The 144,179-nt window shown below is 45.4% G+C and overlaps 1 protein-coding gene and 1 pseudogene across 6 annotated transcripts; one reads left to right on the forward strand and one right to left on the reverse strand.

The window, feature by feature from the left end:
• Window positions 1–1,455: 1,455 nt before the first annotated feature.
• Window positions 1,456–80,542, reverse strand: LOC115463446 (catechol O-methyltransferase A-like). Of its 6 annotated transcripts, none has more exons than XM_030193947.1 (6): window positions 80,019–80,542; window positions 47,231–47,362; window positions 44,513–44,794; window positions 40,686–40,879; window positions 15,509–15,640; window positions 1,456–2,052 (listed from the first exon to the last, which is right to left on the reverse strand). In XM_030193947.1, exons 3-6 carry the CDS (start codon window positions 44,784–44,786, stop codon window positions 1,873–1,875), a joined length of 780 nt encoding a protein of 259 aa, XP_030049807.1. In that variant the 5' UTR covers window positions 44,787–44,794; window positions 47,231–47,362; window positions 80,019–80,542; the 3' UTR covers window positions 1,456–1,872. The 6 variants fall into 6 exon arrangements, with proteins under 6 accessions (XP_030049807.1, XP_030049802.1, XP_030049806.1 ...); XM_030193942.1 differs by having other exon boundaries at window positions 47,231–47,368; XM_030193946.1 differs by lacking the exon at window positions 80,019–80,542 and adding an exon at window positions 79,851–80,004.
• Window positions 80,543–93,510: 12,968 nt separating this feature from the next.
• Window positions 93,511–110,429, forward strand: LOC115461998 (annotated as a pseudogene).
• The last annotated feature ends 33,750 nt before the right edge of the window (window positions 110,430–144,179 follow it).

Here is a 144,179-nt window from a genome sequence, read left to right on the forward strand (position 1 = left end):
CTCAGGGATCACTCCCATTTGCTTCAAACAAAAAAAAATCAAAGTCCAATCTGAAGTTTGTTCTGAACTATTAAAGTTTACTGAAAGTCTTAATGGTCAAGACAAAAATGAATCAATAAAGACAGAGGGTCCGGATATTCAGCCCACAGGAGGAAGCCCGCATAAGTGCTGTGATTGGCGCTGACCCCGGATATTCAATGCTGGGCTGTTTCCGGTGACTATCCGTTGAATATCCATTTTTTTTTTGGGGGGGGGGGGGGGTCAGTCACTAAAATGTTAACTGGCTATGCTGATATTCAGTGCTAACCAGTTAACCTTTTAGCAGTCAAAGATAAGCCTACTATTTTGACCACTCAACATAGCTGGTTAGGCCCTGAATATTCGTGCCTAACTGGCTAGCCACTAATCGGGATATTCAGCAGGAGATAATCAGTTATCTCCCACTGAATATCCACAGTTAGGTGCTTAAATCCTATTTAACCAGCCAGGAGCCATTCCTGGGCGGTTAAATAGTTTTGAATATTAGGGGGTAGAATAGTTAATAGTAAAAGTTACTGATAACCTTTGCTTCTTATCTTTGATCCTGGGATAGGAATCTCCTCTTCTTCATTTTCCCCTCTTTACACTTTTTGGAGGCAGTGGGCAATTTTTGCTCACTGTCTCAGCTCCCGAGGTTGTTCTCTGTATCTTCCTATTCCCTTGCAGAATCAGTGGAAACCTTGTATTCTCCTTGTTTCAGAGCCCAGTCAAAGCACTGTGGCACACTGCCTACTCCATTTTCTCTCCAGTTCAAGGTTTCCTCTTATTACCTTCCTGGTAATAAGAACCCTCCAATTCGGAAAGTACGGGGTAGCATAAAAAGGTCATCTACTATACTTAGTAGGACGAACAGTATCTCTTCACTTGAAGCTGAGAGAGCCCCAGAGGTCCCTACATGGATACTTATCTGGATATTACTGAATAACTGAATAGCAGTGATATCTGCATAACTTTTGGTCCCATCCCCCGAGAACACCTCTTGGCTGCCTGCTATTAAGGCAGACTTGGGGATAGTCAGTGCTCATCCCTGGCGTTAGTTGTAGGGAATCTTACTACTTTTGGGGATCCTGTCAAGTACTTGTGACCTAAATTGGTCACTGTTGGAAACAGGACACTGGGCTTGATGGACCTTCATTCTGACGCAGTATGGCAAGTCTTATGTGCTTCTAGCACAGAAATAGAAATTAACAAATAGCTAATTTTTGTTAAGGTGTATTTCATAAGTACTGCCATACTGGGACAGACCAAAGGTCCATCAAGCCCAGCATCCTGTTTCCAACACTGGCCAATCCAGGTCACAAGTACCTGGCAAGATCCCAAAAAAGTACAATACATTTTATGCTGCTTATCCTAGAAATAAGCAGTGGATTTTCCCCAAGTACATTTTAATACTGGTTTATCGACTTTTCCTTTTGGAATCATCCAAACCTTTTTTAAATCCCGCTAACCTAACTGGTTTTACTACATTCTCTGGCAACGAATGCCAGAGCTATTACACATGCATTACCACTTTATTCACAAAATGCTGGAACTGCAGAAACATAGATGCACTATGGGCAAAACCAAAAATAATTCCATATTTGACCTGGAGCATTCTGGTCACCCTATCTGATCTTCAGGATGCCACCTTGTTCAAAGAGTCACAGGCCACCTCACACCGATGTGGTCTGCATGGATAAACTCGATCCAGTGAGTGTGTGAGGTACATGAGGACACTTGTCAACATGGAAGAAATGCTAACAGCAACTTTAAACAGTTTCAGATAGAGAGTGGTGCCTCAATGGCTGAAGTTCGTCAACTTCCCCATCACTTGGAAGATGCTGGCTCCCAGCATCAACCTAGGAAGACTGATTTCTCCAGCCCATCCTCCACCTGCAGGTACTCAAGTCGTGAAGAGAAGTACTCGGAGCGGTACCGGGAGCTGTTTCTTATGTACTTCACATATTCAGGTGCCCCAGGACACACCACATTGTCTGCCAGAAGCACCGTTCCCTTGTGCAACAAACCACTTTCCTGCAAGGAGAAAATCAAGAGTCTTAGAAATGCTGCTAATTATTGTGTCTACAACTCTCTTGTAAGAGGGGTTAAAAATAAAAAGCATGATACTATCTCCCTCTTCATATTGTCTGGAAATCAGCTACTCCAAACACTTGCTTTATTTGGGCTGGTTAGCACAATCTCATAGTGAGGAAACAAAGCTGGCACAGCCATCAATTAATCCCACTTTTACCACCAGTCCTCATCTCACAGTGGGGAACCTCCAAAACCAACGCTAATTTGGTGGGAAGGAGAATAAATCAAAGGCCTGGAAAGATCCTCCTTCATCACCACCACGATCATCATCCTCCCACTCATGCCTCCATTCACTTCAAAATACTTTGGGCAAGGCACTTAAATTTCAAAACTGACACCGTAGCCTAGCATCCCCAGTTCTACCCTACTGCAAAACCTCGAAATTCACCATAAAGGAAGTCCTGCTCCGCTCCTGCAGAATCACAACAGCTAATTAAACTGAGGCGATGAAAGATGAATAGTCCCAACTTGCCAAGATTTTGTGTATTTTGGGAGACAAAACCAAACTCCAGTGTTTGTGGAATAAATCTGAAAAGAAGGCAGATCTAGGCAGGTGGAAGATTCACCTTGGTGAAAGTTAAAACTGCTCTGTCATCGGTGAAATAGGCAGGGAGAACACAGCTTCTGCCCTATTATTCACGTACACTCCAGAGGAAGTGAAGAGACTCCTTGTAACTATGAAGCAGGTTCCAGCCTAAAGAATCTGGACTGCATAAAAGCTCTTATTTATGCAGGGAGAAGGCCTTAAAAGCTCTTATTTATGCAGGGAGAAGGCCAAACAACAGCCAACATGGTTTAAAAGTGAAGTGAAAGAGGCTATTTTAACTAAAAGAACATACTTCACAAAATGAAAAGAGGATCCAAATGAAGATAAAAGGAAACAGCATAAGGAATGACAAGCTAGATGCAACACACTGATAAGGAAGGCAAAGATAATTTGAAAAAAAAACTTGCTTCAGAGACAAAAACACATAATAAAAATATTAATTTTAAAAAAGAAGCCAGTAAGAGAATCAGTTGGGCCATTAGATGATCAAGGGGTAAAAGAGGCACTCAGGGTGGACAAGGCCATAGCTGACAGACTACATGAATTCTTTGCTTTGGTCTTCACTGAGAAAGATGTAGGTAGAGGCACCAGAAATGGTATTTAATGAGGAGTTGGAGGAACTGAAACAAATCTCTGTGAACTTGGAAGATGTAATAGAGCAATCCAACAAACTAAAGAGTAGCAAATCATCTGGACTGGATGGTATATACCCCAGAATAGTGACAGGTTACAAATTACTAATAATAGAACTAAAAAGTAAAATTGCAGATCTATCTTTTAAATCAAGTATAGTATGTGAAGATTGGAGGGTGGCCAATGTTAAAATGGGTTCCAGAGGTGACCCAGGAATCTACAGTCTGGTGAGCCTGAGATCAGTACTGGGCAAAATGAACAAAAAACACGGGTTAATGGGACAAAGCCAAAATATATTTAGCCAAGGAAAGTCTTACCTCAATCTGCTACTTTTGAAGGTGTGAATAAACATGTGGATAAAGGTAATCTGGTTTATATAATGTATCTCGATTTTTGGAAAGCATTTGAAAAAGTACCCCATGATTAACCACTCCTGAGGAAATGTTAAAAAGTAATGAGATAAGAGGCAGCGCCCACAGGAACCAACTCTGTGGATGCTTGAGCACCTCTAAATATTGAACAACTCCATGACTGTGTCCAAGGAGGGGTAATTTTCATTGGGTTTAGCACCTCCAATCATTTTCAAAAACTGGGTCTTATGTGTCCTATTTTAAGATTGAGAAATAGTTAAAATACAGAAAACAGAATAGGGTTAAATGGTAAATATATTCTTAATGGAGTGCCCAGTATTCCAGGAGGACTTAGAGATTATCTCTGCTCTTTTGTTTACACAAACCCTGCCATGAGAATAAACAGGAACAGGCTGTAAAAATGTCCCCCTCTTCCTTTGTTGTGGGGTTAGCACAAATGAATTAGAACTTGTGATGTTTTGAAGATGGACAGTAAGCTGCAGTTTAAGCAGAATGTGTGTTTAGAAACATTCATTTTACTGTCAGTCTAAAGATAGTGATAGAAACTTCACTCCTGTTTGAGAATAATAAACCTTTCCAACCCTAAGAGGAGCTTGGGCTGTAGGCACGGTTATACTGAATGAAAAGTGTAGCTTTTTGAGCAACCCCATTGCTCGAAAAGCTACACTGACTTCCAATCAAGGCAAGATTATTCTTCAAGACTAGCACCCTCATTTTCAAAATAATGTTCAGCATATCTCCTGATTATATGCTAGATCTGATTGAACTATCCCCAAGAAATACAAGACCAGAAACCAGAGGTTACTTCTTCTTTTACCAAACTGCAGAAATATAATTTACAAAGCCATCTACATGGCTGGATTTAGTTATCTGGTTTCCAAGTGGTGGAACTCAAAATGGTGGAACTCAATACCCAAGGCCACCAGATGCATTACTAATTATCTTCAATTCAGAAAAGGCTATAAAATTGATTAGTGGTAGTAGTATGCTCACACCACTTTGTAGCTGTAACAAACCATTGTAACTTTGCATAACTGTAAATTGGAATCCACACTGAACCAAAACTTGTTTTTGGATAATAGGGGGATACAAGAATGAATAAATAAACAGTGGGGTTCTCCAGGGATCTGTAGTGGAAGTGAATTTTAAAAGATTGTTTTTCAACCCTGCTTGAACGACCAGTGCACTCGGGGTCTGTATTGTTAATTAGAAGTAATTCTGTTTCATTTATTGTTTACTACTACTACTTAGCATTTCTATAGCGCTGCCAGGGTTACGCAGCGCTGTACAAGTTTAGACAAGGGGAAGGACAGTCCCTGCTCAAGAGAGCTTACAATCTAAAGGTAATAAGCTATGTAGTCAGTGTAGGTATCAGGAATGGGGAAGGTGGTTAGGCGCCAAAAGCAAGGGAGAAGAGATGGGCCTTGAGTAAGGACTTGAAAATGGGCAGGGAGGGTGCACGGCGTATGGGCTCAGGAAGTCTGTTCCAGGCATAAGGTGAAGCGAGGCAGAAGGGGCGGAGTCTGGAGTTAGCGGTGGTGGAGAATGATACAGATAGGAGTGATACAGATAGTGTCCTGAGAGCGGAGGTTACGGGTGGGAACATACGGGGAGAGGAGGGTAGAGAGGTAATGGGGGGGGGGGGGGGCTGCAGATTGAGTGCACTTGAAGGTCAATAGGAGAAGCTTGAATTGTATACGGTAGCGGATCGGGAGCAAGTGAAGCGACTTGAGGAGAGGGGTGATATGAAAGTATCGGTTCACGCGGTAGAGAAGACGTGCGGCGGAGTTTTGGACAGATTGAAGGGGGGATAGGTGGCTAAGCGGGAGGCCAGCGAGGAGAAGGTTGCAATAGTCAAGACGAGAGGTAACGAGCGAGTGGACGAGGGTTTGGGTGGTCTGTTCAGAAAGGAATGGGCAAATTTTGCTAATATTATAGAGGAAGAAGCGACAGGTCTTAGCTGTCTGCTGGATATGGGCAGAGAAGGAGAGGGAGGGAGGAGTCGAAAATGACTCCGAGATTGCGGGCTGAAGAGACGGGGAGGATGAGGGCGTTGTCAACAGAGACGGAAAGTGGGGGAAGAGGAGAAGAGGGTTTGGGTGGAAAGACGAGGAGCTCAGTCTTAGCCATGTTCAGTTTCAGATGCCGGTTGGACATCCAGGCAGCGATGTCAGAAAGGCAGGTCGAAACTTTGGCCTGGGTTTCGACTGTGATGTCGGGAGTGGAGAGGTAAAGCTGGGTGTCATCAGCATAGAGATGGTACTGGAATCCATGTGATGAGATCAACGAGCCCAGGGAAGAGGTGTAAATCGAGAAAAGAAGCGGTCCAAGGACAGATCCTTGAGGGACCCCGACAGAGAGCGGGACGGGGGTGGAAGAAGAGCCATTAGAAAATACTCTGAAGGTGCGTTGGGAAAGATACGAGGAGAACCAGGAAAGGACGGAGCCCTGGAATCCAAATGAGGACAGTGTGTCGAGAAGTAACTTATGATTGACGGTGTCAAAGGCGGCAGATAGGTCGAGGAGGATGAGGATGGAATAGTGGCCTTTGGATTTGGCAAGGAACAGGTCATTGCAGACTTTAGAGAGTGCTGTTTCTGTTCAGTGTAGTGGGCGAAAGCCGGATTGAAGCGGGTCGAGGACGGCCTGAGAGGAGAGGAAGTCAAGGCAGCGGCTGTGGACAGCACGTTCAAGTAATTTGGAGAGAAAGGGTAGAAGAGAGATGGGGCGGTAGTTGGAGGGACAGGTGGGGTCAAGTGATGGTTTTTTGAGAAGTGGTGTGACTACAGCGTGCTTGAAGGTGTCAGGGACAGTAGCAGTGGAGAGAGAGAGGTTGAGGATGTGACAGATTGAGGGGTTAACTGTAGGAGAGATGTTGGTAAGCAGGTTGGTGGGAATGGGATCAAAGGAACAGGTGGTGCACTTAGAGGAAGAAAGAAGGCGAGCAGTTTCCTCTTCGGTGATCTGAGGGAAGGAGGAGAAGGAGGCCAGGTGAGGTTGGTTGAGGGAGTGGGTTAAGAAGCCACAGGGAGGAGAAGGCTTGGAAGTGAAATCAAGGTTTATCTTCTGTACTTTATCGTGGAAGTAGTCAGCTAGTGTTTGAGGAGAGAGTGAGGGGGGGTGGGAGCGGAGGGTACTTTAAGTAGGGAGTTGAGGGTGGCGAAGAGGCGACGAGGGTTGGAGCCAAGAGAATTGGTTAATTGAGAATAATATTCCTGTTTGGCAAGGAATAGGGAGGACTGGAAGGAGGATAGCATGAATTTGTAATGGGTGAAATCTGACAGGGTGCGAGATTTTCTCGAGTCGTTTGGCAGATCGGGTGCAGGAGTGGAGGTAACGGATGCAAGGGGTTAACCAGGGCTGAGGATTAATGCACTTAGTGGGGCGAGAGACAGATGGTGCTAGGGTATCCAGAGCAGTGGAGAGAATTTCATTGTAGGTAGAGACAGCCGTGTCGACAGATTCAGAAGACGAGATGGAAGGGAAGAGAGTGGAGGTGTGAGAGGATAGGGTAGGGGGGTCGACAGCTTGGAGATTCCTGAAGGCAGTGGTTATAGTTGGGCGAGGTTGAGGGGGAGGGTGATGAAGTGTGAGGGTGATTAGGTGATGATCTGAGATAGGAAGGACTGAGGTGCAGAAATTGGAAGGTGAGCAGGAAGAGAAGAGAACGAGGTCGAGACAATGGCCATCACGGTGAGTAGGGGTGGTAGAGCATAGTCGGAGGTTAAAGGAGGATATCAGAGTAAGGAATTTAGAAGTGTAGGAGTTGGAAGGGTTGTCAACGTGAATGTTAAAATCGCCAAGAATGAGGGATGGAGATGCGGGATCAAGAAAGACGGTGAGCCAAGCGTCGAAGTCAGTAAGGAATGAAGAGAGGGGCTTATCAGGGGGGCGGTAGATGACTGCAGCTCTGAGTGGTAATGGGTAGAATAGCCGGATGGAGTGAGCTTCAAAGGACGAGAAGCAGTGAGATTGCGGTAGGAGGAGGGGTTGGAAACTACAGGAGGGCGAGAGAAGTAACCCGACGCCTCCACCGCAGCCATCTGGGTGGGGAGTGTGGGAGAAGAGATAACCTCCATGACAAAGGGCCACGACTGAGGCAGAGTCGTCAGGGGAGAGCCAGGTTTCGGTTAGGGCGAGCAGTTGGAGGGAACGAGAGATGAAGAGATCGTGGGTGAAGGGCAGTTTGTTGCAGATCGAGTGGGCATTCCACAAGGCGCATGAAAGGGGAGGGAAGAGGGGGGAGGAGGGGAATAGAGACGAGGTTGGAGACATCACGGAATCGTTTGCATGGATAGGAGGAGGAGGACAGGTGAGGGGGGCCAGGATTAGGATTAATGTCTCCCGTGGAGAGCAGGAGGAGGAGTAAGAGAGTGCAGAAGGAGGGTGGGGGAGGTCAGGCGACGAAGGCGATGAAGACGGGGTGCACTTAGGAGGAATGGTGAAGGGATGATGGCAGGAAGGAGGTGTTGAAGATTAAGGGCTAGGAAGGAGGAGGGGGACAAGAGAGATGGAGAGGTGGTGAGGGATGGGGGTGAATAGGGTATTGCCGTAGCAGGCAGGACGGGAGGGAACACAGGTGGGCAATGAGTTCCAGCGGTAGACAGGGGTAAGGGGAGGGGAAAAAGATTAGGAAGGGACAGGGCAAGGAAGAGGATGTGGACAGGGGCCATAAGTAGTGATTGCGATGTGACAGGTGTAAGTGTAGTGACTGAGGTGAGAAGCAGGTAGATAGATTGAAGAGCCGGAAGCTTGGAATTGGAGGGATTGATGGACTGGAGAGTGGGTAAGTCAGTGGCTGGCAGGTTAGCAGGCAGGCAAGTCAGGCAGTGGCTGCCAAGCTTGCAGGCAGGGTGGAGCAGGCAGGTGCGGATGGACAGGAGCGAGCAAGGGAGAGGCAGGGGGGCAGATAAGTTAATGGCTGTCAAGTTGGCAGGTTGGCAGGTAAATAAATGGGTGACAAACTAGCAGGCGGTTTGGGGCATGATGGAGCTGATGGACAGGAACGAGCAGGGAGATGCTGGAGAGGAGGTAAGTATTGGGCTGACAAGTTGGCAGGCAGGCAAGTAAGTCAATGGCTGACAAGCTAGCAGGTGGGCTGGAACAAGCTGGTGCAGATGAACAGGAACGAGCAGGGAGAAGCTGGAGCAAGCAGGCTGGAGCAGATGGACTGAAACAAGCAGGGAGAAGCAGGTTCAGGTGGATTGGAACACGCTGGAGCAGATGTACTGGAGCAGGCACTGAAGTAAGCAGGGAGAAGCTGGTTCAGGCAGACTGGAGCAGGTGTACTGGAACAAGCAGGGAGGAGCTGGATCAGGCGGACTGGAACATGCTGGAGCAGAAGTACTGGAATAGGTAGGCTGGAGCAGATGGGCTGGAACAAGCAGGGAGAAGCTGGTTCAGGCGGGCTGTTTAAAGGATTGCTTTACACTCTGAAATCTTGCCTTTGACCGAAAGTAACTTTTCTTGTAAATATAAGATAAGACATAGCTCTAATTAATTTGGTATGCAAAGGGGAGGATGGCACTGGTTTCCATGCCCAGCTTGGCCACCTGGACTTGGGAAAGCATGTGGCCACGTTCCCATAGATCTAAGAATCCTGTAAGTTTCCTTAGCTGTAATTTTCCATATAAGCTGTCTGTAACTTTCCTTAGCTCTGAACATGAGCTCAGGCTAATAAAAAGGGACGGCTGTCACAGTGGAGTTGAGGTCCATCTGTGGGCAGACGTGTCGTGCAGAAGGGGTGTACCTGGTTGAGACTCAGCTTTCGCCGCAACGGATCTCCCGGCTGATGATTTAAGGGCCTGAGCTTCCTGACCAGTGTTGTATGTGTGTGTGTGTGTGTATATATATATATATATTTAGATGGTTTGATTAGTGTGCATATCTCTTAATATAGCTAGCCAGTGTGTATATATCTTAATCATTGTGTAAATTGATTGAAGCAATAATGATTTATACACTCTCCATTTGAATAAAGAGTTTCATTTACCCAATACAAATCCAAAAATAATCTGTAGTGTTTTATTTGGTGAGCAGTCTGTGGTGATTAAGTGAGTAGACTGCAATTGCTAAAGCAGTACAGGATCCCTGCTGGAACTGCTGCTTTTTAACATATTTACAAATTATCTGGAATCAGAAATATTAATGAGTGAAGTGATCAAATGTGCTGATTTCAAAGTTGGTAAATCAACAGAGGATTGAAAAATTGCAATAAGACCTTATTTGATGGGGAGACTGGGCATCCAAATGGCAGCAAGCATAGGCGCCCGGTATAAGAGGCTTGGACAGGCTAAGCCTCCCCTGCTGTGCTCTGAGAGGTTTAAATTGTTGATTTACCTCCATCCTCACAGCAGCAGCTGCAGTGAAAGCCCTCTAGCCTTGTGTAAGCAATTGTAGAAATTGGTTTATGGTTTGTTTACCTTACTGCTGGGAGAGGAAGGGGGGAGGTTGGCTGGGTTGCCAGGGAGATATTTAATGAGGATGACTTCCTGACCTGCACTGAGAACAGATAGCAGCAGAATGGGACAACCAGACAACAAAGGTAGAAAAGATCATTTTATTTTCATTATAGTGTTTGGAATATGTCCACTTTGAGAATCAGGTGCTCAACATTAAAAGTTTATATTTATTTACTTATGGCATTTTATCCCACATTAAACATGAATTAGGGTGTTTTGTGGCTCTACATGAGAACTGTGATGATATGATCCCTTGTTTCATATCGTTGACGGTCTGCATTTTCCGTATGGGTGGTATATTGGTGTATTAGGTTCTGCCCAGTGTAATATTTATGGTACAGTAAGATTCTGAGTGTGTTTTTGCACAAAGTTGTGCATAGTGTTTTGCAGTTGAGCGATTGTGCTTAGAATATGCTTTGAGCAACCACTTTATTCTTTGACATATGATACATATCTAATATCTAAATTTAATAAAAGATATTAATTGTGACTTATTTTTATTTATTTATTTTTTTCTGTGTGTTATCAGACAATTATGGATTTAAGCTCCACCCCTGACCCCACCCCTAACCCCGCCCCCTTTAGCCTCCCCAAACAGTTGGGCCACCGACCGCCTATGGCAGCAAGTACAAAGTGATGGACTTAGGGAAGAGAAACCCAACTATAGCTATAATGATGCAGGTTTCCACATTAGGAGTCACTGCCCAGGTAAAGGATCTAGGTGTCATCACTGATGATATGTTGAAATCCTCTACTCACTGTGCAGCGGTGGCTAAGAAAGCAAATAGGAATGGAGAATGGAACAGAAAACATTATGATGCCTCTATATTGTTCCATGGTGCAACCATACCTTGAGTATTTTGTGCATTTCTGCACATCTGGTTACCAAATTTAAAAAAATTTCAAAAAGACATAGCAGAATTAGAAAAGCTACAATGAAAGACAACCAAAATATTTAAGAACATAAGAATAACAATACTGGGCCAGACTAATGATCCATCTAGCCCAGTATCCTGTTTCCAACAGTGGTCAAGCCAAGTCACAGTACCTGGCAGAAACCCAAATCGTAGCAACATTCCATGCTAACAATCCCAGGGCAAGCAGTGGCTTCCCCATGTCTATCTCAATAGCAGACTTTGGACTTTTCCTCCAGGAACTTGTCCAAACCTTTTTTTTTTAACCCAGATACGATAGCTGCTGTTACTACATCCTCCAACAAAGAGTTCCAGAGCTTAACTATTCATTCAGTGAAAAAAATATTTCCTCCTATTTGTTTTAAAAGTATTTCCAGGTAACTTTTAGTCTTTGTAGTTTTTGAAAGAGTAAAAAAATAGATTCACTTCTACACCGCTCAGGATTTTGTAGACCTCAATCATAGCTCCCCTCAGCCGTCTCTTTTCCAAGCTGAAGATCCCAAACCTTTTTAGCCTTTCCTCATATGAGAGGAGCGCCATCTCCTTTATCATTTTGGTCACTCTTCTATGAACCTTTTCTAATTCCGCTATATCTTTTTTTGAGATAAGGGGATGGAATGACTCCCCAATAAGGAAATGCTAAAGATTTTTGGGTCTTCAGCTTAGAGAACAAATAGATGAGGGGAGAAATGATAGAGGTCTATAAAATAGTGAGTACAGTGGAATGGGTAAACGTGAATCACTTGTTTACTCTTTCTAAAATGTACAATGAATAATTACCATACAATAGCTATAAATTTAGGGGTCCTTTTACTAAGGCATACTAAAAAGATGGCCTGTGCTGCAGCCATCTTTAGTGAGCCAGTAAAATGGCCACATTTGAGGTGTTTTTTTCCCCTTTTTTTTAGTTAATGGTCATGGCTAATTTCTCCATTAGCAAATGGCCATTACTCACGGGAGCCCTTACCGCTACTGTTTAGGAGATGGTAAGGGCTCCCGCGCTACTCCTGTGCTAATCGGATACTGCACGGTAATGTGCCCACGCTACCCGATTAGCACAGGCATGGCTAATTCTCTGCCCATTGCCACACCTCCCATGCTGAAAAGTAAAATATATTTTTCAGCACGGGATTAGTGCATGCTAAGTGGCACACTACCACAGGACACCTCAGTGCATTCCGCAGTAGTGTGTTTTAGTGCGTGGTAGGCCCTGCGTTAGGCCTATCGTGACTTAGCAAAAGGGCCCCTTAGTGTGGCAACCACTAGTGGTGTTCCCAGCATTTGCCATTATAGGTGCTACACTGAATTTGCAAAATGCCTTTCACACCCATTCTCCAATCATGACACATCCACTAACAGAAGAAGCACTTAACGAACAGTTTACCACTGTTATCTGCAACAATACTGCAAAGCCCCTTAACACAGTTGTGTGCTAGCAGTTACCACGCAGAAAATGGTGAAATTAGGCCTTACCTGTAAATTTTCTTTCCTCTACACCTTCCAGACCGGTCAAGACGCTTAGGTTATGCACTCCTACCAGCAGAGGGAGACTGAGAACACTGAAGTTTGCACACTGTATATGTATCCTGTGCAGAACCCTAGCCATCCAGTATAAAGATAACAAAGCAGACTAGAGACAAAACTGTCCAAACCCTGTAACTGGAAAACCCCAACTCAAAACTAAAGGTGCTTAAAAGAACGGGCACAACCAGCGACCCAAACTGCACCAATCTGACACCAGAAGAAAACCAACCCTAGCATCGAGACTAACAGTAGCAGAAACCACTACTACAAAACAGCCACGGCAGAACACGAGTCCAAAACCAGAACCAGTAGAAAAACAGGCAGCATGGAAGAGAACAGGGAGGGATTCTCGACCAGTCTGGAGGGTCTAGAGGAAAGAAAATTAGCAGGTAAGGCCTAATTTCACCTTCCTCAGTGACCCTCCAGACCAGTCAAGACGCTTGGGAAGTACCAAAGCAGTAAAATACTAATGGCTGGGCTCCCGAGAAGCAGAAGACAACACAGCAGCACCAAATCTGGCCTCCCCTCTTGCTTGAACGTCGATTCTGTAATGCTTCACAAACGAATGCATGGAAGACCAGACAGCTGCCCTGCAAATGTCCTGTGGAGGAATGAGACTGCACTCCGCCCAAGAAGAAGCTACCCCCCCCCCCCCAAGTGGAATGTGATTTAAGCACAGGTGGCACAACATGGCCCTTCAATAAATAGGCTGAGGCAATAGCCTCCTTCAACCACCTAGCAATTGAAGACTTAGAAGCGGCCGCACCTTTCTTAGGCCCCCCATGCCAACAGTCTATCGGAAGACCGACACTCCTTCATCTTTCGCAAGTAAACACGCAAAACCCGACGGACATCCAATTTTGCCAAGCGACGCTGGAAGGAATCCCCCAATCTATTTCCCAAGACCAGCAAAGAAATCACCCGATTCACATGAAAAGCAGAAACCACTTTAGGCAAAAAAGAGGGCACTGTTTTCAGTGAAACCTTTTCCTTGGAAAAAGACAAGAAAGGCTCTCTACAGGACAGAGCCTGGAGCTCCGAAATCTGCCGAGCTGAAGTAATGGCTACCAAAAACACTGTCTTCAGAGCAAGATCCTTCAAGGTACACGACTCCAAGGGTTCAAAAGGAGCACCCACCAATACTTCCAGCCTGTAGAGCCAGAGCCGAGAGATCAAAACTACGTTTAAGAAAGAATTCTAATTTCCTGTCTTGAGGATCACGAAGGGCAGCTCCACCATCTACCGGACTGGCCATGGCCTTAGTGACCGCAGTCACTACAGCATCTACCATGAGCGGTTTTAGGGATTCCCTGTCCTCCTGAGGTAGAGGGTAAAGCTTAGCCATGGCCTGAGAAACTTTACAAGGAGAATCTAGAGATGACCATTTCTGAACCACCATCTCCCTCAGATCTTTGTTCATTGAGATCTACCTGTTTCACCTCCCCCACAGGAGCTTCAAGGGAATCAAACTTTGAGGTAGAGGATACCTGATCAATTAATTCAGCCAACTCATCTCTATGAAAAATTCTTACCACCAAGGGGTCCTCTCCCAGCAAGGCACTCTCCTGCTCCTGGCTAGACAATAAAAGATCCTCGTCTCCGATATCACTAATGTTCTCTTCAGACCCCTGAGGAGAAAAAAAACCTCAGCATCCTCTGTCCACTCTAGGCGAGGCCTCTTTGGGAGAATCGGATCAGGCAAGGTGACCGGCGAATCCAGCTGCTGAGGTCCCGATTTCTAGGCTTGATACATAGACCAGATGAAATCTGGGGGAAACCCCATGGAACTGGAGCCTTAATTTGCCATAGAAGGGCCTGGGAAACAATTCTCCTGCACTGAGCTGGCTCCGCAGGATGGGAAGAATCCAAAATGGTGGCGGTTCCCGCCGAAAATGGAACCACCGCTGACACCACTACCAACGCGGTCACCTCACCCGATTCGGCTCCGACCACGGGAACCTCCGCAGACAACTGTGGAGGTGCGGAAGATGGTGGTTTAGGCTCCCCACACAAGCGACACTGAGAGTCCGGCGATTCCAACCCGCACCGCGACGAGAAATGGCAGCGCAACAACTTTCCTAACGACATCCAGCACAGCAACTTACCACCACAGACCCCCTCAGAAACAGCCCCAGCTCTCCTGGCCAGCACAGCCACAGGAAGCACCCCAAACTGGAGCTTTCCTTGCTGACTTGTTCACTTTTGGCTTCTTTTTTTTTTTTTTTCAACTAATCTTTATTTGGACCCCACTGCAGCAGACTGAAAGGCACTCAAGGCTCCCGTCCAGAGACAGAAGCCGAGGCACAAGGCTGCCCAGAAAGGAGAGCAGGGCAGGGCAGGGGGAGGGACTCGGCCACCCGGGTGTGACACCCCACGGGGTAAAATGGAGCCCCAGCAGACCCATACCCCATAAGCACCAAGAAGAGAGGGATTACCAGTACAGGGTTTAATTAATTTTTTTTTTTTAAGAAAGGAACCACAAGAGAAAAAAAAAACCCTAAGGGTCTACCAGACCAGACAGACTGCACATCTACTCTCTGCTGGAGACTGAGAAATACTTCAGTGTTCTCAGTCTCCATCTGCTCGTAGGAGGCATAACCCAAGCATCTTGACCGGTCTGGAGAGTCACTGAGGAGCGCTAGTTAGATATCTATTACAGTTTAGTGAAAGAAATCCGTGGTGCGTGTGAATTTGATTTAATGCACATTATCCTACTGATTAAAATGCACCCAACCAATTTCTGGCACTGTACAGTTCTAATGCTGGAAAAAAAAATTTATTCATGAATGTGTGAAATTAACCAAAAATTTAATGAAAATTGGGAGACAAATTTCTGGAAGATTTTTTTGCCTACATGCATTCTTACAAAACAGCATTCTAGCAAAAGAGATCAGAAACTGGATTAAAAACTGTCCATTTCATGACCAGCTCCAACCTGCAACTTACCTCTAGACATCTGGTATCTGGGAGGTAGCATTCCTTCCAGTGGTCAATGAAAACTAAGTCAAGAGTCTTTATGTCCAGTTTCTTCTTCAATTGTGGGATAAGTTCTGAGGATGACCCAACCAATATCTCTACCTAAAACAGAAAGGTGTGAATCAGTATCTTAAAAAAAAAAAAAAAAAATTATAAAAAAACCAAAAAACATGAAAATCGGTCTGTGATTTCATAATGTGTTCACTCTCTTCCAAATGTCCTGAATTAAACTGATTTACCTTATGCCACTTTTAGGCCTAAAGTCTGCACGGACTTCATATTTTACTAAGAAAAAAAAAAACAGTAGGGCAAGCCCATGAATACAGCCAGGATAAAACCAGGCTTGGATTAGAGATTGTCCTGAATAAAAGGAATGGAACCATCTGATATTGGTAACAGAAAGGCTCCTCTCGACCCTGTGACCCAATGATCTCACTAGCAAATCGCTCTCTTTGCATTATTTTGTTACATTTGCCAAAACTTGCATCAAGAATAAACTGAAAGAAGTAACCTAACACGATCAAAAGGAAGGGAGGGGGGATAAAAGACAAAAATAAATCAGAGTCAACATTTGCAAAAAAAAAAAAAAAAAAAGATCCACGACAAAGAAAGAAACAAAAAAAAAAGAAAAATCTGAGGAATTGGAGGAGTAGCCTAGTGGTTAGGAACTGGGTTCGATTCCCACTGCAGCTCCTTGTGACTCTGGACAAGTCACTGTGGGGGTCTTTTACTAAAGCTTAGCTCGAGTCATCTGCAGCAGGACCCAAAAGAATACAATGGGCCCTTCTGCAAATATCTCAAGCTAAGCTTTAGTAAAAGACCCCCTTAACCCTCCATTGCCTCAGGTACAAAATAAGTACCTGTATAATGTGTAAACCACTTTGACCACAGAAAGGCAGTATATCAGGTCCCATCCCTTTCCCTTTTATTAGAGGTTCAGTGACGTTTGTTCAGATAGGGCAGTATAAAATAAAACAATTTAGGAAAAAAGGAAAGTAGGATGAGCCTTTAACCCACTACTAATCTTTAAGGTTCAACATTTTTATTGAAATATTCAATAACAACATACAACTTTGTGCTCGTATGCAACTGGGTATATTCAATCTCCCCCTTACCCCATCCCTCCCCAATTTTACAATTATAAAAAACCTTCAAGAGAAAATTCCAATACGTACTTGTCCCACAAAGTAATAATAAGCAAAAGACCCTCCCCCCACCAAACAAAGATATAATTCATTATAGTCAATGGCTGTGACTCTTCAGCCCCAGACCAGAGACAGCTAACTCAAAGGAACCAAATCCCACAGCTCCCCCTGCCCCCCCCCCCCACAGGCCCCCCCAAGACCCTATAGTGTATTGGAAAGGGATTCTGAGAATCTGTTAAGGATTTTGCGCCCTTGGGGATATCCTTTGTATTTAAGCCCCGCCACACAGAAGTGATTTCTCTCAGTCATTCTAGGGACAAGTGAGACCCAAAGGATTCCCTTAACATTAAAGAATGGAGTTTGTTACGCCAATACCAGATGGTAGGTGGGAAATCAGATAGCCAATGATTTCCCAGAATACAAGATTTACTGACAAATAATTTGTCTCCACTGCTTCTCAAACCTATAAGACCAGAAGATCCCAAAAGGACCCCATCGGAGACCTGGGGGCAGCAGTCCAAAACTACTGACATGTATTGAAACAAATTATCCCAAAATGCCTGAATCTTTGCATTGACATACAGCATGAAAAAACACGTCAGACACTGAGGATTTTCTACACATCCCACCAAAAAAACACAATGCTGTGAAAAATAGGCCCTATGGAGCGTATGAAAATGGCACTCCTGTAGATCAGTGCGGTGAACCAGTCCAGGTATTGACCAAATTGCATCTGTAAAACATGAAGTGTGTATGGCCTGTCCCAAGTCCTTCTCCCAGAGCTCTCCCAGCTTCCGAAAATCCTAATATAATGCTCAGTTCTCAACTCCTTATGAAATCAAAATACTGAGACTTGCCCAAGACCATCACCCTACAAGAAGCTTCTCAATTGCGTCTCAAATCTCATGGAAAGACTGCTGTTGGGAAGTGAAGAGATATAGTGTGAAATTTGTAAATAGGCAAAACGGTCTGCCAGAGCAGCCCCACACCTTTGCTGCAAACACTACTAATCTTTAATACACATATCACTGATTATTAGGACTAGTCAGACCATCCAGTTTTTTTTTTATTTAAAAAAGAAACAAAGTTGAGTGGATACAAAAAACACTCATGCAAAATTAGTCACCTAAAAGAGGCAGTTGCAAGGGTAATGAACAAAATCGGGCATCCAAAGAGCAAGATTCTTGATGCATTTCCAAAACGAGTCTTCACAATAAAATCTAAAAAAAAATTCCTGACTTTACTTTTCCATCCCTCCCCCAAAATGTGGGGAAAGGGTTAGGAGAAATGGAAAAGAGAGTGATGGTCCTGGGGGTAGAGTACAGGGAGGGCTATTATGTATTTATACGTGTTGTTACTGTTTGAATATGTTTGTTCAATAGTTAAATAGGTCACTTTTTTCCCTTGGTTTTACACTGTGTAAAAGTATAATTTGGCAATATACAAGTTATGGGGGGGGGGGGGGGAACAGAATTGGTTAGGAGGAAATTGACCAAGGTGGCAGTTATCCACAGGGCAACTGGTGGGTGGGAACTGTCTGGTGGGAACTCACCTAGAATTGTGTCCCCATCCCCCTCACATGTCATCATCCCTTTGTGTCCCTATCTACCCCCACTTGTCTGTCATCATCCCTATCTTTCTATCCCTCCCCATGTCCATCATCTCTCCCTTTCTCCCCCCTTGCTCATGCCTTCCTCCCCAGGAATTCAGCAGTGACATCTCTCTTCTCCCACTATTTACTACTACTATTTATCATTTCTATAGCGCTACAAGGCGTACGCAGCGCTGCACAAACATAGAAGAAAGACAGTCCCTGCTCAAAGAGCTTACAATCTAATAGACAAAAAATAAAGTAAGCAAATCAAATCAATTAATGTGTACAGGAAGGAGGAGAGGAGGGTAGGTGGAGGCGAGTAGAATCTTTCTTCTTCCCTTCCCTCCATCCTTCCCCCTCACAGTGTGTATCTCTCCCCTTCCCTCACCTCCCCCGCAGTCTGGCATCTCTCTTCTCCCCTTCCCTCCCTCCCCCCCCTCAGTATGGCATCTCCCCTTCCCTCCCCCCACAGTGGCATCTCTCTTCTGCCCTTCCCTTCCTCCCTGCAGTCTGGCATTTCTCTTCTTCCCTTCTTTCCTCCCCAGCCCACAGTCTAGCATCACTTTTCTCCCCTCCCCCCTCAGTGTAGCATCTCTCTTCTCCCTTTCCCTAGTCCTCCCCCCCCCCCCCGCAGTATGGCATCTCTCTTCTCCCCTTCCCACCCCCCCCCCCCCCCCCGCAGTCTTGCATCTCTCTTCTCCCCTTCCTTCTTCCTCCTGCCACCAGCACCATCAGTGTCACCGAGGTATCCACACTGCCTTCGGTGGCCCTTGAAGTTTATCCTCTAGTACAGCTTCCTGTGTCTGCATGGCTGGACACTGCAGAGGGAAAGCTTCTGGGGCCACCAAAGGCAGCGTGCTTACCTCATTGACACTGATGCTGCCGGTGGCCTGGAAGATTGAAGGAGCGCAGTGCTGCAGGGAGCGGGAAGGAAGAGAGTGGTACTGAATCCCGTGAATAAGTGAGCTGGAGTCTGGGGCCGAACATACCAAGTCACATGTCAAATGCGTGTAACTTGATATGTTTGTATTAGCAGGAAATAATAACTCTGTTGCCAGCACTGGAGGTTCATGGTGTAATCCGTTGGGTTGGTCGTGAGCCCTTGGGCCCTGGCCGAGGCCAGCAGGGCGCCGACCCAGGCCAAGGGGAGACCGACCCACCACCGCACACCCCAGCTACACAATACCCCCTAAGCTACCCCTCCCCCCAGTCCCTCAGGAAGAAGGGAAATAGGCATACAGGCGGGCCTCGCGGCCGAACCGGAACCCACGCAGACAGAGCCACTCGTGCGAGCCTCACGGCTGAACTGGAACCCAATCACACACAGGGAGGGGTGAAAGAACCCAGAGGGCCCCAAGATGCCAGACACGCACTGAACACCAGCAATAGGGCAGAGGGGGAAACAAAGGACCAGAGCGGGCCACGCCCACGCAGGGGACTAGCGCAGGACAGGGGAACTAACACAGCAACCCCCTCCCCACCAGGGTAGGAGCCCCAGGCAGAAGCCAGAGGAACCAAACACAAAGGAAGGCAGAAAGCCTTTGCCTCAAACCCACTGTAGACAGAGGCACACAGAACATAAAGGGTTAAGCTTGTAGAGCTGTTGCAGGAATGGATGCATGAATTTGTGATACTTCAGGAGTCAGACAGCACACACCAGAATGAGAAAGTAATCTTCTTTATTTGCCAGCAAACAAAGCAGGACATCAGTTCTAGCTCTCTTCTCTCTCTCTCAGCTCTCTGGGTCTTTCTCTCAGCTCTCTGTGTCTTTGTCTCAGCTGCTTCTCTTCTTATGCTGTCTTCTCCTTCTTCTGTCTGTTCCTTCTGTCCTTCTCTTTCTTCTGAGCTCCTTCTGACGTAAACTGCTTCTGCTCCTACTTAAATACTGTTCTAAGCCCCCTCCTAGCCTGGCCCCCCCCTTACTCTCCAATTGGTTAAGGAATAGATTGGTCACTTTGCCTCAACCAATCATTACTTTTGAAATATCAGTTACATAGGTTTGGTATTCCTCAAACTGACCTCTAACCTGGGGCCCCTTAAGCCAGACATTTGGTCTCCAGAACTCTTATATTTTCCTTATGATTAATGTCTCATCTATAGCTTAAACTGGGTTCCCTTAGAGACCAAGAGGCCCTAGTGAGATTGGTTATTCTCATATTCCTAGTCTGGTTCATACTAACTGCTAACTAAACTCTGGCATTCATTAAAGGGGTCAAAAGCCAGTCTTACTTAATAGCATACATATCAGGTTATCACTTTCAAGACCATTTCTACATTTTACCTATAATTAATCAAGGAGAAGAGAGCTGACTAGTCCTGACCTTTTTCACCTATCAGCTTATACATTGAACCAGCCAGAACTATGGCTAAGTCAAACCACATGTTGGCCTCTTCACTACAGTCTTTGCTTAGAAACATCAGACAAAGAATTGATACAGAATTTAAAAAGGTTTCCTACCTATTAACTACACAGAATACACAGAATCAGTATTTCTTATAAGACATATTCTAAATATCAGGAATATCTACATATTAAGCACTTCTAAATAGTATTTCAGCCTATTCTTAAACTACAATATGTCTAACAGTATACAAATGTTGAGCTAGCATTCATTATTCACAAGGGTGAAAGAAATTCCTTTCTCTGACCTTTTTAACCTTTGGCTCAGCCAAGCCAGACATTGAGATAATATGAACCATCTGGCATACCTTCACTTTAGTTGCAAAGTAAAAAGTTAGAATTCTAACTTCAAGCTTTTAATATCATTTCTCAGAGTTAACACTTTCTTTGCCCACTGCCTCATTCCCCCCTTTGAGACTAAAATCAGCTTATGCAGAGATAAGTCTCACAACTCAAACTCTGGAGATTATAGTGATCCTAACTAGGAATAGACTTATGAACCACCATTACCCTACTTGTTAAGGTTCGACGGCATACTGCCGAAGCACATGAGGCCAGGAAACAAAACAACAACCCTGCTAAAACTAAGACTATTAGGGAAATGAACAAGGGACGTATCCAGGAGGTCAATGACCACCACCAGGAGGTAAGGTCTAATCCTCCTCGGTAATCCTCCACATTAAGGCTGGCCAACTGTAGGACTTTATCCATGGCATGCCTAACTACATGCGTCCTATTTATGACAATAGTACAGCACTCTGAAGAATTTAGCACTGTGCAGAGACCACCCTGGGCTGCAAAGAGATAGTCAAGGCCCATACGATTATACCGAGAAACTATACTTAATTCATTAATTTGATCCTGCAATGCATTGACTACCACGTTCAGCTCATGAACTAAAACATGGAGTAGGGATTGAAGTCTCCGGGTAGCCATACCTAGTTCAGTAATACCCGCTACCGGGCCTCCAATTGGAATCCAGGCCGTGGCAGAAAGGGCTACAAGTCTCTTTTTAGTCAGAGGATAAGTAGAATTAATATACTGGAGGGCTAATTCAATCGCCTCATCCTCTGTGGCAACGGAGGAGGGTAAGGACAAAGCCTCTCGCTTAGAGCGGTGCGGGGATAGTGGCTTGAGAGGAATAACTTTAGGAAAATAATTCAAGGTTACCAATACACAAAAATCATATGTGGAGGGAAGAATCATGTGGAGGACATTATCACAGAGCCAGTAATGACCAAGAAGAGGGTGAGGAAAGTTCCCAATAAATGTTGGCTCAGGCTGGACAGGGTACTTAGGGTGCCCATAATGCGAGCCCCTATCCCAGGGGGAACGAAGACGAAATGGAGACTTTGCACACCATAGGCGCCAATCCCCAATTGTGACAGGCTGCTCATTTGTTAGTAACTCTTCATACCCCGGGGACTTATGAAAGTAGAAAATAAGCTTGGACACTATAGTCTTCTCAGTGGTACGCTTAGGAGCCAGATAATCACCTGGGTCATAATCTACAGGTATGGTAGCAGGGCACATAGGAGTACCTGGAGAAACTACCCACACAGATTCTCCTTTTTCTGGGAGAACATTAGTATAGTTACAGGGAATGGGAAGAACAGTTGAGATGCTTCTTGTTAAACAAAACACTCCAGAGGCTGGATAGGGAGACGTAAAAACTGGCCTTAGAGAAGATTCAGAGGGGGAAGTAGCATTATAAAAGGACCACCAAGTATAATCCTGGCTCCAAGGGCCTGAACTCGAAAAGTAGGGAGGTATAAGAGCTGGGAGTTGCACAGGAACAGGAACAGCTGGGACATCTGTAGTATAAGGAGAAAATCGGGAACACACAATACAAGGGGAAGTAATCTTTGCCTGGCTAATTAGTTCCTGGACAGAGTGTAACCAAAGGTTGGAGCGAGTTGGGGTATTAGGAACAAGGAGGCAAGGAGTAGAAAACAACAAAAGCATCCAAACTACTAACATTTTCTTTCTTCCTAATCTAAAACAAATACAGCAAACTAATTAGCAATAATATTTCAACAGTCTGTGCTAATCACAGATTACACTCATATAGTGTTCTCAGTCTTTGAGTTCTTATACCAGTTGGGATAGACCCTCAACTGACAAGGATCAAGCTCTCAAATTCCAAGAAAGCCAGAATCAGGGCAAGAAAGAGTCTCAGTGTGAAGCCGAAGTTCAGCCGCTCCTGCAGTATGCAGTTGACCCTTCTTTTCAGCTAGTAGTTTCTTTGGTTCGGGTCAGGCGCAACTTCAATGGCTCCGCTGGATCACTTTCTGCTCTCCACTGTTTAGGCTCCGTCTGATCCGTGCTGGGCTCAGTCTGGTCAGCAGACTTAATTCGAGACCAATGGACCCATGGAGTAATCCCTGCGACCTTCACAGCTGCAGGGGTAGAAAGCAAAACAGTAAAAGGTCCTTTCCATCGGGGCCCCAAAGGCTGAAGCTTCCAATCTTTCACCCAAACTCTATCCCCTGGCAGGAAGGAATGTACCTGAGCCTGGAAGGGGACAGGGTTTATTTCTCTCACATAAGACTGAAGCTCAGAAATTATCTTACCCAGGAGGGCTACCTGCTCCTGCACCTGGGCAGACCCTAAAATCCCTATGTCTCCCTTAATTCCCTGTAAAATGGCTGGGGGCTTCCCATACACAATTTCAAAGGGAGAGAAGGCTGTTCCTTTAGTTGGGGTGCATCGAAGGCGAAAGAGGGCTAGTGGCAATGCCTGTGGCCATTTCAATTGGGTTTCCTGACAAATCTTTGCTAGGCTATTTTTCAAGGTTCTGTTTGCTCGCTCAACCTGCCCTGAACTCTGGGGACGGTAGGCACAATGCAATTTCCAGGTAATGCGCAATGCGCGGGACAGGGCCTGAAGTGTAGCTTCAACAAAGGCGGGACCATTATCTGAACCTATGGCAAGGGGCAGTCCATACCTGGGGATGACATCCCTAAGGAGGGCTCGAGCTACTTCTGTGGCTTTCTCAGTGACTGTAGGATATGCTTCCACCCACCCAAAAAGGTACAGACCATGACCAAGAGGTATCGGAGCCTACCGCTCCTGGGCATTTCTGTGAAGTCTATAACTAAAGACTCAAAGGGTGTTAGTCCTCTAGACTGAACTCCTGGTGGAATACGGGGTCCCTGACGAGCATTATTCTGGGCACAGAGAGTACATCGGCAGAGGCAGTGGCAACCAGACTATCCAATCCTTCCAGCACCACTACTCGATTGAGTAGACGGGCTAGTGCTGTTTTCCCTAAGTGTGATAGGTCATGAGCTTGAGACACTACAGGCCAAGCTAGGTGGCGTGGCACCAGAACTCTGGTATCAGGGAGATGTAACCAGCCATCAGGTCTCCTTACTGCACCTTCCTCTTGAGCCCATTTCTCTTCCATTTGGGTATACATAGGCGTCCATTCTTGCAATCGAATTTGGAACAGGGGAGTCACAGTACTTGCTGGGGGTCCTCGAGCAGCTTCCTTGGCCACCCGATCAGCATGGCGGTTCCCTCGGGCCACTGGAGTATCTACCCTTTGGTGTCCCCTGCAATGAATGACAGCTACCTTCTTAGGGGCCCACACAGCCTCTAGCAGCTGAAGTATTTCAGGTCCATACTTAACAGGTTGGCCTGCAGCATTTATGAGTCCCTTTTCCTTATACAAAGCTCCATGAGCATGTAGGGTTGTGAAGGCATACTTAGAATCAGTATAAATGTTGGTTACCAGTCCTGCTGCTAACTCCAGAGCTCGTATGAGGGCCACAAGTTCTGCTTTCTGGGCTGAAGTTCCTTGGGGCAGGGCTCTTGCTTCTATCACCTTGTCCTCTGTCACCACAGCATAGCCTGCCAGTCGCTTGGAGTTCTCCACATAACTGCTTCCATCTGTGAAATAAATTACATCTGGGTCCCTCCAAGGAACATCTTTAAGATCTGGTCGACTGGAGTACACTTCATCCATGGTTTGGATACAGTCATGATCCGGTGGTCCCTCAGATGCTGGCAAAAGAGTAGCAGGATTGAATGTAGCCACTGTTTCCAGGTGTATCCGTGGATTCTCACACAAGCTGGCTTGGTACTTAACCATGCGGTTATTTGTAAACCAGTGGTTGCCCTTATACTCCATGAGGGTGAGAACTGCATGGGGGACTTTAACAACCAGTTCTTGCCCCAAGGTCAACTTATCAGCTTCCTGGACCAGTAAGGCTGTTGCTGCAATGGCCCTCATGCAGGCTGGCCATCCTTTAGCCACTCCATCCAGCTGTTTAGACAGGTATGCAACAGGCCTCTGCCAGGATCCCATCATCTGGGTCAGCACACCCAGAGCAACCCCCTGTCGCTCGTGGACATACAATGAGAAAGGTTTCTCCACATCAGGAAGGCCTAACGCAGGGGCTTGGAGTAGGGCTTTCTTTATGGCAATGAAGGATTGTTGAGCAGTAGGTCCCCATTCAAATGGTTCCTTTTCACCCCCCTTTGTGGCTTGATAAAGGGGTTTCGCCATCAATGCAAATTTGGAATCCAAATTCTGCAAAATCCGGCTGCTCCCAGAAATTCCCTAACTTCTCTTCTGGACTTGGTTGGGGAATTGCAGCTACCGCTTGCTTCCTACTAGCATCCAGTCTCCGACTTCCCTGGGAAATACAAAAGCCCAGATACTTCACTTCTGACTGACAAAGTTGGGCCTTTGAGCGTGAGACCTTATAGCCTGCATCCAAGAGTAGCTCCAGCAATTCTCTGGTAGCCTCAAAACACTCTTCCTGGGTCACTGCTGCAATCAGGAGGTCATCTACATACTGGAGTAAACTCGCCTGGAAGGCTCAGATTTAAAAGTCTTAAGGTCTTGTCCTAGGGCAGTCCCAAAAATGGTGGGGGAATTCTTGAACCCCTGTGGCAGGCGAGTCCATGTATACTGAAGCTTCCTTCCTGTTACTGGGTTTTCCCATTGAAAGGCAAAAAGCAATTGACTAGCGGGGGCCACCCGAATACAAAAGAAGGCATCTTTTAGGTCTAGTGTTGTGAAATGGGTAGCTCCAGAAGGTATCAATCCTAACAGGACATATGGATTAGGCACTACAGGGTGTAATGAAATAGTGGATTTGTTGACCACTCGTAAGTCTTGGACTGGCCGGTAGTCCTCAGTCCCTGGCTTCTGAACTGGCAATAGTGGCGTATTCCATGGAGACTGGCAAGGTCGAATAATTCCATGGGATAACAGACGATTCAAATGTGCTTGAATCCCTTCCAGAGCCTTTCTGGGAATTGGGTATTGGCGAAGATGGATTGGCCGGGCACTTGGAAGTAAATCTACATGGACAGGAGGAATATTTCGGGCCAACCCTGGGGGATTATCTTCTGCCCATACCCCTCTGACCTGAAGCTATCTGCCAGGGGTAGGTCAACTTGGCCATGCGACTGATGCAGCCGCCATTCTTCTTCAAGAGGGCAGCAGAAACTCAATATACCCTTAGGGCTGGATATCGGGGGCCGAAAGGAGACTGAAGTCTGGCCATCAGAGTCAAAGGAAATTTGGGCCCTAAGCTTGGACAGCAGGTCTCGACCTAACAAAGGGATTGGACAGTCTGGCATATACAGGAATTCATGAGTGACTATGTGTGAGCCTAATTGGCATCTACGGGTTGTCAGGAAGGGCCTCCGGTTCTGCACCCCCGTGGCACCCACCACTCGACAGTTTTTCCAGACACAGGCGCTAATCGCTCCGTCACACAGAATGTTCAGCTCCTGTATCAATCATGAATGGAATTGAGCGGCTCCCTATAGTTAGCTTGACCATAGGTTCCTGGGAGCCCAGTTTGTAGGAACCCGGTCTGTCCTATTCGTCCCATTCTGCCATCTCGGCTACCCGATGATGTCAGATTCAGGAGGCTCATATCTTCCCTCTCGAACTCGGCCTCGGCTTCCTCGATCTCCTGGTCCCCTTCTCAGTCCCTGGCGCCTCTGGGGGCATTCATCTTTCCAGTGCCCTCTTTCCTTACAGTAGGCACACTGGTCCCTCTCCAATCTTGGTCTGGGATTCTCCCCCCTTGGCCGGGATTGATTGAAGGAATCTCGGGCCTGGCTGGTGGTCCGGGGTCCACTTTGGCTTCCCATTAGCTAGAGGTCGACCTCGGTTAAGGGTGGAATTAGTAATGGCTGCCGCTAAAAGGTCGGCCTTCTTCTGCATCTTCCGGTCAGCCTCTCGGCGCACCTCCTGATCTCTATTAATGAAAACCTTGGTTGCGATCTCAATTAGCTGGGTGGTATTCATCCCTGCGAATCCCTCCTGACGCTGCAACTCTTCCGGATATCTGGCATACTCTGGGCCACCAATGCGCTATTCACCATTCTCTGATTTCTTGGGCTTCAGGGTCAAATGGGGTGTATGTTCTGTAGGCTTCAATTAGTCGCTCTAGAAAGGCCCCAGGGGATTCAGTTGCCCCTTGGAGAATTTCAGAAACCTTTGCCAGATTAATGGGCCTCTTTATGCCTTTCCTCATACCTTCCAGCAAGTCCCGGCAATAGCCAGACAACAGTTCATAGTGCTGCCCATCATTTGGATCCCAATCTGGAGCTGCGCGAGGAAACCGAGCTCTAACCCACCCCTCTAGGTCCGGTGTCCTCTCGGGAGCACGTGCTCGCGTGATGGCCTCAGCATTTTGCAAAATCTTCCGCCTCTCCTCAGTTGTGAAGAGGGTCAGGAGAAGTTGTTGACAATCAGTCCAGGTTGGGTTATGGGTGGCCATAATGCTAGCCACTAGGTCCACCACTGCCTGAGGCTTTTCAGTATAAGAGGGGTAATGCGTCTTCCAATTCAGGAGATCGGTGGTTGTGAAGGGTACATACTGGTAGGCCTGTGCCTGTATAACCTGACCCTGATTATTAGGATCCGGTCGAGTGGTAGTTACCTGGCGGAGGGGCAGAACTCTCGAGGAGGTGGGAATAGAACCTGAGGTAGAGCTAGAGCTACCCTCCTATCATGCTCAAAGGTGATTGCAGCGGGTCTAACCCATTCAGTGGAGGTGTGTTGAACCCCTGAGGGATGGGGAGGGGTACTCATAAACTGAGAGGTGGTCACAGGTGAGTCAGTCCATTGAAAGGGATGCCGGGCCCCTGATGAGTGGGTAGGGGTATTAGAGGGAGAGGCTGGGGCTGTCAGGAGTTGAGGAGTCAGGGAGTGGAACCCAAAGCGGGTCTTCAGAAGTCCTCCCTCCCCCCCCTCAGTATGGCATCTCCCCTTCCCCCCCCCACAGTGGCATCTCTCTTCTGCCCTTCCCTTCCTCCTGCAGTCTGGCATTTCTCTTCTTCCCTTCTTTCCTCCCCCAGCCCACAGTCTAGCATCACTTTTCTCCCCTCCCCCCTCAGTGTAGCATCTCTCTTCTCCCTTTCCCTAGTCCTCCCCCCCCCCCCCGCAGTATGGCATCTCTCTTCTCCCCTTCCCCCCCCCCCCCCCCCCCCCCGCAGTCTTGCATCTCTCTTCTCCCCTTCCTTCTTCCTCCTGCCACCAGCACCATCAGTGTCACCGAGGTATCCACACTGCCTTCGGTGGCCCTTGAAGTTTATCCTCTAGTACAGCTTCCTGTGTCTGCATGGCTGGACACTGCAGAGGGAAAGCTTCTGGGGCCACCAAAGGCAGCGTGCTTACCTCATTGACACTGATGCTGCCGGTGGCCTGGAAGATTGAAGGAGCGCAGTGCTGCAGGGAGCGGGAAGGAAGAGAGTGGTACTGAATCCCGTGAATAAGTGAGCTGGAGTCTGGGGCCGAACATACCAAGTCACATGTCAAATGCGTGTAACTTGATATGTTTGTATTAGCAGGAAATAATAACTCTGTTGCCAGCACTGGAGGTTCATGGTTACCGTGCTTCAGTGCTTTTTTTGTAGAAAAAAAGGTGCCGGTACTCATTGTGGGCGGGGTCACCACACATGGCACCGCCCCTATTATAGCCACACCCACATTAGCCACGGCGCATATAAACAGACATCATTGAAAATATTATACTAGTATAGGAGAAAAAATAATGTGATTTTTTTTCATTATAAATAATTTCTGTAAGCTGTTACAGCTCCAGTATACCCAGTGCAAAATAAGACAAATTCCAAACACTAAAATGAAAATAAAATGATTTTTTTCTACCTTTGTTGTCTGGTGACTTTGTTTTTCTATCCATATTGGTCCCAGTCTCTGATTCTGCTGCTCTCTATCTGTTCTCTTAACTCCGTTTCCAGGGCTTCCTTTCCATTTATTTCTTTACTTTCCTCCTTTCTTCTTCTTTTGTTGCCCTGCATCCATAAGTAAAAGCTGGGTCCTCCTCCATGGAATTGACTGGAGGAGGTATAACATGGATCCAGCTTTTGCCTATTTTCTCCATCCATGTGCAGTTTCTCTCCTCTTCCCTTTCCCTCATCTCCATCCATATGCATCTTCTTTTTTCTTTCCTTCCCTCCATTCATGTCCAGCACTTCTCCTCTCTCCTCCCCTCCATCCATGTCCAGCATTTCTCATCTCTCTTCCCTCCTCTGTATCCATATAAAGCAATAATTCTCTTTCCCCTCTCCTCCATCCAAGTCAGCATTTCTCCTCTCTCCTAGCCAACTCCTCCATCCATCCATGTCCAGCAATTCTCCTCTATCTCCTGCTCTCCTCTCCATCCATTTCTAGCATTTCTCCTCTCTCCCCTCTCATCCATGTCCAGCAATTCTCTCTTCCCTGTCCTCCCCTCCCCGTCCAGCGATTCTCCTCTCTCCCCTCCATGTCCAGCAATTCTCTCTTCCCTGCCCTCCCCTCCATGTCCAGCAATTCTCTCTTCCCTGTCCTCCCCCCCCTGTCCAGCGATTCTCCTCTCTCCCCTCCATGTCCAGCAATTCTCTCTCCCCTGCCCTTCCCTCCCATCCCATGTCCAGCAATTCTCTCTTCCTTGCCCTTCCCTCCCATCCCATGTCCAGCAATTCTCGCTCCCCTGCCCTTCCCTCCCATCCCATGTCCAGCAATTCTCTCTCTCTTGCCCTTCCCTCCCATCCCATGTCCAGCAATTCTCTCTCCCCTGCCCTTCCCATGTCCAGCAATTCTCTCTCCTTTGCCCTTCCCTCCCATCCCATGTCCAGCAATTCTCTCTCCCCTGCCCTTCCCATGTCCAGCAATTCTCTCTCCCCTGCCCTTCCCTCCCATCCCATCCCCAGCAATTCGCTCTCCCCTGCCCTTCCCATGTCCAGCAATTCGCTCTCCCCTGCCCTTCCCATGTCCAGCAATTCTCTCTCCCCTGCCCTTCCCTCCCATCCCATGTCCAGCAATTCTCTCTGCCCTGCCCTTTCCATGTCCAGCAATTCTCTCTCCCCTGCGCTTCCCTCCCATCCCATGTCCAGCAATTCTCTCTCCCCTGCCCTTCCCTCCATCCCATGTCCAGCAATTCTCTCTCCCCTGCCCTTCCCTCCCATTATTTCCAGCGATTCTCCGCCTCTCCCCTGCCCTCCCATCGACGTGCAGTGATTCTCTGTCCCTCCCCTGCCCTCACCTCTCCCATATCCAGCGATTCTTCGTCCCCCAGCTGTCCTCCTTCACTGCCTGCCAGCAAGTCGGACTCGGAGGCGAACGGTGCAGGCAGCGATTGGCTGGCAGCGTCGTAGCTTCCCTCTGCAAGTCCCGCCTACAACTTCCTGTTTATGCATAGGCGGGACTTGCAGAGGGAAACTACGACGCTGCCACAGCCAATTGCTGCCTGCACCTTTCACTTCTGAGTCCGACTTGCTGGCAGGCAGTGAAGGAGGACGCTGGGGGACGAAGAATCGCTGGATATGGGAGAGGTGAGGGCAGGGAAGGAAAATCGCTGCACGTCGATGGGAGGGCAGGGGAGAGGCGGAGAATCGCTAGAAATAATGGGAGGGGAGGACAGGAGGAGAAAAAGGTGCCGGTACGCCGTACCGTTGCATACCGGCACAAAAAAAGCACTGCCGTGCTTAGTAAAAGGAGTCCAAAGTGTGGTTCTCCCTTCAGAAACATCTTTACAGTTTGATAGTAAATCTAGAGTATTGGGGATAATATTGGACTCTAAGTTGTCCTATGAACATCAAATTGATAATCTGATTTTTTTTTTTAATTTTTTTACTTTGCGTAAATTGAGGGTAATTAGAGCATCATTCAATCCGGAAAGTTTTAGGCAAAAGAACTGCCTGAACAATAGTTCTTTCTTGGATTATTGTAATTCATTATACTGTGTTATAAATAAGCAACAACAGAAGAGATTACAACTTCTACAAAATACTACTGCCAGATTGATTTTCAGAATGAGTAAATATAGCGAGGTTATTCCTCTTCTAAAATAACTATAATGGTTGAAAACAGAATCTTGTATTTATTCTAATATTGCCTTTTTGACTTATAAATTTTTTTATGGATTAAATCCAGGTTTGATTGGAGGTCTACTACTATTTTTAAAAAATAGATCTGGCTTGAGAAGTTCAAAGACACTATTGCTTGTTCTTTCCTCAGTCAGAGGGATGAATTAGAAATCATTGTGGAAGCATTCTTTTTCATTTCGGGGTGCAAGAAACGTGGAATACTTTACCTATAGAGATTTGTCTAATTATGCCTTGCCTTATTTTTTTGTTTAGAAAAGCTTATTTATTTTTGTTTTATAAGAAGGTTTATATGTTTTAATGAATTTGAATTGTTTCTGTTTCTCTATTCTAAGTCCTTCCAGCTAGGAATATGTTATCTTTTGTGATCCGCTTTGAACTGCCGAGGTAAAAGCAGAATATAAATTACAGAACAGAATAGAACCCCATTGATATCCCGCCCCTCCACTGTGTACATCCCCCCCCCCCCCTCTTAAAACGTTATGCATGTTGGTAAAAAACAGTGCTTAGGCAGCATACTGGCATATACGCCAAACATTTACACACGTACCCGATTCTATATATAGCATTCAAAATTGGGTACCAATCAAAGGTGTCCTGCCCCCCCCAACTCCTTTGTCTGCCAGCTCCTTTGTACATCAGGAGAGCAGTTTCCAGCGCAAAGGCAGAAGAGGGAGAAAGCGGCTTTTCAAACCAGACACTGGTGGGTGACATCATTAACTGTATTATTTAAATGTGTGCTGTCTCCTGAGTTCTCCACCTTGCTCTAAGTCCTCTGTCTGCCAGCTCCTTTGTACATTGGGAGAGCAATTTCCAGGGTACAGGCAGAAGAGGCAGAAAGCAGCCTTTCTTACCAGACACTGGTGGGTGACATCGTCAGTGACTTAATTAACTAATTCAGAGACTGTATGTGGTTCTTTATTTCACAAATCCAGACTAACAGAGGAGGCTTTGAACCCTGGTGCTCATAATTTGTGGCAACACTGCAGTTTTCAAGTTATGAGATCTCTCGTCTCGCCTGCTTTTCTAGGATAATCTATACTGTTACAGATGTTTAAATTAAACTGTTGAACATTTTAGGATCTGCTCTTTCAGGAAATATTGTCCTCCGAATCTTCAAACTTCACAGATCCTTTAAGGATAACTTTCGTTTCTATCGACATTATATTACAGTGTAGTTTTGATTTACTGTCCACTCTATGGAAACAATGCTGACACATACTACCTTTTGACCTTACATATTTCTCTTGAATAATTTTTATGACAACTACATATTGGTAAATGCAGGAATAACAACTGATGGTCTGTTTCAGGTCTGTGAATAACTATTGCTTGAGTTATCTGTCATAACATACTTCAAAAATGGCTAATAAAAGGGCACGGTTTTGCTACTATCTGATAATACTATGGATAACCGGGTTGCAAGTTGCCTCACTTAATGAATGGAACAAAATCCCTGTACTTATTTCTGTTAGATGACGCCCCCACTATCAATTGGAAGGGCCAAATTACAAACCTTGTAACAAACCAGATAACAGCATATTAACTAATAGCAAAAAGATAAGTTTGAACAACAATCATAATGACCACAATTTCAAAAAAGATAAAATGCACAGACAATTGCAAACAGTTAAGCATATCAACATTCCTATTCCTATAGGCTATATAAATGCAAAGTCAGCTATAACTAGAGACTGGAATGAATTTGAACAACTAGGTTTATTGTTTAACAGAAACGTGGCTGCACATGACCCAACACTGCTTGACATATGCCCACCAGGTCATAAAATAATAATACACATCAACAGAACCAAAAAGAAAGGAGATGGTTTTGCCTTAATATATAAATCCTTCTTCAGAATAGCCAGATGGGGATGTGGGGTAGCGATAACAAGTATTAGAAATGACCTACTTATGAGTGATTTTTGAAATTTGCTTGCTGTCATTCAATAAAAATTATTTCAACATAAATCCTTCTTTACAGTAGAGCCTATTGCTGAACACATATCCTCTGCAATTGAAATTTTGGCTTACAAAATCACTGATGCAACATTAACAGTCAACTACATTGCATACTTTTCTATCATCCTCCAGGAAGTTGGTCTAATGTTCAGGAGGACTTCATGGATTTTGTATCAAATATTTGTACTAACTTCTCTGATATCATTCTATTAGGAGATATCAATTTGCACCTAGAAAAACATCATGGCTCCAACAGCAGGAATTGAATAAACTTCTTGAGCTAACGGAACCTGAAAACACCACAAGCTACTTCATCTCGTGCTAAAGGTCATCTATTAGCTATACTAGCTTACAGGTTCTTGGTCAATAACAACCATACAGTGGTGGAAATAAGTATTTGATCCCTTGCTGATTTTGTAAGTTTGCCCACTGACAAAGACATGAGCAGCCCATAATTGAAGGGTAGGTTATTGGTAACAGTGAGAGATAGCACATCACAAATTAAATCCGGAAAATCACATTGTGGAAAGTATATGAATTTATTTGCATTCTGCAGAGGGAAATAAGTATTTGATCCCCCACCAACCAGTAAGAGATCTGGCCCCTACAGACCAGGTAGATGCTCCAAATCAACTCGTTACCTGCATGACAGACAGCTGTCGACAATGGTCACCTGTATGAAAGACACCTGTCCACAGACTCAGTGAATCAGTCAGACTCTAACCTCTACAAAATGGCCAAGAGCAAGGAGCTGTCTAAGGATGTCAGGGACAAGATCATACACCTGCACAAGGCTGGAATGGGCTACAAAACCATCAGTAAGACGCTGGGCGAGAAGGAGACAACTGTTGGTGCCATAGTAAGAAAATGGAAGAAGTACAAAATGACTGTCAATCGACAAAGATCTGGGGCTCCACGCAAAATCTCACCTCGTGGGGTATCCTTGATCATGAGGAAGGTTAGAAATCAGCCTACAACTACAAGGGGGGAACTTGTCAATGATCTCAAGGCAGCTGGGACCACTGTCACCACGAAAACCATTGGTAACACATTACGACATAACGGATTGCAATCCTGCAGTGCCCGCAAGGTCCCCCTGCTCCGGAAGGCACATGTGACGGCCCGTCTGAAGTTTGCCAGTGAACACCTGGATGATGCCGAGAGTGATTGGGAGAAGGTGCTGTGGTCAGATGAGACAAAAATTGAGCTCTTTGGCATGAACTCAACTCGCCGTGTTTGGAGGAAGAGAAATGCTGCCTATGACCCAAAGAACACCGTCCCCACTGTCAAGCATGGAGGTGGAAATGTTATGTTTTGGGGGTGTTTCTCTGCTAAGGGCACAGGACTACTTCACCGCATCAATGGGAGAATGGATGGGGCCATGTACCGTACAATTCTGAGTGACAACCTCCTTCCCTCCGCCAGGGCCTTAAAAATGGGTCGTGGCTGGGTCTTCCAGCACGACAATGACCCAAAACATACAGCCAAGGCAACAAAGGAGTGGCTCAGGAAGAAGCACATTAGGGTCATGGAGTGGCCTAGCCAGTCACCAGACCTTAATCCCATTGAAAACTTATGGAGGGAGCTGAAGCTGCGAGTTGCCAAGCGACAGCCCAGAACTCTTAATGATTTAGAGATGATCTGCAAAGAGGAGTGGACCAAAATTCCTCCTGACATGTGTGCAAACCTCATCATCAACTACAGAAGACGTCTGACCGCTGTGCTTGCCAACAAGGGTTTTGCCACCAAGTATTAGGTCTTGTTTGCCAGAGGGATTAAATACTTATTTCCCTCTGCAGAATGCAAATAAATTCATATACTTTCCACAATGTGATTTTCCGGATTTAATTTGTGATGTGCTATCTCTCACTGTTACCAATAACCTACCCTTCAATTATGAGCTGCTCATGTCTTTGTCAGTGGGCAAACTTACAAAATCAGCAAGGGATCAAATACTTATTTCCACCACTGTATACTAGAAAATCATAACTGGTCAGATCATAGCAAGCTCATATTCACACTTCAATGGAAAGAGAATGGTAAGGATAGGGAATCAAGAACACCACACAATTTTATAACTAGAGGAAAGGTGGACAATCATAGCTTCTGGTTAACAGCACTGAATGAACAGACATATCACCTAATAACATTTACTTCATGAGAAACTGAGATGACTTTGAGCATGAAGACACTGAACAAAATAGCACAACTTAAAAAGAAAACAAGAAGAAAAAAAAACAACCACATCCCTGGTTTAATAATGAGCTATTAGAGCTGAAAATTCTTTGTAGAAAATTGAAAAGAAAATGGTCCAGAAACAAAATCAGACAAGAACAAAATTCTATGGAGGAAAGCTTTAAGAACACATAAACATAATATAAAGAGAGCTAAAGCAGAATACTACAGCACATATGTAAGCCCAGAACAGATTAATACGAAAAAAAAGTAACACCCAAGCTTTACTAGCATCAAATGAAACACCACCAACAGCAGAGTTTGCACAATATTTTGAGAAAAAGAAATAGCAGAAAGATCAAATCTTGCTGTAACACAAACATCTCTCACAGATTTCTTACATGAGTGTGAAACCAACAATGATCGTATCAAGGTAGATAGAATCTGGTCCTCCTTTAAAATACCTACAACCATAGTTAAAGCATTGCTAACAAAATACGCACGTGCAAATTGTCTGTTAGATAGCTGTCCTAATTATATGATAAAAATCCACCAGACTGGTTCATTGAATGCTTTACTAAACACCTAGAATACATGTTTTTGAATGGTCATTTCCCTTCTGATAAGGGTGACATTATACTTACTCCAAGCCCTAAAAATGCCACTAGTAAGATCAGTGAACTCATATACTATAGCCCAGTGGTTCAATCCCATTACTGACCAAAACGAAGGAGAGTCTAGAAGCACAACAATTAATGAAATATTTGACGCATCTCTCAGTCCTTCATAGCTATCAGGTTTTAGACCATTATATAGCCCTGAGACAGTCATAACCACCCTGATAACAAAATTCAGAAGATTAATATGCCAAGGTCAGAAAATCCTACTACTACAATTTGGTATGTCAACACTAATGACCCTGCTCGACTTCATGGGAATTAGTGGTACAGTGGCAGCCTGGTTTAATGTTTTTTTTTTTTAAGACTAGATCTTATCTTGTAAAGATGTCTAACCAGTTTTCAGCCTCTTGGATCTCTGAATGTGGGGTGCCACAAGGTTCTCCAATTTCACCTATATTATTTAATGTTATGATGGCTCCACTTGGCAAGAAATTGGAAAAAATGGGATTTAATCAATTTATATATGCTGGTGATGTCACTATTTATGTACCTTTTAATAACAATATCACAAAGATATTAGATAAGGTTAAGAAAGGTCTGGATCTTATGGAAAATTGGGTCACAATTTTCAAACTTAAACTAGATAGAAATAAAACCAAATTCCTGGTTCTATCCAGCTCGCATAATCTCACTTCTTATCAAAATTTCACTGACCAACAAATGTACCCAACTGAAACACAACTAAAAATATGAGGTATTATTTTTGATAAACATCTGTCTCTTCAAAATCAAGTTGCAGCAGTCATATCAGAGTTTCAAAACTCTGTGGAAACTGAGAAGAATTAGAGATTATTTTCCCAGACAATAATTTTGTCTTATAGTACAATTGTTGATATTGTCCCAGTTAGATTATTGCAATGCAGTATATGTAGGATGCAAAGAAAACATACTAAAATCACTGCAGACCGTTCAAAACACGGTAGCGAGACTGATATTCAAAAAGTCAAAATACAAAAGAGTTACCCCATTGCTTGTAATGCTACATTGGTTCCCAATTAAAGCGAAATTATTATTTTTTAACTAGCACTTTCATTTTCAAGATATTGCTTGGAATGTCTCCTGCTTACATGCTAGACTTGATTGAATGATCACCAAGAAATGGAAGTTCAGGAACCAGAGGTTACATATTACTCCACTTACCCAACCGCAGAAGCATCATTTATAAACACACTAGTAAAAAAGGCCCGTTTCTGTTAGAAATGAAACGGGCGCTAGCAAGGTTTTCCTTGGAGTGTATGTTTCAGAAAGAGCGTGTGTGAGAGATGGAGCGTGTGTGTCAGAGAGAGAAACAGAGTGTATGTGTTTGTGCGAGAGAGTGTGTAAGAGACAGTGTTTGTGTTTCTGTGTGACACTGTGTGAAAGAGAGGGACAAAGACAGTGAGTGTGTGAGTGAGAGTGTATGTGGCAGACAGAGAATGAGTGACTGCGTGTGTGGTGTGAGGAACCCCCTCACCCCCTCCCTCTCCCCTGCCCCCTTGCAGCCAGGCATGTGCAGCGACCCTCCTCTCCCCGTGTTCCCCCTGCAGCCACCCATGTCCAGCATCCCCCTGCAGCCACCCATGCCCATCAACCCTCCTCTCCCCCTGCTGCGTCCTTCCTGTCTTCCCTGCTCCCCCTGCAGCCACCCATGTGGTCTCAGGCCCCCCCCCCCTCAGCATCCCTCCTGTCCCCCTGCAGGCAAGCATGTGCAGCGTCCCTCCTCTCTCCCCTGTCCCCCCTGCAGCCAGCCATGTCCAGCGACCCTTCTGTCCCCCTGCCCCCCTGCCCCCCCCCCCCGCAGCTACCCATGTCCAGCGACCCTCCTCTCCTGTGCAGCCACCCATGTCTGAGGACACTCCTCTCCTTTTTCCCTGTTCCTCCCCTGTGGCCAGCCATGTCCATCGACCCACCTGTCCCCCCTGATGACCACCAACTCTTCTGTCCCCCTGCCCGCCCTGCAGTGTCCGTCCTGTATCCCCTGTCTCCCATGCAGGCACCCATGTGGTGTGTGGAGCCCCATCCCTATCTCCCTGTTCCCTGCCCCCCCTGCAGCTACCCATGTGCAGCGACCCTCCCCTCCCCCTGCTTCCTTCCAGCCACCCATGTCCAGCGAGACCCCCCTTCCCCCCCCAGCCGGCGCAGCACCCAAAGAAAGCCCCTTGTCCCCCCCCCTTCGCGCATCACCCGACCCCCCCCCCACCGTGGCACATCACCAAGCTCCTCCCCCCCTCATCAACCCCCTCGCCACCCGCAACCGTTAATACAAACTGTGTCCGGCGGCTGCTGCTTCTGCTATTCAGCAGCAGCAGCCCGTACATAAAGAAAAAAAAAAAAATCCTCCTAAAACGCACCTCCGTTGAGAAGCATCTCACATTGACTGAAGTCTCAGCATGCGCTCCTCCTCTCCCCTCTGACGTCTCGGCGTTTCTCCGGGGTCTTCCGGCAGGGGCACTGACGTTGAGGGGAGAGGAGGAGCGGCTGCAGAGACGTCAGCCAATGTGAGATGGTTCTCCATGGAGGTGCGTTTTAGGAGGTTGTTTTTTTGTTTGTTTGTTTTCTTTATGTATGGGCTGCTGCTGCTGAATAGAAGCAGCAGAAGCAGCCGCCGGACAGAGTTTGTATTAGCGGTCGCGGGTGGCGAGGCGGTCGATGTGGGGGGGAGGGGCTTGGTGAAGCGGTGGGGGAGGGGTTGGGTGATGCGGCGAGGAGGGAAGGGGGGTAGGGGCTTTCTGATGCCCCGTTGCACGGGTTGTTGTGGCGATGCGGCGGGGGGGCACTTAGAGGTGCACCGTCGAGGCTGTTTGTGTGTGTGTGTTTGTGTGTGTGTTTATTTGTGTGTGTTTGTTTGTGTTTATTTGTGTGTGTGTGTGTTTGTTTGTGTGTGTGTTTATGTGTGTGTGTGTTTGCGTGTTTATGTATGTGTGTTTATGTGTGTGTGTGTGTGCATTTGTGTGTGTTTATGTGTGTGTGTGTGTGTTTATGTGTGTGTGTGTGTGCGTTTGTGTGTGTTTATGTGTGTGTGTGTGTGTTTGTGTGTGTGTGCGTTTGTGTGTGTTTATGTGTGTGTGTGTGTGTTTGTGTGTGTGTGTTTATGTGTGTGTTTATGTGTGTGTGTGTGTGTTTGTGTGTGTGTGTTTATGTGTGTGTGTTTGCATGTGTGTGTGTTTGCATGTGTGTGTGTTTGCATTTGTGTGTGTGTGTTTGCGTTTGCGTGTGTGTGTTTCTGCGTGTGTGTGTTTGCGTTTGTGTGGGGGGGGGGTTGCGGGTGGCTTTTGTGGTCGTATGGTTGGGGAGTTTGCCAGCAGTCTGTAGCGATTCCTAGGCAGGTATGGAAACACTCCCCCTGCCTGGGTTGTTGTTTGTTGGAGGGGGTTGCCAGTTGGTAGGGGTGCCTTTATGGATCCCTTTACTCTCTGTGTTCCGCCCTCGAGGGCGGGGCAGAGAGACATGGTGAGTTGGATGGCTTCACCACCATGAACTTACGAACTGTTTAGGGATTTTGCAGATGGCTTCAGCAGGTTGTCTTCAGAATGTTGAGGTAGCGTTTTATGTACAGACTAGTAAAAAAGCCCCGTTTCTGATGCAAATGAAATGGGGGCTAGCAAGGTTTTCTTCAGAGTGTGCATGTGGGAGTGTCCCTGCCCTCTGCCCTCTCTCCCTCTCCCTCCCCCCTCTGAGTCCAGTCCTTCAGTGTTAAGTTTCCTGCTGTGCTGTGTTTGTGTTACAGAGAGAGTGAGGGCATCTCTCTCTTCCCCCCTCTGAGTCCTTCACTGTTACAGAGAGAGGGATTTCGTGCTGTGCTGTTTTCATTCACTCATGGGGAAACCGGATATCTCTGGCGCTTCACACTTCCGGCTGGAGGCTTCATAGAACGTTGGGGTTGCCTTTTATATATATAGATGGGGCGTGGCTGAGGGCGGGTCTATGAGTGAGGGTGACTGGTCCTAGCCTATGAAGACTACAGGATTTTTGTGCTTCTTTGCCTTGGAGTGAGCTTCTCTGCCTTGGAGTGAGCTTCAGAACGTTCAAGGTGGGATTTATTAATATAGATCTATATGGATGGATTTAGTTATCTGGGTTCTAAATGGTGGAATTCAATTCCCAAGGACACAAGAAGCATTACAAACTATCTTTACTTCAGAAAAGAATTAAAAACCTATCTTTTCAAGAACTATTATAATTATACGTGTTATTGATGTTCTATACTACTTTATAATTGTAAAACATTACTGTCATTTCTCCTGTTTACATGTAAGCCACATTGAACCGAAGCTTGTTTTGGGATAATTGTGGGATATATGAATGAATAAACAAACAAACAAACAAGCACCCAACTAAACTGGCTTACAAGCCAATTAGTGCCAATAATTGGGTGTTAATCAACACCAATTTGAATTTACGCACATCTTGCTACTAACTATTCTATAACAATGTGCACCCAAATCCCATAGTGCAAATCCCAAAAGGGTACGTGGTCATAGAAGTCCACTGACAGGTAAGGGGTGTTCCCCAGTATTCTAACGCACTACATGCAAACTTTCAGATGTTTGCCCAAATTGGTTACCTGGTTTCAGAAGGCATAAGTCCTGGTTCCAAAACTGAGTGCCAATTTCGACACCCCCAATATTCAACTTTTGAGTGCTCATTACAGATTAGCATTGAACACTAATTTTGTTGGTGCCGACTTCTGAGCACCATTTACTGAATCTAGTCTATCACGTGTATAAATGTGAGTGCCTACTTTATAGAACAGCCCTCAATGCCTACACACATGTCCACGATTATAACAGGGCAAGACCCAAAATGCATTGCAACAGAAATGTAAACACATAAACAGGAGTTAATTTAAGACCTTTGAGTCCAGTCCAGCCAATGCAATGATCTGCTTAGCAACCTTTGCATAGTCAGGGTTCATCTCTATGGTAATCAGACGGGCCTCAGGTCGTAGCAGCTTGCCAATACGCACAGTGGAGTAGCCACAGTAAGTGCCCAGCTCTAACACTGTGTCCGGGTCTGTCTCGGAAACCACACGGTCCAGGATCTTTCCTGCAACATCAAAAAGGAGATTTTCATGTAATTTAATTTAAACCCATACTTATATTCCACACCATTCCCTTCAGCAGGGATCAGAGTCTTAAATACGACACAGAATCCAAAAATAACTGTTACACATCACAGTCAAAATTTTTACTTGAAAATAAAAAATTAAATACAAATTAAGAAATAAAACAGTTCAAACTAATCAAAACTTAATAAGCCCAATTTTCTTTCTAAATTCACTTGATTAGTGGTTAAATAGATTATAAACTGGATACATAAAGTGAATTTAGAAAGAAAAAAAACCATTCTACCAGAAGAGATTAAATCGGTCTCTTTGTATTTAGTTTTTAGAAAGAAGGTCAAAACTTGGTTATTTGATTAATAACCAAGTTTTGACCTTCTTTCTAAAAACTAAATACAAAGAGACCGATTTAATCTCTTCTGGTAGAATGTTTTTTTTTGTCCATAGCACTTTTATTAAAGAATATATAACCAGAAACAATATAGAGGTTATTATACAAACAAACAGGAATAGAATCACAACATAGTCATATAATAACTACCTATGAGAAATATTTGGATAAGTATTTGACTAAACTTGACCATGTTTTAGAGACAGAGATATGAATGCCTAATTTATCAGCTGACAGTTCAAATGTATATATTTGTAGTACTGTATAATCACCAGAAATGTACATTTAGAAAAGTATTGTCTTTCCAATATAAAAACTGACTTTTTAGCTAATACCAGTAAAATATGCAAAAGTTTTCAGTCTTCTTTTGACAGGTTACAGTCCATAACTAAGGATCCAAAAATATGGTAGACTGTTACAAAACTTTAGCACTGCTCCTGAAAAAGTGCGACCCCAAGTATCCACTTATTTAATCTCCTTAGCAGTGGGAATCAAGAACTTCATCTCAGTTCCAGAAGAAACACACCTAGGGCCAGATTCTATAAGTGGTGCCTAAATAAACACCACTTAGTGCTATTCTATAAAACATGCGTTCAGTTAGGCGTGGTTTATAGAACACATGGGCGGACTGAGAGTGGTCTGGGCCCACCACCCAGCCACTGCCCAACACCTTCCCTACCGCCGCAGCCAAATCCTCCGCTGCTCCGGTCCTACCTGAAGCGCCCTGGTGGTCTAATGGTCTCTGCGTGGGGGGGGGAGCATGTTCTTTCCTGCCTGCTGTGCTGCCGCGCCACCGTGTTTTCAAAATGGTAGCCGAGACTTCCCGCAGTAGTCTCGCAGGTCTTGATGGTCTCGCAAGACTTCCATAGGGAGTCTCAGCCGCCATTTTTAAAATACGGCAGAGTGCTGGGCAGGAGGAATAGTGGCAGCACAATGCGCACGAAAGAACATGTTTCCCATCCCCCCAACCCCCCGCAGAGGCCCAGCAGCGTGTCTTTAAAGGTAGGACTGGGGAGGGCTGTAGTGTGTGGCAGGCATCTGGGCAGAGCCTCTGAGCCCCCTAGAGCATCTAGGCCCTTGGACACTTCTCAGTTGCCTGAATGGTCAGTCCGCCCCTGGAACACGTAGTGCCGGGAACCATGACCATGTTTAGACGCAGCCATTTATACCAAAGAAAACATGGTATAAATGCCCACACCTAAGATAGGTGCAGATCCCCATTATTCTATAACCACGCATGTAAATTTTAGGCATACCCTCCCCTTTTAGAATTTGTGTGTGCTTCTTTATAGAATACGCCGCTAATTGGCTTGTTAATCAATTGGGTTAAGTGCACTAATTGGATGTGCAGCCAAATTAGCATGCGCAACTCATAGCGCCATATATAGAATCCTTTCCCTCTCTACTGTCAGAGGGAGTTATTGAGATCTAGCACTGTTCCTCTCTCCCATCACTGTTCCACTGTGCTAGTGTATACAGAGGGCAGAAGTGTGCCCTATTTTATTTGGAGAGGGGGTATGGAGGAGGGGATAGTGGTTGTGATGTTTTAAAACAAACAATAAAAGGCACCAGAAGGAAATAATACCTCTAGGTCCTTCAGGGCCCCCATCCTTCCACCCCATATCCCCCTCTCTCTCTTCCCCTACTCCTTTTTCTTTTCCTGTTTCCTCGAGGCCCTCGGCTCCTCCCACTCTCTAAACACTAGTATCCCCTTATCCATTCTCCATGGTTGTCAGTACTCCACTTCTTCCCCTCTTGCAACCCTCAGCCTCTCTCCCAGTCTCTTCCCCCTCAGTAGACTTCAAAACAAAAAAATAAATCGTTCTCCTCCTTGCTGCTGTGGTCTGAGTCAGTTCTCATGCAAGCAGTAGAGGACTAGGGAGTTTTAATGGTTGCAATAGATTCAGTAAGTTCCAGGGTGCAGGCATGTGGCTGTGAAATGTCAGTCACTAAATAATTTTCTCCCCCTTTACTTTCCATGTCCTTGCCGTCTCTCCTCTGGCTCACCTACGCTGCTGCTGCTGCTTTTCATAACTCGCCTTTTCAGCCACACGGTACCTACAGCAGCAGTTTAAACACTCTGGGTCCCTGTACAGTGCTGCAGTAGGAACTGCACAGTTAAAAAAGGAAGTTGTGATGAGGAAGAACCCATGGGAAGCAGTACATGTCTCAGGGACACCAACAGACATCGTTGGATCAATTTAAAACAGACCTAAAGAAAACACACCTTTTCAAAGATGCATATGAGTCCCTTGTTGCAACAATTAAGCCAGGGGCTACCCAGGAAGAAACCTGTAGCTCTCCCTCTTATTTTTTCCTTCCCTTTCTGTCCTATCAATTATTGTAGTTCTCCCCTTTCCCTAACAGTCATGTCTGAATTTCTTCTTCCGAAAGCTGCTGAAAACTTACCTCTTCAAACAAGCTTACCCAAACAACCCAACTAATTCTCAAACTTAATTCCTCACCATCAACACTACCTACACTCCAATCCTTTCCCTCACATTTCTTCATATTAACATAGTAGATGACGGCAGAAAAAGACCTGCATGGTCAATCCAGTCTGCCCAACAAGATAAACTCATATGTGCTACTTTCTGTGTATACCCTACCTTGATTTGTACCTGTCCTCTTCAGGGCACAGACCGTATAAGTCTGCCCAGCACTATCCCCGCCTCCCAACCACCAGCCCCGCCTCCCACCACCGGCTCTGGCACAGACCGTATAAGTCTGCCCAGCACTATCTTGTTCTACTCTTTATAACTGAACATCTCTTGATACTTTGTACCATACTTTGTGTCATCTATGTGAAACTTTGTACCACACTTGTGTAACCTCTGTGATACTTTGTAACACAACTTGTAAGCCGCACTGAACTTGCTATTGAGCGGGAAAGAGCGGGGTATAAATGCTATAAAAATAAAATTTTTACTTATATTTTAGATTACTACCCCGCCCTTTGGAGTGCCTTCAGGGTGGCTTACAAACATATAATAAACTTGAGGGTGGCTGAAGTGAAGAGAAAAAAGGTAGGGTAGTGCAAGGCAGAGAGCACTACACTCTTAGGCTGGGCAAGTTGTACCTGTTACATCTGGAGGGGTGGATGGAGGCAACATCCCCCACACACCCTCAAATTATACCCATGGCAAAGGGGCTCCAATCTCTAGTATTGTTATTCCCTCCCCTGTCACTGTGCCTGTGCTTGGGATATACAGAAAAATCATTGTACCTTTGTCGATGCCTATGTTCATAGCCCACTCCACCCCAGAGCAATACGCATCAATGGCATTCGCCACACTCTCTGCATCCCCAGGAACTGCGTGCTTCTTCACATACGCCAGGATGCGCTCAGGCCGGGAAATACGTGTCAGGAAGTCCCGGATGTTCTCGTCAACTCTGTCGTGCCACCACAAGGCCCAGCGCCCATTCCGCCTAACCTGACGGTGCACCAACAGGATCCCAACAAGGACTATGCCAGCGGCCAACGCTACCATATACAGCATGGCACCCTCTGAAAGGGAGGAAAAACATTTCGTCATCTGTAACACAGGAAATATAACAGTTGTCTCTGCTCTAAGCAATCTGTAGTATGATCTGGAGCATGGGGAGATAATGCTGGGTTACAGGGACCTCGTGTCTCCTCCAGCCTCAGGTCAGATAGAAGGAGCCTCCCATTGCAAAATATTTTGTCTCTTACACTTCAAAATGGGGTCAAGCTGCTCAGACAAAGCAATTGTAGCAAAAGCAAAGAAACTTGAGGGGGGGAGGGGGACTTTTGCCACAGTTTTTAAACATTAAGGCCCAGATGATCAAAAGCCCTGCGCTGTTCCAAACAGCGCCCTAAAAATAGCGCCGGGACAGCGCAGGGCTTTTCTGCATCGATGATCAAAGATAATGCATGCAAATCTAAGCACCGCTATTATCTTTGATTATCATGTTGAAGTGCGGAAGAATTGCGCCCGAGCATGCGCTCAGCACAATCCTCCCGCACTTGTTTGACAGGTCTCGGCTGTCAAAAGCCCAAACCTGTCAAACAGCCTGGCCCGAGGCCCCCCCCCAAACCCCCAGAAAACGTCTTGGCCGCCGCACCGGCCAAACCCTCTCCCACCCAGCGACGGGGGGGGGGGGGGGGCTGGAGGATCGGTGGGTCTCCAGCCCCCGAAACCCCCAGTAATCATTGCTCCATCGACGGGGATGCACTCCATCGACGGGGATACACTGGGCGGGGCTACAGACCATGTAAGGGAGCCCTTACATGGTCTGTAGCCCCACCCAGTGCATCCCAGGACAGGGCTCACCATTCCTCCCCAATGATCCGCAAAATCTAACGCCAGCTCGGAGCTGGCGTTGGTTTTGCTGCGGCCAGCGACCCAATCTTTGGCGCGCTGGTCGCTGATCATTGGGGATGAATGCGTTAAGCGCCAATTAGCATGCATTTGCAAGCTAATTGCGCTAGAAGCCCTGTTTAGCATGCATTTGCATGCTACTTATTTTATTTATTTATTTATTGCATTTGTATCCCACATTTTCCCACCTTTTTGCGGGTTCAGTGTGGCTCACAATATGAGTTAAATGTTGGAGATACAATTTGTTACAGATTGGTTATGGATTACATTCTGCACAGTTATGCGAAACAATTGAGGTGTCGTTAAAGAATGTAACAATGGAGCACAAACATTGCGCTGAGAGCCCTCGAGTGCACTGTTTCAGGCGCTCGAGGGCTCTGATCATGGGTCGGCTGCAAACTCTGGCGCTAGTATGGCTTTAACAGCCTCTAGCGCCAGAGTTTGCTTTTCATCATGAGGGCCTAAGAGAGAGGAGAGGGGGCCTTAAGCTGCAAACATTCCTGCAGTTTCCCAAAAAGCTAAGGGGCCTTTTTATTAAGCTGCATTAGGTGGTAATTCACACCTAACGCAGCTAAAAATGGAGTATTGCAGCTCACACTCAGGCATCCTGTAGTAACTTTGAAATGTGAACACGCTAACTGCACACTAAAAAACTTTTTTTTTTGAGGGGGTGTGTCAAGGTACAGAGTGGCATTCCTGTGCTAACCATTAGCATGTATATATTACTGAACATTAACTGGCCAACACACGGATATCATGTGAGCCCTCACTACTTACAAAATAGGTAAGTGCGCACATGGTAATTTTACAAAATGGCCGCTTGGTAATGGCAACATTAGTGCATGAATACAAACAAAAACAAAGGGGTTCTTCTATAGAACTCAAATTATGAGCAGTGTCGTGAAGAGCGGAGTTTTCAAATTTATGACGTTTAGACCCTGATGCAGGCAGACGAAGTGTTGGCCACCATTGGTCTCGGTCTGTTTTTGAGAAAAGAAAGGGAAGGAAAAAGTACACAAGCTAAGTACAATATAAGCACAGTATAATGCTTGAAAACCTGTGATATATTATTCAAAATATTTTGTAAGAGCTGTTCAATTTTACAAGGAGGTTTTTTTTTTTTTTTTTGTGGCAATGATGAAGCAGCCCTGCTCCCGTTGTTTTTTTCTAGCCGGGAGCTTCTTGAGGTTTTTTCCTCCTTGTGATCCTACACTGCTCATAATTTGAGTTAGAAGAACCCCTTTGTTTTTGTTTATGATATTTCTATCGGGTTCTCTCCCTTGTTTGTTGGTTTAGTTTGAACATTAGTGCATGGCCATTAATGCAAAAATAATAGAAGGAAAAAGGCCTTAGTGCGTGGGAAAGACCCACAGAAGGGAGGACTTTAATGCAGCTTTGTAAAAGGACCCCTAAATTACCTGTACATCCTCTGTAGGATGTCTCTTTGCAGAGCTTGCACTAAATTAAAACCTGTATGGCTTCACAGAGATGGGCCAAGCAACTAGCATCCTTTTTGCATTTTTTGCTATGATTGATTATTCCAGATCTTTAAATCTGGCCCTGAAAAGTAAATCTTTCAACACTACTTCTGTAGTACTTACTATTTCTATAGCGTTGCTAGATATACACAGTATGGTGCAATCTGTACAGAAAGGCCTCCAAATAGTTCGTTTGCAATATTTCAGGTAGCTGATTGAGCAATTTCTACTGCAGAAAAACCATATGCATTTCACCTGTAACTGGAAAAGAAAACACATACTGAAAACTAGGTTTATGGGGCAATTACTAGCATTGCATCTCATCTGTGTTTATTTTACCCCAGAACAGGATGTTAGAGCAGTCCCTGTAAAGAAAGCACCACTGGCAAGGAAGGATTTATTTTAAAATTACATAACATTAATTCAGAAGCTTAAATGGCTCTAGAGATTGCTTCGGATATTTGGCACAAACAAAAATCCCTGATAATTTTTTTTCTGAAGGTGTGTTAAAATATTTTAACAGATGATTTTTCCCAAAAGAATCCAAAGACAAACAAACCCCCTGAAAGAAAGGGAGAAAAACTGTGCTCATAACTTAGTACCCGTGTGAGAAAATCTCAGGCAACCATTGTAACAAAAGTTCCTATCACCACACACCAAAAAGATATCTCTCAATTTTAAATAAAGCCCTATGTGAAGAAAACAAAAATCTTTTCTTAAATGAACAAAATAAAATCTACACAGACAAAATATTTCAAAAGCGGTTTTCAAAAAGATATACTTCCAAACTTAAAGAAATGGAACTTGAACATTTCTGTGTATTCTGATTGTGACTGCAACATGGGGATGGAGAATATTAAAGGGTCCTTTTATTACGGTGCGCTAATAAATTAGGGTGTTAAGTGTCATGTAGCCCATAGGTCTACAATGGGCTGTGGGGCACTTAGAGCATGCTAAATCTATTTGTACACCTTAGTAAAAGAATACCTAGATTTCTAACTTTCAAACAGGTGGTACATGCTTCTCCAAACATACTTTTATGATCCAAAAGTCAGTTCTCACTGACGAACATCTCTCTTTTAACTGTTTATTTTAACAAGAAAGGCAATTCACATGTGACAACAAAACGTGCATACAAGGGAAAAAGAAAGTGCATATATGCATCCAGTATACAATAAACCAACCATTCTGAAGTACCTTAAATAAAATTAAAAAGAAAACATGAGGCTAAGGATAAACTGATTAATCAGAACAATTCAGCTATAGCCATGTACAGGGGCAGCCCTACCACCGGTCCCGGCCCCGTCCGTCTACTGCAGCCCGCCTCCGAGGAAACAAGAAGTTATGTTAGAGAGGTGGGCCACAGTAGACAGAAGGGGCTGGGACAGGTGGCAGGGCAGTCTCTAGGAATCGCTGCTGCTGCCTTTGGAAAAACAAGGAAGAAAAAGGTTAAATCGGTGGAAGGGAGCTGGGGAAGGAAGGGGGAGGGGGAGATGTCAGATTGTGGCGGGGGAAGGGGTGGCAGCAGCAGGCGCATTGTCTTGAGTTGCCCCTGGCCTTGCACTCTACTTTTCCAGTACTCTCCCCCCCCCCCCCCCCCACACACAAACCCTATTATAAGCATCAATATTCCTCTTCAAAGTGTAAGACTACTTCTCAATTAAAGCAGTTTCTAGTACTTGTGCAGACCAATGGGGTCAATAAAGGTGTAGTTTTCCCAAAAAAGTAACTATGATGTGTTGTGCAGCAAACAGTACATGTCCAGTAAGCTCACGGACCTGTCTGACAAGAGCCACTTCTCCCTAGTACCCCAGCAAGCAGAGCAGCAAGAACAGGGTGATCATAAATTTTCTCATTCAGCTGTCACCTGCTGACAAAAATATGACACTACAGGACAGGACCACCACATATGGAAACAATAATACCCTCCAGTATCACACTCCCTCCCGTATAAATCTGATGTCACTCCAGCATGTTGGACGTAATATTTAATGACGTGATACACCACCTTTCAAATAAAAGAAAGAGGTCTACAATATAAAATATAATAATAAGGAAAAGAGTGCCATAAAATGATCTCACATATCACATACATGCACTTAAAAAAAGATCTATGTGATTTACCCAGCTGCAGTCATTCTCCAGAGCCCTAATAAAGTGACAAATACTTTTTGACCCCCCCCCCCAAAACATCTTCCCCCCCTAAATAATTTCAGTAAAAGGTGTGGTGTAGTAACCGTGTAAGGGTAAGAGCCCTACCACAATATAACCAGTGTATTGCAGAACTTGATTATACCAGACTTATCCTATATGGCTAACAGAACTCTTGCCCACATATACGTTTGTGAAGGAAAACAAATTGTGACCCTGATGGAACTGGTTAGATGGCAACCTGGCTGATGCAAGTAAAAGGAATAAGGACCCTTGGTCGTACCGACCCAGCCTGTCTGGAATACCACTAAATCACCACCAAATCAGCGGTAGGACAAAGATGTGCCAATAATAGTTTTAGCGCTCTGGAAATAAGCTTGTCTCATAAAAGTTGACTAGGGTTTAGGATCCCTCCTATTATTCACTGATAAGCTACCAAGACTTACTTCGTAATAAGAATATAGGTTTTACTTACAAAGGCAAAATATAAAACAAACCATAATAGATGAAAAGATTAGAATAAAAAGCTCCAGGCGCAGATACTTAGATTAGACAATAATCAGGTGTCGGAATAACAACAAGCTCCCTATGGCAAATTTCACCCGTTTTCCCTAGCTATATAGCGATTGCAGATCTTGAACTTACATACCCTGGATAAGTTGTGTAGTTCTCCTGAATGAGGACGAGTAGAGCAACAGCTGGTTGCCTTGCCATGGGTAGTGCTCGCTCTTGACCTTCAGCTGCTGTTGAAATTTCAGAGTTACGATGTGTGGAAGAAAGGCGGGAGAGGGTATATGATACAGACTTTTAAATACCTCTGTGGCATTAATGTATAGGAGGAGAGCCTTTTTTCAAATAAAGGAAAACTCTGGAATGAGAGGGCATATGATAAAAATAAGAGGTTATAGGCTCATGAGTAATCTAAGGAAATGCTTTTTCATGAAAAGGGTGATGGACGCGTGAAATCACCTCCCGGTGGAGACAAGGACTGCGTCTGAATTTAAGAAAGCATGAGACAGGCACATGGGATCTCTTTGGGACAGGAGGAGATAGTGGTTGCTGTGGATGGGCAGACTGAATGGGCCATTTGGCTCTTATCTGCCGTCATGTTTCTATGATGCCGAAGAAGTATTCATGTCTGCCATGGCATTGATATAATGACTGGCCTGTGCCCTTTTTATTAAAGGCTGTACATGCTACTCTATGCTATATGATTCTTATATTCCACTAAGTTCAAGAGAGATTCTAAGTGGATTACAAACAATAAGTTCTTTGGGAGAATTTACAATTATATATCTAATAGATGTTTTTTTTTTTTTTTTAGTTTCAATGTTTCTCATCAAATACATATCTAAAACATTAACTACAGTTGCATATCTAGTACATTGAAACTAAAAAGGATTTCTCTCATCAAACACATTGAAAATAAAACACATCTTTCTCATCAAACAAAAAAAAAAAACAAAAAAAAACTTTTAACGCTTTCCTGAAGGAATAATATTGTGTTATATGCCACAGGAATGTCATTTGATGCTACTCTGGAAATTTTCCCTGAATTCCAGGTTACCCTCACAGTAATTTTGGTAGGTTGCACTGAGATATCTGAATTAATTAATAGATATATTTACTGATAAGCTTTCTGTGCGATCTTTAATATCAGAGGCACAGTTTCAGAGCGGGTTTTCTATGTTATTTCAGTGCTAAAGCTCAGAGCATGTCTTTTCTTTCTTCCCCCGTGTTATAGTTTATCTTTGAGCAGGACATAAGATGTCTTTATTTATGTTACATAAGGGAAGTGTCTGTACGAGAAGCTTCTAGCCACTGATTTAGAATCCACAATGAGAAAAGGTTTTTTTTTAGCTGTTCCAAATCTGAGCTAAAGCGAGACACGGACTGTGTAATTAGTTTAAATACCTTTGTCCATGTTATTTCTGATTCACACTCCTTTTTGTATGCTGTGTAATCATTCTAAACCCTCTTGGGGTGTACAGATTAGAACTGTACCAGAGATTGCTATCAAAACTGCTTCATTTAAATTCCTCTGTGTTGGATTACCTGAGGTAAATCAGAATTCACAGCTATCTCAGACAAACCCAGTATTTCCCTGAACATATAATACTTCACATCACCGTGGCATTTATGTGAATTTCAATAATGGTTGAGGCACTTCAGAATGCTAACACTGCAACAATTACTAGCCTGTAATATTGCTGTACCGTTCACAGTTAAGATTTATTTAATATACCGCAAATAATAAATATCCAAGCGGTTTACAATTAAAAATTAATAAAGTTAGAAAAGTTAGTAAAGACAAAAAGATGAGATTAGTTACATGGGGGGATTTAATAAAAAACATAAAAGGAGGAATAAAGTTCTATTACATTTAAAATCTAATCAAGTTACATAGGGAAGAACATGAGGTGGGGAAGGGAGAGTGAAAAGAAGAGAGAACAGACATAGATGTGCCGGGGGTGATGGAGAGAAAGAGTTATAATCAACATGGAGCCGGGGTAAATGATTTGAGTAACAATTAGAAAGAGAACTGAATCTGTGCCAGGGCGAGACAGACATACTCAGAGCTTCCAAGTTATCCATTCCAGGAGGGAGACTTTTTGGCCGGTCCAGGATTTCTGCCAACCTCAACCTGCTGCATTATGGGATCTGCAGCACTGATTTCAATGGACAGAATCATGGATTACAAATACCACATTGCTTTGAGATGCAAGTTTAAAACCAGGAACAGCCAAAAAGGTCTCCCTTCTGGAATGGGTAACTTGGAAGCTCTGCATGCCTAGTGTTACAACAAACTCAGTATGCCAAGGTTCAGGAAATTTGTCTAGTTTTGAACTTAGAACAAGAGACATTAGAGCAGGGGTGGTTTGGTAAACAGATATTTAGGGTATTTAGCCAACAGGACGTACTGAGCTACAGATTCCTATGTTCAAGCTAATTTGGGGGCAGAACTGATTTTTGAGACTTTAGGTGATCTGTTTAAATTACACCAGAAAGTCCAGGCAGATTACAGCTGAAAGTGGTCAGAACCTGTGGACAAAATTGCAAGACCTTGAGCATTGTGCCTTAACCTGCACAAGGCTATTAGAAGAGGTCCAAGAGGAACTTGCAAAGGTAACAACAGACTTACCTGGGCTTATCTGTATAGGGCTAGGACTAGGGCTGGGGATGAGGTTCATTGAGCTGCTGTAAAATATGTTACATGGTCTTTGTAATAAGATACCAAGTACCAGAAATATTCAAAGAGCAGCTGAATTAAGTCATTAAGTCTGTATGGAGATTTATTGTTTCCTGAATACTCTGATCAAATATTTATACAACAGAAACTACACCATACATGTCAGGTTTTAAAGGAAGAGCTTCATTCTGTGCTGTTTGGCTCAGACACAGTGAGATAAAGGTCTGACATAGGAAGCCCTGATTTTATCTCAGGATCACTGTCAGATTTTAATATTTTCCATGACTGTAGACAATGGCAGCCTCCACTTCAGATGTGGAAAATGAGGAGAGCCTGGTGATTGTGGGAAGAGGCCGAATTCAGAAGCAGGCTGCCATCACATGCACCCTCTGCACAGTCTGTAAATAGTGTTAAGCAGAAGCCCACTAAGGCTGACAGGTTAGAGGGGAATGGCAGAGCATGTGCCTAGCTTAAGACTCTGAAAGTTCCTGAGAAAAGCAGATTAGTGTGAGAAACAATAGCCTCTCAGAAGATCAGAGAGAGGAAGGCAGGGCTTACATGCTGCATTAAATCCCCCATACAACACATGCTGAAGCCACAAAGCAACTTAATGTGCACAGCACTCAACATGCAATTAAACTCTTGAATTCGTTGCCAGAGAATGTGGTAAAGGTGGTTAGCTTAGCGGGGTTTAAAAAAATGTTTGGCTTCCTAAAGGAAAAGTCCATAGACCATTATTAAATTTTGGGGAAAATCCACTGCTTATTTCTGGGATAAGCAGCATAAAATGTATTGAACTTTTTCGGGATTTTGACAGGTATTTGTGACCTGAATTGGCCACTGTTGGAAACAGGATGCTGGGCTTGATGGACCTTTGGTCTGTCCCGGTGTGGCAATACTTATGTATCCCTGAGGGAGATGACAGTACATCCTCCCTGTATCTGAGGCCCCAATGCTCAAAAGTAAAGGTGGGCAGTAGAGGCCATTAGCGCTGGACTAGGGCTCGCATTTATCTGTGCAGAATGTTCAGAGCCCAGAGCGCGGGAACAAACGAATGAGCAGATGAACAGCACGCTAATGTAGCCAAGCTCATATAAATCAGGTAATTTTGTATTCCTTCCCAATGCTCAGAAAAGAGCGCACATAACAAAGCTGCCTTACCGCTGCAAAAAAAAAATAACACCAGGTCAGCGCAGGTACAAGAGAAGATTTCTCAGGATTCTTTCCTCACAATCTACCAGTTTTGATTAAAGTGAAAGCATACATTGGCTTCTGTTTCTTTCCTGTATTCAAATAGAAATGTCCACGCTAAAACAAAAAAAAATTAAAATGCTTATATTTATGCCACAGAAAACAGATGCCAATGTGTGCTTTATGTTTGGTTTTGCCAGGCACATGTGCCGGGCTTACCGCGGAATGCCTCTGCGCATGTGCCAAGCACAATCCTCCTGCCGAACTCCCTGATGCTATGAGCGTGCCTTTATTTGCATCTCATTAGCATTGAGCATTAGGGAATTGTTCTGCGCTGTTCAGAACTGTGCCAGAGTTTTGAGCATCTGCCTATGAGAGTTTCTGATGTGGGCCGAGTTACAGAAAGGGTCAATGACAAGCAATATACAGAACAGTCTAAACCAAATCTTTCCATTACTCTGACTTCAAAGGCTTATTTCTAAAACTCTCTAGTTCCAAGGTCACGTGATGCTTGGCTGAAGGAAGGACGCCGCATCCGAGAGCTCCGAGGCCCCGTTTTAACATCTGGCCTGCAGCGCTGATAGCAGCTAGCGAAAATAGCCCACAAAAGCCGAAATCGGTAGCGGAAGATCGCCAGCGAGAGTGGTTGGCTCGGGAACAGGGGAAAAATCAGGATATGACCACAAAATCAAGCCGCAAAGAGGGAGCGCGGAGCCGCGTGGGCGACAGCAAGATGGCGAAGGCCGGCCCCGCGGGAGAATCGGTGAGTTCGGCTTGGGCTGCTGAAGTAGCGGCGGAGGTCTCTGCTCTCCTCGAAGCATCGGTGGACAAGAAATTACAAAAAATTTCAGATCAAATAGAGCAGCTCGATGGCAAATTTGAAGGACTGCACGCAGATCTGGCAGTATTTCAACAGCGGCTATCGGATATGGAGGATCAATGCATGCAATATGAAAACCGCCAAAAAGCCATGCAGGAAAAATTGGATGAGCTGAGTGCAAAAGTTGAAGACCTAGAGAACAGGTCGCGAAGAAACAACCTCCGTCTGGTTGGTCTCCCAGAAGCGGTTCGTGAGGTGGACCTGAGGGACTTTTTAGAGTCATGGATCCCTAAAGTTTTAAACCTTAAACGGCTGGAAAATGGCCTACAAATTGAGAGGGCCCACAGACTGGGGCGAACAAGGCAGGAGACTGAAAATCCAAGAGTGGTAATATGCAAAATATTGAATTACAAGCATAAGCAGGAAATCGTACGAGAATGGCGCTTGAAGGGCAAGGTGCAGTATGAGTCACGCACGATTTTATGCCTTCAAGACTTCTCGGCCGCAGTAGCAGCCCAGCGCAGGCAGTTTACGGAGATCTGCAAGCTGTTGTACGACAGGAAAGTGCGCTTCGCCCTGATGTTCCCTGCTAAATTAAGAATCATGCATGAAGGCAGACAGCATTACTTCACATCGCGTGAGGAAGCCCAACAATTTGTTAACCGCATGGGCAGGAGCGCAGAGGCGGGACAGACGGGAGCAAGGGCAGGCAGTCCGCAGCAAACCTGAGAAGGACAGCGGCAGGAGAAATACAGACGGAGACCAGAAAGGGCATCAGCCTTATTGAGCTAGCATATGATATCATTTGATTACCATCATATGCCTGAATTTTCAGATGCAGAAGTGGACAAGGACATAAAAGACTAAATTAAAGTCCACTAAGGAGAGGTATTCAGCTTCACCACAGGGTGGGATATAGGTCTGAGAGGGGTGATCAGAGGTGGGGGGTTTGTTCAAAAAAGGAGTAAAATGTTAGCTTGTAGAGCTAGATCACTGTTGTTAATGTTAAGTGAAGTTATAATCATTGGGGTGTGGGTTTGCTAAGTATAAGACATAAGTGGGCGCTGTTTAGGTAGGGGCGGAGCGGAGGCGTGACTGGTTCTCTGGTGAGAACGATTTGTAGGGTAATGGGGGGGGGGGGTTGGGGGAGGGAGGGAGGGAGATGGGGGGGCGTTCTTGTGGGTTTAGATTCTTGGGGGTTTGTGTTTTTATTATTATTGTTTTCTCTATTCTTTCTTTTTGTTGTTGCCTGGTTGAGCATTGGAAAAGAGGGGGTCCATTCAGGGGCTGGGGAGTGGATCCCACATTTAGGAACACATTTATCGGGGAGTATTACTGCAAAAATGAAGAGTAAGGTGCTCTCAAGTTAATCTCTTGGAATGTGGGGGGTATCTCCTCGCCTATAAAGCGCACTAAAGTATTACAGGCCCTGCGGAGGCATCAGGTGGATGTGGCATTCCTGCAGGAAACACATTTAACGACGGTGGAACATAATAAATTTAAGAAAGGCTGGGTAGAAATAGCAGAGGGGTCACCGGCGGTGGGGAAAAAAGGGGGGGTATTAATGCTGTTCCGCAAGGGCCTACAGGTTGGCATAAAGACAGTTAAAAGAAGTATAGAGGGTAGGATTGTGTTGGTGGAGGTGGAGAGGGGTAGAAATACTTATATTTTCTGCAACATCTATGCGCCTAATGTATATGACCCCAAATTCATAGCCTCGCTGATTGAACTGCTGAGCCCCTACCAAGGGGGTAACATCATACTAGGAGGGGATTTCAATATGGTATATGATCCCAGTGTGGACAAGAGCAGCCCCTCAGGACAGAGCGGGGGTCAATCCCGGGGGGGGGGCTGGCCTTCCTTAGTGATACTTTAAATCTGATTGATGTGTGGAGGGTGCTTCACCCAACACAAAGGGATTATACGCATGTATCAAGGGCACATCTCTCGCAGTCGCGCATAGATTATTTTCTAATATCACAAGAACTGTTTCCCAAGGTTCCCGCGGCGGAGATAGATGTGTGCGAAATCTCAGACCACTCCATAATTTGGGTGCAGATCCAACTGCAGGGAGAGGGGAGAAGGGGGGGCGGCTGGAGATTCCCGGTGGATCTTTATCATGATCCGAACTTTAAGGCACACATGGGTGAAAAATGGCTGGACTTTGCAACTAACAATAGTGCTCATGTAGAACAAGCAAGTCTATACTGGGAAACAGCAAAAGCAGTAATGAGGGGGGAGGTCATTGCATATAGAGCTCGAGCACGCAAGGTTAGGGATAAGGAAATTCTTCGCCTTGAGAAAGAAGTCTGTAAACAGAGGAAGCGTTTTGGGAAGGTAATTTCGGCAGAAAACAAAAAGGAATTGTTAACAACCCAGAGACAATTAAATGAGCTTCTTCATCAGAGGGCACAGAAATCACACATGTTTTATAAACACCAACTCTTTATGTATGGGAATAAAGCGGGAGCCTTGATGGGGAGGTTAATTCAGGGAACTAGAAGCTCGGTGAAGATCTTACAAATTAGGGATCGAGGGGGCAGGCTCCTCCGGGAAACATCACATATATTGGAGCGCTTTCAGGACTATTTTGAAGACCTGTATAAGGATCCGGTGGAGGTTATGGAGGATAGTGAGGTCTATCTGAGGAATCAGGTTCTGCCAAGGGTAACGGAGGCGCAGAGGGAAGCACTTAATAACCAAATAGAGGAGGGGGAATTACTGGTGGCAATGCAGCAGAGTCAATTACATAAAGCTCCAGGGCCAGATGGGTTCAGTATGGCGTTTTATAAATTGTTACAGGAGCAAGTTATACCTCCACTGCTGAGGCTATATAATAATATGGCTACCACAGGAGAAATGCCAGATGCGTTGAATTTGGCGAAGGTGATAGTGCTATTAAAACCTGGGAAAGAGGAGTTAAGTGTGGAGTCTTAGAGGCCGATTTCACTACTTAATTGTGACATAAAGTTATATGCGAAGATCCTGGCAAATCGATTAGCAAGGGTGCTCCCCACATTGATAGCAACCCCGCAGGTGGGATTTGTGAAAGGAAGGTCAGTAACAAAAAACATTAGAGCACTCCTAGCATCATTAGAGACTGTAGAGAGGAGAGCAGAGCCTTCACTGCTAGTCAGCTTTGATGCCGAGAAGGCATTTGATAGAGTAGTCTGGAGTTTTATGTTTGCCGTGATGAAGCAGATGGGGATAGAGGGTTTCTTTAGGAGAGCGGTGGGGGCGTTATACAGGAACCCACAGGCCTTTATGTGGATAAATGGGGAACAGTCGGGCTTGTTTCCCATACGCCGTGGCACGCGGCAGGGGTGCCCTCTGTCTCCCCTGCTGTTTGTACTGGCTTTAGACCCACTGATTAGGGAAATTGAGATGCATCCAGAAATTGGGGGCATAACCTGGGGGTCTTTCTCATTCAGAGTCTCCGCTTTTGCGGATGACATCTTAGTGCATATTACTCAACCTAAACAATCTTTGGATGCGCTGCTAGAGCTGTTTCAGGAATACAGAGACTTTGCAGGTCTAAAAATCAATTACTCTAAATCCCAGGCTTTAACGGGAAGTCCACGGGTGAGGGGCTTGTGGGGGCAGGCGTTCCCTCTGAAGTGGGCCTCAGAATCTCTTAAATATTTGGGGGTGCAGATCCCCATGCGTACCACAGCAGTTTATCAGTTAAATATCAGTAGAAGATTAGAGGCACAGAAAGAGCAATTAAAAACATGGAAGGTCTTGCCACTTAGCTTGCATGGGAGGGTACATCTATATAAGATGGTGGAATTCCCGCGGTGGCTGTACCTGCTGCAGACCCTCCCACTGCGGTTGAGGGGCAAAGATTTAAATCTGATAAATAGGGGGATAAGGAAATTCATATGGAGTGCTTCAAAGCCTAAACTGCCGTTAAAGTTGCTGATGGGGCCCTGGAGAGAGGGGGGGATGGGACTTCCAGATATACGTCGCTATAACCAAGCCTGCTTACTAAGGCACTTAGGGGACTGGTTCATGGACAGGCAAGACTTCATGCACCGAAGGTTAGAACAGGAGTATTTTAAACCATACCATTTATACTACCTGTTACAGTGTCCAAAGAAAGTGTTACCGAGTCTGATGGGGAGCAGTGTACTGTTGAGTCCATTGAGAGAGGCGTGGCGGGACTTAGTTCAAAGTTGGGGTCTGGCAGCGGATATTTCTGACCTGTTACCCATTCAGGGCAATCAGAGTTTCAAACCAGGGATGGAAAATATAGTGTTCCGTAGGTGGGCTGCAATGGGAATCACAAGACTAGAACATGTTTTGGGATCTAGAGGCCAGATGCTGGAGTTGGGGGCCTTGGGGGTAGGAATAGAGAATAGTTCCATGTTTGCGCATTGCCAACTTGCACATTATGTTAGATCACTGGAGCCTGGGAAGTTGGGGGGTGGACATGGACGGCGCCTCAGAGCCTTTTTTCGATCAGTACCTGGGGAGCACCTCTCAGTTTCAGGCCTCCAGAGAGCATTGGGGGAACAAAGTGGGGGGAGGGACACAGGGAACATACTGAAACGTTGGGCCCAAGATTTGCAACGACCTAATTTGAGCCTTGATTTTCAGAAATTAATTGCACGAATTCCCACGCTGTCAGGTAATGCGACATTGCGGGAATGTCAATTCAGAATCACATATAGAGCATACATGACCAAATGTCAGGTGTTCCGATTTGGGGGTGTCCAAGATCCGACTTGTGCGAAATGTGGACTGGGAGAGAGCACATGGTTTCACTCGCTCTGGGAGTGCCCAAAAATAAGATGTTATTGGGGGGATATAATCAAATATTTGGAGTCAGTGTTACAGGGAGGTGTTCTCTCTACCCCAGAGGGATTTATGCTTGATAGACATGAAGTCTTTGGGCAGCATAAAGGGGGGGCTCGGCAGTTCATTCGAAAGGCGGGAATTATAGGGAAAAAGCTTATTATGGAGGCGTGGATGCAGGAGGAACCGCCGGACTATTGGCACTGGAGGAACCGCATACATGAGCTGATGATGCAGGAACGTAGGTTGGTGGGATGCTCTCCTAGAAGACGGAAAGCGTTTCTGAAGATTTGGGAGCAGTATATTCAAACTCTGTCAGCCAAGGCTCGCAGTTTCATTTTGAATCGCCTTTGAAGGTTTTTTTTTTTTTTTTTGTCTTATTTATCATTGGTGGCTTGGGGGGAGGGGGAGGGAGGGAAGGGTGGGAAGACAAGGCATAGGGGCTTGTAGGGTAAATTAATCATATGTAAGTTTAACAGTGTCTATGTCCCATGTTGTAATAGTATGGATAAATGTTTCTTGCGGGGGTGGGGAGGGAAGGGGGGGGGGGTTGTCTAGGGAGAAAACCGAAAACTATTCGACGTCGGAAGAAACACCGACAGTTGTCTGTTGTATTAGTTCCGTTATTGATGTGCTGTTATTGACTGAAAGATGATGAAAGCATTCTATTCTGTATGTTATGTCAATAAACAGATTTAAACATAAAACTCTCTAGTTCCAATGCAACTAATACGGACTTAACGGGTTTTGGAAATAAGCCCTTTAATTGTCCAAACTTGTTCTCAAGTGTTTCCCAATGATTCTTTTAAACAATGGAGAAAGCCCCGAAGAAAATTAACACTTACACTCAGCCAGAAGGCTCAGAACAACGGAATGGAAAACGTCCTGAGATGAAACAGGTGAGAGGACTGACAGAACATCAGAGCACTCACAGTGGGAAAGGAAGGAAACCCAGAAAGATTGTTCACCTCCCCCCCCCCCCCTTCATAAACAGTGCTGAAATAAATGTAATTAATTCTTTATTTTCACATCTCACTGGTAAAGTCATTTCTGCCCTTTGGAAAGATACTTCTAGGGGAAAACCAGGAGTTCATCAAGTCCACGCCCATAAAATAAAAGGTTTTAGTTGCTCCTAGTAGGTGAGAGTCAGTAGCACACTGAGATGGGAACAATTAACCTCAAATGAAGGAGGTTGGTGGATTTGGTAAGCCCATAGGCATTGCGACAGGGTGGTAAATGCCACCTCAAAAAAATGGCTTGCCACCCTAGTTTTTCCAGGCATCTTCCCCCCCCCCCCACACCCCCATATGCTGATACAACTTCCTGTTTCCATGTAGGTGGGATGTGGGAGAGACAAGCCTTCTGCAGCTGGCCAAAAGGTTGGCAGGGAGGGAGAGAAATGCTGAATGGGGGAGGGTGAAGAGATGCTCGAGCCACTTATGGAGGGAGGGAAGAGAGAAAGAAAGATGATAGGACAGGGGTAGGGGTGTGAGCAGAAAGAAAAAAAAAGAGATTAGACAGAGGAGGGACGAATGGGAAGAGATCTGGTCCCAGAGATGGAGAGAATGACAGAGCGCTGCTGGACTGCGGGAAGGGGAGCAGGGGAGAAAGAGGGAGAGATATTGGCCCTGGGGTGGGGTGGGGTGTGCAGGAGAAAGGGAAGAGAAAAGAGGGAGAGATGCTGGACACAAGAAGGGATAGGAATACAGAGGGCAGGTTCTGGACATAGGGAGAGGGATAGAGACAGGAATACAAGGCAGGGCAGATAGGGATGCAGAGGGAATAATAGTGGATATCAGCCACTAAACCTGGAGCAACACACTATCGCTATGACCGTAGAACACACAAACCAAAGAGTAGGGTAGATAGGCTCTTCTGATGACGCAATAGTTCTTATAAAAGTTCGCTGGAACTACACCAAAGAGTCGACACAGCAGTCGTGTTTCGGCGCAAAAGCACCTGCCTCAGGAGTCTGGAAATATGGTGTACAGTAGGATAAGTTGTGTGTCCAATGTAATACACAGGAAAACAAGAAGTGTTGCCGAGTAACAATTTACTTCAGTAGGATACAACACAATGTCCCAATCATAGAAATAAAAACACATAAAATGACTGTCGGACACGGAGAGAGAAGAAATTTCAAGTGGGCTAGGAAATGACTGCGACCGAGTGGGGGAATGTTGGGGAGCAGAGCATGGAATTATGGATGGGAGAGATGGAGAGGGAATTTTGAGGGGGATAGTGAGGACCTGGTAATTGGTAGGTAGGAGTGGGGGTACACTGTGTTAGAAGAACGAGTGAGGGTGTGAGTGAAGGTGTAAAGGGGGGGGGGGAGTAAGAGAAAGGGGATGAAGTGTGGGTAAAAGCTGAAACATAATGTGAATGACCTGGAAGACTGGAGAGAGAATGAGGCATTGAAAAGGGATGAGGGTACTTAGGAGAGGGGTATGAGAGAGAAATGAGTCTCTGAAGGGATTGAGTGAGGGTGGAAATGGGATTAAAAAGATGGTGCAGGAGAGGCAATAGGAGATGGGGTAACAGGTAATAGATAGAATAATGTCCTGGAGGCAAGGGAAGGAAGGAGGGTCAGGGATGGAGCTGGGTGGGGCTGGTGAGAGGATAAAGCAGTGGAGGGTATGTGAGGGTCAATTTTACTATCATTCCCTCTGCATTCCTAACCGTCTTGTGGGAGAAGAAATAGGAGACTGGGGAAGGAGAGAGAGAGGGCAATGGGAGAACTGGAAAGGGAGATGGGAAAACTCAATAGGTAGATGAAAAATGAAAAAAAAAAGGAGACTAAGAAGAGGGTGAGAGACAGGGAGAATGGAGAGTAAAATCAAATGGGCAGATAAACACAGAAGAGAAAAGTGAAAAGAAAACGAAAGAAAGATCAGTGCCAGACAAATGTAAAGGAAGTCTTGGTAGCTTATCAGTCAATAGTAGGAGGGATTCTGAACTCTAGTCAGCTTTTATGTGACCAGCTTATTTCGAGAGTGCTAAAGCTATTATTTACAATAATCTTTGTCCTACCTCCACCGCCCTAGTGGTGATTACTGGTATTACCCTCATAACTCAAGTTCTATCCTATGGCAGGCACAAGGAGATCAAATAGGCCACAGGCCACATGACCTCCAAATTGGAAATATCTATTTTACAGCATCAACACTCTGGAACTCCTTACCAATTGCAATTCATAGTGAACTATCACTGCCACATTTTAAATCAGAAGTTATGGCTGTTCCAGCAGGCATAATATAAGTAATTAGGGAACTGGTTCAGCGATCTTGAACGTTTGCACTGCCACAACAATATGTAAATCTTATTACTTTGTGTCTCATTACTCTCTTTATATCAAGAACGAGTGCTGCTGTTTCCTATTTTGATGATGGGAGTTTCATTCAATTTTACATTGTTTAGTCTGTAAACCACTCTGACCTGTGAGTTTGCAAAAATGATATAGTAAGTTCCTAATACAGATGATAACATTTCATGCAGGTTTGTATTCATTGTCTCATAATCCGCTGAAGTTCAGATGATGCAATAGCATGTAACAACATGTAATAAAGGTGTAATATCCATTTGCAATTGAGGCTAGGGGCACAAAGAAAAAAGTTCAAAAGGGGTGAGTCTCAGCATGCCTTGGATCCGATATAAAGTCCTTCTGACTATAAATCAGTCAAATTCCTGAGTTAATGATCTAAAGTCTTTACACTGACCACCCCCCCCCCCTTCATCAGTTGCCAGAGGAAACCCAGCTCCTTCTGTCCCATTTCCCCATTTCAAGTGAAAATGTACAGGTGCTTCCCATGAGGACAGAGCGGGGAAAGAACAGTCTTGCTACTCTATCTATCTGCCTCCAACTCACCCCCCCCCCCACACACACACACACTGTACTGGAGCCACAATGGGACAAGACTGCAATATTTGCCGAACCCCCAGTTCTTCCAGAATTGAAAAAACCTCCACCTTTGGCACAGACTGGGGAAAATATGGACTGTTTTAACCATTTCAAGATTACTCCACAAATTTGGCTTATACAGAAGCCACCGCTGAAGAAAGCCATATGATGTGTTACATGGCCTAGGTGCCAGAACCCCCAATATCAAGAAAGCTCTTTTCATGTAACCAGCGAGCATTCAATTCTATTGCGTTTTGCACCACCAATCATTTCGAAAAGTTGGCTCCTATGCTGCATGGCACTTGCAAATAAACACTTATGGGGGACTGCACACATATGAGAGAAGGTATACGGTCTGACGACAAGAGTGGAACTTTTTGGTCTTAATATCAAGTGATATATGTGGCATAAAAAAACAAAATCACAGCCCATCGCTCTGCTAGCACCATCTCTACAGAAGAAAATAATGGAAGCAGCATTATGTTGTGAGAATGTTTTGCTGCAGTGCGGACAAGGAGAAGATGGATGGTACACTGTACAGGCAGAGCCCAAATGAAAACCTACTGCAGTCTGCAACTGACCCGAGACCAAGAAGATTCACCTTTCAGAAGGACAATTTAGATTTGATATACCACTTTTGACAATTAGTATTAAAGCAGTTTACAACTGAATAGTATACAGTTTAAAAATACAATACGAACCCAAACACAAAGCAAAAGCAAAAGCAACAGTGGAGTGGAGTGGCTCAGCAAGAATATCCTCAAATGGCCCAACGAAAACACAGACCTGAATCCAAGAGATAATGTGTAGACAATCGACTGCAGTCCATAGACGGACAATCCCCCAGCCAACCTGAAAATGCTTTTCTGCCAAACAAATTGGGCAAAAACTGTACCATCCTGCTGTGCAAATTGTTAGCCACTCATAGCAAACTCATGGCTGTTAGTGCTACAAAGGGCCTTCGGCTAAGATTTGATTCAAGGGGGTGAAGACTTCCACGACCAAGACACTTTCTTTTTTTTTTTATTCTGAAATACATTTTCAATGTAAAAGAACAACACTATTAAAAAAGTAGAGTAAAAGGTTCTGTGAAGTAAGGGTTTGAAAGTGAAAGTTTGTATAGCTGCATTATTTGCAAAAAAGTAGGCCCTGTACGGACATCAATAAATGTGATATGTAATAGGGGGGGGGGGGATTAAAGGGGAAAAAGGGATAGGAGGGAGGTTAAGGGATAGGGGAGAAAATGTTAAGAAAGTTGTCTCGTTTGGAGTTGGATGTATACAGTATGATTTGCTTAAGTGACACTACTGATATGGTGTAACATGTTGAAATTAAAACCGTTTAAACATAAAAAAGTAGAGTATACAGTACAGATGAATTAAACAAACACCTCTGAAGTTGTGTCCTAAACTCCCCCCAGGTCCTTCCATCTCCTCGCCAAAAAGTGTAGTTAACCCTTAAACAGCAGCTTACTTAGGCATATCTTGGCCACAGCAGTAGCTCCATGCTGCAGCCATAGGCACCACCACCACCGCCAAAGCCACCCAGCATGAACAAATGCAGATAAGATCATATAGCACACTCACCAAAAAGGCTGGTCCCTAAGTGCACCACCTCTGAAGACTTCAGCAACTGCTGGGCCCACTTTAAGGCCTTCTAGGATGGGATCCCCATCAGCTGATGCCAAAATGTGCAAGGCAGAGGGCACCAAATCAATCAGGTGTCTAAGCTCTTCCTTCCTAAGTAAGCAGACAACTATGGAGTCTTCATCCTCCTCTGGTGGGATACCTGGGAAGGCCGCCCCCCTAACTAGCCTTCAAGCTCTTCCTGATCCAGCTTCACCTCCTCATGAGGTGATGCAGGTGGGAGGAGAGCCACTCCACATCTGAATCCACACTCTGCCACAGGTGTCACTTAGAACTATGCGTCAGGGCCCCAGATCACAGGGTCCCTCAGCAGCTGGGTGGTCTATCCCTTACCAGAGAAATGAACCTCCTGCCAAGATCTGGCAAACATAGTCCGAAACAGCCTGGATGAACTATAGCCCCAGGATCCTCAGATCCCCCCCCCCCCCCCCCAATGTTGCGCCCTTATTCAGGTGGGAATGGAGTGCCCCCATTTCTACCTCCGTCTCATGGACTGCATAGTCCTCAACCAGCACCACAATTTGGCAGGCCAGGCCTTGTTCCTGTCAAAATCAGGAGATCCACACTTGTACATTCGGGCTGGGTGACATTGCAGCACTGCCGCGATCTTCCTCCAGGAGTTCCCCAGGCTCACTTGGTGATGAAAACTCTGGTGCCTCGTCACAAATGGGGCAGTAGGTGCCAGCAACACTGAGCCACTGGCGTCTACAAGCTGCATAGGGTTACCATATGGCTCCAGTAAAAAGAGGACAGATTGAGAACAAGTCCTGCATCTCCTGCCATTCGGCATATCCAAAGGCCGACGCAGGATGAGACTGTACCATCCTCCCACTATTCCTGGACCTTCCACCAGGGAAGGACTCAGGTCTGCTGCTTCAAACCTGCCAGTGCCTACACAAATCACCGAGGAGGATTTGGGGGGGACACCGGTGCCGGAAAGAATATTTGAAGCGGGGGAGTCGGAGAAACTAAACAAATTCTCTGTAACCTTGGAGGATGTAATGGGTCAGTTCAGCAAGCTGAAGAGTAGTAAATCACCGGGACCTGATGGTATTCATCCCAGAGTATTAATAGAACTAAAAAATGAACTTGCGGAGCTACTGTTAGAAATATGCAATCTGTCCCTAAAATCGAGTGTAGTACCGGAAGACTGGAGGGTAGCCAATGTTACTCCGATTTTTAAGAAGGGTTCCAGAGGAGATCCGGGAAATTATAGACCGGTGAGTCTGACGTCGGTGCCGGGCAAGATGTTGGAGGCTATTATTAAGAATAAAATTGCAGAGCATATACAAAAACATGGACTGATGAGACAAAGTCAGCACGGATTTAGTGAAGGGAAGTCTTGCCTCACCAATCTAATGCATTTTTTTGAGGGGGTAAGCAAACATGTGGACAATGGGGAGCCGGTTGATATTGTATATCTGGATTTTCAGAAGGCGTTTGACAAAGTGCCGCACGAAAGACTCCTGAAGAAATTGCAGAGTCATGGAATCGGAGGTAGGGTATTATTATGGATTAAGAACTGGTTGAAAGATAGGAAGCAGAGAGTAGGATTGCGTGGCCAGTATTCTCAGTGGAGGAGGGTAGTTAGTGGGGTCCCGCAGGGGTCTGTGCTGGGTCCGTTGCTTTTTAATGTATTTATAAATGACCTAGAGATGGGAATAACTAGTGAGGTAATTAAATTCGCCGATGACACAAAATTATTCAGGGTCGTCAAGTCGCAGGAGGAATGTGAACGATTACAGGAGGACCTTGCGAGACTGGGAGAATGGGCGTGCAAGTGGCAGATGAAGTTCAATGTTGACAAGTGCAAAGTGATGCATGTGGGTAAGAGGAACCCGAATTATAGCTACGTCTTGCAAGGTTCCACGTTAGGAGTTACGGATCAAGAAAGGGATCTGGGTGTCGTCGTCGATGATACGCTGAAACCTTCTGCTCAGTGTGCTGCTGCGGCTAGGAAAGCGAATAGAATGTTGGGTGTTATTAGGAAGGGTATGGAGTCCAGGTGTGCGGATGTTATAATGCCGTTGTATCGCTCCATGGTGCGACCGCACCTGGAGTATTGTGTTCAGTACTGGTCTCCGTATCTCAAAAAAGATATAGTAGAATTGGAAAAGGTACAGCGAAGGGCGACGAAAATGATAGTGGGGATGGGACGACTTTCCTATGAAGAGAGGCTGAGAAGGCTAGGGCTTTTCAGCTTGGAGAAGAGACGGCTGAGGGGAGATATGATAGAAGTGTATAAAATAATGAGTGGAATGGATCGGGTGGATGTGAAGCGACTGTTCACGCTATCCAAAAATACTAGGACTAGAGGGCATGAGTTGAAGCTACAGTGTGGTAAATTTAAAACGAATCGGAGAAAATTTTTCTTCACCCAACGTGTAATTAGACTCTGGAATTCGTTGCCGGAGAACGTGGTACGGGCGGTTAGCTTGACGGAGTTTAAAAAGGGGTTAGATAGATTCCTAAAGGACAAGTCCATAGACCGCTATTAAATGGACTTGGAAAAATTCCGCATTTTTAGGTATAACTTGTCTGGAATGTTTTTACGTTTGGGGAGCGTGCCAGGTGCCCTTGACCTGGATTGGCCACTGTCGGTGACAGGATGCTGGGCTAGATGGACCTTTGGTCTTTCCCAGTATGGCACTACTTATGTACTTATGTACTTATGTACTGCAGGCAACCAGCTGCTCTTTGCTCTTTTTTTCTCCCAATTAACTTTATTCCCCTTGCCAGCACCCAAGAAAATAAAGCCTATGCAAGTATTTTTATTTTTTTTAATTGTGCCTTTGCAGGGGCACATTGGGGTTGGAGTGGGAGGGATGGAGCTTCACACTTCATTGGCAGAGACCCTGCGGGGACCTCTGCTAGCAAGCCTTGCCAAGCGAGAGCCTGTGGGCTAAGGCTTGGGGCTGCAGAGGGTCAGACCCTTCTGGGCTCAACTGGAGTAAGGACCGTGGCCTGAACACCAGGATCTACTCTAGCCCAAGGATTCAATTGCTAGAGACGCAGGTTGTGGACTGAGCCCCAGGGAGTCAGGCTTACCCAAGGGAAACCTGCTGCCCCAATCAAACCTGCACCATCTGAGGGAGGTAGAGAAATACTGAAAAGTTCTAGGTTGCACCAGCTCTTATTCCAGTGATGTCACTGGTTAAGTATCTCTACTTCCATTTGCTAGTAGGACACAACCTCTGGTCTATCAGGGGTTCTTATCTATAAGGGGATCATACAGTGTTCAAATTTTCCCCCAACCCCAACATAGGTGTCGCTATGGGCTGGCAAGTGCCACCCCCCAAAAACATGGCTTGCCACTCTTTTGCCACCCTTTCTCAGTCTCACGTGCCCTTTTATTCTTCAGAATAAAATTTCTATCTGAACTACCAACTTTGCTTTTAAAGGCCAATCCCCTTGCTTTACAGACTTCAGTTCTCTCATACACATGATTTCATGCTGGAAGTCAACAGCAGTTTTAATAATTTTCACCACCTTTTGCCAAAAAATTTTTTAAAAGCTGGATTCCGTCAATGACAAGTTTAAGATTTTTTTAAATTGTTTTTTCAGATTAAAATGAATTACTTTACAGAAGGTCATTCAACCGCACTACTGGCCCAGAATTTTAAAGTTCCTGCATCAGCTCTGTTCACAGCTTTTCTCACATTCAATCTCTTACCAGCACTCTTGGTCTGTAGTGAGAGGTCTAGACAATTTTTCTATTATACTTGGAATTAGCCAAGCCACTTTTTCACTCTCAGTTCCCTTCTTCAATATTGAACATGTCAATATTTTCCAGTAAACGTATTCTCAAACTTCACTTCAGTCTCACACACTTATATCACAACTCAGTATATATTTTGATCAACTTTCCTCACAAACTATACTGAATAATTCACACATCCTTCCTCCTTAGCTTTCTTCCCCAACTGCCTTTTCCGAACAGTCTTTTAAACTCTCCCCATTCTGCCTTGCAGCAGATATGAGGCAATTTGTGCCACCACAAGCCTCTGCGCTGAGCTTAACCCACACTCTTATTCTCCCTCTGCTGTCATCCCAATATTACCTTGCCAGGGCCTCCTGCAGAATTTTTCCCCAGCCTCTAAAATTACTGAGCTGGCTGGCTGCCTTAAACCTAAGCTTTTGCAATGCTCCCAAACTCATGCAGTACCTTGCCAGAGTCCCAGCACACTTTACTGCATGGTTCTGCTTGCCCTGTCAGTTTTGGAGGGGAATTGGATGGGCACACCCTTAATTCTGGGTTCATGAGAGAAGCAGAAGCCAGATGCTGGCTGACCCAAACATGCGACTCTACTCCCCATCAGTGGCGTAGCCAGACTGCCAATTTTGGATGGGCCTGAACCTAAAGTGGGTGGGCACAAAATTTTCTCTCTATTCCCCCTTCCCCAGCAAAATTTAGTCACACTAATCAGATGCATTTGTCACATAGGGGTAAAGTGCTGCTTTTCAGTGCATCAGGTTTCAGAAAATTTATTTAAAAGCCTAACACCATTTTCAATGAGCTTTCAGAGGCCAAAACCTCCTGCCTCAGGTCAGCATAACGCTGTTATGGTATCCTCTCCTGACCTAAGGAAGGAAGTATTGGTCTCTGAAACTTTATTAACACAGGTACCATATTACTTTATCCTAAATTAAAATAAATTATTTTCTTTACCTTTGTTGTATGGCCATTTACTTTTTCTCATTGTGTTGCTCCCAGTCTCTAGATTCTGCTTTCCTTCGTCTTTCTCTTGCCAGGGTTTTCTGTCCATTCCCAACCTATGGCTTTTCATCTTTTCCTCACCATTGTTCTCCACATGCCCCTTCCTCTTATTCTCCAGTCTTTCCCTACTCTGTCCTCTCCCTCTTTCCATCCAGCAGCTCCCCTCTTTCTTTTGCATCCAGCGTCTCCTTTTTCTCCCTACCCTTCCATCCAGTGTCTTCCCTCTTTCTCTCCTCATCCTTCCACCCATCTACCCTCTCTCCTGATCCTTCCATCTAGTGTCTCTATCTCTCTACCCTTTTCTGTTCAGTCTCCCCTCTCTCTCTCTCTCTCTCTCCACATCCTTCCATCCATCTCCCCTCTTTCTCTCCCTATCCTCCCATGTCCAGCGGCTCTCTCCCTTCCCTCCTGTCCCTTCTTCCTCTCCCTCCCATGTCCCAGCAACTCTCTCCCTTCCCTCCAGCCCCTTCCTCCTCTCCCTCCCATGTCCCAGCAGCTCAGCCATTTTTCCTCCAGGTCCGCCCATCCGCATCCTTCGCGCTGTCTCTATCCCTTTTGTCCCACGGAGGCAGTGCTTCCTTCCTGCCCTGTCTTCTCCCGAAGCTCCGCTGCATCGGTCCCTCCCTGCAAGTAGAATCCTCCTTCGCCGGTTGCGCTGCGCTGCCATGCACATGGAGCTTCGCTCCTCCCCCTGCCGCGTTCATCCGGCCCTAAACAGGAAGTGCATCACAGAGGGCCAGATAGACGCGGCAGGGGGAGGAGCGTAGCTGCGCGACCGGCGAAGGAGGATTCTACTTGCAGGGAAGGACCGATGCAGCCGAGCTTCGGGAGAAGACAGGGCAGGAAGGAAGCGCTGCCTCCCTGGGACAAAAGGGAGACAGCAATGCGGATGGGCGGGCCTGGAGGGAAAATGGGTGGGCCTGGACCCACCCAGGCCCACCCGTGGCTACGCCCCTGCTCCCCCATGCAGCTTTTTAAACTCCTCATCAGCCTTTCAAGGACGTCCCTCTGCAGCTCTGTATTTCAGGTTCACCACCTGCACAAAGTCAGGGTCCTGAATTTTGCAGTCCACCCCCTCACCAGCAGCACAGTCCCAGCCCTAGTGCCACCAGGAGTGTATCCAGCCAGCTCCACTATAAGACTGGGTGAGCAATTTGACTTTTTCCCTCTGTTTACACTATATTCATGGCACTAGGTTATTTCCCTGTCCCCAGACAGGGCACTAGGTTATTTCCATGTCCCATGAAGCAATGTAGAGTTGAGTGACTTGCCTAAGGTCACAAGGAGCAATGGGATGTGAAGCCTCACTTCCCTGGTTCTCAGCCCTGTATCTAGCCACTCTTCCACTGTGAGGTGAAGGAAGTAGTCACAAAGGCACAGACACAAGTTTAAGAAAAGAGAGCTAAATAGGTAAAGCAAGGTGAAAAAAAAGTGAGCTGAACTCAAGGAGGATATCCTTCCTATATAATAATTCTCACCTCCAACGTTCTAAAGTAGCTGCCTGTGTCCGTGCCTCCTTCGGAGTTGCTGAACTAGGCTCCAAAGTCAGGCTGATGTCACCGTTGCCATTATGCAGAGAAGGAGGTGGAGCGAGAGCTCCAGCAGCCAGCTGGCAAGGGAAGCCTCCAGTTGGCTGGCCTGTCTGAGGAGGAGGAGCCCGGCCACGAGGAATCCTGCGGCCAGAAAGAGAGGATTGGGGCGACTTCCGGAGCGCCGCCTCTGCCAAGATGGCCAGCGCTCCACTGCACGGGGCACAGAGGATCGGCTCGGCTTTTGGAGCGCCGGCTCTGCCAAGATGGCCGGCGCTCCAGTTTGTGGGTGCGACAACCCGGGTGGCTGGAGGGGGGCAGGTGAGAGAGCAGGGTCGTTGGACATGGGTGGCTGGAGTAGGGGCAGGGGGAGAGGAGGGTCGCTGGACATGGGTGGCTGCAGGGGGGGCAGGGGGAGAGGAGGGTCACTGGGCATGGATGGCTGCAGGGGGGGTAGGGGAGGGGGGTCCTGAGACCAGAGAGGTGGGGGTGGAAGGGGGTCCTCAGACCATAAAGGGGGAGGAGGAGGGCCCTGAGAGAGATGGGGGGCGGTGGCAAACACTCACTCACTCTCTGTCTCTCATATACACTCTCTCTGACACACTCTCTGTCTATCACACTATCTCTCTGTCACACACACACTCTCTCTCTCTCTGACACAAACATATACACACTCTGTCTCTCTCTCTCTGACACACACTCCATCTCTCACACACACACACTCTCTCTCTCTCTCTCTCTCTCAAACATACACTCCGAGGAAAACCTTGCTAGCGCCCGTTTCATTTCTGACTGAAACGGGCCTTTTTTACTAGTAAAAATATAAAAGTCTTTAATTCTAAAAGGTATAAAGCTCAAACGACATGGCCATGTTTTGGCACAAAGGCATGATTTCAATTTGCAAAAAGTTATATCCCCTCTCTCTCTCTCAGTCTTACCTACAGCACTCTTTCCTATCAGCACACAATTATCAGATGATCTTGACATCTTTTTTTAAGTTAAGTTTTGTTGTCACAACACAAGAGATCCACTTGACCCCAGAGGCAGGCCTTTGTGCCGAAACACGGCCGTGTTGGGTCAGCTTTATGCCTTTTAGAATTAAAGACTTTTATATTTTTATATCCTCCTTGAGTCCACCTCACTTTTTTGTTTTGCTGCTCATGTTTAGTGAGCTCTCTTTTTTTCCTTGAAAACATTTTTCAGGCACGTCCGTGTTAAAAAGAAGAACAGGATTGGGATCTTAAAATTAAGAATACAAGCAGAATGTGTGAAAGGGAGCAAGTGAAAAGCCAAAATGCTAAACACTTAGGGGCTGAAGGGTTTAACTGGGTAGAGCATGGATGGAACATGCAAATATGCACATAAATGATAGTGTTCTATAACTTATGCATGTTCTGGCTAACACCTAGGTGTGAGCATTTATAGCAGCCATAGGACTGGTGTAAGCGATTGCACCTTATATATAGGTGTATTTTCTGACACTTGGGTTAGTGTTCTGTAAAGAAGACGATTAGGGCTAGATTCTATATCTGAAGCCAAAAAAAAAAAAAAATCAGTGTTGAAAAAAGCACTATTCTATAAGCCACGCTTAAAGTTAGACGCAGTTTATAGAATAGCGCTTACACCCGGGAATTGCACCTAACTTTAGGAGCGGCCATTTGCACCTACATTAGGCATGTATCCCTGTTCTATAACAACGTGCATTATTAGGAATGCCCAAAATTATGCCCTTGACCTTCCCATTTCTGCACCCCCTTTTTCAGATCATGCGTAAATGCCAATGAACTCTAATTAGTGCCAATAACTGCTTGTTAAAAAAACAATTATTAGTGCCACTGGTGTTCCTAGGTGGGTTGCCACCGGCTGCCCCCCCCCCCAGCACATCACCTCCACCCCCCCAGGTGCATCACTCTTACCTCCTGGGGGTGCAGGGAGCGGTCGCGCGGCTGTCGGCTCCGCAGGTTCCCTGCCCCGGAACAGGAAGTAATGTCAGAGGGAGCAGGGAACCAGCAGAGCCAACAGCAGAATGGAAGACTCAGATTGCGCACACAAATTTGGTCGTATTCTGGATTTGCACACACAACTTAATTGGCTTAATAAGCCAATCATCGCTTAACATGCAATTGACACTAATTGGCTTTAATTAGAATTTACATGCACAGCTCACTAAGCATATTCTATAAAGTGGTGCGCGTAAATTCTACCATGCGGATCTCAAAAGCAGGGGTGTAGCCAGACCTCACGGGGACGGGGGCCAGAGCTCAAAGTGGAGGGGAAGGCACATTTTGGCCTGCCTCCCCGCCGCCACATGATGGTACTTTGACTGGCGGGGGTCCCCAACCTCTGCCAACTGAACAGTTTGTCCCGCACTGGTCTTGCACTGCCTGCCCTGCTCATTCGTGTTGTGTATGCACAGTGCAACTGAGAAGAGCAGGGTAGGCAATGTGGTGAGACCAGCACGGGACGAATGCTTTAGCTGGTGGGGGTTGGGGACCCCCATCAGCCAAACCAGGGGCCCCAGAGCCAATTTTTGGGGCCTAGGCCCCTGTGGCCCCCCCATAGCTACACCACTGCTCAAAAGTGAGTGAGGTAATGGGAGGGGCAGGGGCGGGTCATGGGCATTCCTAACATTTATGCACAGTTTTATAGAATATGCACACTCTATGCCTAACTTAGGCATGAGAACTTACACCAAGTTTTACTTGGCATAAATGGCCACACCTATATTTAGTCACCACTAAGCTTATTCTGTAAACCGCGCTGAAAAAAAATACATCTAGGCGTAGTCTATGAACTGCACCTAAAGTTAGGTGAGGCTTATAGAATATACTTAAGTGAGGTTTTTTTTTTCGGCACCAATTTTTTTTTTAGGCGTGATATATAGAATCTAGCCCTAACTGGCTAAGTAAGTGCATTAAGATAGGTCAGAAAAAGGCTGTCCTAACTTTTCCAAGTTAACTGGACACCGGTCTGAATATATCAGCCCATGCCCGGTTAACGTCCAGGTCAGTGCACATACCTGGATATTCAATGCCAGGAGCCACAAGTGCCCCAGTGCTGGGCCGGGGTTAGTTCGGCCTGCGGCTAGGAGTGGCTTACAAGCTGCAGACGGAATATTACCCTCTTAGTTTGTATCAATACACCACCCTACAAAGCAATAGAGTGGTAGGTTTTAAAACGACCTGTCGATTGGTCACTACTCTAGTCAGCATTCTGTTTACAGGAGTGAGTTCTCGTGGAAGTCATGAAACTGGGATATTAAAAGAGCTCAGAGTGGTTCTGGTGGGTTTGCAGAAAAGACCGTCCAAAAAACTGAACCAGAAGGGAGGAGAGCTAGATACAAGGAAGAAATGGCCCAGTCAGAACATGGGAGGATACACACAGGCACAGTGCAATTACTATGGTGAGCGTTAGCAGTAAATTACCTCAGCGGGTTCCAGCAAGTTTAGGAATCTTAAAGCAGCATTCTTTATCAGAGAACATCAGATGAATCTGATCAATTGGAAAACTAGATGAAGGGCTTGCTGTGCTTGTTTAACTTGAATTCTCTCCAGAGGCCAAGAAGCAACTTCTGGAAGAATGCTGCCCCAGAACTCTCGGGGTATTGATCAGGATTAGCCTGTGCCTTATAGCCAGCATACAGCAAGTCTGCCAAATAAGCCAAGCCCGATCATTTTAAACAGCAAAACTGTGTGTCAATATTCCTTCACTGAACCAGTATTTTTCCCCTTTTAAGACCACCCCTCACCAACCAACCCCCTAAGACCTCTTCCTTCCAGTCTCATCTCCTCCACACTCATACTTGTCCTGCCCTCCCCCATCCTGTTCCTTGTTGCATTGGTTTCAAATACTGCAGTCTTCAATGCTCACACGCCTCTGTGAGCAGACTATCTGAGAAGAAACCCCTAATACCTCCAATACCCCTCGAGCACCCAGATGCTTTTGCCATCTGCACAGACATCTGCTCTATCTACATAAGCTCCACTCTTATTATTGAGTTTGGTCAAGGTATCTGAGTGAGCACTGTGGACATCATTGTTCTATAATATGAGGTATAATAGAGCAGCACGTATTGATGGGCTGGAGTGCTTACTTGGCTGTATTAGGTAATAAAAAGTATTATACCAGAAAAAAAATATTTAAAAAATACACCATGTTTTAAGGTTTGCCAGAAGGCTGTTACTGACCAGAGGCCCAGTGGAAAATAATCTCCTGATTAGATTAACATCAAGTTTAATGCCTTTGATTGCAAAGATAAGACAAGCCAAGAGCTGCAGTTAAGGAGTTCATAGAGGAAGTTGGTTAAATAGCATTAAAACCTATAGGCTGTAGTCTACATCATGGAAGGGCAGTACAGCTACACTCTGGATTAAGTTGTGCAAGAGGTTGCATGGTAGCTGTAGAAAGTTGTAGATCATAAACCTATGGTTAAGCACCTGGTTAAAAGTTGCACATAAAGCATGGTACAAAGTCCTGCTCATCTAAGGAAGAAGGGGGAAATAGTGCTGCGATCCTGCCCAAGAAAGCTAACCTAGAGAGACCAGTCTGCAACACTTGTTAGGGCACCCAGGACATCAAAATCCAGAGAAGCTCAAGATGAGGCCTCTAGGTAGGTTCAGGTTATCCACCAGCTGATGAGGACCATCAGAGCCATTCTACTTCCAGATGTGAATCTTCTAAGGAAATAGAGAGACACTCTGCAGAAAGCAGTATCACTAAGGATCCACTGCCAAAAGAGGCTAAATCCTACCACATCTCCCACTTCAAGACAGGGATCTTTGACCTCACTGGCAAACTAGACAACAGATATTTTTGAACTGTGGTTTGTAACCTAATATCCAATCTATATAAGAAGAACAAGACAAAGGGTGGGTGGGTTAAAGACAAGAAGGGAAGAGGTTACATGGTGTGGAGAGAGTGGGCAGACAGTAGTCAGATCAGCTCCAGGGCCCCAACCTCCATTTCAGCTTTATTTTATATTTTGTTAACAGGTCAGCAAGTGTTTTTCTGTGAGCATTGGTGTGGAGTATTTTATGGACCAATTTGTATCTCACCCAGGAGGGGATATGTCCTTCAAAGCAGGCAAGAAGGAACATGAGCGGGTGAAACTCCCAGAAGATGGCAGACCTGTTCCTAGCCAGTGTCTCAATTTACAGAGGCGGCACTCGCAGACCTAAGGCAGAGACCCCAGCACTGGGACCCCGGCTGGAGTCGTTATCCAGTCAAATTTCACACCTGGAGAGCTTAGTATCTGAAACTCAAACTTGCACCTCAGAGCTGCAGAACCATGTTTCAACTTTGGAAGATCAGTCCCTGGTGGAGACAGCAACATGGAGTCGCTGAAAGTCCAGCTTCGGCATCATGCTGAAAACCTGGAGGATCTGCGATTTCTGGGAATGCAGATAGTCAGTTCATCTGTCTGGGAAGCATGGCTGAGTTAGAGTTTCCAATGTGGGAGGGCCCGGATTGGAGACAGCGCATATCACCTGGTGCAACAGTTGGCCAGAGAACTGCGGTCAAGAGTAGTCATTACAAAATTGCAGAATTATATAGACAAAGTGGAAATTTTACATCAGTTTTACTCCTCCATCGCTGCCATTTCACTGTTTCCTACAGCCATTGTCCTCCTCGAGTCTTGATCTTTTTTCACCTCTTGCCTGCCTAACAGGACATCTGCTTTTTAATATATTTATAAATGATTTAGAGATGGGAGTAAATAGCGAGGTAATTAAATTTGCTGATGACACAAAGTTATTCAAAGTCGTTAACACGCGACAGGATTGTGAAAAATTACAGAAGGGCCTTACGAGACTGGGCGGCTAAATGGCAGATGACGTTTAATGTGAGCAAGTGCAAGGTGATGCATGTGGGAAAAAAGAACCCAAATTATAGCTACGTCATGCAAGGTTCCACATAAGGAGCTAAGGACCAAGAAAGGGATCTGGGTGTCGTCTTCAATAATACACTGAAACCTTCTGCTCAGTGTGCTGCTGCGGCTCGGAAAGCGAATAGAATGTTGGGTATTATTAGGAAAGGTATGAAAAACAGGTGTGAGGATGCTATAATGCCGTTATATTGCTCCATGGTGCGACCGCACCTTGAGTATTGTGTTCAATTCTGGTCGCCACATCTCAAAAAAGATATAGTGGAATTGGAAAAGGTGCAGCGAAGGGCGACTAAAATGATAGCGGGGATGGGACGACTTCCCTATGAAGAAAGACTAAGGAGGCTAGGGCTTTTCAGCTTGGAGAAGAGACGGCTGAGGGGAGACATGATAGAGGTATATAAAATGAGTGGAGTGGAACAGGTGGATGTGAAGCGTCTGTTCACGCTTTCCAAAAATACTAGGACGAGGGGGCATGCGATGAAACTACAGAGTAGTAAATTTAAAACAAATTGGAGAAAATGTTTCTTCACCCAACGCATAATTAAACTCTGGAATTCGTTGCCGGAGAACGTGGTGAAGGTGGTTAGCTTGGCAGAGTTTAAAAAGGGGTTAGACGGTTTCCTAAAGGACAAGTCCATAAACCGCCTTGGGAAAAATCCACAATTCCAGGAATAACATGTATAGAATGTTTGGGAAGCTTGCCAGGTGCCCTTGACCTGGATTGGCTGCTGTCATGGACAGGATGCTGGGCTCGATGGACCCTTGGTCTTTTCCCAGTGTGGCATTACTTATGTACTTAACAGCTTTTCCATCTCCCAGTCTTTCACCCCCTCCATTCCTCCCATCTTCTCCCTGGCCTTCCACCTGTCATTCCTTTCTTAGCTTATTTTCCTCTTGCTTTTAATTCACTCCCTACACGCTCCATTTCCACCTTCTGTACTCACCACCTCTGCTACCCTCATCCCTTCACCAAACTCGGCTCCTTTTCTGTCACCCACCCCTCACTCCAGCTCTATTTCCCCAGTTCATTGCCAGTATCTCTCAAGGGGTGGAGGAGTAGGAAGGTAGGAAAAGGGATTAGAGCCACTATGGGAAGGAATGGGGGTTGGGTCAGGAAGGAGGAGAACAGTACCTGGAGAGGGAAAGAGAGAGGGAGAGACACTGCAAATGAAGGGAAGGAAAGAGAAGAAAGGGTGAAATGCTGCACATGAAGAGAAGGGATTGGAAGAGAGAATACTAGATAGATATGAGGAGGCGGCAGAAAAACAGAAGAAAGCCAAACCTGACAGATCAGTGTCAAACAGATATTAGGCAGGAAATGAAGAAAGGCGATAAGAACAGCAATAGCAAATAGACAGATGGCTCTGTAAACAGAGTTAAGAGAGAAGCAGAACCAGAGACTGAGAACAAGATGATTAGAAAAATAAAATCACCAGACAATGAAGGTAGGAAAAATGATTTTCAATTTAGTGATTTAATTATGTCAGTGTTGAGAATTTACATCTGTTGGCTTTATTTTGCCTTGTCTAGGAAGAGGCCCATTTCTTTCTATTTCTGTGGTGTTGCACAACATGCAGAGTCTGATATCTCTGACTGCAGTTTTTCTCTCCATTTCAGTTTTGATGCCCCCGCCATATCAGATGACAGTAATATCCTGCATCTGCAACAGGCAAACCTGGATAGGACCTTGAGTGTTGCATAACGAAACCTGTTTACATCGTTTGAACTAAAGATCCCCTGTTTCTCAAGAAAGAGAGTCTATGTTGTCCGTTAGATCCTGAAAGTTTAAACCAGGACACTGTTTTTCCGATGAAATGCATTTTGGAATAAATCCCAGCCTTGAATTCTGAACAGTGTGTGGCTTCCGCTTGCAAAGGCTGCTAACCCGACAGAATTTTAATGATCAGTGCTGGGAAGAGGAGGTGAGGCAAACGCAAAAGGGACACTTCAGAAAAGGGAGATGGAGAATAGACAGCAGCGAGGTAGGGTACAGGGATGGAAGGCACGTAAGGAATTGGGAGCACAAGGAAGAGAGCAAGGCAAACCAGACATGTTTCTCACTCGCACGCCAATCACATCGTATGTATCCACCCCCCCCCCCCCCCCCCCCCCCGTTGCCATTTACAACCCAACTGAACATCTGGGCTATGTTAAAAGAACGAAATGTGGACATAAGACCTTCCTGTGCTGCCCCGGCTGATGAGCCAAGTGGCGTAACTGGCGTTGCACTTTTGTACTACAGGTCAAACTGAACACTGCAGCCAGACGGGGCAGCTTCCCGATAAGCTGCTGCTGCTGTCCTTTGACCAATCCCAGGTCAGCCCAGAGTAGGAGGTGAGCCAACAGGGCTTCCACCTCCACGTGTCCCCTAGGGAACACGGGCAGACTACTGGCACTGGCTGTAGTATATAAAGCGACAGGGGAAGAGAAAACATTAGCAGCTGACATGCATACAGTCAGTTTTCTGAACATACGTGTTATCTTAGTCATAATTATTGCAGATTTGCAGCGAGAGGTTTTCATTATTTTTAGCACCCTAGTCAGGAACAGCATGATTAATAACACCAAAAGCCTCCTTCAGGTTTCTGATTAAATCAAGCAGGCAGAAAACACAAGAATTTGAATGGTAGAGGACAGTCTCGGTGGACACGAAGTCCTTAATCACATGCAGTTTCTCACGGTTCCACTAAACTTCTGTGGACTAAAGGCTAACAGGTAGCTCAGCGATTAAAAAATCCAAAACAAATTAATCTACAGTGCGAAAATCAGAAATGCAACAGAGAAATCAGCAGCACACACTGCAGGCTGTCTCTGGCAAAGCTACTGGCTCAGAAAATGACGACTGTGCCACCGATCACAAACACTAAAAACAAGCAGAATCAACAGATTTAAACGATCGCTGGACACGAACACCCACCAGGCAAAAGTTTTTTCCCTTTCCACCAGCAAAGCTCAGCATGGAAGAGACGACTCAGACGAGGAGTCTGTGCCCTGCTTCGGTTCTGGCGATTTTCATTCCTACCTCCTGTGGGTTTTCGCCTCTTCTTCCTTTTTAAATTCTAAATACAGAACTTCACTGACTCACCTGGCTCGAAGGTTTTTCTCTTTTAAAGAGGAGGGTGTGAGGGAGCAGCCGTCAGTCGTCCCTGAACCTACGCAGCCGTTAACGAAGAAAAGCAATGTCAGCAAATCAAGTGCCAAGAAAGTGGGAATAGAGACTGACTAGGGTCCTGTGTTTAAACCCTCCCATATAATCTTCCTCTTGCCTCGCAGCATTGTGTGACTTGTAGTTATGGGTTAGTCAGTCTGCAAACAAGTTTAAATTCCAAGAGGGGGGAGGGGAAAACAGAGCCACTACAATACATCATTGTGGTTGAAGGCTGCATCAAATAGTAAGTGACTCTCTGGGCATTATGCCATTAGGCTTGGCTCTATTAAGATTCACATCATAGTTTTGTGCACAGGACAGGGTACAGCAGCAACAGCTGCAGCAGAGTTTTGGTGCGACCCTTTCTTGGCCCTGTTGACTCTGATTCTTCTTTTTGATTTTATTCCCAGCACCCATGTCACTTCTAGTAACATAGTAGATGACAGCAAATAAAGACCTGCACAGTCCATCCAGTCTGCCCAACAAGAAAAGTTCATAGTATAAGGCAGGGCTTGACTTGTTTGATTTATTCTTATTGTGTAGCGCCTTGAGTGAATTCCTTAAAAAAAGGCGGTAAATAAATCCTAATAAAAAATACATTTATGCACATTTATAAACTGCAGATTCATAATGTGCACGAGATGATGCACAGCAAGTTGTTTAACAGAATAGCAGATAAGAGGCAACTGTTCTCCCCTTCACCCGCCCACCTACAGCCTACCATCTGGCAATGGAGAGAGGCTATAGGCTGTGGTTGATGGGGAAATGGGAGAGAAGCCAAAGCTGCAGCTACTAAAGGTGGGTGGGACAGTGTATCTAACCCCAGCAGCTGCAGTTTTAATAACCCTTTCCTCACAACTAGTCCCATCCACTCTCAGCAAACAAAGCCACTCTTCATCACCTACCCAGCTGCAGCTTTGGCTCACATCTCCATCCATAGCAGTAGCCTCTGAATCTGTCCTCTACCCCCCCCCCCCCCCCCCAAAAAAAAAAAAACAGTAGCTTTTGTCAATCACCACCCTCCTAAAAAAACCCAAAAGTTTCTTAAACAAATTTAAATTTATCCTACCAACAGGGCCGCTGGAGAATCACCTCCTTAGCAACAATGCTCTTTAAGAGCTGCTAGTGCTCCAACTATCCTAATCAAGGTGGCTCCATGTGAGCTGCCTCTCCAGAGTGGATACCCCCAGATTTCTCTCTCTCTTTGCCGCCACCCAGCACCCACTCCCATAGCTCTCTCTGCCTCCCCTAGCATACAGTCAATCACCACTCCATATACCCTCCTGTGGCATACCCCCCCCCCCAAAATTGAATTCTCAATACTACTCTCCAGCTTTTTATCTTCTCCTCCCATCTAGCTCCAGTAGCACAGATACCCATTTGCATTCCCCCACCCTCAGCAATACTAGAGAAACAGAAATGTAAAATATTGGAGATGCACATTTCCCAAAGCTGACATAGTCCAATTGATAAAGAAAACAAAATATTTTTTCTACCTTTGTAGTCTGAGCCTTTTCTTTTTTTTCTACTCAATTTGATCTGTGTCTCTTCTGATTTTCTCTATTTATTTTTCCTTCTTTTCCAGGGTCTATTTGACATTTCTTCTCTCTGGATGGGCCTTTGGTTTGACCCAGTATAGCAATGTTTATGGTCTCATCACCTTGCTTGTTGTTTCCATTTCCAGATCATTTATAATATGCACATCCTATATAATAATTCTCACCTCCAACAGGATGTGCTTGGGACCGTGCCGGAAGTGGTCTACTAAGCAGGCAGGCACTGACCTCAGTGACAGACAATTTGGCAAAGCAAAACAATCTGAGTGCTGGCCATTAGGACACAGGGTTGATAGGAGAGTTTTAAAAGACTGAAGGAACTGTAAGTGTTAAATGGGGGGAGGGGGAGTTCTGAAGGACTGAAAGACATGAACATTTGGGAAAGGAAAACAATCTGAATGCTGGCCATTAGGACACAGGGTACATAGGAGAGTTTTAAAAGACTGAAGGAACCAAAAGTGTTCGGGGGGAGTTCTGAATGAATGAAAGAAATGAAAATTTACGAGAGGAACACAATCTGAATGCCGGGCATTTGTACACAGGGTAGATAGGACACTTTTTAAAAAAAATGAAGGACATGAAAGTATTACATCTTGGGAGAGGGGTGAGGAGAAAAGTGGTGGGGTATCCGGATACTGGGCGTTAGGGCCACAGGGGTACATAGACTTTTGAAAGCCTTAAGGAACCCAAAGTGTGGGAAGGAGGAGGAAAAGGAGGGGAGGGAACGGGGTGAGGGGCATTAGGAACAGGGGAGGGGGCCCTGTCACACACACTCATTCTCACACACACACTGTCACACAGACAGTCTCACTCTGTCACACACCCGCACATTCACGCTGGCTCTCTCAAACATACACACTCCCAGGAAAACCTTGCTGGCGCCCGTTTCATTTGTTCCAGAAATGGGCCTTTTTTACTAGTATTCTATAAACTACGCCTAACTTTAGGCATAGATTATAGCGTGTGCTTTTTTTTGTGCCAATTTGTAAGGCACCATCTGTGTAATTTTGCCCTAAGCGCAAAAATGTGTGGGCAAGGTTATACAGTAAGGGGGTTAGAGGCTGCAGTCTTCACTCATACACACACCACTGCTGTTTTTCTAAGCCTATCCCTTCCAAGCTATTGATCCTCTCGTCCTCACATAACTTCAGGTCTGCTGAGGAGCTGGATATTCAATGCTAATTCCCAAACATGGGAAAGAAATGCTGACCTCTATCAGCTGAATACTGATGCGTGAGGGGCCCTTTTACTAAGCCACGTAAACGTCTATGCACACCCAACTTACGCCCAGCTACCGCATGGCTCTTGTAATTTCATTTTTGGTGCGCATCTGATACATGACAGTAAGATTCATCTTTTGCCTATCCAAGTGGCATTTGACGCATGTAGGTCATTACTGCCTGGTTAACGCATGAGACCTTACCACTAAGTCAATGGCTGGCAGTAAGGTCTCAGACCCAAAATGGACACGTGGCAATTTTAAATTTGCCGCACGTCCATTTTTGGCAAAAATTTTAAAAAGGCATTTTTTTGTAGGTGCGCTGAAAAATGGATCTGCACATGCCCAAAACACGCGCTTACACTCCCGCAGGCCATTTTTCAGTGCACCTTAACAAAAGGACCCCTATTTTATTTTCTTACCTCATGGTATTGCCCCTAAAGCTGCTGCCTCTAGCAATAAGAAAGTCTTACCTCTCCAGCTATCTAAAAATCAATAGATCCCTATGTTTATGCTATAGAAAGAAAACTCATTGTAATCCTTAAGAAAAAAAGGGAAGAACATCAGGTTTTAGTCATTTTAATTTTTATCCCAGGGAAGAAGTCCGCCAAAAGGCTGCTATTTATAACTCCTCCATGTGCTGTGCCAAAGTTATATATTACTGTTTTTCAATATAATCTTTATTGTCACATCTATCACAAATTAAAATATCCAGAACAGAAACCTTTTCAGATTTGCTTTGCAACAAGAGAAAACCATCAGGTGTCATAACTTAAGTGAACATACTCATCAGATGTCATTTTCCTGAGAGCTCGGGTGCAATAATTATTACACCAATATTAAAAGACCAGAAACAACCCCAACATTTAATAGCAAAGGGCCACTAAAACAGACATAATTTAAAATTTAATTTTTTTTCCCTGTGCCTACGTCAAAAGAAATAAAAAGCATGTGGGAACTACTTTTTGTTTTGTGGATTGCAGTGGTATATCATACACTTGCCTTTTTTTTTAATGCCTAGTTGGGTATGATATACTAATCTCAACGTTGTTAAATGTTTCAGACATATCCATCTACTTGCTCCCATGATATAACTAAATTCTATTCTGTCTCACTATGTTTTCCAGCGTAAACTACATTAAACCAGAGTTTGCTTGGGATAATGTGTGATATAAATGTAAAAAAAAAAGTCCCTTATTTCTAATAATTTTTTTGCTATTGTTTTGAGTGAACCAGTGTGGCAGCAATTTCTGCCTTCTGGTTTCAGCCCATATAACAGGCTAAATAGTCTCAACCCTGTCTCCTGTTTTATCTAACCTCCTTTGTAAAAAGGGTGGAGGGAGTGTGGGTGCAGGGAAGAGAAAAAAAAGATTGGTAACGTACATGAAGGCGTGGAGAAGAGAAATGGGGAACTAGAACACATGGGATAGAAGGGGATGGAGAGAAGAGGGAGACATGCTGCTCATGGATAAGTGTGTCTTAATTTTGTATGTAGTGTTTGGGTCTATTGGTGCTGGGTCTCGGAACCAAAACCCAGCGCCTCAACCCCACAAATTCCCCAACTTATTGTAAACCCCCTGGTGGCAGAGCAAGGTATTAAATGATGGTACCAAATATGTCACATTGTTTCCCCGAAATGACACCACCAACCAGGGAGTTTAACAATAAAAAGAAAATATTTTTTTTTATTAGTGAATTATATTTAAATGCTAATGAAAATTTATCAACTTACAAATTTAACATATGTATTCCAATTACAGGTTAGAAACACAAATCAGTTTAATCTCTAGAAACATTGAGAGCATCCTCAGATAAGTATAAATATTAGTTACATAAATCATTTAAGTACATTCAATTCCACAAAACTCTTCAAAGTCTCCCCTCTCCTGTCCCTCAGACCCCTGGAGACCCCCAAGGATCCCAACATGTAAGTTTTCCTCTACTCTTTTTTTTCTTCTTTTAGGTATCTCTCACTTATTGTTCAGGTTTCCTTTACTATTTTCTCTTACGTGCACTTTTTAAAATAGTTTCAGTCACTTAGCTGCTCTCTTTGTTTTCTCTCTCTGGCTCTCTGGAACAGTGGGCGCCTTTTCTTTCAGGTGATGATCTCCAGCATCAACTTTCTTCCAGACTTTCCCTAGTAACATGTTCTCAGTAATAGAGCTCTCTCCCAACTGCCAGCCTGAGCTGTTTGTCAATCTCCTGAGAGTTCCATCAACATGCAGAACACTCAGCGCATGCACACAGACCACTCAGTTTCACTGCACTGCTCACTGTCTCCACACCAGAACCAGGTAATCTTTTAACATTTAACCCATAGGGTTACATTATTTTCTTAGATCCTCCGGCTTGATAAGTACCAAAAACACTATAAACAAGAGAAGCTTCTCACATTATCAACATTTTATTCTTACCCAAGAACATGAAAAATAAGAAATAATAAAATTAGGAGCAGCACATAAGAAACAGGGTATTGAGGAAACATAAAAAAGGGAGGAGCCATGGAGATGGTCGCATATTCCTTAATCTATTGAGATAGACTGAGGAAGATTTTCATGGACTCCCTTTGTCTTCCAGACCAGTTATATAGGCTGTAGTACAAAGAACTGGTTCTCAGGAACACATCATATGTCATGCAGGATATGCCATTTGTTTCTTACAATTGCCCACATAAAAATATATATTGCTGTTTCCTTAAAAGTTACATCTCCAGCACATCCTCCATAAAAGCAATCTGTATCTCACTTCAAAGGATTCAGGACTCAGTTCCCAAGACCCCCTCTGCAATAGCATTTTCCTATCAGGGCCTGAATTGCAGGATTTTCTCTCTCTCTCTGCTCTGCCAGGTACTCCGCCCCCTTGTCAGCTGGAACTTCATTCTGCATCCTAAAAGTCTCTCAAAGGCTAATAAACACACTCATGTAAACAGTCAATGGCATGGGCTCATTGTCTTTCAGTTGCCTGCCAGAGTGAGGTAGGGAGGAGGTGGGGGCCTTCTAGCTTAATATCATTGTAATTTACAGAAAAAAAAAGAAACCTTCGCTTCTTATTGTCTATAGACTACTTCTTAGATATTAGATATTTAGCAGTACTGAAACTGCTTGGTTCAGGCCTTCATAAGTAGAAAGTACACCTCCACCAACATCTCCCCCTCCTCCTGGAAAAAGAGAAGACTGTTCCTTCAGCCAAAGGAGACAAGAAAGGTGCAGAGTTCTTTGAGCCGTACTTACTACAAGAAAACAAAAGGGGCAAATAGTTGCTGGAGAGGAGGAGGAGAGAGAGAATGATACTAAAAAAATATATATACTACTACTACTATTTAACATTTCTAAAGCGCAATACAAATCTGTGTCCAGGAACCAGGAGGAGAAATTAAACACATGCAGAGGTAACCAATATGTCAGGGTCCGTAGTGGGAGTAGCAGTATAAGAACTTCGTGGGGCATAGTTATGTGAAGTATTTGCTGACATAAAAAGGATTTTAGGTGGAGTGCATAATATGTGTAAACAGGGGGAGATGTAACCAAGCAAACAAGATATGCTTTACTGTTGTAGTAATCCTAACAGTCCAATAAAAAGAGATCTGAAGGTACCACCTAAAATAGAGAACGCAGAGGTGAAAATATCCCACCCAGACATGTCTAATAAGCCCTTGTAAGTGTCTGCACCAACATGAGTAACAGCTAACATGTCTTGTACAGTATTAACTACAATCTCAGACTTAAAAGAGTACAACATGTGGAAGAATTAATCACGCCACATACGACTCCCCGTGTGCACAAGGAGCAGATCTACCATGAAGCGTGTGTCAGTAACATATCGAATGATATCATTAATTTGGTTTTGTAAAGTCAGAAGGTTCTTACTCTGACGGTGTGCATTGATTTCTACCACAGCCTGCAAGCACCTAATAGCTGCACCACATTTAGCAGTACATTCAGGGTCCAAATGGCAGCCAGGCTGTGGGAGAAATTACATCATGAACTTGTTTAGACAATGGGGAAGTAGTGTTTACATACTTAAGTTCAAGGGTAAGGGATACTTCCCTATCCTCAGAGGAAGGCATAGCTGAAGGAATGTATCTGCGCACTCTGGCAGGAACAGGAATTGGATTAATCTTGGTGTATGCAACAAATGGAAGGAGTTGGGCCAAATAGCAAGTACCTTTCCATTTCGGGGGTAAGGCCTGGTAAGCCCAAGAACCACAACCCCAATAGTGTCCCACTAAAGCTACTAATCCCTCCGGGAAGGGGAGATGGGGATCATAACCTAGCATGTGCATTAGCTGCATAGACAATGCAACAGATGCGCATTTATTCCAGAATCTACAGAATAAAGTGTAAGGACCATAGAAAGGCCAGGGGTTACCAGTACGGACATTGTGCATATTACAGGCTGCCAAGCAGGCAGCGAGGGGGTCTAGGTAACTGGAAAATAAGGTAGAGTGATTAAGAGAGGGCTGGGACTGCCACGTCCCATTAGGAAGAATGTGCATCAGACAGACAGAAGTATCAGTATTGCCCAGAGCAGGGCCCAAACCATTGTTGTTAAAGCAGAAAAGAGTGGGGGTAGTTGGATCAAACAAAAAAAAGAAGCAAAAGAGAACAAATTAAAGGAAGATCACAACTGAGCATGTTCATACACAGAACCACTATGACATGAGATAGAGTGTAAGTAGGGAAAACATCTGTAGAGAGAAAACAAGCTAAATTACCAGAGATGAACTAGGAGGCAGGGGGATGGCCAAGTTAGAGCTAGGCACTAAGGGTGAACAGCCCATGCAATCAGAGAGATGCGCAGAACTGGCCAGGCATGGGATCTACAGGTCATTTTTTTTTCCAAAAGTAGGGCAACAAAAAGGATAGCAAAAGGGAAAGATAAAGGTGAGAATACATGACAGGGGGTAGAGGATAATTTGCATTTTTTTTCTTTCACATTAGAGGTAATACAGTAATATACAGGCAAACATAACCGTCCCATAAAACAAAATGCAAGACCAGTGAGTGTCCAGAAATTTAAATGTAGCATGAGGGGCTATGCAAGGGAGGTCCACACAGAAATAAATAAAACACAGGGCAAAAGAGGCACAAAAAGGAATGTAGCTACCAGAAAATTAAACTTCAACTGATTCACAGAATAATGTAGCTTAAGAAATACAAAATCAGATCAAAATAGTACTGAGAAGAAAAAGGCAATGATAATTTGAATAAGTCCATTAAGTCCACAAAGAGCAAATAACGTTCTGCAGCAGTAGTGTATATAGAGTATTTGGTGTAAATGTCCAAAACGTAAGATCAGTCTGGTGCAGGCTGTGCATTGTGGAAGGGTGGTAGCAAGCATCAGAGTTTTGAGTCTGGACAGCAAAAGGTGTGGACTTGCAGACTTTCAGTGGACCCTTAAACCAAGGCCAGTCCATAGGCGGGGTCGGTGGTTACTCAGGTGGACCCAATCCACAAGTTGGTAGTAACAAATTGGCACCAATGGCAAGTCTGGCTCTGGTGGGTGTTATTGAGAAATAAAGAGACATCATCAGTATTCTGAGAGACAGATAGAGAAAAAGTGGAGCAAAGATATCATCCAGGTAAAAGTAATCTTTAAGGAAAAGTATACTTTGGAAAGAGACAAAATTCCGTACTGAACGTGGGGAAAACAAATTACACTCTGCCTGTAGTTAATGTACTAAAATGTTGATTAGTGATAGAACACAAGAAGGTAATGTGTTTAGTAGGGCATTCAGAAGAGAACACTTTTGTTAAATTTCACACACAACCAGTATGTATTCAGGAGAGAAACTATTTATACATACTGATTGTGCTACCCACAAAATAAAAAAAAAAAAATCAGAAATGGTCATTTATACTGAATGTATCTGATGGGTCCCACAAAAACACACACAAACAGACAAAAGACAGAGTTTGAAGAGGCCATATATATCAGATCTGTTTTGTCGGATTCAGTAGTGGACTTAATCTGCAAGTACACACAGTATTATACAAAATAAAAATTATGTATGGTATCCAAATGGATTACCAAAACAGTTTCGGTGAGCTCGTATGTGCACAAATGAACAAATGCATAGCATAGCCATTCCAGAAATAGAAAAGGCACAGGCATTACCTTTTAAATGCTCCTTAGAGAATCTTTTACCTCTGCAGCTGGTAAGAGAAGCTCTTTGGAGCGCATTCAAATAAAATTAAAAGACAGAAAATATTTCTTTATATTAAAATTATCTGGATGGCTTGTATGAATGAAACCCTGATTCCATAAAATCCTAAATTTGTAATTTGAATTCTGAAAGAGAAAAAAAAAAAAAGACACTCAGAAATTAATTCACAAGGTCACATATCTCCACTGTTCTGGTATTTCATTCTTAAGACACTCATTCACAGATTCCTTCATACTTTCTCTGAGCAAGCAGGGAAAACCACCATTTCTTCCAAAGTTGGTATATGAACAGCAGTATGCAAAAACCAGAAATAAAAACAAGCCGCGCAAGTCTGATGACTGAGCAACAAATTATTCAATTGGTTCCCCTTAGTTTTCCTAAAGTACCTCTATAGCTGCAGTCAGAAAGTTTTTTTTTAAATCATACAATACCAGATGCCTCTGCACACAAATAATAAATTTTAACAAGGTAAAGTTACCAGTAAACGGTACAAACCTGCCTGACAAAGAGGCAACAATAAATACAAATTGAGCTGAAATGCAGCATTAACTTTTCCAGTTCCAAGTTCTGTTGGTATTAACACTTTGTTTTAACATATAAGTGGCAGGGCTGCTTGCTATTTGCAGAAATCTACAGAACTTAATTTGTTTTTAGGAAAGCGCTTAGTGTCAAATTAATTATTTTATCCTGTTAGTCTAATTTTAAAACTAAAAAGCTCCCTATAAAATGGATGGAACCACATATCTTTCTATCAATCTTGTAAAAACAAACTTAATCACACTGGAATGTGGACCAATTAATTTCCTAATAGCTTAAACACATTCTGAGAGTGACACTTGAGAATTCTTAGCCAGCTTATCATGAAACAAAATTTTATCTAGAAACCGTATACACAAAGGACAAAGTGACATGGAATTGTATCAAATAAACAGTAGATTTGAACACATAGTGTTACAACTGGGAATACTATGGCACACTGTTTAACTCTTCAGGGGGGCAGAGCAAACCCTGTCCCTGTCACTAATAAAAGAAACCTTTGTATAGGTTTTATTAGCAGTGCCATTAGGTCACTTGCATTCAGTAAATTGTTTCAGTGTAGAAGAAAAAGGTAACGTAACCTTGTATCAGTATGGCTGAAAGAGGGGCAGAAAAACTATTATTTTATTATTATTATTTTTTTTAACTAAAGTTCTACCCTCCCCTACACTTGGCTTAGAGAGGATCCACTTTTCTGAGGGGATCCACAACTTCTTGGGCCTCCTGGCATATCAACCTAGTAGCAGGAACAGGGCTAGCATCCAAAGCTGGGCTGGGATTGGGACCCAAATGGGAATCAAAAGCTTCACTGTAACTGGAACCAGGAACTGGTCCGGGGTCAGGAGCTTGACTGGACCTGGAACCCAGCGCGGCCTCAGCATCCTGGCTGGCACTAGAACTCGGAGTGGACTCAGCATCATCTTGGCTGGAACTCGAACTCGGAGTGGACTCAGCATCATCTGGGCTGGAACTCAAACTCGGAGAGAACTCAGCATCTTGGCTGGAGCTGGAACTCAGCTCGGACTCCGTATCTCGGCTGGAGCTGGAACTGGAACTCTGAGTAAACTCAGCACCTCGGCTGGAGCTGGAACTTGGAGTAAACTCAGTGTCTGAGCTAGAACTGGAGCTTGGAGCAGACTCAGCATCTGGGCTGGAACTGGAACTCGGAGCGGGCTCAGCTGCGGGGATGGAACTGGAACTCAGAATAGATACAACCGCTGATGCTCTTCTGGTTGGACTGGAACGACCTTCTAAGCTGTCTCCTTTCGGCGTTGGCTTCAGGAGTAGTCTGCAGGGCAGGCTCCAAGAGAAGACTGCGGCAGTACTCAGAGAGCGTGATAGCAGGATCAATAGCAGAAACTGGGTTTCTCTGGACCCCAAGCCGCTGAACTCGCCTTCTCTCAGCTACAGCTTCAGGGGTATTTTCCAAGGTTGGATCAGAACAAAGTCTATCACGGTACTCTTGGAGCGTCATCTCATCATTAAGGGCAGAAACTGAAGAAACCTTTATAGGCTGTACGCTCAGCCTGGTATCAGGAGCAGTCCCGGGATTGGGACCCGGACTGGAATCAGGACTTGAACCAGGGCTGGGACCCGGACTGGCATCAAAGTCTGAAGTGGAACTGGAACTCTGAACAAGAGCTGGACCGGGACTGGGACCCGGACTGGAATCAGAGTCTTGATTGGAACAGGAACTCGGAACAGGAGCTGGACTGGGACCCGGACTGGAGTTTAGCTGAGGCTTGGCAGAACATACCCTTTGGACAGGGATCAGAGGCTTGGTCTGAAGCGCCACTCGAACAGGATTCAGAGGCTTGACTGGACAGGTCACTTGTACTAGAAACGGAGGCTCGACCTGGAACGCCACTTGCATAGGCCTCGGAGGCTCCGTCAGCAGCACCCCTCGGACTGGACTCAGGGGTTTCAATGGGCGTGCCACTTGAACGAGGACTGGAGGCTCGGCCAGAAGCGCCACTCGAGCAGGAATCAGAGGCTCAATCGAAAGCTTCCCTCGGACTGGACTCGGAGGCTTAACTGGAAGCATTACTTGAACTGGAATCGGAGGCTCAGTATGAAGCATCCCCTGGACTGGACTCAGGCGCCTAGGTGGCGGCACCGCTTGGACTGGAATCAGAGGCTTGGTCTGACGTCCCACTCGGCCTGACCTCAGAGACCTGGTCAGGACCGTCCCTCGGACTGAACTCCGAGGCTTAACTGGAGGCTTCACTCGAACGGGATTCAAAGGCTCCGCTTGAAACTCCCCTCGGACTGGACTCAGAGCCGGCAGACTGGAATACCGAATAGGAACTAACCCGCTTTGGTAACGCAGGCTGTTCTGCTGAGGAGACCTGCGCGGAGGAATTCCAAGGCGTTTTCTTTCGGCCTCAGCTTCGGGAGTATCCCGCAGAGCTGGCTCCTCAAGAAGTCTGAGGCGGTATTCAAAAAGCAGAGTAGAAGGATCAATATCAGAAACTGGGCTATGGCAGACCAGACGCCACCAGAGACGCTTTCTTTCGGCTGTTGCTTCAGGAGTATCCTTCAGGGCTGGATCAGACAAAAGTTCATCTCGGTACTCCTGAAGCGTCATAAAACAATTCAGAGAAAAAATTGGGTTGGCATAGGGAACCGACCAAATATCAGGACCTGCACCCGAGTTGTCCATAGGAAACAAGGTTGTGGGCAGCAAGTCCCGCTGGATGGATGATCTCGCCGGACTCATGGCCTTTGCATTCTGTCAGGCTTCTTCCCTGGAAGCACTGGGTTTGTGAGCCCTTGGACCACTACCGTGGAGCAGTAGTGGCAGGCAAGGTCACCTTCAAAGCAGAGATGAGGCAAAGCTGGACTGGAACCCCGGACTGGAGTTCTGCACTGGAATACACAGGACTGGAACACACCGGACGGGTGCGCACTGGACTGGAACCCACCGGACTGGTACACACTGGAGTGGAGCCCACTGGACTGGAACACATGGGACCGGAACCCACTGGACAGGAACACACGGGACCTAGGCTTCACCTACGCTTAGCCACCATTCCCCGAGGATTGAGCCCTCAGGTTCGGCCAGCCGGTAGGGTTTACAGGAAAACCGGAACTGGAACTAGCATGCAGGAACAACAGGAATCTGGATACAGAAGTGCCCCCAGGCACCTAGGCGAAAGCAAGGCAGACAGGCAGGGAATGTCCGGGTTCCGGCAATAGTCAGGTCTGGCCACAGGCAGAGAATATCCAGGTTCAGGCAGCAGGACTATGGCTGGAGCTCCAGTAGCAAGGAGTACTGGCAGCGGACAGGACTAGGGCTGAAGCTCCAGAAGCAAAGGAAAACACACACGGGAAAACCAGAAACCTAAACACAAGAAAACTAGTAAAGCTGTACACAAGCTAACAAGAAAGCTATGCCCAAGCTAACTAGTCACAAGCTAGAAACTCACACTAAGCAAAACACAGGAGAACTAGTAAAGCTGTATACAGGCCAACAAGAAAAGCTATGCCAAAGCTACTAGTAACAAGCTAGAAACTCACACTGAACTGGACAAGGTAGCAGTGCACAGAGCACTCTAACATACCAGGGACCTTAACCGATGCAAAGGCAAAGGCTGCAGTCTCTAAGTTATTAATAAAGCCCTTCAACACCTGAGGAGCAGCTGCAGCCATCAGTAAGCAACTACAGAGGCTGTCCAGGCACAAACAAGAGAGACAAGTCTGGCAGTCTGGAAGAACCAGACCAGACTAAAGTCTGGAACGGGTAGGAACAGCAAGACAAACTATGGCAGCCACTGGCTCTGGCCACCAGCGGGTGAGAGGAGCACAAACCAAGGAGCAGGCAGAGCGCACACAGAACATAGAGAGACTTAGAATACCTTGGTGCAGCACAGAGGAGCAAACAGAGCCAGGCTGGAGACACAGGTAGAGCTAACTCAGGCAGCACCCCTGAGGGTGGTCACGGACACAGACATGACAGTGGCTGCAGCCATGCCAGTTCGGGCAGCAGACAAATTAGCGCCAGCCCAATACATCAGATATACACCATCTCAGTAGGGTGTCACGTTTAATTCAGGAGCCAAACAGAGGGTGATTTGTATGGTGGAGATGCAGAAAGACCCCATGGAACCACCCAGATTCAAGATTAACAAGAAAATACCCCGTGGGCCCCCCTCACCCCCTGCACCAGTCATGCATTCACCCAGAAGAAAGATGACAGTGAAGGAGCAACAGGAGTGTAAGATTCCTCCCTATATTTCAAACTGGAAAAATGCAAAGGGATACACATTCCATTGGCTAAGCGTCTGGATGCAGATGGCAGAGGCCTTCAGACGGTGCACATCAATGAAAACTAATGATCAGCTTTGTAATCATGATATATTGATTACAATCATATACGCTCAACCTTATTGATTCCGTTGTATGATACCTAGAATTAATTGACTTCTCATGTTTCCAAGTCTCGCTCCGCCCTAGAGGGGTAGTTGTAGGATAGATAGGCCCCTTGGATTGGTTATGATAACAGGGGAATCCCAACACTGCATTTCATCCAGCATATAATTATATATCCACATGCTGACTCTTGCTATGGCCTCGTCCCTTATTGTGCCAGAGCACCCCTGTCACCTCAGATATATACATCCCCCCATAGGAAGAGCCCTCTGGAAAGGACGGCCACACCCACTAGTAGTCATGTGTGCCGGCCCTTTGGAGGTCCGGCAAGAGGGGGATATAGAGACATGCCCACCAGAATACAAAATCACCCATTGGACAAGAAATGGAAAAAGAGGTGGCGGAATAGCTATAATCTACAAATCCGAGTTCACCATTGTTATGACTTTAGGGGTCCCGAGCCCCCCAAGAAGGCTAGAGTGACCTCAATCTGATGTAGCAAAAGCATTTGTACTTACAGCCTTTCATCATTAAGTGAAGCCCACAAATCATCATTTGGAATGAGGAGTTTATTTACAAATCAGACTTTAATCAGATACATTCATCAGACCAATTCTGGATTCAGCTGACCGGAGCTCTGCGTCCTAGATGAGTTGGGGAGAACCTCCTACTTTCTATCTGATGACCTCCCCTTATATAGTATCTGGTCCTAATACAAGTCTATGGAGAGGGATTTTTTTTCTCTAATATTGCTTAATCTATGAGTCATGCCCTCCGGCCAGGTGCTCTTCCGTTTTAGTATTGCAACTTGTTGTGCAACTTCCCTTTTTGTAAACACTTCCTTAGATACGCACATCCAAACATCAAAACATGAACATCTCCCTAGATACGGACATCCAAACATCAAAACATGAACAAAACAACTTTTTTATGAAGATATCTAAATTTGGATATATTAGGTTCATATCATTTTGTGATCTGGGTTAGGATTTTAGCCATCAATTCCTTGATCTTGGCTTTTGCACTGCTTTTGAATGTAACACCAAATTCTAATGAGGCCTAGTCAGTGCCTTTTAGCAGTTTAAGCTGTTTAAGGTATGTAAATTGACCCACCACTATTCCAGTGGATGGATCCCAAGCGGGGACACATATTAACTTACAGGAAAAGCAAGTCCTTGCTCAGCCAGTCATAGATTTTTAAACCTAGCTGGTATTTTTACAGCCTGAGTCCTAAAATCTGGCCTTCCACCCTTCCGGTGGGCATCCAGTGAGGGCCTCTTGCTGTAGTATAATTATACATTCCCCACTTGTCACCCCCTCTGAGGAGGGGTGACACAAAGCTCGTCAAGCTCGTCATCATCCATTCCAGAAGGTGGCAAGCTATCAAACGAGAGGGGGAGTTTTGCTCTTATGGATTGCTAGCAGATATTATGCAAGACAGAAAACTTCATTCTTAGGTGGTATATTTTGGGGCATATGGAATTCCCTTTATATTACCCAACCCCTTGGGCTTAATCCTGATGTCATCTCTCTTGAGACTTACTCAAACCTGTAGTGAGAAAGGTTTTATGAATGGGACAAATCCATGAGTTCATCAGTTCATCTACAAAATCTCATGAAGTATAGGTATGTAGGTAATAGCAATCTTAGGTGGATCGTACTAATAAACACTTTCAGGTCTTTCTATGACTTCTATTGTATCTGTTGCATAGTACATGGGGAGATAATCTAATGTACCTATCTCATTGATCTTGGGAAGGAATAGTGGTTTTGATTAAGCATTGTTATGGGCTCAACAAATATATGGTTAGTACTCTGATTGCAGGCTGTTTTAGGTTGTAGGTATTCAGAATCCTTAAACAGGTCGGAATGCCTAGACCTTACTATTACTCATCATTAGCATCCAATCATGAGCACCAAAAAGTGGATAGCAAGTATGAGGTTGTCTTATACAGCAAAAATGGTCAATCCTAGGAAAATTTATACTAACAAAGGTCATGCATGGATCGTGACATATGCATAATGACCTGGAAGTATGGGAAGCATTTTATATATCCTTTACCCCACTTGGAGCTCAGCCAAACCTACAGAAAGACATGCAACTTAAGTAAGCCTATACCAGAGTTAAACAATTGCATAACTGGTTGATACTAACAGGGTTTACACCTACATTATGATATCATAGCCAGTATTAGGGTTTGATGTTACCCTTATATCTGAGCAATATCAACTTCAATTTAAATTACATAAACAGAAATAACGGGGAAACTCTTAGAAAAACAATTAGAACAATACAGGAAATATTAGGAAAATAAAATAAAACCTTTTAGACAGGATTACTGCTAAACTGAAAATAAAACAAAATATGAATCTATAATGTCCATAAACAACAACAGTAATTCTCAAATTAAGTATCAGTTCTAAAGTCTCTTTCATCGATCATGGTTGAGGCGGTGGAAGCGTTGAAGAATCTGGACGGAGATCTGGGTTTTCAGGCTGGCCTGCTGAAGGAAGTGGCTGGTCTTGAGATGGGTAGGCTGGTAACATCTGGTTCTACGGCTGAGTAAACCCGTATATCTTTCACATGGACCCAAAACTTGTGGTCCAGTAGTTTGCAAGGTGTAAAGATTATTGCCACAACCTTGGGGGATCTAACATCATTTGGGCCTGGATAGATCTTGAAGACGTATTTATGGTGTACAAACTTGGATCTTTCCATGTCTTTATTCTAGGCAGGCACCATCATAATTAGTCCATCAAGAATCAGAGGCTGGCAAAGGAATAAGCAAAATAACTGTATGCCTGAATGATACATTGCTATATCTTGGTGGGCATAATCAGCGTAAACTGAATAAGCAAAAATAATATATAGATGTCAAGAGACATGAAAGACAATGTAAACATGGAGAAAACAGTGCTAATTAAGTGCAAAAGCAAAAGCGAAACCATAAGGGTTCAATAATGAAAAGCCAATTTACATAAATAGCACTAGTATATATGAAATTATATCTCCTGATTGGTAGGGATCAGAGCTTCAACTTCAACCCTCTTAATACAAGGAATTGGGATCTGCATAATATATCCCCACTTCTGGCTTGCATAATGTGCGAGACCGATTGGTAATTTTTACGAACACATGATCAAATAACAATGGTGAAGTATATGGAATAAAAAAGGTACAAAAACTAACAATAAAAATTTAGAGATGATGGTAAATGTTCAAGTTATTGATGTATGGAGGGCAATGTGTTGCCATCTATCGCCAATAGATATGGAATCTTCACCTGCGATGACTAACATTCACCAAGGGTTGGGCCCTCAGCTGCAGGAGGCCAGCAGGACTTACGAGCTAGATGATTCAGAAAGAAGGGTAGCTTAGGAAATAGTCATAATCAGAGCAGAAGTCTAATGTGCAGGAATTTAAAACTCATAACTAGTCCAGGTGATGGAAGTATCTTCTGAAATCACGGTCGCTGTCTGTTGTAATAGAGAGCTCATACGCGAAGTGACATGTAGGTTTTGGAACAGAGGAGCTTGCAAAAATATTGAATATAGCAACAGAAATATTTAATATAGCAGAATATTGAAGTGCATAATCAAGAAGGTCTAAATTAATGACACATGGACAAAAGAAAATTCTCATTGGATAAGTTGGTGCTCCTTTTTCTTGCCAGAGGTCAGTTGCAGTAGAAGTACTAAACTGGAATAAAGGCGGTAGATCAGGAATTGGATTTGCAGTCTTTAGTCAACCTACAGTACTGATTAAATAGAGATGACATACAAGTAATGCCTAGTATTTAAATCTTAGCACAGGATCATTAGAAAGAAAAAATCAAAGAATGCATTGTTAGTTCCTTGGTGCACCAGTATGTGGAGCATAGTTTCAATATATAAAATCATAAGTTAAAAGTAGAAAACAATTTTTCTCTGTCGATTAGATGTTGCTGGCACAGGAAGTCAGCAGAGTCTGAGGAAACATTGTGGTCAGAGTGTGCTCTAGGAAAATGCAGACCTTAACATGATATTTTAAAAGATAGAGAAAAGCCAATATCAAAAAAGAAAGATGTAAAAACTATATATTTCTATGAGGCCTCCTCACGTGACCTTTACAAGGTTTAAATAGGCCAAATGAGAAGGACAACAACCTATAGTCCTCTGTAATAGCTCAGAGCCAATTTGGAAAATGAAAATTATATTAAAATGGAAACTGATCCTTTCTATGCTTTCACAATTTTGGGCCCCAAACTATGACAGCATATCAAGATTCACATTCAGAGGGATAGCTAAAAATAAGCTTATATATTCTCAGGAATAAATTTACAATTTAGAGTATATTTTAAATACAGAGGAGGAGCCAATTTATAAGTAGGAGACAAGCAGGAGCATTTCCAAAAAATCAAAGATAGAATAACAATTTTTATTAATGCAATAAAGCCATAAATTGACCAGTAGGATATGTTCATATGGACCAGTATGATAAATGGAACAGCTTGTAAACCTACATTGTAAATTAGAATTCTAAACAAAGAGTTGTAAGGATAACACAGAATCATAGAAAAACCCATCTAGTTATTAAAAATCTCAAACACGTAATGAATTCCTTTATCATATACTGAGTTCAAAGCATTTGTAAAGATGAACTTTAGAGAAAATAAGAACTACAAGGGTTAATTTCTGTCATTCGGTCTTAAGGAAATCATGAAATAACGGTGCTTCCTGTGTCTAATTTGAGGTTACTGCTCACTGCAAGCATTGGACATTATGGTGACTGAAAATAGGGCTATACATCAAACAAAAACTGTAAGTTGAAGTTTTTATATTAATACTTCATGCTAGTGTAATTGGTCTTCATAGAATTAATACTTCAGGAGAGGAAAAGGAGGAAAAGAAGGTTATTACTGTATCTGCTTCCAGAGGTACGGTTCTCAATTGTAGCTAGTCTTATCTGAACATAGCTCTGAAATAATAGCAACCTGAATTTCTCTAGTTCTGATTTACCAGTCAGTTATGTTATGCAAGGGTTAATCTCTATACAATAAAACTATAAATCTTTAAGAGGCAGGGAAGGAAGTTTGAAAGTAGTAGATAAGACGTGAAAAGAAAAATTAAAACAGTTAATTCATTATTACGGAACACATCCCCAATAGAGAGCCAGGAAGTGAACATCAGCACTAGTTATTTTAAACAACGTCACAAATAAACAGTGTTTTAGATGACATATAATATAGAATCTATCATTGGAAATATCTGGAATAATTATGCAATTTTCAAATAACACATACACGGACGCACACCTATAAAATCAAAACTAAAAAGTGCTTGCATTTCTAGTGAAAGCAATTTACCAGAAATCAAAAACAATCAGGTATTTAACATCATGTCACAAATCAAACAAACATTGTTTAAATGAAACAATATACTATCCTGGAAAAAAAACACTCCTTTGAGATTTACTACCACTGCAGTTGATAGGTAATCTCGCAGAGTAACCTTAAAGCACTAATTTAAAACTAAAGAAATGATTCCTTAATAATTAACTGGTTTAATATATGCCATCTATCACAGGACACACAGGAACATATAGACGTGAAATTAAAACTGTAACCTAATCCTGATATGTAGAAAACTTAAAGCTCAGAAGAGGAAGCAAGATATTTTTAAATGTAGTTCAAAAGCAATCATTGGAATTGTGCACAGTTAAGGAACACACAGCACACAGACAGAAAAGGAAAACCACACTCATACACAGACACAGTTATTGTCCCACATAAAGAGGTCCCTCTGTATTGAGGACAAAATCTTAATCCTAAATTTGGTAAAATAAAACATTTAAATTAGAGCTAATCCAACAGGCCATGAAAGTATACAAAGGCAAGCTTAATAGTAACACATACAATAAATGAAAATATACTCACGATTCATGCAATGTAATTTCCAGCGTAGAAAATCAATTGAGAAAGAGAACAGTTGGCAGGATCACTATGCCCTTCCGAACTCTCGGTGGCATAGGGAGGTCAACCGCAAATTAGAAAGGTTTGTTTCGGACGGAAAGTCCTTACCAGAGATCTGAATAGATGTCAGATCACCAGTATCTGGTGTTGGGTGCGGAGAGGAAGATATGATATAATGGGTAGTGAACAACATCACCCAATATGTATAATAACGGGACCTGGTAAGCAAGTGGTCTACAAATAAGCTCCAGACCTGTAATTTGCTATCAGTGGTTCAAAAGGCAGCTTCAGAGATAGCAAGGAGACCTAGAAATGATAATGTGCTAACAGTTTACAAAAACATGCGATGATTATCCTGATAGTAGAACATACAGAGACATAACACATTCATACTCACGCATCTGCTAATGTACTCCAACATAGGGACCCAAAATAAAAATTACTAATTAGCGGAAAGCTCAACGCTTTTGCCGCAGGTGACATTAACAGAGAAATAAAAACAGCAAACAGGGAGGTACCCAAAGAGTGGGTGAATAAGTGGATAAATACCTAGTGTCAGCTATTATATATTTATACTACTCTACCCCTAATTAATGAAAACTACTCTCCAGAGTGTGCTTCTAAAGGCATTAAGAAACCCGGTTTCCCAGCCAGCCAAGAACTATCCCGTATACATGGTAGAGCCCCCAAAAAGGGACATTGCAAACACTCCCGAAAAGGACTCACGAAACCAGCGAATAAGGTGTCATGAATCGAAGAGCAGCGGTCCAATGGGTTTCCGCTGATTATTGAACTTCCCGTGTACGATTGAACTTCTCGTATGCGACTAATCACCCCAAAGGACCTGTAGTTTGAGAACTTCTCGTGTACAACAACCCACTAAGTGGTTTGAGAACTTCTCGTGTACAACAACCCACTCAAAAATTTGTGGTTAGGAAACATCTCGTATATGACTAACCAGTCTAGAACGTTAAAAAGTTAGGAAAACTTCCCGTGTAAAACTAACCCTCCAAGAATATTGAATGCCCGAGTCAACCTGTATACAATCTCAACCAATGCCTTAGGCGTCCCTTTATTGTCACGGCGATCATCTATACAGGTAACCCCTATGAGGGCAATAATGCCGAATCCGCAGGCCACTCCGAAAATGGAATGGAAGTCTGCTCCTAGTAATTGCGATACCGTCATCCATTGAAGGATTTGTGGCCCTCAAATGGATGTAAGTCCCGGACATCGGTATCAAAGCCAATGGTTATAGCGTGACACTGGTAGAAAATAATAAAAAAGGAGGGAAAAGAAAGAATAAAAGTATGACATAATCCTAGGAAGAACCCCTGAAACCTACTTCAGAGGTAGCAAGAAAGAATAATAAAAAAAGAAATAAAACACATGTAAGCTCTTCGGGGAAGGTACAACCATAAAAAAGTCATTTGTTGGAACACATTAGCCAGAACCAAAAATGCCAAAGACATCACTTGTCATGCAGCAATGGAAAATAGAATTTTCCAGCCAACAATCCAGTGAAAGGAAACACCGATTTCAACAAAAGGCAAGAAAATGTAGATTAACAAAGGCATTATAACATGTGTAGTCCGGAGCTATACCCCTAGAATAAATGAAATAAAGTTAAATACATATTAAATGCTTTTGGGGCGGGTACCGGATAGGTTGGAAGTAGCATCTAAACAGGAAAATATAAGAGAAGCATATATTATAATAAATTGTGAAACAGGACACAGTGGTGCAAATATGACAAGTTAATACCCATAAATATGACAAATTAATACCCATACACTCAGAAAAGGAACATAGTAAATAAAATAAACCCGAATGCGATGGCAGGAAGCTTTTGTGGCTAAACAGGTGAAAGGGGAAAAAAACAAATTAAAACATGTGATTCTTACACCAAGAACTTCCAATGATACGGCATAAAACATACATACTAGTCAGTGACTGAAATGATATGTCTAAATGATGACAAACAGAACAGCTGCAGCATTAGAAGGAAAGAGAAGGTGGGTTGGGTTATAAAGAACCAACAGGAAATAACTGAAGAAGTGAAGCAACGCTGTATTCTCATGGCACGCAGCCATCATCTTCTCAACAGGAAAGGGAAAACATATTTTATATGCATATCTATTAAGGTAAAAACAAAGAAATGCTGCTATATAGTACATAATACTTCTACTATCATATAAGTTATACAAGGGGTTATCTAGCTCTTAATGTAACAATAATCTATTGTAATTTCATGTGACTTTCTGTGTTGGATCCTAGTTCATATCAAACTTGTTATAAATACTTACACAATTTAACTCTTTATAGAACCATATTATTTAAAAGTGATTGTCATTCTCAGGACGTGGAAATATTTATCAGGAAATATTATAACCTAGCTCATTATTACAAGTGTTTAAAATAAGCCAGTCCAGGCTGTATGCAGTCGGAGGACGAAAACCACAACGCAAGCGAGGAAGTGCAGTATTTCCTGTAGATAACGTTATAATATAGTCAGGCTCACCGATGATTAAAAAGTATTAAAAAGCATCCTGAAAAAAAAACTAACACGATAGTACGGTGCAGGGGCTGTAACTTATATTTCTTTTAAACGAGCACACCATTAAAATAGAGCACAAGAAACCAGAACTATATGAGTATCGGAGATCCAAAGCATATGAGAATCTTATCTAGAGGGTGAATAAGATCCTATCTAACGCAGCATAATACAAACAGTAAAATAGATAGTGCAAGCAATAGAAGCTGATGGGCGGGGACAGCATAGCCCCCTAGCTTATAACGGGAGCAGGATATAATCTATATAGCGTCTATACAGCAAACTGTAAAGGTATGTTTCCTAATTATGTCACAATAAAGCCCTATATCAAACTACAAATTCAGGGAAACCTAGGCAATTATATATGAAATTATGCACAGCTTGGGAGAAAGAAACATCTGCTGGCATTGTCAACAACAGGAAACTTTAATATAAAAGTGAATTCAGAACCGATTACACAAGCTAGAAATGACCAAAAGCAAATGTCAAATAGGAAAATAAATGACAAATCTTAAACATTATTAATTAAAAATATAACATTGTCCCAGAACAAATTGTAAATTAAAAGGGTGTGATAACAGCTACTAGGACAAGTACAAATTTAAAATTACAACTGAAAATAGTAGCCAAGAGACCTTTTGCAAGGAGAAAGTATAGGTGGAAGTGAGATAAATTTAAAAGTCCTACAGCCGAGGCTGTGGCAAATTTACTTAGAGAAGCAGTAACCACGGGAGCTTAACGCAGACAGCTGCCAAGATTTGTGCAGGACTTTTGGGACTTTTAGCAAACACAAAATACAAAAGTAGAAGGCTTAGAGCATAGTAACAGTTTCATATATAGTGAGTATGGCAGAAAGGTGCCGAAAGTGGCAGAGACGGGGTCTATGCAGCGAAAATTAAACCCGGAAGCATCTAAAGTGGCTGCGGGGAACAGAGACAGAATACAGACCGGGACTTCTCAAGTGGAGAGTTATAATATCATGAAAGTTTCAGACGGGGGGGTTTCCAAAGCAGGCAGGCATAGAAATAAGTGTGGTTTAAAGCTGTATGAGAGGAAGGGGGGGGGGGGGGGGGGGAAAGAAAGAGTTATCAGAGCGGAAGATGGTGACAATCTGTCAAAAGTAATGGCACAAAACATTTACAGCACACGAACGGACGGCAAGCTCTCGAGGCATGAGACGCACTTGCAAAATAGAGACACCAGTTAACAATACTTAGAACTGGCAACAGACCTGTCATAGGGAATATTTATAATCAAAGAAATAGCTAACAAAATGGTATGACAGAGAAATAACTGACAGAGAAGGAAACGTTACCTTACTGACAGATAGCCTATATATATAAGAGCAGGGAACATCAAGACGTTAAAAAGGTTTTCATGATAGATTCCAAAGCTAGAAACTAGCAGATACGAGAGGGAGAAAATGCAGAGAAGAGGAAGGAAGTGGGCACCACCCAAGGAGCCAGGCACTTACAGAAGAAAAGAGGGAGATAAGCAGCTACGCACTTAAATTGAGAGAGTCAGTGAGAGACTTAAAGAATCGGAAGAAATGGGACCGCAAATGTATGCAAAGATAAAGAAAAGAAATAAAGTGCGAAGAGAAACCACAGCCGTATAGGAAACCGGCATCCCCTTCATAGTCAAAAGTATTAGGCCAATAAGTAGCTAGGATGCTGAGCGCCGTTAACCGAAGCTTGCAGATAACATAGTGACAGTAAAAGGTAACTCAATCTAACACCCGATTGGGTCAGAATTAACAATCGTTAGACAGACTCACAAAAGGACAAGAACAGAAAAACAAATGTGCCAGCTCAGGGCAGAAGGAGAAAGCGATAAGAGAACAGAGGAAGAAGGCAGAAAAACAGAAGAGTACCAGAGGAAGGGGTTAGAAAAGGAGCGGACTGAATACCAGTTCCCAGTACCCCTCAAATGGGCACATTTCACCAGGGTATATGCCAGTCCAGTGAAATTAAAGAAGAAGAATAGGGTTAGTAGACATTCATAAGATACATAACGGTAACTACACAAAATAGGCAAGTGAAAGCAGAAGTGAAAAGGTGGGGGCTGTCAGTTTTGAGCTGTCAGTTTTGAAGAACAGAGAAACAGGCATAGTGTTTCAAGGAATTTTAGTGGTGCAGACCAGGGTAAAACCACCGGGTCAAAAATGACAATGACAAAACCAAGTACGAAGAAAGGAGCGGAGAAAGCATAGAGTGCACTGCAGGAGATGCGAAGGTTATAGAGTTCACTGACAGTAATAGAAAAGTATAACGGAAGAGCAAGTGGCGAAGAGATAACCACAGGAAAAAGTGAAATCATAGAGTAGGAGAAATAAGGGACATGAAGGAACAGAAAGTAGATTCTGGGTAAGACGGAACAGAACTGTGTCTGGATCAGACTCAACCCAAGATCTTCAGACATATAAGTACAGAGAAGACATAAGAGAGAGAAAGCACTGCATCCCACGAATACAGATGTATTGAGGGAAAGACAAAAAAGTTAAGAACAGAAGGGAGGCGGCGAAGGAACCGCACAAGGGAAAAGAACAGAGGAAGTCAGAAGGGCAAGTAGGGGAGTTCATAGGTAGAGACAATAGATGTGAGAATAAAGGAAAACCGAGAATAGAATTTAAACACCATCACAACCACTGGCGAATCCACTTCACCACAACTCGAAATCGCCTCGACAAGAATCACTCATCCGAACCTACAAGGACACCTCAGCGCAATCCTATTCTACAGACCACCAGGAAAATGGAAAGACTCCCAAATGCAACTCATGGACTTCATCTCGAACACGTGTCTCTGCCTCAAACATCCTCATAATAGGAGATATCAACCTACACCTCGAAGACGACACCTCAACAAGCACACAAGAATGCAAAGAATTCTTAAAACTCTGGGATTTACACGCACCTAACACTCAATCAACACACTTAAAAGGACACACACTAGGGGCGTGTCAAGATGGCGGACCAGGCTTGATGGCTCCCGGAGCGTGTCTGAGTCCTTTCACTATTTCTTAAGATTTTCTCGATATTTTTCTTAATATGCCTCATACAAAAAGAAAGGGCGTTGTAAAAGCTTACCGCCGACAGCTTTAAGAACAACGCAATTGCAGACAACGCTGGACCGGTATGCCACAAGTACACCGCGCTTAACCGGCTTGAGTCTACCCGCAGTGGGGGAAGGTGAAGGAGCATCAAACCCACAGGGAACGGAAACAACTCTGTCCTCGCCGGATGTGAATCCACCGCCATGTCCTGCCGTAGCCTGGTAGTCTCTGGAAGTTCAGGAGCTCTCGGAATGCGTTGCTCCAGACTCTTCGTTCGGTGGCGATTCTCCCAGAACGGCGAGAAGTAACAATGGAAGGGAAATTGTTTCCCCCATGGCGCCTACACTGGAATCTATTTGGACAGCCATATAAACTTTGACTTCTACAGTCACTCAGGCTGCACAGGAGACGTCTTTGATTGTGAGTAAATTGGATTTATTAACAACAGCTCTCGACACGCTGAAGCAAGAAGTTGTGTTAAATAAAACGCAGGTTCAACAAGATATAACTACCTTGACTGTTACAACGGACCTATTAATTAAGGATAAAATGATAATCCACAAGAAAATAGAGAACTTTGAGAACTACAATAGGCGTTTGAACCTTCGAATTCTTAATTTTCCTCGCTCATCAGAGATGAACGCCATGGAGTTATTTAAAAAATACTTGACTGAAAACCTATCTCACCTACTTTAATACCGCCTATAAATAAAATTTTTTACTTACCGATTTCTAAAAAGGGAGAAGATGGGAAAGCAGGTCTACAAGATTTATCAGCGTTCTTGGAAAGTTCTAATGATGGGATATTTGAAAGGCGGACTCTTCTTGTTTCATTAGTGTTTGAACAAGATTTAAATATGCTTAAAAAAACTTTACTTTAAAAATCTTGCTAAACCATTCTATGGTGAAAAACTCTGGATTTTTCCAGATGTTGTGAAGGTTACCCAGGAGAGACGACGAGCCTTCTTGGCACTGAGGGACGAAGTTAATGCTCTGGGTGGAAAATTTCTTTACCCTTGTAAATGTCAAATACGATATCTTGATAACAAATATGTTTTTCTCGAACCAGAACATTTGCGATCTTTTATAGATTTAAAAAAACTGAACAAATAGAACCAGTTTGAGTTTCAGATCATGTAATTCACGATATAATGTAAGCGGTGTAATCCAGGCCATACGCTTTAACTTACTTCAGATTTAACTCCTTTTTGTTTCCTTTCTCCCCCTCTCTATAAGTTAGTGGTCTAAGAAAGAAAATTTACTGTTTTTCTTTTTTTTCATAAGAAGAATTCTTAATTTTAATTTCTTTTCTGTTTTTCCTTAACAAGATGTAATGCTTGTGATTGATGTTAAAAATTCATAAATAAAGAAATAAAAAAAAAAAAAAAAAAGGACACACACTAGACATCATTACACACAAATTCGACCCAGACTCAACTCTCCTACTTACAGACACAAGATGGACACCCACACCATGGACAGACCACCATAAAGCATATGTCTCCCTCCACTGGCGAAAAATACACAGAAACGCAGTCAACAAACATGAACGAACAACATACACCACGAGAGGAAAAATAGACCCCACAATATTCTGGCAACAGGTATACCAAAATGAATGGTCAACAAATACAGACACCATTCAATTCCTCCAAGAATGGGATGACATATGTAAGACATCATTAGACACAATTGCCCCAATCCAAACCAGAACATCACAAAGGAAAATATCAAATCCATGGTTCACCGAGGAGCTGAAAAAACTCAAAACACAAGTCAGAAAGCTAGAACGCGCATGGAACAAAAAGAAAGATGAACACACACTGAATGCCTGGAAAGCACTTCGGAGGAAATACAAATACACCATAAAACAGACTAAAAGACTACACTACAAAACAATGATTGGACCAAACTACAGAGACACACACAAACTCTTCTACCTTGTAAACAAATTGTTAGACACCACACCAGTTACAAACAACAACAAAGATACACCAGGGGTCGACGACCTCGCGAAATACTTCAAGGAGAAAATTATACAATTACGACTTAAAATACCCACCAGCCCTATTGAATACGCCACACTCCTAAACTGTCTAGACCCAGAAAACGGAATATATCCAGCAGACAGGATATGGACCGAATTCGAATTACTGTCAGAGGACCTCATCTCTAAAACGCTCAAAAGATTCGCCAAATCCCAATTCAAACTAGATACCTGCCCAAACAACCTCATGAAATCAGCTCCTCAACAATTCATAATAGACCTAACGAACCACGTGAACTTCATGCTACAAAACGGACTTTTCCCAAAGGAAAAAGGAAAAATTTTACTCACCCCAATACCCAAAGACACAAAGAAAAATGCAAGCAAAATAACCAAAATAACCAAAATAACCGAAGGAATGGTAACCAAACTCACAAACTATCTCAACAAGTTGTCAATACTTCATGATGTCCAATCAGGATTCCGGTCAAATCACAGCACAGAAACAGTATTAATTACCCTACTGACCAAATTTAAACAAATGATCGCAACTGGCACCAATATACTCCTCAATTTGACATGTCGAGTGCCTTTGATATGGTTGACCACGGAATCCTATTACACATACTTGAATATTTTGGCATTGGAGGCAATGTCCTAAACTGGTTCAAGGGGTTCTTAACCTTACGCTCATATCAGGTCACATCAAATTCAATTACGTCTGCTGCATGGACACCTGAGTGTGGAGTACCGCAGGGATCCCCCCCTCTCGCCAACTATTTTCAACCTAATGATGATCCCCTTGGCAAAACTTCTATCAAACCATAACCTTAACCCTTACATATATGCCGATGATGTAACGATTTATATTCCTTTCAAACAAGACATTAATGAAATCTCCAACAAAATCAACCAAAGTCTACACATCATGAACACCTGGGCAGATGCATTCCGATTGAAACTGAACGCAGAAAAAACTCAAATGCCTCATACTTACCTCCCAATACAACACGAATAAATTTACCGCTATTAACACACCTAAACTAAATCTGCCAATCTCAGAAACTTTAAAAATCCTTGGAGTCACTATTGACCGCCACCTAACACTTGAGACTCACACGAACAACACAACCAAAAAGATGTTCTACTCCATGTGGAAACTGAAAATAATAAGACCATTCTTTCCAAGATCTGTCTTCCGCAGCCTAGTGCAATCACTCGTACTCAGTCATCTGGATTACTGCAACTCACTATACGCAGGCTGCAAAGAGCAAATACTAAGGAAACTTTAAACAGCCCAGAATACAGCAGCCAGACTCATCTTTGGAAAACCAAAATACAAAAGTGCAAAACCCTTACGTGAGAAACTACACTAGCTCCCACTCAAGGAACGCATCACCTTTAAAGTATGCACCTTGGTTCACAAAATCATTCACAGTGAAGCCCCTGCATACATGTCTGATTTAATAGACCTGCCACCCAGAAACGCTAAAAGATCTTCCCGAACTTTCCTCAATCTCCACTTCCCTAAGAGCAAAGGCATAAAATACAAAGTACTGCATGCATCAACCTTCTCTTATATGAGCACGCGATTCTGGAACACACTACCACGCAACCTAAAAACGATCTACGAATTAACCGACTTCCGCAAACTATTGAAAACTCATCTCTTTGAGAAAATTTATTGCAAGGATCAAAACACATGAAGTCCATACACACTAACAGAAATGCACCAATACACTCTCTTCTGAATTCTCTTCCCTCGTATTTTCACCACACTTAAAACTCTACCCACAGATAAAATTGTTATACCCTAATGTTCTCTTGCTATTGTTCTATCGCTCTATCATTTCCCCATTGTTACACTCCATTGTTCTACTCCCCAAATGATGTTTTGACTTTGACTTCCCATAACTCTTCACAATGTAACCCATAATTGTACTGTAACAAATTGTATTTTCTTCATTCACAATGTATTGTAAGCCACACTGAGCCCGCAAATAGGTGGGAAAATGTGGGATACAAATGCAATAAATAAATGCTAGCCCTTGCTCTCAGTAAGATACAGGCAAATGGCTCAGGCTAAGAGCTAGGCCTTTAAAAATCAGAGATCATCTTTGACACAGTTACATTTCACTGTGGCAAGTGCTGAAATGAGGTAATTGAGAGCTGGCAAGGGAGGGGGCATTTGCTCTTGTCCACAATCCTGAGACTGGCACCTGCAAGAAGTCATGAGCAAGAAGTTTTGATTAAAATGAAAGATAGTAGAGGGTCAGATGCAAGTAGAGGGAGGGGGGAGCTGAAGAGAGCAAAATGACCTGTGAAGTCATTTCACAAGATGCGCTCTGAACTTATCTTGTTTATACTTAGGGCTTGAGAACATGTGGAATCATTCTGATCAACTGATAAGAGCCAAAGGGCTCTGGTGAGAGAGCTAGGGTCCATTGGAATCAATGGGGTTAAAATAGTATAAAAGGGGAGTCTGAAGGATATTAGATCAGAAGGCTTCGGAGGACTCCAGAAGGCTGTAGACGTGTCGTGAAGTGCTGTTCCATCATGTAAATGCCTGATCTTCCTGTACTATCTTTGGGTGAGATATCAATGCTAATAAACTATATTACTATATCTACTGACTACTGGGTTTCTCTCTAATTGGGGAGCCTTCTGCTGCTCTGTGTAAAACTGTCATGAGCAGATACAAGGTTGGGGTAATTAAGTATTTAGAGGGGATAGGCAATTCTGTCCAGGGTAGTAAAAGGGCCACGGCTCCGCTGCCCAAATGGAGATGGCAGACCTAATAAATTAACATTTTTTGGTAGCCGAGGCTCTTTATATTGCTGACAGGAAGGCTCAGGAAGCAGTGGAAATGCGTGCTCAGGTGGAAAGAAAAATGGCTCAAAAGGGAAAAGAGAAAAAAAGAGGAGAAGCTGCGCGAGTTGGCTCAGATCGCTAGGGACAGAAGACCTGGAATCAAAGCTCATGTAGAGAAAGAGGATGGCAAAGTGCGGGAGCGAGATGAAATCCGCCATGATCGTCGGAAAGAGAGACAGCATGATAGCAATCTTTCTAGAGCTGTCCCTGATAAAAGGTCAAGGCTACAGCGAAATGAAGAACGAGATGTCAGTGAACTTGGTGTGTCCAGTTGATTTACCTCTCTTCCAGCCATAAGAGGTTCAGCCTACTCCACGGATTAACATATCTACGGTCCATTTTAGTTTCTTTTAACTTTTCCCTACTATCTACTTTCCCTGTATCTTATATTCTATCTAATTTGACTGTAACCATATCACCTCTGATTTGGCAATAGCCATTCAGTGCATTGTAAGCCAGTTTGAGCCCACAAACTGTGGGAAAAATGTGGGATATAAATGTGCAAAAATTCTCAATCTGGATTTTCTGCATTTTTTAGTACAGCTATGTTCTTTGTTGGATTATGTTAGAATCATTTTTAGTGCATTGTTGGTCCAATTTGACTTATCCCCTGCATTCAATTCAGTAAACCATGATCTTCTTTACAATATTGAGGAAATGGGAATTATGGGCAATGCTTTGAGATGGTTCAAATGTTTTTTTGACCAAGAGATCATATAGGGTTAAATTACATTCTAATCTTTCCCCTCAGTGGTATAATTTGTGTGGTGTCCCTCAAAATTCTCCCCTTTCCATGGTGTTTAATGTTTTTCTCTATTCATTGGGTTCTTTGTTGGACAGACACAAATTTCTTCACTATGTTTATGCAAATGATGTCTCTGTATTGATTCCATTACAATCGATAGTTAATATTGATTTAACCAGAATTCAACTTTGCATTGATCTGTTGGATAAATGTATACACATAAATAGTACTGGTAACCTACATTTATGTTATTCAACAACAAACCTGAACTCATCCCCATCATTATAAATCATTCTGAATATAAGATCTCTCCAGCTATTAAGATATTAGGTATTCAGGTGGATAGCACTATTTTTATGGAATTACAGGTTAATTCTTTAGTAAAGAAATACTTTTTCTTAATGAGAAAGTTGCATAACATTCGTAACTACTTTGAAACTTACAATTTGAGCGTCTAGCACATGCCTTAGAGTTGTCATACTTGGATTACTGCAAATCCGTATATATAGGTTACACAAAAGGGATCCTGAAAAGTTTACAGACTGTGCAAAACACGGCAGTAAGATTAATCTTTGGCCTTTCCAAATACAATAGTGTTACTCATTATTATACTGCACTTCAATGGTTACAAATTGAAGCAAGAATTATATTTAAACTGGCCTGTTTTCTTTTTAAATCCCTCCAAGGTTTGATCCCCAGTTATTTTCTCTGTCATTTTCATTTTACAACCTCTCTTAGATCTAGGCATTGTGACACTGATAATTTTACTTTTCCACCTGTTAAGGAAAAAAGAAGGCTGTTAGCTTTTGAGAAAACCCTGGCTGTTCTGGCTGCTAGATTATGGAAAGATATTGCAGGAATATTCTCTATATCACCCTCCTCTCTTTTATTTAGAAAGAAAGTTAAAGCTTTTCTTTTTAAGGAATATATAACTTTCATATTTTGACATAATGTTTTACTTAATTTAGTGTAATTCCCAGATGACTGTTCTGGCCTCTTGTTGATTGTTACTTGCTTAGAACTGCAGGGTAGTAGTGGGATATAAGCCATGATGTTAATATTAATTTGTCCATCTCAGGGCTGCCAAGAGACACAGCCAGGCCTGAGGCAGGCCTGGACCACTGCGCATGCATGCACCCCCCGCCCCCCGGGGCCGCCTTGGCCCATTCCTGTGTGCCAGAAGTCAGGATCCTGATCATTGCATTAATGCGATATTGCATTAATGTAATTGTCAGGCTTCTCACAGAAACACTGGAGCGTGGAGCGGCAGTGGCAGGCAAGATCACCTCCAAACCAGAGACAAGGCAAAACAGGACTGGAACCGCGGACTGGAGTACTGAACTGGAACGCACCGGACTGGTACAATCTGGACCGGATCTAGGCTTCACCTACACTTAGCCGCTGTTCCCGGGGATTGAGCCCCCGGGTGCAGGCAGCCGGTAGGGCTTGGAGGAAAACTGGTCCTGGAACTAGCAAGCAGGAACACCAGGAATCAGGATGCAGAAGTGCCCACAGGCACCTAGACAAAAGCAAGGCAGACAGGGGTGCAGGGCTATGGCTGGAGCTCCAGTAGCTGAGAAATACAGGCAGGGAGCAGGGCTATGGCTGGAGCTCCAGTAGCTGAGAAATACAGGCAGAGAACTGGACTAGGGCTGAAGCTCCAGTAGCAAGAAATACAGGCAGGGAGCAGACTATGGCTGGAGCTCCAGTAGCTGAGAAATACAGGCAGCGAACAGGACTAGGGCTGAAGCTCCAGTAGCTAGAAATACAGGCAGAGAGCAGGGCTATGGCTGAAGTTCCAGTAGCTAGAAATACAGGCAGAGAGCAGGGCTATGGCTGGAGCTCCAGTAGCTGAGAAATACTGGCAGGGAGCAGGCTCTGGCTTGAGCTCCAGTAGCTGAGAAATATAGGTAGAAAGCAGAGCAATACTGAAAGCTGCCAAGCAGCCACTAAGAAAGAAACCCAAGACAGGAATACAGACCCGTGACAAGACTAGGAAAAGCAAGAGAACCAAAACTAGCTACACACAGACTAACTAGAATAAACTATACACAAGCTAACAAGAATAAGCTATACACAAGTTAACTAGACACAAGCAAGAAATTCAGACTAGAACTGGACTAGGCTGAAGTGCACAGAGCACTCTAACATACCAGGGACCTTAGACGATGCAAAGGCAAACACAGAAGTCTCTAGGTAATTAATAAAGCCCATCAACACCTGAGGCTCAGCTGCAGCAATTCCTAAGCAGCTACGGGTGCTGTCCAGGCACAAACAAGAGAGACAAGTCTGGCAGACTGGAAGAACTGGACTGGGCTGAGCTAAAGTCTGGAACGGGTAGGGACAGCAAGACAGTCTATGGCAGCCACCGGTTCTGGCCACCAGAGGGCAAGAGGAGCACAAACCAAGAAGCAGGCAGAAAGCATACGGAAGCATAGAGAGACTCAGCATACCCAGGGGCAGCACAGAGAAGCAATCAGAGCCATGCTGGAAGCAGCCAGCACACAGAGACAGAACTAACCCAGAAAGGACAGACAGAAGCCAGCTCAGAAGCTGACCCCCAGAAATAAGGTAAGTCTGAGAGGGGTCATGACCACAGACGTGACAGTAATCATCCGGGTCCTGGGCAGCACACGAGCAGGAGAGGACATACCCAGAAGCAGGCAGGAAGAAGCTTACTGAGGCCTGGCTCAGGGAATTTTGCACCCCCTGCCCCACTCCTCTCGGCGGCCCTGGTCCATCTCACCAGGGAGAACTAGTAAACACCACAAAGAGTCAGTCCCATTGTTCTACATTCCACTGAAAAGTGTAATTCCACACTTCTTTTCAGAAGTATTGAATAACTGAACAGTCCCACCAAAGATATTCATAGTTGTCAGTAGGCACCCTCTGCTGACCCAAATATCTGAGCTGTATGGGCCGGCAATTTATGAATCAAGTTAAATTGTAATTGTCTATAATTTGTTAAGAACAGTGATGAATATAAGCATTATCAATTCCCTATACATTCTCCCCCAACTCAATACCCAAACACTGTTCTGATGAGATTTGTGCTTCTTTTCGCCCTTAATGTAGTGTAAATATAGGATAAGATACCTTTTCTGGAACCACTTTTAAATATTGCTATTTCTAATTGTTGCAGATCTGTGTAGGTTCTTCTTAGCCTCAGATCCTAACAATAAGTCCTGAAGTTGAAAAAATTGATAAAAGAGATCTTAATATGTACCCACTCCTGCCAATGAGCATGGGACAGAAGGGATCCCTGATAGAACTGATCTACACAATGTTACCAATTAATTTCCTCTAGGCATATTCTAAGTACATGAAAATAGGAAGTGGAACCAGAATGGAAATGGCTTAATTTACTGAAAGGTGATAATGGGCCTCCAACCTTTAATATATTCTTAATAGGGCTGCACTTTAATTGCAGTTAACTCTGTGATTAATGCATTAAATCATTAATTGTGATTTTAAAAAAACTAATCACATTGCAGTGTCTCCTGTCTCCTCCAAACATCTCTTCTGCTCTCTTCCACTCCCAATCAGTCTTCGGTGCAATCCAACATCTCCCCCCCTCCCTCGTTTGCAATTCAACATCACCCCCCCTCACCCACACCAGTCTACCTTAAAGGTAGTCTTCTGTTGATCCTCACCAGCAGCAGAGTTGCATATAAGCTGTCTGCTGCCTGGTTCGAAGCTTTCCCTCTGACCTGTTCCAACCAGGCAGAAACATAATGATAACTTACTATAAACTTTGATACTCACTTTATCTATCTTTTTTGCTTATGCATGTATTCAAATATGTTAATGTGTTATAAAATGTGCTCAGACCTAACCATTCAAACCATTATATCCCCAAGGGGAATATGTGGTAGTATCACAGATGGAACCATCATTGCACATTTAATGTCCCCCCTCCAAAATATGTATGTACATACACCAAAGTCAACTCGAGAATATTCACCACACATGTACCGTATTTTTCGGACTATAAGACGCACTTTTTTCCCCAAAAAAATTGGGAGGAAAATGGGGGGTGCGTCTTATAGTCCGAAGGTAGCGATTCCGGATCGCCCTCCCCCCCCCCCGAGTTCGGGATCGCCCTCCCCTACTCACGTCAGCGATGTTCCCTGGTGGTCTAGTGACGTCGGGGCAGGAAAGAGCCCCCTCTTTCCTGCCCAGCGCGCTGCTCTCCGTCCTCCTGTATGCTGCCTGACGGTCTCGGCGAGATTCAAAATGGCCGCCGAGACTCTCGGCGGCCATTTTGAATCTCACCGAGACCGTCAGGCAGCATACAGGAGGACGGAGGAGGGCGGAGAGCAGCGCACTGGGCAGGAAAGAGGGGGCTCTTTCCTGCCCCGACGTCACTAGACCACCAGGGAACATCGCTGACGTGAGTAGGGGAGGGCGATCCCGAACTCGGACAAGACGCACCGGAGCACCTAGGTTTTAGAAGAGGGAAAAAGGAAAAAATTTTTTTTCCTATTTCCCTCCTCTAAAACCTAGGTGCGTCTTATGGTCCGGTGCGTCTTATAGTCCGAAAAATACGGTATATATAGCCAAATCCTGTATAGTAAATTGCATATATATTGCGCTAAGCTGAATGTAAAGCTACATGTGCTGCATCTAAATATAGCTAAATACACAGAACTACTTTGCAGTATTGTACATTTCTAAATAAACACGTGGTGTTAAATAAAATATTAAGGAGATATGCAATGATAGGTAATAACCAAATAAACTCCCCACATATACTGCTTTACCCCGACTACATGCAATATAATTGCTTATCTAACAAAGTAAATATAATCACTTCCCTTGAGGATATTGTGCTCGTGTTTGTGCTTCAATAAAATCCAGTCATATATCATTCATCCACTTCATTCTTGCCATATCAGCTGCATATTTGAATAAATGCATAAGCAAAAAAGATAGATAAAGTGAGTATCCAAGTTTATAGTAAGTTATAGGTTGATTAACTTGGTTTTTCTGTATTGTTCTTCCTGTTATATATAGTGAGAAACATCATTTTTTTTGTTGTTGCAAATGATGTCAGAGGAGGCGGGACGGGCCAGAGGGAAAGCTTCGGAGTAAGCCACAGGCAGCATATGTGCAATTCTGCCACTCCCAGGACCAGCAGACCACCTTTAATGTAGGCCAGTGGGGGTATTGGAAGGGTGGGCAGATGCTGAACCCTGGGTGGGGGGAGGTGTGAGCTGAAGACCTGCAAACAGAACTGAAAGGGTCACTGCTGGCAGCTATGATCAAGGCAGTGAGCTTCAGTGAGCTTCAGAAGCCAAGAGAAGAGCTTGGTGCTGCTGCCCACCAAGCTTGTGTCTGCTGCCCACCGGGGTGGAGGAGAGGGAGGGAGAGGTACTGGACAATGGAAGGAAGGAAAGAGAGAAAGAGAAAGAAAGAGAGAGAGAGAGAGAGAGAGAGAGAGAGAATATAATGGACCCCAGGAAAGAAAGAGATAAATCTGGGGGAACAGGAGAGGGAGTGAAGGTTGAGAAAGGGAGAGATGTTGGATATGGGGTTGGGAAGGAGGAAAATTATCAGTCCTTTAGGGAAGAGAAAGAGGATGGGATTTGATATACCGCCTTTCTGTGGTTACAATCAAAGTGGTCAACATATTATGTACAGGTACTTATTTTGTACCCAGGGCAACAGAAGGTTAAGTGACTTGCTCAAAGTCACAAGAAACTGCAGCAGGAAATAAATAAATAAATGGAACACCTCTAATTGTGTGATTAATCACGATTAAAAACTTTAATCAAGCTGCATTCCTAATTCTTAACTGCTGGGCATATTTTCTGCAGCAGACCCAGAAATATATGACCATGAGAGGTGAGGAAGTTTCACTCTGCACCCTCAGTGGGGTTTCAAAGATGGAAAATGGCTTCAGAACGTTTTCTAAATGCACCCAATGTACTTCAGGGGCCTCAAACTAAAACTCTTGGAGAGCTTTTAAAATGGCAGCATTATAATATTGTTGCAAATTATGGAAGGCATTACCAACCCAAGATTTGGGAGACGAAAGCCTCTGGAGCTGGATACTTGCCTTTTTCCCTTTCCATAAAAAATGTTGAAACATCAATTTCCAGATCCTAAATTGAGATTTAGGAATCTGTATTGGTTGGCGTGTAAACAAAAACAGAAAATTTAGGCAAAATCATCATCTGCATAGCAGCAGCTCTCCTCTACTTTGTTAAAAACAGGATTCTAGGTGTCCAAGGTCTTTTTAACCTGTTCTGTGAGTTTCCCATAATTTACCGCAAATAACAGGTCTAATTTATCTATAATGATAATTCCCAAGTACCTAACACCTTTCTCTGCTATTTGAAAGGGAACCATTAGTCATTCTATAGGAGAAAGATTGAAACATAAGGCCTCTGTTTTATCAGTGTTCACTATGAAGCCAGAAACAGCCCCAAAAGTACTAAATTTGTTAATTGTTCTGCAGTTTGGGGAGAAATTCTACTGGGTATTTCATAAAGACCAAAGTATCATCAGCACAAAGGAGGACCTTATGATCTTCCTCTGTAACTGATGAACCTGCGTTCTACTCGGGCTAATGTGGGATATAAATGTCATAAATAAATAAATATAGGCAGTATAAGGGGATTGGCTCTGATCAATGAATATGCATGATCTTGATTTGCATACACTGCCTCTATTATATGCAGATCTCTTTCATGCATACTCCATTTTGGATATCCTGAAATTCTGACTGGCAAGGGATACCAGCGACATAACATAACCAAAGACTGTAACTGGACATAACTTAATCCTTCCTCTCCCTCTCTAAGTTCCCCTCAATGGTCTTTACCATACATGTACCTCAATATCACCTTGTTCATACCGGAATTGGCTAACGCCGTTTACGGTACTATGTAAGTCACATTGAGCCTGCAAAAAGGTGGGAAAATGTGGGATACAAATGTAACAAATAAATAAATAAATCTTTTGTGCAAAGCAATCCACTGTCAGAGTAAAAAGGAGTGGTCACATGGGACACCCCTGCCTTGTGCTTGTACCCAACTTAAATTTCTCTGAATTCACTCCATTAAGAACACAGAACATAGAAGATGACGGCAGAAAAAGACCTGCACGGTCCATCCAGTCTGCCCAAGAAGATAAATTCATATGTGCTACTTTTTTATTTGTACTGTCCTCTTCAGGGCACAGACCGTATAAGTCTGGCCAGCCCTATCCCCGCCTCCCAACCACCAACCCTGCCTCCCACGACCAGCTCTGGCATAGACTGAATAAGTCTGCCCAGCACTATCCTCGCCTCCCAACTACTAGTCCCGCCTCCCACCACCAGCTCTGGCACAGACCGTATAAGTCTGCCCAGCACTATCCCCGCCGCCCAACCACCAGCCCCGGCACAGACCGTATAAGTCTGCCCAGCACTAGCCCCGCCTCCCAACCACCAGCTCTGCCACCCATTCTAGGCTAAGCTCCTGAGGATCCCTTCCTTCTGCACAGGATTCCTTTATGTTTATCCCACGCAAGTTTGAATTCCGTTACCGTTTTCATCTCCACCACCTCCCACGGGAGGGCATTCCAAGTTAGTTGCTGTCGAGACTTGGAAGGAGGAGGAAGTGCTGTCAGAGGGTCTGCAGGCTTCCAGGGGGAAGGGAGTGAGGCCTAGCTCCTTCCCCAGAAATGAGGAAGGTCCCTGGGGAGCGGTCCTCAGGAAAGCCCCAGGCCAGGGGGTCTCCTGGGGCCAGGGACCAGAAGGCCAGGAGAAGTAGTTCCCTCTCTGGCAGGGCTCCAGAGAGGAGGGAAAGGAGCCCTGTGGATCGAAGAGTGCAGGCTTCCACGGGAGGAACCCAGACCGATACCCCCCTCACAGTGGCACGCCATCTAGCAGGTGAGGGGGGGAGAGAGCTGGGGGAGGCCCCAGAGAACAGCAGATCGGAGAAGGAGAGGGAGGAGAGAGCAGAGGTAATGGAGATCTGCCGGGAGGCCCTACTGGTGTCAGAGGAGGAGGACAGTGACTCCTCAGAGGAGGAAGATTTCACGGACTATTGTCAGGATCCAGAAGACCCGACCAGTGGCCTGATTAAAAGGGTGAGAAAGATAAAAAGCACAGAAAAAGAGGTGGTGGAGTTGGGGAAATGTGTTAAAATGGCAAAAGCCCTGTGCAAACTAGCCCCAGTGGAGCACCGCAAGACTTATACAAAGGAGGTAACCCGTTTACTCAAGCTTCTTCAAAAGAAAGAACATTTGCTGGGGGCATTGAAAAAGGGCTCTGGGAACCCTCTGAGAGAAGTTTACATCAACCGAGAAAGAATGGCCTCGGAGAGGGGGGGGGAAGGCCCTGACAACCTTCAAACAAACAGTCACAACAGCAAACAGAGAAGGAGAGTAGGAGCTCAGACCTTGGACCCCAGAACACCCAGGGGCCAGAGGAGCTTCCTGGGCCCAGTACCCAAAAGACATTACAGTATATGCAGTACCTTGCTAGTCAGTCTGGGTCCCTTCTGGCAGCTTCTGGAGCAAGCAGGACTGGAGGTGGGGCTGAAGAGGCATCCTCGTTAAGGGAACCTGAGGTTGGAAAAACTGAACAGGAAAAAAGTTTTAAAACCCAGACTTTTCATCTTGTAGAAACAGGGGATGGAAGTTCAGGAGAGAGACTCTTTTCTACACCAGTGATGGTGGAAGCAGAAATGAAAAACTTACCTGAGCAAGAAGCAAGAGGTCAGCAGAGGCAGTTGCAGCCATTGGTTTTGTGCCCATTGCCTGCAGCAGGAGTTGAGAGCAGGAGACAAACACTGACTCCAATGCATTTGGAGAGGCCCCGCCCACACAGCACTGAGGGGCTGGAGGTCACGGCCAGGCAGGCTGCAGCACTGCCAAAGACTGAGAATGGTGAGGTTTTAGCAGAGGAAAACCTGGTGAAAGAGACTGGGTTCTCGATGAAGAAGGCACAGGAGGATCAGAAGTGTTTGCAACAAACCGGCCTGGCAGCAGAGCAAGAGGCTCCAGCCAATCGGGCTGTGGGAGCAGGAAAGACTGCAGAACAGCTACAATGGCAGGCAGGGGAAATAGCTGCAGCGCCAGAGGATTCCCCATGTGTGAGAGGGCAGGCACTTCTGGAATGTGGGAAGCCCCGCCCGCTTGGCGAAACAGCGGAGCTGGAGGATCCGACGGAGCAGAACGCTGGGGGAAAAAGGGACCCGGTCCAGAGAGTAGGGTTTTGGGCGGGAGGGAGGGGTGCTTGCCTTGCCATGCGTACCAGAAGTAGGGTTACCATATGGCTCCAGAAAAAGGAGGACGGATTGAGCCAGCCGGGTTTTACTTCCATTGAAGCAATGGAAGTAAAACCAGGCTGGCTCAATTACTTCCATTGAAAGCAATTGCTTTCCATTGAAAGCAATGGAAGTAAAACCCGGCTGGCTCAATCCGTCCTCCTTTTTCTGGAGCCATATGGTAACCCTAACCAGAAGTAAACTTAACTGGTGGTACTAGGGATTCTGATTCCGGCCAGGCAGCGGGGTGGTTGGCTCTGGGGGGAGGGGTTGGTTCAAAGGGAGGGGGAGGGGGGCAGGGGCACTGGGAGGGGACCAGTTATATAGGGGAACCTGCTCTCAAAGTTCTTACGGACCAAATCGATGGGGAGACAGGCAGGGTTTCTGTTGCAGGAGGCACTGAACTGATGGACACTGTGACTGCAGGGGATACGAGTGCTCGGGGGTGGGGGGTGCAGGGGACCAAGGTTTGCTGGTTGAAGGGGTACAAGGCATGTTGGGGGGAGGGATAGGGAGGGAGTCTGAGAAAGGGGGAAGGCAAGAGGAGGATATGGTGCATCAGGAGCGGGGGAGTCCCCGCGCTGGAGAAAGGGGGGGGATGGTGGGGGGGGGTCCGTCCTTTGCGGCGGTGGTGGGTGGAGGAGGCGGGCGCAGGGGAACTAGGGGGGTAGGGGAGGCCAGGTTCCCAAAAGGAGGAATGTGGTACAATTGAGATGGGTGGGGGAGGGGGGATGCCAAGCAGGGATGCGGTCCTGAGATTGGTCCTGGGTCTAGGATTCCTCCCAGAGGACCTCTATGCCTGTATTCATCCGGTGAATATACCGGAATACGATATTAGCTTTCTAACCCAGCAAGGCATGGAGGTCTTCTGGGAGAGATACGAAGGGGTATGGGAGAGAGGGGACTGGAAGAACTACCGGGCTGTACCGATCAGCAGACCCGACCTGGTGCAGGTAACCCTGCTGGTTCGAAATGAGTCTCTATCAGGGGCGGACCTGGCCTTCTGGCTACAACGGTACGCAGAATTGCGTACCCCCTTGTCCAAACTCCCGGAGCCCAGTAGGGTGTGGGCGGGAGGTTGGGGTGCGCAGGTTAGGCTGAGGCAGGCAGGGCATGTCACCCAGCACATTCCCTCCATGGCGTTCATCGGCAGGGATCGGATTCTCTGCTTTTATAAGGGGCAGCCACGGCAGTGTCACAAGTGCGGGTCGTTTAGACATTTTAGTATGTCATGCCCAGTAGTGCAGTGTGGAAAGTGCGGATCTAAGGAGCATCCCATGGAGTCCTGTATGTCTATTCGGTGCAACTTGTGTGGGGGTCTGGGGCATGCATTTCGAGCCTGCCCTTGGGCCTCCCATAATGGGGGAGAGGAGGAGATAGGTAGGGATGGTTCAGGTCAGGGGGAGGGGAAGCAGGCCATGATCAGGTTCCCTGGGCGGGGGGAAAGGGTCCGAGGAAGGACAGGGACCGGCAGAGGGGGGGGGGGCTTGGGGGAGGGTCGGAAGCGGCAGGAAGGGGAGGATGAGGGCTGGACGCGGGTGTCAAAGAAACAGCGGAGAGGAAAGGGGGGAGGGGGGTGGGAATGGGGACAGAAGTAGAGAATAGATTCAGGGGTTTGGAAGAGGAGGGAGGAGTTGAGGAACTGGCTGGTGAGGAGGTAGAGGATGGGGGTAGCCGGCAGGACGGGTTGGGAGGTAGGGGAGGAGTGAGGGGAACAGCGGGTAAGAGGAAGGAGAAAAAGGGGGGGAGGGTTTTGAGGGACAGAGAGGGGGGAAGGGTAGGGGGGAGCTGGGTGGATCGGGGGAGGCGACAGCTGATGCAGGGAGGGCGGGAGAGGAAAGGAAGGTAGGAAAGGATGTAGTAATGCAGGCCCGTGAGGAGAGGGAGGAAGGGTCGGAGGCGGGATTGATGGGAAGGGTGGAAGAAGAGGAGGTAGTAGGGGTGGAAGAGGGGGAGAGAAGGGGGGCAGGTCGGTTGATGATCCCCAGGGGAGGGAGGGAGGTGGGTGAAGACAAAAAGAAGATAGGGAGGAAGAAAGCAAGGGTGGGGGGAGGGATGTTTAAGCAAGGGGTCCGGGATTGGGCGGAGGAGGAAGAAGGGGGTGGAGGGGAAGGGACCACGGATGATGGTGTGGAGAGGAGGGAAAGCAGCCAGGAAGGCGGGGGTGTGGTAGCGAGGACTGATGGCGGGACTGCTATTGGTGTTCGCCACACTTAATGTGGCTAGTGTCGCCTCCCAGAGGGCAAGAAGCTTGGCATTTGATGGCCTCTCTGCTGTGGCGGCGGACTGTTTCCTCCTCCAGGAGACCCGGTTGCAGACGATGGAGGACATCCGGCGGGCAAAGAGGGCCTGGAGATGGGGACCCTCTATCTGGGGTCTGGCCGGGGAGAGGTATGGGGGGATAGGCATCCTCTTTAAGACCAATAAAGTAGAGATTCAGAGGGTGGTGGAGCTGGGTATTGGTAGGTGTTTGGTGTTGGACGTAATATTGCGGGGGGTGGCCTTGCGGGTGATTAATGTGTATGGACCGCAAAGCAAACAGGGAAGGTCTGCATTGTTCAACAAAATTAAGCCTTACCTATACACTTCAAGGCAGTTGGTGTGGGGAGGAGACTTCAACACTATCTTACGGAAAGAGGATAGTGGGGGGCGGGAATTATGAAAGGAGCAGGGCTGGTGGATGTACATATCGCACTTGGTGGTGGGAATCAGGGTTTCACCTTTTCACGGGGCACCTGTAGGAGCAGAATTGACCGGTTGATAGTTCGGGAAGGGGCATGTAGGCAGGCACCTAGGGTGGTGGAAGTAGATTTCTCTGACCACAGGATGGTGATGATAGAGTTGGGGGGAGGGGGGCGTGCAAGCTAGGGAAAGGGTTGTGGAGATTGAATCTCAAATGGTTGAAGGAGGGGGTGTTGCACCAGGAGTACCTGGAATTCCTAGCAGACCAGGTGTCCATTCAGGGTGTCTTCCCTTCCCTCAGGGACTGGTGGGAAGTACTGAAACACCGCACCAGAGGGTTTTTTCTCCGTCAGGCAAGGCGGCAGGGAAGGGAGGCCACCCGGCTGGGGATCGCCCTGAGAAAGCGACGGGATAATTTAATTTCCCGGGGGGGGGGGGGGGGGGGGGGAGGATATTGAGGTACTGCAGCAGGAGGTTGAACGAGTACAGTACAATCGGTACTCTTCCCTCATCTACGAGCGGGACTTTGAGAAGCTGCTTGGTCCAGACCCGTATGACTGCTGCAAGGAACAAAGGGACAGGAGGGTGGTGGTGGGGTTTCGGGATGAGGGGGGGGGGTGCTCCAAGAGTCCAGGGAAGGTATTTTGCGGGTGGTGGGGACGCATTTAGGGCGGGTTTTCTCGGACCTACAGTTGGGGACAGATACATTGAGGGGACCCCGGGAGTGGGTAACTGGGGGCCCCATCTTCAGGTCTTAATGCAGCCGTGGACGCTGGGTGAGGTGGAGGAGGCCATTGGGGCCTTGCGGCGCAGAACAGCGCCGTGGCCGGACGGACTTCCAGCGGAGTTTTACCAACGGTTCAGGGACCAGCTGGCGCCGCTCTTGCTGGAACTCTGGGAGGAGGCGCGAACAGGGGGATCCTTGCCGGAGTCTATGGGAGGATCAGCATTGGTCCTCCTTAGCAAAGGCAAGGATCCTCAAGACGTGGCGAACTGGCGACCAATAGCACTATTGAACAGCGACCGGAAGATCTTCGCCCACATGCTTCATGCTCGCATGAGGAAGGTCTCCGGTGAAGTGCTGGCAGTCCCGCAGAGGTGTGGGGTCCCAGGAAGGGGGGTGCTGGAGGCAGTAGCCTGGGTGAGGGAGGGCTTGGAACATAGCCGGGTGGGAGATGGTAGGTTGGTCATGGCCTTGGACCAGGACAAGGCTTTCAACCGAGTGCAGTGGGGGTTCTTGTGGAAGGTCCTGGATCACTATGGCTTCCCGGGGGAGTGGATCGCACAACTGCAACTGTTGTATGCTGGGGCACGATTTTTTCCCCTGGTGAATGGATGGAGGGGGGCGGAGGTGGGGGTCACAGCAGGGGTGCCCATTGAGCCCCCTGCTGTACGCTTTCGCCATAGATCCCCTGGTGCGGAGGCTGGGAAGGGGGGGAGGGAGGGCTCAGAGGGGCAGAGGTTGGCAAAGAGAACGTATTGAGAGTCATCACTTATGCAGACGATGTCACCGTTTGGTTGGCAGACCAGAGGGAGGGGAGGATGCTGCGGGAGACCCTTGAAGAATATTCCAAGGCATCGGGGTCACGGGTAAACCTGGGTAAGTGTGGGTGGGTGGGTCCAGAGGAACGGCGATTTAACCTAGGGGGCGGGTTTCCTGCAGAGATTGAAAGAATGCGTGTTTTGGGAGTGTATTTTGGGGGGGGGGGGATTAGGGGGCGGGAGAGTTGGGAGCAAAAGATATCGGAGGCAAGGGAAAAGGTGGATCGTTGGAAGGGGTGGCGGATGTCCATGGCAGACAGGGTCCGGTTGTTGCAGACCCAGATAGTCCCCATGTTTCTCTTATTGAGTTACATCTGCCTTTTGCCGGAATGCTGTTTCACTTCATTGTACAGCGTGTTTTTTCAACTTTTGTGGGGCAACAGGATGAACCCAGTAAAACGCAATATTACTTACCGTTCGCGGGAGGAAGGGGGGGGTGGGGATGGTAAACCCTGTCTTGCTATTCTCCTCCCTGTTCATCCAGTTTAACCTTGGGCGGGGGGGAGGGCCGGAGGCCCCAGGGTGGGCAGAAAGTGTTGTACAGTGGTGGGAGGGATTTTGGGGCCCTTGGTGGGGGGGGGGGGGGGGGGGGGGGGGGGGGGGGGGGAAGGTGGGGAGGTTGCGGGTTTCCCGGAGGGGGTAGGCTACTACAAATCCTTAGTAAAGCTGGTCCGGTTGTGGGACATTTCATGGGAGGAAATAAGGGCGGGGCAGAGGGAGAGCTGGGTGGAGCGGGTTCGCTCCCAGCATTTCTCATCTCCTCTGACTCTTAGGGATGCTCCAGGGCCCGTGCTGAGACAGGGCCTGCGCTTTATTTCAACTAGACTCCCCCCGAACAAGTACAGGGACATTGCCTGGCCCTTCACGGTAAATTGTATGTATGTATGTATGAGGAAGGTCATCTTTGACTCTTCTCTCTCCTTCTCTGCTCATATCCAGCAGATTGCCAAGACCTATCGTTTCTTTCTTTACAACATCCGCCCCTTTCTTTCTGAGCACTCTACCAAAACCCTCATCCACACCCTTGTCACCTCTCGTTTAGACTACTGCAATCTGCTTCTTGCTGGCCTCCCACTTAGTCACCTCTCCCCCCTCCAGTCGGTTCAAAACTCTGCTGCCCGTCTCGTCTTCCGCCAGGGTTGCTTTACTCATACTACCCCTCTCCTCAAGACCCTTCACTGGCTCCCTATCCATTTTCGCATCCTGTTCAAACTTCTTCTACTAACCTATAAATGTACTCACTCTGCTGCTCCCCAGTATCTCTCCACACTCGTCCTTACCTACACCCCTTCCCGTGCACTCCGCTCCATGGATAAATCCTTCTTATCTGTTCCCTTCTCCACTACTGCCAACTCCAGACTTCGCGCCTTCTGTCTCGCTGCACCCTATGCCTGGAATAAACTTCCTGAGCCCCTACGTCTTGCCCCATCCTTGGCCACCTTTAAATCTAGACTGAAAGCCCACCTCTTTAACATTGCTTTTGACTCGTAACCACTCACCTCCACCTACCCTCCTCTCTTCCTTCCCGTTCACATTAATTGATTTGATTACTTTATTTATTTTTTGTCTATTAGATTGTAATCTCTTTGAGCAGGGACTGTCTTTCTTCTAAGTTTGTGCAGCGCTGCGTATGCCTTGTAGCGCTATAGAAATGCTAAATAGTAGTAGTAGTAGTATGTCAGGGCAAATATGTACCGAAGCATGCAGGACCGAAACTGGCTGACGGGGGAGTGTGCTGGTCAGCTGGAGACGATGGACCACTTCCTTATGGAGTGTCCATTCTCCAGAGCAGTTTGTGGAAGAGTGGCCGCCTTGTTGGCCATCCCCAGCTTCACGTCCTACACCTATGCAGACTGGGTGTACAGGAGACAGCAGGGGACGGGGCGGCTGGAGCCAGGTACCACCTTCCTCATATCAGTTATTATCAGGTACTGCCTGTGGGTGGCCCGATGCGGGGTGTCTATGCACCATGAGTGCAGGTCTGCTGAGCAGGTTTCCTGGGACGTTGTCCGAGCCGTCCAGGAATTGGCACGCTGGGAAACGGTGGAGGGGGTGGTACATAATTTTGGGGTTTGGTGGAAGCATGTACGCTTGAAGTTGATTTGAATGTATGTTGTGGGGGGGATTTGTGGGGGACGGGTTTTGTAGGTTTTGTATAAAAATGTAGTGGGGCTGGTTTTACAACGGCATGATGCAATGTCTTGAATATTGTTTTTTTCCGTTTTATTTAATAAAGGAATTCTCCAAGCATCCACCACCCTCTCCGTGAAAAAATACTTCCTGACATTCTTCTTGAGTCTGCCCCCCCTTCAATCTCATTTCATGCCCTCTCGTTCTACCACCTTCCCATCTCCGGAAAAGGTTTGTTTGCGGATTAATACCTTTCAAATATTTGAACGTCTGTATCATATCACCCCTGTTTCTCCTTTCCTCCCGGGTATACATGTTCAGGTCCGCAGGTCTCTCCTCATATGTCTTTAATGCAAATCCCATACCATCCTCGTAGCTTTTCTTTGCACCGTTTCAATTCTTTTTACATCCTTAGCAAGATACGGCCTCCAAAACTGAACACAATACTCCAGGTGGGGCCTCACCAACGACTTGTACAGGGGCATCAACACCTCTTTTCTGCTGGTCACACCTCTCTCTATACAGCCTAGTAACCTCCTAGCTACGGCCACCGCCTTGTCACACTATTTCATCGCCTTCAGATCCTCAGATACTATCACCCCAAGATCCCTCTCTCCATCCGTACCTAGCAGACTCTCACCGCCTAACACAAATGCCTCTCTTGGATTTCTACTCCCTAAGTGCATCACTTTGCATTTCTTCGCATTGAATTAACTACTATAGAACTATTGAGATTTGCGTATAAGGCTAGCACCCATGTTCCATAGTTCCCATCAAGTCCCATTTGGTCTAAAATCTCAAATAGGTATTCCCACTCAACCTGGTTGAATGCCTTTTCTGCATCCAAGGCAACAAAGAGGCTTTTAGTTTTCTCCGTAGGCAGTTGATTAGGTTGAGCACCCTCTGCACATTATCCCTAGTTGCCTGCCCTTCACAGAGCCCATTTGGTCCCAATAAATGAGCTTAGGTAAAGTGTCAACCAACTCTTTGGCCAGAATTTTCATGAAGTTTTTCATATTGGTGTTTAAAAGAGCAATAGCTCTAAAAATAAGGGTGGACTAGGGGTACCCAATTTGGGACTATATCACAGAGCTGCCCAGGCGAAAGCTGCAATTGAGTGGTTTCATGAATCGGATCATAAGCTATGGATTAAGATGGAGCAGTACATGATACGAAGTCCTCTTCGGTTGGGGCAGCTCCTTTGGTTGGCACCCAGATATCGATATTTAGCTCAACCTTTAAATCCAATTATTCAATACACTTTTTCTTGCTGGGACAGGTTGGAGAGGACGAAGGGATTTTATGAAACACGCCTTACACCCATAGCTTATAATGCGGCATTCCCTCCTGGATGTCAAGTGTCCCCTTTTGTTAACTGGCGGAAAAAAAGATTGATATGGTGGGGGCAATTGATAAAAGATGGGAGTTTTATTACATTTCGAGAATTGGCTAATGAATATGACTTGCCTCAGCAAGATCAATATGCACATAATCAGATCATTCACTATTTTCAAACAATAGGTCTGAAATGCAAATTAAGAGGGGAGATTACACTCTTGGAGCAGCTATGTGTAGAAACTGAAAAGTCCAAGGGACTAATCTCTAAATTATATAGGTACCTGAGAGACTCCATGAAGATAAGCTGTAAACATCGGGACAAGTGGGAAAGTGAATTGGGAGTGAAATATACCCTTGAAGAATGGCAGCAGATGGAGCGAGCCTCAGTGTGTAGTTCACCAGCAATTAATATTCAAGAAAATTGTACAAAAGTAATATACCGTTGGTATCTCACCCCATCACGTTTGTGTCATATGTATCCTGGGACATCGAAATTATGTTGGAGAGGCTGTGGGCAGCTTGGTACAATGGGACACATTTGGTGGGCATGTAGAAAAGTGCAAGCATTCTGGAAATCGGTGCGAGATAGGATACATAGGTGGGTGGGGGGTTCCATACCGTGGGATCCTGCAGTGTTTTTATTTAATAAACCAATTATGGGACTTACCACTCAGGGAGGCCAATTGGCAAAACAATGTTTTAATGCTGCACGACTGATGATAGCTCGGATGTGGAGGCAGGAAAGCTGTCCCTCAATAGGGAGATGGTATAATTTAGTATGGTATATAAGTAATATGGAAAAATTAAAGGCCGAGGAGAATAAAACCTTAACAAAATGGAAACAGATTTGGGCACCTGTAACCAAATCTCCATTGTAGATATGGATTTTGGAATCTTCTTTAGGAATGAGACAAAGACGAGAAGAAGGAATGGGGAGGGTGGGGGGGTGTTCCTAGATACATATAAAAAAGTTTAAATGTTACAAGAAATGTTATTGCTTTTTATGCACATTGCATTGGGAGTCTTTATATAATATGTAAAGTAATGTGAGAGGAACCTGTATGATAAGCATTTGTACGGTTTTAAGTTGTACCTTGTGATTTCTCTCAATAAAGCCTCTTGTTAAAAAAAAAAAAAAAAAACAGCAATAGCTCTATAATTGAAGCAAGTTGATGGGTCCTTGCCAGGTTTGGGCAAAACAACCATATTGGCCTTATACATTTGAGTGCGGCCTTGAGTCATCCCCTAGAATATTGTTAAGTCCCAGTCAGAGGGCTCGCCATTTTGTTCTGTAGGATCTTGTAATAGTCACAAAGGAACCCAGCTGCCCGTTTACCTCCCTAGGCATAATTGGGGACATTTAACTTGAACCTATCTGCTTCTAAAAATCTTGGGAAAGGCTACCTCTCTCACATAGGTGGAGATGGTGTCTGTAGTGCAAAGCAGCTCCAAAGAGTACAGGCTTCAATAAAAGGCCCCAAACTTGCTGCTCTCTCTTGGTGAGAGAATTTACTTTGGGTACTAACAATTTTATTAACGCACCTAGCATTCTGTTGGGACTGTAGTTGCCAGGACAATAATTTACTAATTTTGTTCCCACATACGAGGTAATCTCACTTTGTACATCTAAGAAGGTATTAATTTATGAGTATCAGTTAAATCTAGTTTTAGGTGTAACATTTGGATATAAAGCCCAGGTATGGGATCCACTTCGTGCAACCTTTGCTATTTGCTTAAGGAGTTGCTGTCTATACGTCATGTGTAATCCAATTAGGTTGGGGATTACTAGAAGGGTTACTACTACTACTATTTAGCATTTCTATAGCGCTACAAGGCGTACGCAGCGCTGCACAAACATAGAAGAAAGACAGTCCCTGCTCAAAGAGCTTACAATCTAATAGAAAAAAAATAAAGTAAGCAAATCAAATCAATTAATGTGTACAGGAAAGAGGAAAGGAGGGTAGGTGGAGGCGAGTGGTTACGAGTCAAAAGCAATGTTAAAGAGGTGGGCTTTCAGTCTAGATTTAAAGGTGGCCAAGGATGGGGCAAGACGTAGGGGCTCAGGAAGTTTATTCCAGGCGTAGGGTGCAGCGAGACAGAAGGCGCGAATTCTGGAGTTGGCAGTAGTGGAGAAGGGAACAGATAAGAAGGATTTATCCATGGAGCGGAGTGCACGGGAAGGGATGTAGGGAAGGACGAGTGTGGAGAAGTCACTGTAAAGAGTCACTGAGGGGAGTGACTGGGAGGTCCCAGGGTAGGAGGAAGCCCAGGGGGAGTGTACAGAATAAAATACAGAAAGATAGTGCCCATGTTCTGTGGAGTGACAGTTCTGGCGGGAGTTGGGAGTTAATGAAAGTAGTTGCATGTGAAAGCACATGGTTTTTGGTTGCCTGCAGGATTATGCTGCATGCACTGTCAGTAAAGGGGAAGACCACTGGCTGTAAAAGGACAGTTGTGGCTCAGCAAAGTGGCAACTGTAGTAAAGGAGAGCTCTACAGGTGTGGGTAGGGAGAGACTCAGCCTGGGAGTGTGGGATTGGAGCCACGGAGTGCCCATCCCATCAGCAGGGTGGTGCCCTGCAAAGGGTCACCCTGAAGAGAGGTCAGACCACAGGGAGTCTAAATCTGGATATTTGTGAGGAGCCCAGCCTTTGGGACATTATTCTCTGGAATAAGCATGGACAGGAGTCTAAATAATGTATATAATCCTGCTGGATAATATTTGAAAATATCCCTAAGGAGGACAGTGGTAAAAGTATTCCCCCAGGGAACAAAGGAAGTCTGGAATTAAATTATTTGGGAGCTAATTAAATGACTGGTTGGAGATAAATTCAAGTTGCTACCTGCTTGTTGCAAACAGTTCAATAAAAGTTGAGGCGTTGTTTAAGCCTCGGGAGTGCAGTGTGGTTCCTGGACTGCAGAGCTGAGTGGAACAGAGTGCAGAAGTGTCTCCCAAACCACTGGATCGCTATTCCGGACCATCTACCCACTCCCAGCTCAACTGGAGACTGATTAAAGGCCTGAGAACAGTCTAAATGAGCGGTGCATGTTGTTTAAATGCCCCCTCTTGTAGACCTCCTTCTGACTCTTTCCCACGGGGGGCTAAAGGTACTTATTTCATATAACAGGTTCTGTATAGTTTCTCTGACCTCCATTGTCACCCAATCACAAGGGGGTGACATTAGGAGCCGTAATTGAAAACTAATTCCCATAACTACTGCTTTCTGTCTTTCTGGAGCTAGGTATACTCTGGGCCATTTATGTTCCCATATAAGACCTATTAAAAATCTGTCTAAGTTTCTCCAAAGACTGAGGGTCACTTGTATGTGATCTGCCTTGTAGGCTAAATAAATGTAAGGTAAAGAGAAGATAGAATCAATAAAAATAGAGGCAGAGATAGGTTTAGATAGATAAGTACATTTTATTTCTTACCCAAAGACAAATCTTCAAGTTGGTACAAATACAGACATCAAACAGATTCTGAGTTCATCTGCACAGCGCCCTGCCGTCTGAGAGAAGTGTTGGGGAGGACTCCGACACTAAGGCAAAATCTCCCCTCTTTTATACACAAACCTCTCCATAGAAGTAAATGATGAGATACCTTGCTCTCAATTTCTGAGATGATACTTTCCCACGCGGTCTTATCAGCATGTTTTGGGAACAAGTTCTTTTTCTCATCTCACGGTCGAGATGCCAGTTTCACATCTCCCTGTCGCAATACTTTTCACACCATCTTATGAACTCTGTATGACCTCTGTATTATTTTATACAAAAACTATAAGCTCCATTTTATTCATCTGATCCATCATTCTTTCATTACAAGTGCTGTATTTGATTTAAAAATTGTACCAATTTGTGGCAGGACTCATTGTTCAGACCTGCTTTTTGCAGATTCTCAAATATTAAATCATTTACTTGTTGTTTGGCCTAGTCAGTACTTTTTCAGTTGTTTTAGGCTGCATAGCTTTGGCCATCACTATTCCAGTGGTAGCCTTAAAGCCAGGCCATATATTAACAATGTTTATGTGCCCAGGAACAGAGCTACAACCAGGTGAAACCTGGGTTACACATGGTATGTTCCCATTTATATTGTGCAGCTATGTTTATCAATATTCCTGTCATGTATGCCTTACCCACATCCCAAACCATATCCATACCTGTCTCATTTAAAAGTCATGTAGTCAGACCAGTGCCTAATAAGGCTCTGCTGCACCTTGGGATTTTATAATAGTTCCACTTTCACGTTTCAGCTACCAGATTTTTGCTGTGTATCTGCCAAGACACTACTGCATGGTCAAAGATCAAGATCAGATGAATTTCTAACTGGGACCACCTGCACAGAGTCCGGCTCTCTGCAAATATGTAGTCTAGCCTAGCGTATGAAGCATGTTTACCAGAATATAGTATTCTCTACAGCAATTTCCACACATATAATTGAAGTTTTTGGAGGCATTCCCTCAGTTCCTTATCTTCCTTGTAGGCCTCCCTGCCCAGTCTAGATGACCTATCTTGATATAATTAGATCCTCAGTTATATGTTGAATATTTCTTGGGGCCCCTTTGGGGCCATTAGGGGCATACATATATTAACTATGTTCACTTCCCAGGTGTCTAACTTACCTGTCAATATGCCAGTCTCACTTGAGAAGCCCCTTGTGCATAAATCACAAAAGGCACGTGCTTCCTGGTGAAAGTTGCTACACCTCATTTTGAAGTCAACAGAGGAGAAGTGAGCCAAAGTCCAGTCTCCTCTTGAAGTCTCTTGTAGTCAGATCATGGCAACTTAAGTTTCCTGTAGAAGAGCTAAATCAGTATTAAGAGATTTTAAGTGCTTTAACACTTGTATGTTTAATTGGACTGTTAAGGCTGCCTACATTCTATGTGGCTATTTTAAGTTGGCCAGAATACATAGGGATAATTGTCCAGGATTAACTCTGGTGTCAAGTTCTTCCTTATCCCCTTTAGATTGTAAACCCTACCTCCTCCCCCCCCCCCCCTTGGGATATAAAGTAGAATGGCCTGAACAGCTCCCCACCTCTCCCTCTCAATCTCCACCTCTCCCCTTCTGCACTCCCCCCCCCCCCCCACATATCCTAAATATAGCTCTACAAGTACTTCCCCAGTGACCCGCTTTCCCCTTCCCTCCTCCAGCCTAACACACATTCATCTTCAAGCAACTCGTACACAATCCAGCCGATAGAGTCAACACTACACCCACTGTGAGATTAGTGCCCAACCCATAACAAAATTTTATGTGAAACTCCACTCTGCACACTCTGTACTGTCCCACCCAGTAGACACAGATTACTCAGTTTTGTGGGGACACAGTCACTTCCTGCCGCTCCGGTAGGGACTGTTCCAGGGCCTCCTTTCTCCCGTCTTACAATTCTCCAATCTCCACTGAGAGTATCCGAACATTCACCACTGCACTATGAAAATGAATAGCCAGAGGGTGAGTTTTCTTTCTGCACACCCTGACAGACCGACAGATCTTTATGGGATCTGACACCCAGTGAAAGAGCGATCTGCCGCTCCCTTACAGATGACTGCCTTGTGTGTGTGCTGCGATTTGGGGGTCTGAGATGATACTTTAGATACTCAAGGGTTTAGGGTCACACCCCTGAAGGACCATACTGGTTATTGACATTGCTTGCGAGTTTATAAGAAATGGCGTTTACCTTCCACTATCACCACCAGTTTGGTGGGGAACCATATACCTGCTTGAATGCCCCACTCCGCCAAGGCTTGTTTAAACTTACATAAATACCTACTGCATCATACAGCTTCCACACTGTCTGGAAATATTTTAATCGAGAAATTATCTTGTTTTCCTCTCTCTGGTAATGCACAATGTAAGCCCCTCACAGTCCCAGGAACAGATCTGTTCTATTTTTATCTGAATATGATTTGAATGCATCACCAGTGGCCTAACAATGTTACCTCAGAAAGAGTGTTCATTTGAAGACAAGGGGGAAGGCTTCATTAACACACTAACCTTGTCTCAAGTTCCCAAAAAAAGACTTGAAAGGAAAAATAAGTACATTACTCTCTCAAGGAGAAAAGATGTTACAATCAATATATCAATATAAATATTTGTACAGATATTGGATATAGAATAATGAAAAGACGACCAATGAGGGTTTAAGAGAATATTTATTTATTCTACCTGAAATGGTTTACTTATTTGGACTAGTTAAACTATAAAAGTTCCATAGAATCTTGCGTAACAGAGGTGCACAGCAGAAAAGAGTGAACACCTCGATTAATAAATGCATATATAAATTTGACTGAATTTTACAACTAAAATGATTCTTCTCTCCTGACAACAGTAAACTAAGTGGAAACTTATTTTACAGCTCAGAACACTTCTGCACTTACAGTAACCAGAACCAAAGTTTTTCCTACTACTATATCAGATAAGTGAATCCTGCTGAAATTATGTATTTTACTTTCTATAACAGCCAACTATTTCTCTTAGAAATGACCATATTATTTAGGAGTTGATTCATGTCCCTATCTTGGTTTTCTTAGCACAGGCAACCCTTCCCCAGGTCTATGAATCAACCAGGTAAGTAGTTTTTCCCTATTCCCTTCCTTTTTACCCTCTGTGTGTCAAAGTCTCTTTAAATCTCCCCGAGAATATAGACCAAAATTAATTATTTCTGGGTGTTATAGGTGCAGTTGCTGAAGACTTATCTGATGATTTTCAGGCTTTCTTGGATCTTCTTCTTATGTGAAAACAGTGGGGCCCTGCTTCTTTCTTTTTCCTCCTTCCGCGCAGGATGATGAACAGCTGCAATGGAACCTACTGCCCACTACTAAAACCAAAACAAAATGGAGAGAAAATTACCTCCTTATCAAGAATGTGTGTGCAACCTGTCACTCAGGATGTGTTTCTAAAAATACATTCTTCTGTAAGAATCTAAATACTGTATTGTTCTAACTATTTCTCAAGTAAAAATAATTTATTGGCTTGTTCTAATATTATCTACTCAGACTTTCTCCTCAGTAACTATCTGTTGTCTTCTCACACACACACACACACACACACACAAGCAGTCATTTAGAAAAGATTAATGTCTTTCAAAAAAATAACTATTGTAGTATCCACTACAATTTATGTTCCCAGTGGCAATGAAGTCACTGAAGAAGAAAAAAACCCCTCTCCTCCCAATTCAGAATCCTCCTCAGAAAATTCAAACTCTTTATGAAGTGGCCTAGTGGTTAGAACACCAGTCTTGACAACCAGAGGTGGCCAGTTCAAATCCCACTGCTGCTCCTTGTGATCTTGGGCACGTCACTTAAACCTCTATTGCCTTAGATAAAAACTTAGGGCTTTGTTTACTAAGCTGCATCATAGGTACACACACCTGCTAATGCTAGAGACACCAATGGGCATCTATCTGTAGCATTAGAGCACACTGAAAAGTGTGTGCTGCTTAGTAAACAGCACACATAGATTGTGAGCCCTCCAGGGACAGGGAAATACCCAGTGTACCTAAATGTAACTCACCTTGAGCTACTACTGAAAAAGATGCGAGCAAATCAAAATTCAAAAATATAACTGAGGCATATCTCAAAGCTTCCACAGTTCAGAGTTATTGCTGTATGAAATTAAGATCTAACTCCAATAACCTTCCCTATTGAATACAACAATAAAGTGCTCCTCAAACTGTACACACTTTTAAGGTTTCTCACAGAACTTTATATTATTTTAGTTCTCAACCTTCCTTTAAAGATATCAAAACTTTTCAGTTGGATGTAAATCACTATTAGTTAACTCTAATAAGTATCCAAACAACTTTTCAGTTTACTGTATAATATGGAGGGTGTACACTGGGACGGAGCATTGCGGGACATAGATGACGCCCCCTTGTACATGCATACTTGCCGCATTAAAGTGCTTGCTCTTGCGCCATCTCTATGGCTGGATTAGGTCCTGTGCCTACGTGTTAGGTGTTCCGATTCTGGCTTACACTAGTATTCTAGGTGCTTAGGTTCTGTTATAAAATAGGCTCCTACTGCCAACACTTTGGGTGTCTAAATGGAGGCAGCAGTTCTAGAACTGCCTCCATTATGAGCATCTGCCTGCACAGTTTGAAAATTGCCCTCCAGAGTCTGTACATCCTTCTACCAGAGTCTGCACATTTTCAACTGTTCAACTATTTTCAAACTGAAATGAATCTGCTTGTGCTTTCCCTTTGAATATTACACAACTGCTTCTTTTTCTTCAGGTACTTTTCTGTGACAATTATGTAGGTTTTAAAAATAATAATTATGCACAACTGTTGCCTCCTCTGACCTATCTCTGCCTCGATCCCACCTTCTTTTTTCTGAAGGTAAATAGCTATTTAGGTAAATGTGCAAATCGCCCTCCATATACAATTATAGTGAGTTTTGGACATCAGTCTCCACTTCTTTCATTGCTTGCTTTTGTCTCTGGCTCCTTTTCTTTGTCAGTAATTGTCGGGTTCTCGAGGCAGAACCGGAATACGTCAGCCCTTGGGCCACTGCCGAGGAGCGGCAGCGGCAGGCAAGACCACCTTGGAACTGGAAATCTGGACTGGAGTAGAACTGAGGCAGGCAACTAGAACAGGCAGAACAGGAACAACTTCACCTGCGCTTGACCACCGTTCCTCCAGAGTTGAGCTCCGGAGTGCGGGTGGCCGGCAGGACTTGCAGGATAAGGCAGGAACTGAAGATCCACAGGACTCACCTTGGGTCTGGGGTACACGAGGGAGACTAGGCTAAATACTAGACTCAGACTGAAAGCTGCATGCAGCCACTAAGCCAGAAACACAAGACAGACCAAGGGGACAAGACGTACACAAAGGCTAGGCAGAGACAGGACTCAGGGTAGACAAGCAAGCTAGGCAGGGCAGACAGAAGAAGAACCAGAAACTAGCAGAGTCTTTGGGCAGGCAGCGGATAATAGAATAAACCAGGAGCTAACAGAGTCTTAGGGCAGGCAGCGGATAATAGAATAAACCAGGAGCTAACAGAGTCTTAGGGCAGGCAGCGGATAATAGAATAAACCAGGAGCTAACAGAGTCTTAGGGCAGGCAGCAGATAATAGAATAAACCAGGAGCTAACAGAGTCTTAGGGCAAGCAGCAGACAATAAACCAGGAATAACAGAGTCAGGGCTGAAGCTTCAGCAGCTCCAAACACAGAGAGAGAAAATGGCTGAAGCTTCAGACTCCAAACGCAGAACAAGGCAAAGGAAGGACTAGCAGTCCACAGACACAAAGCAGAAGGGCAGCGCCCACACAGAAGGACTGGCAGTCCACAGACACAAACAGATGGGCAAGAGCCCCAGAGAACGGCTAAGTAGCAGCGCAACAGTGCTCTCACTAAACTCACGGCCTATTGGCATGTCAGGCTTCTTCCCTGGAAGCACTGGGTTTGTGAGCCCTTGGACCACTACCGTGGAGTGGCAGGCAAGGTCACCTTCAAAGCAGAGACGAGGCAAGGCTGGACTGGAACCCTGGACTGGAGTTCTGCACTGGAATACACACGACTGGAACACACTGGAGTGGAGCCCACTGGACTGGAACACACTGGACCTAGGCTTCACCTACGCTTAGCCACCGTTCCCCGAGGGTTGAGCCCTCAGGTTCAGGCAGCCGGCAGGGCTTACAGGAAAACTGGAATTAGGCAAGCAGGAACAACAGGAATCAGGATACAGAAGTGCCCCCAGGCACCTAGGCGAACAGGAATCAGGATACAGAAGTGCCCCCAGGCACCTAGGCGAACAGGAATCAGGATACAGAAGTGCCCCCAGGCACCTAGGCGAAAGCAAGGCAGACAGGCAGGGAATGTCCGGGTTCCGGCAATAGTCAGGGTCAGGCAGCAAGTATCGGGGTTCAGGCAGTAGTCGGGTCAGGCAGCAGGCAAGTATCGGGGTTCAGGCAGAGAGTAGTCAGATTCAGGCAATGGTCAGGTCAAGTAGCAAGACTATGGCTGGAGCTCCAGTAGCAAGGAGTACTGGCAGCGGACAGGACTAGGGCTGAAGCTCCAGAAGCAAAGGAAAACACACACGAGATAACCAGAAAGTTAAACACAAGAAAACTAGTAAAGCTGTACACAAGCTAACAAGAAAGCTATGCCCAAGCTAACTATTCACAAGCTAGAAACTCACACTAAACAAAACACAGGAGAACTAGTAAAGCTGTACACAAGCTAACAAGCAAAGCTATGCCCAAGCTAACTAGTCACACGCTAGGAACTCACACAACACAACACAGGAGAACTAGTAAAGCTGTACACAAGCCAACAAGAAAAGATATGTCCAAGCTACTAGTAACAAGCTAGAAACTCACACTGAACTGGACAAGGTAGCAGTGCACAGAGCACTCTAACATACCAGGGACCTTAGACGATGCAAAGGCTGCAGTCTCTAAGTGATTAATAAAGCCCTTCAACACCTGAGGCGCAGCTGCAGCAATGCAATCTCTAAGTAACTACGGAGGCTGCTCAGGCACAAACAAGAGAGACAAATCTGGCAGCCTGGAAGAACCGGACTGGGCTAAAGTCTGGAACGGGTAGGAACAGCAAGACAACCTATGGCAGCCACTGGCTCTAGCCACCAGCGGTTGAGAGGAGCACAAACCAAGGAGCAGGCAGAAAGTACACAGAATATAGAAAGACTTAGAATACCTAGGTGCAGCACAGAGGAGCAAACACAGCCAGGCTGGAGACAGAGGTAGAGCTAACTCAGGCAGCACCCCCAGGTGCAGGAGAGTGGAGTAATTACAGCCATGCTGGAAGCAGCCAGCACACAGAAGGAAAACTACTCCAGAAAGGATAGGCAGAAGCCAGCTTAGAAGCTGACCCCCAGAAATAAGGTAAGTCTGAGGGTGGTCACGGCCACAGACGTGAGATGGCATAACACTCTTACTTACTATGGAAAGGCCCTGAATGCAAGCACAGCACTTCCTTATGAAGGCTCTCACTGATGATGTCACCTACTGCAGGACAGGAGCAGAGAAAGGGTATGATACATACCTGTAGCAGTTGTTCTCCGAGGACAGCAGGCTGATTGTTCTCACGACTGGGTTGACGTCCGCGGCAGCCCCCACCAACCGGAAGAAGCTTCGCGGGACGGTCGGCACGCAGGGCACACCCACCGCGCATGCGCGGCCGTCTTCCCGCCCGTGCGCGACCGCTCCCGCCAGTTGAATGACTAGCAAAAAGATGAAAACGCAACTTCAAAGGGGAGGAGGGAGGGTAGGTGAGAACAATCAGCCTGCTGTCCTCGGAGAACAACTGCTACAGGTATGTATCATACCCTTTCTCCGAGGACAAGCAGGCTGCTTGTTCTCACGACTGGGGTATCCCTAGCTCTCAGGCTCACTCAAAACAAGAACCCAGGTCAATTGAACCTCGCAACGGCGAGGGAACAATAGAAATTGACCTACGAAGAACAACTAACTGAGAGTGCAGCCTGACCAGAATAAATTCGGGTCCTGGAGGGTGGAGTTGGATTTACACCCCAAACAGATTCTGCAGCACCGACTGCCCGAACCGACTGTCGCGTCGGGTATCCTGCTGGAGGCAGTAATGAGATGTGAATGTGTGGACAGATGACCACGTCGCAGCCTTGCAGATCTCTTCAATAGTGGCTGACTTCAAGTGGGCCACCGACGCTGCCATGGCTCTGACACTATGAGCCGTGACATGACCCTCAAGAGTCAGCCCAGCCTGGGCGTAAGTGAAGGAAATGCAGTCTGCTAGCCAATTGGAGATGGTGCGTTTCCCGACAGCGACCCCTAGCCTGTTAGGGTCGAAAGAAATAAACAATTGGGCGGACTGTCTGTTGGGCTGTGTCCGCTCCAAGTAGAAGGCCAATGCTCTCTTGCAGTCCAATGTGTGCAACTGACGTTCAGCAGGGCGGGTATGCGGCCTGGGGAAGAATGTTGGCAAGACAATTGACTGGTTAAGATGGAACTCCGACACCACCTTCGGCAGGAACTTTGGGTGGGTGCGGAGCACTACTCTGTTGTGATGAAATTTGGTATATGGAGCATGAGCTACCAGGGCTTGAAGCTCACTGACCCTACGAGCTGAAGTAACTGCCACCAAGAAAATGACCTTCCAGGTCAAGTACTTCAGATGGCAGGTATTCAGTGGCTCAAAAGGAGGTTTCATCAGCTGGGTGAGGACGACGTTGAGATCCCATGACACAGTAGGAGGCTTGATAGGGGGCTTTGACAAAAGCAAACCTCTCATGAATCGAACGACTAAAGGCTCTCCAGAGATGGCTTTACCTTCCACACGATAATGGTAAGCACTAATCGCACTAAGGTGATTCCTTACTGAGTTGGTCTTGAGGCCAGACTCTGATAAGTGCAGAAGGTATTCAAGCAGGTTCTGTGCAGGGCAAGAACGAGGTTCTAGGGCCTTGCTCTCACACCAAACGACAAACCTCCTCCACTTGAAAAAGTAACTCTTTTTAGTGGAATCCTTCCTAGAGGCAAGCAAGACCCGGGAGACACCCTCAGACAGACCCAACGCAGCGAAGTCTACGCCCTCAACATCCAGGCCGTGAGAGCCAGGGATTGAAGGTTGGGGTGCAGCAACGCTCCGTCGTTCTGCGAAATGAGAGTCGGAAAACACTCCAATCTCCACGGTTCTTCGGAGGACAACTCCAGAAGAAGAGGGAACCAGATCTGACGGGGCCAAAAGGGCGCTATCAGAATCATGGTGCCGCGGTCTTGCTTGAGCTTCAGTAAGGTCTTCCCCACCAAAGGTATGGGAGGATAAGCATACAGGAGGCCGGTCCCCCAATGAAGGAGAAAGGCATCTGACGCTAGCCTGCCGTGTGTCTGAAGCCTGGAACAGAACAGAGGCAGCTTGTGGTTGGTCTGAGAGGCGAAAAGATCCACCGAGGGGGTGCCCCACTCTCGGAAGATCTTGCGTACCACTCTGGAATGGAGCGACCACTCGTGCGGTTGCATGACTCTGCTCAGTCTGTCGGCCAGACTGTTGTTTACGCCTGCCAGGTACGTGGCTTGGAGAAGCATGCCGAACCGACACGCCCAACGCCACATACCGACGGCTTCCTGACACAGGGGGCGAGATCCGGTGCCCCCCTGCTTGTTGACGTAATACATTGCAACCTGATTGTCTGTCCGAATTTGGATAATTTGGCAGGACAGCCGATCTCTGAAAGCCTTCAGTGCGTTCCAGATCGCTCGGAGCTCCAGGAGGTTGATCTGCAGATCCTTTTCCTGGAGGGACCACAGACCCTGGGTGTGAAGCCCATCGACATGGGCTCCCCACCCCAGGCGGGATGCATCCGTCGTCAGCACTTTCGTGGGCTGCGGAATTTGGAATGGACGTCCCAGGGTCAAATTGGTCCGTATGGTCCACCAGAGCAGTGAAGTGCGGCAACTGGTGGAGAGGCGGATGACATCCTCTAGATTCCCGGTGGCTTGGAACCACTGGGAAGCTAGGGTCCATTGAGCAGATCTCATGTGAAGACGAGCCATGGGAGTCACATGAACTGTGGAGGCCATATGACCCAGAAGTCTCAACATCTGCCGAGCTGTGATCTGCTGAGACGCTCTGGTCTGCGAAGCCAGGGCCAAGAGATTGGTGGCCCTCGCTTCGGGAAGGTAGGCCTGAACCGTCTGGGAATTCAGCAGCGCTCCTATGAATTCCAGAGACTGAGTTGGCTGGAGATGGGACTTTGGGTAATTTATCACAAACCCCAGCAGCTCCAGAAGTTGAATAGTGCACCGCATGGACCGGAGGGCTCCTGCCTCCGAGGTGTTCTTGACCAGCCAATCGTCGAGATATGGGAACACGTGCACTCCCAGCTTGCGTAGGTAGGCCGCTACCACCACGAGGCACTTTGTAAACACTCGTGGGGCAGAGGCGAGCCCAAAGGGCAGCACACAATACTGAAAGTGCCGTGCGCCCAGGCGGAATCTGAGATACTGTCTGTGAGCTGGCAGTATCGGGATGTGAGTGTATGCGTCCTTTAAATCCAGGGAACATAGCCAATCGTTTTTCTGAATCATTGGCAGAAGGGTGCCCAAGGAAAGCATCCTGAACTTTTCTTTGACCAGGAATTTGTTCAGGCCTCTCAGGTCTAGGATGGGACGCATCCCCCCTGTTTTCTTTTCCACAAGGAAGTACCTGGAATAGAATCCCTGCCCTTCCTGCCCGGGTGGTACGGGCTCGACCGCATTGGCGCTGAGAAGGGCGGAGAGTTCCTCTGCAAGTACCTGCTTGTGATGGGAGCTGAAAGACTGAGCTCCCGGAGGACAATTTGGAGGCAGGGAGGTCAAATTCAGGGCGTATCCGCACCGCACTATTTGGAGAACCCACTGGTCGGAGGTTATGAGAGGCCACCTTTGGTGAAAGAATTTTAACCTCCCTCCGACCGGCAGGTCGTCCGGTACGGACACTTGTAGGGCGGCTATGTTCCCGTGGATCCAGTCAAAAGCCCGTCCCCGGCTTTTGCTGTGGAGGCGCAGGGGGCTGCTTAGGCGCACGCTGTTGACGGGAACGAGCGCGCTGGGGCTGTCCCTGTGCCTGACGAGGCCTTCGGGCCGGCTGGTTGTACCTACGCTTCGCAAAAGAATAGGGTGCAGCCTGCCGAGCCCGGGAAAAACGCCCGCCCGCGGGGGCGGGTGCTGAAGGCGCCCGGTGGGAGAGCTTGTCGAGAGCGGTTTCCCGCTGATGCAGTTGGTCAACCATCTGCTCGACCTTCTCGCCAAAAATATTATCCCCCCGGCAAGGGACGTCAGCCAGTCTCTGCTGGGTGCGGTTGTCCAGGTCAGAGGCACGCAGCCATGAGAGCCTGCGCATCACTATACCTTGGGCCGCAGCACGAGATGCCACGTCACAGGTGTCAAAAATCCCCCTGGACAGGAACTTTCTGCACGCCTTCAGCTGCCTGACCACCTCCTGATATGGCCTGGACTGCTCCGGCGGGAGCTTATCGACCAGGTCCGCCAGCTGTTGCACATTGGTCCGCATGTGGATGCTCATATAGAGCAGGTAAGATTGGATGCGGGTCACGAGCATGGAGGATTGGTAGGCCTTCCTCCCAAATGAGTCCAGAGTGCGAGACTCCCGCCCCGGGGGCGCCGAGGCGGTATCCCTCGAACTCCGTGCCCTCTTGAGAGCAGAATCCACGACCGCTGAGTCATGGGGCAACTGGGGCCGCATGAGCTCTGGGTCAGAGTGGATCCTGTACTGGGACTCTGCTTTCTTGGGAATGGTGGGGTTAGTTAGTGGTCGCACCCAGTTCCGAAGCAGCGTCTCCTTCAGGACATTGTGCAGCGGTACCGTGGAGGACTCTCTAGGTGGTGATGGATAGTCGAGGACCTCGAGCATCTCGGCCCTCGGCTCTTCCACAGAGACCACGGGAAAGGGAATGCTTATAGACATATCCCGCACAAAGGAGGCAAAGGAGAGACTCTCAGGAGGTGAGAGCTTCCTCTCCGGTGACGGCGTGGGGTCCGAGGGAAGGCCCGTAGACTCCTCTGAGGAGAAATATCTCGGGTCCTCCTCTTCCCCCCACGAGTCCTCATCCTCGGTATCGGACATTAGCTCATGTAGCTGAGTCCGGTACCGGGCCCGGCTCGACGTCGAGGCACCGAGGTCTCGGTGTCGTCGAGCGGTGGACTCCCGCGCCGGCGGGGACGGAGCTCCCTCCATCGACGTCGACGGGGACTCCACCTGCGTGGCGGTCGAGACCGGCACCGCAAGCGGCGGCGGTGTCGACAGCCCCGGCGCCGGGCTAGAGCTCGCCGGCGCCACAGTCATCGGCGCCGGGGGCGCAAGCACCCCCGACGCCGGCACAGCCTGGCGCATCAGCCCTTCCAGGATCCCCGGAAGGATGGCTCTGAGGCACTCGTCCAGGCCCGCCGCCGGGAAAGGCGGTGGGGCCGGTAAGGGTGTCGGTGCCAGAAGCTGCTGGGGGCCAGGAGACGGCACCGAGGTGCCGGAACCCCGACGCGTCGGTACCTCCACCACCGACGGAGATCTCTCCTCTCTGCGATGACGCTTCGGCGTCGACTCCTCTTCAGGGTGCACCGAGGGCTCCCGGTGACGGCGCTTCTTATCTTTTTTCCGGTGCACGTCACCGGCGCCGGAGGGCATGGAGGAGGAGGAGGTCGAT

This window comes from Microcaecilia unicolor, chromosome 2 (genome assembly GCF_901765095.1).
Source record: "Microcaecilia unicolor chromosome 2, aMicUni1.1, whole genome shotgun sequence".
NCBI lineage: Eukaryota > Metazoa > Chordata > Amphibia > Gymnophiona > Siphonopidae > Microcaecilia > Microcaecilia unicolor.

Coding starts and splice junctions, on each gene's coding strand:
- LOC115463446 (XM_030193947.1), bottom strand. CDS start 44,786: ATGCTGTATATGGTAGCGTTGGCCGCTGGCATAGTCCTTGTTGGGATC. Junction 40,880..44,512: donor GAACATAGGCATCGACAAAG/GTACAATGATTT, acceptor TTGATGTTGCAG/GAAAGATCCTGGACCGTGTG. Junction 2,053..15,508: donor CAGATACCAGATGTCTAGAG/GTAAGTTGCAGG, acceptor TTCTCCTTGCAG/GAAAGTGGTTTGTTGCACAA.